The sequence below is a fragment of the Humulus lupulus genome, chromosome 2, assembly GCF_963169125.1.
Source record: "Humulus lupulus chromosome 2, drHumLupu1.1, whole genome shotgun sequence".
Taxonomy (NCBI): Eukaryota; Viridiplantae; Streptophyta; class Magnoliopsida; order Rosales; family Cannabaceae; genus Humulus; species Humulus lupulus.
Window position 1 is genome coordinate 116,135,756 of NC_084794.1, and position 144,179 is coordinate 116,279,934.

A 144,179-nucleotide genomic window follows, 5' to 3' on the forward strand; every position below is an offset into this window, starting at 1 on the left:
TCTCCTCTGTTATTTTGGTTATATATATATGTTCAAAACTTCTCCTTCGACCCTCTTTCAGCAGGTAATTTTATTATATGTCTTGTTTTTTTGTTTTCTTTGTTATATAAATATATATGTCATTTCAGTTTTATGTATATGTTTTATATATATGTAAGTTTATTATATGTTATTTTGGTGTTATATATATATGTATATTAATCTGTTTATTGGTGGGATAAGTATTTTGTGTGAATATTTGTAAAAGCTAAGCATTTGCATTTTATCTTGTTTTTATTTTCTTGATTTTTTTTCTTTTCAGATTTGTGTTTTTCTTGGGCTCTCAATCTCTACCTCTCTGACTGTTCTCTTTTTCTCATAGGTAAAATAATATATATATATATTAAGTTTACTTTTGTCAATGAGATTTTAAATTTGTTCTTGTGTTTGGGTGTGATTCGGATACAATATCTCAAATTTGCTGGGAGTTTTGGAGTTCAGCCATGAGAATAATTGGGGGGGGGGGGGGGGGTTTCACTAGGAGTGAAATAGAACTCAAAAGTATATAGAGACTTAACTCAAAAGTATTCTAATTTTGGAATTCTTTCTAAGCTTACATGTTATAGAATGTGCTTGACTATTGGCTCTAACCTCAGGAAGGGCTCCAACGCTAGGAAATCAAGTGAATAATATTTATTTTTCTATAGTAATTCTCATCGTAATCTTGCAAAGCCATAAGAATGCATTGGAAAAACATATTGTTCTGCAAATTGTGGCAATATTTGACCATTCAATTGCAGTTTGGATGATGATTTATTTTGGTTTCACAATTTATAGGAAGCAAGAGCTCTACTAGGAAGACTTGAGTATCAAAAGGGTAACATAGAAGTTGCACTTCATGTATTTGAAGGAATATACATTACTGCAGTGACTCTTAGGATGAAAGTATCCATTTCTAGAAGATGCGAACAAAATAGACGCCGTTCACAGAGTGATTTTGTCCCACCTATGTCCATGCACGTTGTTAGTCTGCTCCTTGAAGCTGTTCTTCTCAAATCAAAATCATTGCAAGGCCTTGGACGATATGAAGGTATTTCCTTTACCTAACTGTAATTTCATTCTTAGTTCATAGCTTTGGAATTCTGTTTCACATTATTGCTGCTGCTGTCTAGTACTAGTCAAAGTAGTTTTTATTTTCCTAATATTTTTATTGTATTTAGTAAAATGATAGAAAAGATGATTGGATTATTACTTGTTGATTTTTATTTCTTAGATATCTAAAAAGTTTAAGATTACTAAAATAGCAAACTTTTATGATCCTCACAAACTCCCAATCTTCCTTCCTGTACTTCTTGCAGAAGCTGCTCAATCGTGCAAAGTTATTTTGGACACTGTAGAATCTGCTCTGCTAGATGGCTTGCCTGAAAACTTCACTTCAAATTGTAAATTACAAGATACTCTATCTAGGGCTGTTGAATCACTACCAGAGTTTTGGAGTTCAGCCATCATAATACTTTTCCAATCAGGACATTTTTGGTCAGCAACCAGTGCAATTTTCTCACACACATCTCTTCTCCACTGCAATTTTCTTTTAGTCAGCAACCCACCATCACCCTCATCATTCTCCATCTCAGTCACAGCAACCGCACCACTCCCAGCCACCCCCAAGCCCTTGCTATCCGCCTTTGTTATGTTGCACTTGTACTCACCCACCACCAACACCACCATCACCAGTCCCTCCTCCTCTCTCTCTCCCCCTATGTAATGATCTAAGCCCAAGGTCAGTATACATTTTCTTTCTCACAATTTTTTTTTCTTTTGTGGGTTTATATCTTTCATGATGGTTTTGGCTTTGAGATACACTTAATGTTCTTAACTTGTGATCTCATACTATTTTTGGATTTTTGTACTGGAAGACGATTACAATGTTTGATTCAAGGTTTATTTATTTATTTTTGAGAGTGCAGAGTATTCTTGGATCTGTGGGGTTATTTCCATCGAAGAAGACAAAAATTCAGATACTTAAAGATGTCAGTGGATTATGCATCGACTCTTTTTTTGTGATCCATCGACTCTGTATTACTTTCTTCATTTTAAGTGTTTGGACTATATGAATTTTTGAACATGTAATTTATGTATTAATCCTCATTTTTCCAGTTTTCATACATATGATTATGCATGTCATTTCATTAGTGCTTGTACTCACATTCTTGGATTGGACTCCCAAGGGAGTAGAGGATCAAGGGAGGCTTACTCGAGTGTTTGCAGTAAGTTGAAATTACATGCCCGTTTAATGATAAATCACTTTTATTTATATATTAGCTTAAAATCTTTTACTCTGTTTTAGTCCCTTCATTGTTTGTAGGATAAATCACTTTTATTTATCTTAGTTTACATTGAAATGATTGACTAGATATTCATATCTTTTTATCTCTGTGGATTAATATTGAAAATAAAACTATCAAGTGAATGCCTATGTGTTTGTTTGCTTCTTTTACTCGAAATTAATTTTTGGGGTGTAGTACAAATTTATGACTTTTGTGTTTGATAGAAAAACAAATAAATTTCTCTCTAGAAGATTATCTACTGTACTCATGTCTTATAAATATTTGAGTGGCAATTGACTGTGTTAGTGTGGTAGAGTTAGGCATTTTATATTAGTAAGTTTGTGAGCTTCAAGTTTAGGGAGGGAGGGTTCAAATTCTCTTGAACACTTGGAAACATTGTTTACTAATATCTATTAGTAAGTAAAATAATAGTCTACTATATTTCTCTCTCTTTAAAAGAAATAAAAAAAATTATAAAAGGGAACTGGGGTGAATGAATCTACATCTTTAGATCGTGGAAGCACTCTTGTAACTCTACTTTTGATCTCAATGAGAACCTAATAGAAAAACTCTTTCATAAAAAAATTGATATTTTATGTTTCTAGTGTGTGTGGCACACTTTATCTCAATATTCTGGAAGGTTGTAAAAAAGGGAATTACCTTTTCTTATGTATAATTTTATTAATTAAGCCTTGCATTCTAAATCCGCTCCTAGCTTTATGGCATCCCTTTTTTTCATATTATTTGTCTGTTTTTTTTTTCATAGACTCGGTTGTTCAGTGCCTTTTTTTCTTTTAACTTTTTGTTATTTTCATTTTAAGATATATTGTGTGGCTTCTAAATTTACAAACACACCTTGGTACTACTACTACATCTTTTCTCTCTCTTTCTCTTGTACTCTGCTTAAAGAAGATTAGCTTTGTTGAAGAAAGGACCTTTTCCTTTTCTGATCTTTTATTTCAGATCAGATTTTTTGTTAGTCAATGCTCAAAAGGAGGAGACAATATTGATCATCTATATAAACTCTTCTTTGAGACCATTGAATCTAAATCTACAAGATTATTTGTGGTAATAATCTCATTATGTTCTTTTTCTTAGTAAATTCTTTTCTCTATTTTTTTTCTCATCAAATTCTATAAATGAATTATAGGCTTGTACCGAATTTGATTTTGATCACAATTATGCTTAATCTATTTGATCAAATGCTTACATGAAAATTATGAGTAAGTCTTTTTTTATTTATATTTTTGAAATAAATTAGAGAGTGATCTGAATTTTTAAGAAAACCACAGAAATGTGATATTTGGAAGGTCTTTGAGTTGCGTCAAAATTTTTTGGGGTTTGTTTAGATCTTAGGACATGGGTTTTTTATTTTATTTTCATGGAGCTTGGTTGCTTAACAATGGAGGTTGGGCTCACTTGGCCCAGTCCAAGGACCTTGTACTTCTAATTTTCATGGAGCTTTGTTGTTTTTATATATGGAGTTGGGGTTTACTTGGTATAGTCCAAGGATATAAAAAAGTTGCCTGAGGCTGATAGTTTGGACAATCACATTTCATTTCAGGTAAACACACCCAATTTTTGTTATAGAATTTTGAGCTTGTTTCTTTTCTTTTCTTTTCTTTTCTGGGTCTATTATGTGTTAAAATGTCATGTAATATTTTTTTTCAGTATGAGGATATGAATGCAATGCAGAGAAAAATTAAAAAGAGTATGTAAAAAATAGTATTGACTTAGATGACATGAAGTGCATGAAAAACCGTAAAGTGCATGAAAAAACAGTAAAAGATGACATGAATGGAACTATCATCGACTAAACCAACTCCTCTTTATTGACCCAGATGTTGTGTGAGACTTGTGAAAGTTTTAGTACCTATGTGTTCACTAGATGATGGCATATATTTCATTATTTTCATAGTTTTATCATGCTCTCTAGACTAATTCAGCTTGTGTTTTCAAACTAGAGTAGCATGTATCCACAACATGCATACAAATAAACATATATTTATATACTCTAGCAAGCAAACAAGTATGTTAACATTCTCATATTTTAATAATAAATTTGTAGAGGTGCATTCAAATTAAAAATCACATATACATCATTTATCATATATTTACTCTATTTCTAATATTGAATCTTCTAATTTTTTATGCATTGACAATATTATGTTTTTTTGTTTCTCTTGCAGATTATGGGACTAGTAATGATATGAAAAAGGTTCTCGTTCACATAATTAAATAGTTGGGGATATTGTGTCAATGATCTTTTCTCATACACTTATTATGGCATTTATTGTCAATTGTTCAGGTTCCCTCTCCTCTTACAAAACATTTTCTCTCATTGAACTTTTTCCTTTTCCTGGTACATAGTCAACTGAGCTATTTCTTTATGTCTTGACAGAACCAATGAAGAGAAACTCAGGTACATTGTCAATTAAGCTATCCTACTACTATATACTCAGCCTTTTGGAATTGTTTCTTAATCTTTAATCCTTTTTGGGTTCTTTTTGTTAGTCACAGCAATGGCTTAGTTTTTTGATACAAAGCTGAGATGAGTCACCTTATTAAGTCAAAAAACCATGGATCAAGTAAGTTTTCTTTCTTTTATAAATATGATTGAATATGCAGATCTATTTTTATTTGAAAATAAATGTGCCTTCTATTTTTTTTAACTTTGATTATAAATAGTTGAAATCTATGGAAAGTACAAGTTGGAGCTAACTAAACCCTTAGGTGAATCAACAAATTCTAGGTTTTGATTCTCATTTTAGTTATTCAGTAACTTTTTTCTGAACTCAAGGGGTTGTCAACTCAGGACAAGTCACTATGTATATTTTCCTGTTCATTTATTATTATATATGTTTTGATTCACTTATATGTATGTGTAGGTTTGAATGTTGAAGTTGATTCACTATAACGTATCTGTTGTGTATGTCTCGCAATGTGGTTATCTAGGCTATCAAAAAGTGGTTAAAACAACTAGTGACCATAACTTTTATAATAAGATTCCTCAAGTTCACTTACTTTGGTTCAGCTGTAGAGTTAGTTAATTCTTAGTCCTTACCTTCCTAGTGACACATTTCTATTTATGCTATTGCTACTGCTTGTTGCATGGGTAGAGAGGTGTTTGTAATTCTAATTTTAGTAGATTAATATTTTTTTCCTCTCTAATTTGTATATTTAATTATATATCTTATGTTTTATATATTACTATTTCTTATGTGAAATATATGGCATTACAGGTTATGTTAGGTGTAGATTGCCTTGATATGATCAAAGGGATTCCTCAGAAGATATTGGCCTTTGAAAAACTCCTCGAGGAAAACCCTGATTGGCGTGACAAAGTAGTTTTTTTGCAAATTGATGTGCCAACTAGAACAGATGTTCCAGAGTGTATACTTCTGTCTAAATTTGCATTGCTTCTTCTTGTGTTTGCCTGATTTGCAAATAGTTTTATTCTTTATGTTTCATGATTTCTTTTTGTTTCCTTGATTAATTCAATCCCTGGCAGAAGGACTAGCGTCTGTTGCATTTTAGGAGTTCTTCTTCTTTAGTAAGGAGAGAAAAACTCATTGGAATGTCTAAATTTAAGTTGAATTCCTTGTGCTAGATCCTTTAGTAGTTAATGTGTTTCTATGTCTAAATTTGAGCTATAAGCTTAATGTTTTGAGTTCTAGGTTACTTCTGATTGTAGCTTGGGGTTGATGCAGAATAGTGTTCTATTTTGTCTCTCCATCTTATTACTGTCATTGTTTTAAAATAATTTACTCAGTCAACAATGGTTAAGATTTTTTTTTCAGAGTTAAACAACTTACCTTGTTTGAGGAAGTACACTTCAATTCTAAGTGCATTTTGTTTGCTTTGCTGCTAAAATTCAATTAATACACTGTTTCATATTGCATTTTCACAGATAAAAAACTCACAAGCCAGGTCCATGAAATTGTTGGACGAATTAAGGGCAGATTTGGAACATTGACAGCTGTTCCAATACATCACTTGGTTCGTTTATGGCCATCTTAGTCAGTAATTACTATATGAATGGACAATTTATATCTCACTATATTCTTTTTGGGCTATTTGTTATTTGGACAAATGTTTTAAGTGTTGTTGACAGTTGTGTAGACTGAACAGTATCTTATCATTGTTAGATTAAGCAATCACTCTTTTAGACACAATGGTTCTATATTTCAAATGGTATAGGCTTACCTGGTACGATTAAAATAGGACCTTGAGAGTGTTAAGCTTGGTTTAGATCACATCAGTGACCCATCTATGTGGTATCTTGATGAGTAGGTCACATCATTGTGCCCCATCTTTGTTTTTTTCTTGAATTGAACCTCAGTTTCTCATGCCAGTGCGTCAACTAAATTTCTAAACATAAAAGCTAATAAGCTATATGTATTTTCATTCATATGATATTTATACACTCCAATTTTGCTATGATTATTTCTCACATGTTAGATGTAACTTTCTAGTTCCTAAGGAGTGACGACTGTGTACTCTTTCTGATCCTATCTTTCTTTCTTTACAGGATCGCTCTCTTGATTTCCATGCTTTATGTGCTCTATATGCTGTCACAGGTACAATTTTTTGTTCTCCTTTTTAATCTACTCTCGTATTATTTTTACTCCGCAATGATGCATTCCAATTTTCTTACTTAATTTATTTCTGCGCATACCTTTTTTCTCTTGATTTCCTTATTGTAAACTTACTTGCCCCCCTCTCTTTCCCTACATCCTTTGGGGTTTGAAAAAGTTATCTTAAAAGTCATCTTTTACATCATATTAGCTATCTGTTTCTTTGGATATAAAAAATATCTCTGAATATTGTTGCTAAGAAACTATGAGAATGAAAGACAGAGTGCTACTATAACTGAAATTAGTGAATTATAAGCAGCCCCGTTTTAAGGTAGTGACAGAATCCTAAATTAAGTGGGAAATTTTTTTCAAGTTGGCATGAAATGTCTTCAAGGAACCTCATTTGCATCTAAATACCCATTTATCTTTTTTAGATGTAGCACTAGTCACATCTTTAAGGGATGGTATGAATCTTGTCAATTATGAGCTTGTAGCATGCCAAGATTCAAAGAGAGGAGTCTTGGCAGTGGCTTCGATCATAAAGCACACTCTACTGCTGATTTTTGTAGCTTAGATTATTGTGGTGTTCTATTTGTGTTTCTCTTTTATGAGTGTCTTATGATTTGTTGGACTTACTCTAAATACATGGTCATGCTCTTTATTTAATCTCTCAAACTATTTCAGACTAATGAATTGGCACAACCATTTATACTCTTTATTGCTTCTTTTTTAGTAAGCTTAATCACATGTTTGCCTTGCACACATATAATATGAGTGTCATCTAGATTCTAGGCCATTGGATCTTATATATATCTTACATCATGCAGATATGTTTATATGCACACAAGCATATGTAGTGCTCTTTATTGCTTCTTACATTATGCTATTATATTTATATGCACAGAATCATATGTTTATCATTCCACTACTCTTAAGACCATTGAGATTCATTCAAAGAGTGAATTTATAATAATTTAGGATCAAAATATTGTATTCTTCTGTGATTCTATAGTAGTTTATAGTAGTTCATGAGGTCTGTTGATTAATTGTTATGCACTCTACAATCAAATTCTTTATTTCACAATCTCTTGTATAGATTATGGCAAACTATGACTCATGAAGGGTGATTTTGGTGCCTTCAATTTGTACAGTAGCATGTTAATGATTTTTGTTTTCAGTATTTATCACTATTATCTCTTTTTTATTGTTGGTAGGTCCGAAAAGCTAATCTCATTAATTTTATTACTGTTATGGTTGGATTAGTATGGTACATATATAAATTTTTTTTAACTTCTCTATCGTTTCCATCATCTCTTTCTCTCTCACACATAAACATGAACACATGATTTCATACTAAAAAAAGAACCAATGTCTTTGGTGTTATTAAAAGCATTTTTTCTTGTAGTGGTTCAACCCCGTAACCATAGCAAACTCGCCTCTGCCAAATCTACAGGGTCTAGATCCCAAATGGAAATGCAACTCATCCTCTTTGTTCCTCTGGATCTTGCACAACATTAATTGATGTATGAGAGATGTAGAGAAGTCCAACTTCTCTGCCATGAAAAACTATTTGAAAGGGGATTCCTTCACCCTTTCTATCAACCTAAGCTCCTCAAACTTGTCCTTGATTGTTTTAAAGTAACCATTACCCCTGTATGCCACTCGAGTGGGAAAGTGCTCTGTCAAGGGAAAAAGAAACGTCGGCATCTGCAAAAAATATATATAATATAGTTAAACACACGAAAATCCATAAATGGAACAATCGAACCCCTATCGAGTACCCATCGAACCAGAAAACTGGACATTTCCATTAAAAAATACCCCATCGAACCAACCTACAATATCCATAGAACCATTATTGAGCTTGCATCGAACCACTAGATGCCCAACCATATCAAACCCAGAAAACACCCCCATCAAAGACCCATCAAGTATGAATCGAACCCCTTAAATGCCTACCCAATCAAGCTAATATCGAGCATGCATCGAACCCTACATACCATGCACTTGGAACCCCTAATGCCCACCCTAAGAATCACCATCGAACCCCTAAATGCCTACCCCATCGACCATGCATCTGGAAACTCTTGATGCCACCCCATTAAACCAATATCGAGCATGCATCTGGATCCCTTAAATGCTAAACCAAGTCCCCCATTGAACCAGCATAGAACCCCTATCGAGCAACCTCATAAACCCAAAAAAATGCCCAGCAATTCATTCTAACATTTGCAACTAAATTCCATACAAAAATCCCAACCACAAACAACAATCCATACACAAAACCAAAAAAAAAATACACAAACAATCCTATACTTTAACACTACCAAATCAAATCAACAATATGTCAAGAACTTACCTTTGTACACTTGAATCCAATGGGTTTTGGTCGAGGTCGATGGAGACGAGAAACACGAGACGGAGACGAGAAAAGGGGGTTCGATGGAGATGCAGCCCTTTGGTTTTTATGGCACGGGGGTTCGACAGAGATCTTGAAGGGAGGTCGACAGAGGTATGGTTGTTCGATGGCGGTGAGACGGGCTATGTTTGATGGGTTTTGGGCAGTGGAAAGATAAACTGAGAGAGTCAGAGTGAGAAAGTGGAGAGAGAGAGAGAGAGAGAGGAGAATTGAAAGTGGGGGGGAAATTTTTGTGGCATGGGCATTTTGGGTACTGTCAAAAATTTTGGCATTATTTCGAAATGATCAAAGAGCCTAATATTTTTTTGACTTAATAGCCCTCATTATGCATAAAAATTCAAATTTCCCATATTTTATTAGTCCAGTTTGCTATGGTGATATTTGGCTAGGAGGTAAGTATGTCAAGTAAACCTAGAGGTCTCCATGAGCCGGTGTGGATCGACCAACCCCATTCTATGTTTAAAATTAGAATAAATGCCTTATTTAAATGATGGTTACCCTCGAGAGGGATTTCTGGATTAAGTATCAGTGTAGAGACTTGGGATTTTCGGTACAATGATTTAAAGTAAAATTTTAAATTTCTGCATGTTTTGGGTCTTGTATTCAATTGTTTGTTACAAAAACCACCATAAGATGCCTCTTCATTGTGAGAAGGACCTGGGGTGAAGGCTTAGTAGGAAGATTTTCCTCTATATACTCAAGCTTCACTTTTAAATCAAGAAGGGTCACTCTAGGGTTGGCTACATAAGCATCAGGATCATAGGAGGAGGCTGCCCCTTCACCCCTCAAGACAAAGTCTTTCCAATCTCGACTACCCAGACATTTTGCCTAAGGTCAGCTAACCGCTCCAAGTGACACACACGGACCCTCTTTAAAGTATCGTACATATGGTATGGGACATATATGGAAGGCTCTGAATATGATGAGCATAACTCTATGGGTTCGACACCTAGAGGTATACTAGACGGCCCGTCAAATTCCATAAAATGACATCTCATGAAGAACGCTAGTGCAGACGTGTGGGGAAAACATGGTGTGCTACAAGATGCAAAGAAACGTGTTTAAACACCTATGTGTATTCATACAATGGAATATATATGCTACCATGCAAAAAAAACTCGTGGCAAGTCAGGTTGCTAACATGGGTGGAGGATACAACCAACGATAAGGTGCAACAATGTATACATGTATACCTAAAGGGCAGGAGCACGAAGCATCACATGATGGTTTACAAAGGCTAAAAAACCACTACCTCCAAGTACCACGTTAAGCCTACTAAGCATAAAATGCTAACGGAATGCCTCGAACAAATACGACACCGTTGTTGGAAGTGTAATATCAGCCTTTAAATTTATGGGTATTTTGGTAATTTGGCATGTGAGAGCAATTTGGTAATTTATGTTGATGCTTATGTGAATTTGTTTTCTTATACATTTCATGATAGTATGTGATTTTTTTTCATTATTTTAATATGTATATGTATGACAGTGGCAAAATAATGTTTCTTTAAGTATCAGAGGCTTAAGTGCCAAAGATATTGAAAATTAAGGGTTAAAGTATAATTATGGGAGGGTTAGAATTAGGGGCAACTTGGTCTTTTGGGTTTAGGGTTAGTATTTGCATACTAAAATAAAATTAGGTTAAATATGTATATTATTTTCAGTCGTTGTATCAATCAAAGCAAGGATTCTCTCTGAGGGTGAGGTCTAGAAGATTGGAGAACAAAGAATCTACTTGTAGGTAAGATTTTTCTACTCTTTACAATCTAGATCATGTTTATGATTATTCATGGGGTTTAAGGGTAGATGTTATCAATTAATTTTTAGAATTTCATGTTAGGGTATCTACGAATATGTTATAATGTTATAAACATGCTATGGAAGAATTAATGATGATACGAGGACTAGTTTTGTGATATATGTTCATACCGATGGGAATAAATATTTTATTGCATGATATAAGTTATGATTATGAAGCTAGAGACTTCTAGTGAATTTTTGGTATTTTATTGGTCTCTAAAAACTGTATGATGATGTAGAGGGATTCAAGACGAGAAAAACTCAAAAAAAGAATCGTCAAAAATGGATTTAAATTGAGAAAGTTATGGATGTTCAAAATTGAGTCGACGAGCAGGTTTCGAAGTAGCACCATCTGGGAGCGCTTCTATGCACGACGCCACCAAATTATGGGTTTAATTAGCGCCCCAGTGCCCAAATGATAGCGCTATTGTGCTTGGCAATGACAGGGGCATATTTTTAGGGTTTTTAAGGCCGATTCACACGGGGTTCGTTGGGACTTCCTCCCTAATTTCTTGGGACCATTTTAGAAAGAGTTTTAGAAAGAGTAAGAGTAATTGCATTATAGTTGGTTGAGTTATAAGTTTCCTTTCAAAGTAAATATTTCTATGTTCTAACTAGGGCTTGGTAAGGATACTTGAAGGGAACTGAAATATTGTTGCTGCTTGGAGTTGATGTAAGAAGTGTGGACACCTGCACGCAAGGTGTACACTCGACGTACTTAAGTGTGGTAAACTTTGTATGTTATATTTTAAATTATTCTATGATGTTAGGAATTATGTTATAAACTATGTTATGGAATATATTATGAATTATGCTATGAACTATCATATAAATTATGTCATGAGTTACATTAGGATTTATTTTATGGGTTATGCATGTTGTGTGTGACTGTGTTATGTGTGAATATATTGTATGTCTGTGTGACATGCTTATGTTATGAAAATTCATGCTTACGTTAATTCGTTCTCGGTTGCATAACTAACTAGATCAGCACGGGTTTACAACCAGAACGACACTGGTAATATGTGTTATGATTATTTTGTGATATGCTATGATTATTGTATTGTATGTTATGCTATGGTACGTAAATTTGTGCTATGAGAATGATACGATACAATATGAATTATTATTGAAATTTATACTTTATGTAAGGGTATAATTTAGGAGTAGTATATGTTTTAGGTTGTGATTATATGAATTATTTTATATCTATGTTTTATGTTGTATGTTTTATGCATTATGTTTTATATCTCGTTTTGTTGGGATTAGGGAATTCTTATTTATCTCTTCTTGTTGGGCCTTAGCTTATGGGTACTTTGTGTTGTAGGTAAACGCATAAGCGTAGTAGGTGAGGTGATGAGTTGGGGCAAGCTCGTCAGATTATTGCATGTTGTGATCAGTTGACCTAGGGGTCAAAAGAGTTTCTATTCATTGATGGTTTTAAAGTCTTCAAGTCATGGTTATTTGTTGAGTTTTAATAACTTATATTTTTACCTACGATATGCATGTAGAAGATGATTTATTTTAAATAATGAGATCTCGAGTTGCATGATTTGTCAAAGGTATTTAATTCAAGTTTTTTTTTTCAAATGAGTTTCGATAAATGTTTTGTATTAAATTAATTAGTTTATTTATGGTAGTTACAGGAGGCTCATGACCACTGGGGATGCCTACCACCATCGCTACATTGGTACCTCGGACCACACGCCTATGCACATAAAGGGGGGAGGGGAGGAAGAAGGAGACAATTTTTAGTACCTAATTCAATATATGTATATCTATATATGTACATATATTTAACCAAAAAACAACAAATAAAGAATTAAATGATCTTGTCGAGCATGGAACCACCCACCTATGGGAATTCAAAAAGACAAAGTTCCACTGAGCGAAGATGAATAATAGTGTAAAACATGATTTTGAAGGGAAGGTTTATTTATAGAAAATCCAAACCCATCCTAGTCCTTAGATTCAACATTTGATCCATGGTCAGAAATAAGGCCTTACACTCACCTTGGGATCTACGAGGAGGAATGATAGGTTGACATTCATTCTCAAGGAGTCATTAGAATCACCGTTATAAAGTGTACTTCTTCACACCACCCAAAACAAAGAAACACACTAACACCACATGTGTCGTGAAGCCAGCATATCATAAATTCTACCGGAGCACCTAAAGGCCATCTCGTAGACTGGGGGCAAGTGTGGAGTCCAAAATTACACACTAGTAAAAGACCCCAACTCGTGTCCAAAGCCCTTAGAAGGGCATGCAAAACCATGTTTCACGCACGTTCTCGTCTCCATGCGAGGTCATTGTGTTACATGTCTCAACCCCGAGGCCTTCATCTTGTGCAAATAGCCACCTCCTAGCCCTAAGGCCAAGTGACATCCTTGTCCCACAACGACGGTCTTGCGAGACCATTGCGCCTAAGCGTGTTCTGAGGTCCTTGCGCATGTGCACCTTCCATGACCATTGTGCATGTGTGCCTCATGAGAACCTTGTGCCTCGCGGGAACCTTGCACATGTGCACTTCACATGAAGTTGGGGCCTGTGCGGCTCGTGGGAACCTGGCGCCTATGTGCCTTACGAGAATCTTACACTTGTGTGCCTTGCGCCTATATGCCTCACGAGACCCAAAGGCGTGCCTCAATCGTACATCCATAATACCCACCTCATATATGAAACCGAGGACTCACTCAAGAGGACGTGTAGGACACCCACCTCACATGTGATGCCAATGCTTCACTTAGTTATCAATCACACCTTGCATACCTCATGGGCTTGCTTCGTATCTTATCTAATACTTGGAAGCTAGGATCTTTCCCATGCATTCCTTTCACTTGGATACTTTGTGTAAATCACAATGCCTTTTGTACTCAAAGAGTATCCGTACAACCTTGTGCACACAATGAGTACATGTGGCAAAACTGTAACCATACTTGCCTAAGGGGGAAAAGGAAGAGAAAAGAAGTACATACAAGATATCTCTTGGTATGTATGTACGGTCAACAAGAATCAAGGCATGAACTTGACACATGTACCTAACAGGTAGTGGTGGTACGAAATAGTACAATGAGTGGTAGCACCACTATCACACCCCTAACATCCGTATCAGACAAGTAGTGCTGGTACGAAATAGTATAAAACTAGGGATATTACGTGCAGGCCTCTGATATGTATACGGCACTACTATTACATGCACCACAATCACCTGCAACATACAGTTGCACCCCTTTTTCCCCTTGTGACCACTATGTATTAAGAGGCACTAGTGCTCACTTATAAGAGGAACCTCACTTCACCAAGGAGGGGGTTGTAAAATTCTTGTAACACTAGACTATTCTAAGGGCAATATACATGTTTTATTCTATTATTGTTCTACAATTTTTCTCCATGTTTTTCTAAGTTCATATAAGTTTATAAGTTTCCCACTAATACTTTGAGTATTCTGACCTTAATTCCTTGATGATTTCTTACCGTCAATACTTTATCTTGATGAAAGCTTTATAAAGCCTTGATTAAAAGCTTGAACCAAATATTCCTAGTGATCAAACCGGTAATATTTCACACACCTGCACTAGCACTCTTTTTCCCCATTTACACGTTTAGCACATTTAATGGGTTTATGTTCATTCATTCATGAACTTTCTGGGGAGAAACTCCAACTCCTATGAGAGGCGGCACTACCTCTCAGAACTCAACTTCATTAAAAACTTTAAATTACCCTCATGTTCGGTAGTAACCAACACTAACCATCTCAAAAATATATAACTATTACAACTATCCATTTATCAATGACTTGTTCTTACCTATTGAACTCAAAACTCAATGTTGATGGGTTAGATTTCTATCATTGGTGAATCTATATTTCAAGGAGCTTCAAGCCCATCCCTCTAGATATAGAACTAACCAAATCTCTTGTAAGAGGTTTGGTGAATGGATCCACTAAAATCTCTCTAGTTTTGACATATGGGATTGATGTGATTCCCTCTTAAATTAATTGTCTCACATAGTCATATCTACCATCCTATACCCTATAATCTAATACCCTAAATCATATAATCTAACACAAACTAATTACTAAACTATATAACGTAACACCCTAAAGCATATATTTTATCAAAAACTAATTACTAATTAATTAACATTTTAATTTTTATATTTTTATGACATTATATAAAGATTTTAAATACAAAAAACAGAACTCAATTTTTTTTATTAAGACATCAAAAATCACATTTAAGAAAACTTTATAAATAATATTTATTTGTAATTTTTAATTATAAATTTATATATTGATGAGTGTTGTTGAGATTGTTTGGTTGGTGCAAAACTGAAAGAATGTAAGGAATAGTGAAAGAAATTAGTAGATTTTTTTTTATTAATTTAAAAAAAAACAAAGTAAGATTTAATTTAATTTAAATGGATTTTCATATTTTTATTGATTAATATTTTTTATCCATCCAATATCTTTGTTTTATATATTCAAACTTTTGTTTAATTTTGAAATTATAAATTTTAATTCGGAGAGCATGATTTGGTGGTAGAAATAATTTTGGGGAAAAAATCATATTTACTATTTAAATTATACATGAGCCATTGATGTGACAATGTCACATCATCGCCTAAACTGTCACGTCAGCATTCCATTTGCAAAAGTGGACAAAGTCTTACGTTTCAATAACGTAAATAGTTCGGTAAGAATTTTCAACAAACCAAATACTTTGAGAGGCACAATTTGAAATGACAATAGTTTGGGGGCAAAGATTCCTATTTAGTCATTATAAAACTATAATCAAATTATAATATAAATAACAAATAAGTGTTGTTGATGGGGTTTTTCACCAACAGTAGATTAAGAAATCTGAACAAGGGTGATTAGGATTTTCTAAACCTTAAATAATGAACACAAATAATTATGTGTGGTTCAGGGGTTAAAATCCACCTAGTCCACGAGTCAATATTATTCTGTCTGAGCACTCTTGTACAAATTGTTTAAGACAATTTCTGCAGAGTTTTTGCATACAAAATTCGGTCCCTTTTACTGTTGACTCCCTCTATATTTATAGGGGTTGATGGAAAATTTTTGGTGACTTTACAATTTTTGGTAATTTACAAGAATGGGTAACTTCCAAAATAACATTAAAATCTTAAAATACAATAATTGTCTTGATATTGTACATTTATTAGGCAAAGGTTACAAATCATTAATTGTGTATATTAACCCAAGTGCGAAGGAATTCATCCTTATGCGCTTCGCGAGACAGCCGCAGGCTGAATGAGTCCCTCAAACTGGAGGTTATATGTCATGGCGTCTGACCCAAGTGACACATGAAGCCTGATGGGGGCGATCTAGAAGTTACGTTCCTCAATATCTATCACACACGTCTGGGGTGATATAAAGGATATCTTGATAGCAAACCTTGGTGATGTAATCTCTAGCTATTTAGTCTGGAGTTAATACAATATCCGAGGATTAAGAAACCTTCATTTATTGCTTCACCAACTGTACCTTGAACAAGAAGATTGAACTAGTATTTTTAGGGTACAACAAGTGTATTAAAAAGTAATTCATATATAAGGTAAAATAATTAATTAATTTTTAATTATAGTAATATTAAAGTTGTTAATTGTAGTAATAATAAAATCAAATAGCTAATACATAATAATTATTAATTAATCACTAGTTATTTATTGATAAACTAAATAATTAGTATATAATAATTTTTTAAAATAAAATTAATTAAATAAATAAATATTAACAAGTGTATACTACATAATAATTTATTAATAAGATATTTCTCATCATAATTCATAATTTATTCATAGGACTTAAGATATCATAATTTACAAAACAAAACAAAAAAATTTGTTCCTTCACTACTACAAAATACTCTTAATGTGTCAACTTTTTACTCCATGTTTTGTAAGTTGTGCAGTCAAAACCTTAATGGAGAGTTATTACTCCACCCTTTTTGTGGGTATAACTCAACTTCTACGAACGAAACCCACGGCATAAAATCTACATCTTAGCGCAAAATAGATCCATTCGACCTTAGTGAAATGAACTATTTCACTAAAGATCAGCAGAGCTTTTGGCCACAGCTATGGCCTTTTGGCATTACGTTTAGCATGGAGCAAAAGGTGCAATTTTTTTTACCAAATACGAGCCTAGGTCATTTAATAAACTTTAAACCCTATATCTTCCTCAGCTGCCTCCCTTTTTTATTCTCTCTAAAGTCTTCCTTGAAATATTTGGTTGTTGTTTTGTGTGTTTGTGATTTTTTAGTATATATTTTGTGTTGAAGGAGCTTCTTTGCAATTGTGTATCTTGTGTTTGTGATTTTTTAATATAAATTTTGTTTTGGTTGAGCTTCGTTAAAATCTATGTATTTTGTGTTTGTGATTGACATATTTTATTTTGTTGTATCAAGTCAAAATTGGTTAATTTTGTTGTAATGCTCTCATTTTTTTTGTTTTTTCTTCGCAGATAGTGGTGATGGTGATGGTAGCGAGGTCGGGAGGCTTTGTTAGGGTTGAGGTCGTGGGTTTGCATGGTTAGGGTTGGGGTCATGCTGATGGCGGTGGTTGTGTGATTTTTTTTGTCTAAAAGAACTTGAACTTGTGGTGCCACGCTATACGCTATTACAAAAAATTTTGGTGCCATAAGTGCCACTTTTTGCTTCTAGGCTTGTTGCACCACGTGTACGTCTGATGCAATAACCCCTTTTGCACCACGTGTAGCATGGGTTCCTTTTTCCTCTTCCTTGAAATATTTGGTTGTTGTTTTGTGTGTTTGTGATTTTTTAGTATATATTTTGTGTTCAAGGAGCTTCTTTGCAACTTTTTATCTTGTGATTGTGATTTTTGAATATAAATTTTGTTTTGGATGAGCTTTGTTGGATCTGTGTATTTTGTGTTTGTGATTTATAGATTTTATTTTGTTGTATCAAGTTAAAATTGGTTAATTTAGTTGTATTGCTCTTTTTTTTTTCTTTGCAGATAGTGGTGAGGGTTATGGCAGCAAGGTCGGGAGGCTCGGTTAGGGTTAAGGTCGTGGGTTTGCATGGTTGGGGTTAGGGTCATGGTGGTGGTGGTGGCTGTGTGATTTTTTGTTTAAAAAAACTAGAAATTTTGGTGCCACGCTATACGTGGTTAAAAATTTTTTTGGTGCCATGCTATGTGTGGCACCATAAGTGCCACTTTTTGCAACCAGGCTTGTTGCACCACGTTTATATCTGATGCAATAACCCCTTCTGCGCCACATGTAGCATGGGTCAAAAGGTTTATTTTTGTAGTAGTAGTGTATTTAGTTCATTGGCGATAGTTATTATCAAAGATAGGATAGGATGTTATTATCACATCGTGATAAATTTTGTTATAACATGCTTAAAGCCTTAGACTTTATCGGGCAGGGTAAGTCATTAAGGATTCTTAAATATGCATCTCCAAATATGCCTCTCTGAAGAGGATGATATTGCTATTGTTATTATCAAAGATAGGACAGGATGTTATTAACACATCATGATAAATTTTGTTATAACATGCTTAAAGCCTTAGACCTTGTCCGGGAGGGTAAGTCATTAAGGATTCTTAAATATGCATCTCCAAATATGCCTCTCTGAAGAGGATGATATCGCTCTTGTTGAATTGGTGCCTGGAAGGCGTGGTGTACATAAAATGGGATATGGTCGCAAGCATAGCTTGAGAGAGCAACATGCATCGGCACCTGTACTTTTTCCACCTCGACCTACTACTGAAGTGATGCAAAGATGATTGAGCTTATACACGCCTTAAAGGAGCACATTGCTAAGCTATTTGGAGCCTTCAAATCTCTATCATCTCAACCTTCATCCGACAAGGATCCTACAACGCTCAACAAGTAGAAAAACGATCATATTTTTGTATTTTATTTTAAGGATCTCTTTTATTTTGATTAATCAACTTTGTAAACTTAAGCGATTAATATATATCTATACATATATTTATATTTTATTCTAGTATGTATTATATTGTTGTTAATATTAATTTTAAAATAAAATAATCATTAAATAAAGAAAAATATAAAGTCTTAACTTATCAAAATTTTAGGGATTTCTATCGATACAATATGACACCCAACAACTACTTTTTGTTAGGGTTGGTGCCTTAAAAGCATGTAATAGGACATTTTTGTTTGGAATTATTTAAAAGTACATTTTCTTTATAATTGAGTGTTTAAATTGTTGTTAATTACAAATATCATAAAATTTCATATTGTTTAATAGAGTATGATCTTGTATGAGTATGAGAGTATTTTGATCATAGATGATGAATAAAACTATCAGGGACATATTAAAGTACAAAATCTTTAATCAATGATTGCTAGTACTATTTACTAAGCATTTTTTATTAATGCATGTGATCTAGATTTGGATTGTTGATGTGGATAGTCATCTTAGTAAAGGTACTTTAAGTAATTTGATTATCTATAACTGGACTAGTGTGAATTAATTTCATTATAAACACATCGTCTGTCATAAAGATTTAATTCATATCAAAATGATGATAATATGTAGATTTGGCTGAATCTTGAGTAGTCATGCATTCATTTTCATGTCTATTGGGTCTTTTGATTCACTCGTTAAGGTCTCTTGGAGATTCAATAGCATGAATGACTAGGAACATAATGTTAGAAGAATGGAAACGAAACTTTTTGAACGGGTCCAATATTGGTTCACTTAAGGGTTAATTTTGGAACTGAATAGTTTTTAGCTCAAATTTATAATATGGTTATAAATTAATTGATCACTGGTAAATTAATGGTACAAGTTGTGATTAGAAGGGTAAAACGATAATTTTGACCAGATCTAATTAGAGAACAAATAAATTGAAGGACACGACTACATCAAGTGATTATATCAATGGACAACATGAGATAATTTTGTAAACATATTACTATAATTACTACAAGTGCAATTCCATATTTATAGTGGTGTAATAATGAAATTAATAAGTAAGATTATTTAATTAAAGAGTTCAACTAATAATCTGGTTTATTGAAATTTAGTATTATAGGTCCATGGTCCCCAAGTTAGCCCTATACTACACTGTCAAGAGTGTGGATACAATTTATGTCAAATTAAAAGGAGAAAATGACTTGATTGTCAAGGAATTAATTTTTTGGGGCTAAGTTGTAATTATGTGATAGTTATATGTTATTGATTAATTATGAATTAACATTTAATTAAATAAATTAATATGTTTCATTTAAAACCCATATATTAGTTGTATTAATTATTAATTAACTTTGCCTTAATTAATAATGAGAGAGAAATATATTAATTTATTATATTTAAATTATATGATGAAGGTAATTTTGAATTGACTCATATCTATGCATTTATGACATATACCATTATTTTAATGCGTAGATATTTCGTCTTATTAATTAAACAAATAAATGAGATAAAATTGGGGAAGAACATATGTGCTATACACCCACAGTTACTAGCGTGTGACACATGTCACAAACTAGTTTGTTTAGTTCAAATTTTAATTATTATTAAGAATTTGAATTATTTATTAAATAGTTTTTTTTAAATATATATTAATTTGATTAAATAATTATATCCTAAAACTAATAAGTTTTGACTGAGTTTAATGTGTTAGATTATTTTAGGTTTATAAAAGTCTAGTAATGTATAGTAAAAAAAGCGATTAACTTTCATGTTTTAGAGCAAACCTAAAAAAGTACGATACTTTCTGAGAGCCTTTGTCTACTCCAAACCTCTCTTGATCCCATGTGTTGAGTACATCAAGAGAGCATAAATTTTTTCCATAATATCCTATGTGCCCACACACATCCTTGGGTGCTGACGATTGACTTGGAAGATTTTTGGGTGAATCTCAGAGTTGTCTAATTGGATTGGATATGATCATTATTGTATTAGGAAAGATAGGAATGATTCTTGATAGACTAAGAGAGGTATGATTCTATCTTCTATAAATCTTGATTTAATTTATTGGTATGTATTTGATCTTGGCTTTGATATTGGTTAATTTATAAAATTACTCTTCTCTACACACTCTGATTTATACAATCAATGCAAACACTTTTATCATTGCAAACACTTCTAGCAATAAAAATGTAGTCCTTATTCCTAGAATGCAACTTGTAGTGGCAACCTCTACTCAAAAAAAGAAAAGAAAAAAGAAAGCTCTAGTGATGGTTGCAGGAATTTCTATAGTCTAAAATGTTACAACTTTTAGTCATGCCACGCTGGATGTAAAACCCTCTTATTACATACCACGTGGAATAAGGTAACACTACAAGAAAATAAGAGTTTTATGACTTTATTTGGGAGACATTGGAAATCTACAATGTCTCCCAATTGGGGAGACGTTGTTGCTAGGGTCATTGTAGGTATATATCCCACGTCTCTCATTGGGAGACGTGCCTCACTTCCCACGTCTCCCATTGGGAGAGGTTGAAAGTCAAACATTGACTTTCAACCTCTCCCAATGGGAGACGTGGGAAGTGACTCATCTCTCCCAATGGGAGACGTGAGAAGTCCCTAGGAGACATCCAACGTCTCCCATTGGGAGAGGTGAGTCACTTCCCACGTCTCCCAGTGGGAGACATTGAAAGTCTCCCACATTTAAAAAAAATAATAAGAAATTTATAATTAATATTATTTTATTTTGATTTAATAATTAATTAAATTGAAATTATTTTAATTTAAATTGAAATGATTTTAATCTAAATTTAAATTGATTTAATAATCAATTAAATTGAAAGAAAAAAATATATTTGTTAGACATATACAAGAAATACAATATTTGTTAGACATATTCAAAATGAACAAATATTGCATTGTGTATGAAGAAAGAGGTAAAAAAATAAAGAAAAACCTATCAACGAGGTCGGTAACTTTGGATTATCGGCAACATATATGTCGCCCATTCTTGTCGCAACTCATCAATTTGTGCCTCTGTATATGATGTGCTTGTTAGCTACAAGAAATATAAAGTAAAATATATTAATTAATTATTTGATTACATTTATAGTTTCAAAAATAATTTGTAAATTTTAATTAATAATATCGTTCTCAAGTAATGTCCGGGACTCGCATGTTCAATCAAATCCTTCAATATCCTCATTAAGTAGTATCCGCATGCCACATTGTCCGGTTGGTGTGGACACTAATTATTTAAAAGTATGAGTAATTCATTATTAAATTGAAACTTTTTAAAAAGTGCATACATATTATTCTACTTAATTATTATAAATGTTCAAAAATTTCTGCTGAAGTTACTTACCTGAGGTTGCTTAATGCGTAGAGTATCAGGGATCTCGACATCAGGAAGATTCATAGAGAAAAAAAGATTGAAAGCGCTGACGATCACTGATATAATCTCCTCACGGTTATTTAGCTCTGAATTCACTGGATCACAACAATAAACATGATATGAATATGGTGCCAAAAGAAGCAACATCCAATGTTCACTGTATAAGAAAAACAAAAAAATTATAGCTCAAATGTTAAACAAAGAAATTATTGATATGGGTCGGAAAAATGACAACTTTTTAAACTTACCCATGGTTCCAAGGGACAAGCATAACTTGTTCTTTTGATTTTACATCATTGCAACGTCTGAACAGATTCTGAACACGATCGTTGAATGAACTCCGTTGAGTGGCGACGATATTAGGATTGACAAATAAAAACTTATTTTGGTGACCTTGTTGTACCACATATCTGTAAATGAACCTGATACAAAAATATGAAATTTTTTTATATGAATGAATAAATCAAATTAGAAAGTTAAATGAACAAACTTATTTGTGAGATATATACCTCATGTAGCTGACGACTACTGCTTGTCCAATCTTCTCCTTTCGAGCAAACTGAAGTATGTCATCCTTAAATATATAATAGTGAGTCATATCCTGATCAAAAACTTCAGACTCTATGGCTACATTGACACACTCACCATCATCCGAATGAGATACGATATTCTGTAATCGTTCCAATGGAGTGTGGGCTAATTGTGTTGAAGGAGTTTGTTGTCGTCTTCTTTCTCGAGGTTGTTGTGTTGATAGAGCTCTTGGTCGTTGTGATTTGGTCCTACTTGTAGAGGGAGTCTGTATACAATAATATCAACAATTAAAAAAATTGCAAACAAATATAGAATTGTAAAGATAATTATGTAAAAATATGGCATCACCTCATGATATACATCTTCAGATATAATGACAAAATCCTTAGGCCACGCTATTGGCGAGGACAGGTTGGCTTAAGAACACTCGTAATTATAACATGGAAGTTGTTGCTTGCCTTTCTTTCAATGAGTTTATCTGATGCAACAATGTTTGAAACCGAACCAATTGCTAATTGGCATGGTCGGCCCTGCGTAAGAAACATATTATATACAAATAATCATGTTGAAGCAGTAAATAAATTTATTTGGTTTCGGAATATTCAAGAAAGTTTAATTACCTCTTGCGAAAGTGGTTGTAGTGCAATAATGTGGTGTTCTTCTTGAGGCACTACTGGGTCTGGAGTATAGTAGGACGCCTACGCTAGTGGCACTGGTGGGTCGGGCACATAGTATGATGATGGCGCTGGTGGGACTCCAATGTTAGATCCTGACTGTAATGACCCACTACTCTAGACTCTTGGACCATTATCGAACTATACATACAAATTCTTACTAAAACATACATTTTGCGAAAATACCATAATTTATTATAAACTTGTAGAAACAAAGGTTACTTTCATAAAAATAAGTAGGATATGGGTACCCATTGTCTTTAAAACAAAAAATAACTTAAAAACTAAAAAGAGTTACATAGAAAATGCGGAAAATACATCTAAAACCATAAAAAAACATAAATAAGACTACATCCTCGAATCGAATAACACTCGGCTCCTTGACTCCATTCACCATCGATACACATCCTCTAAGCGTCACGAATCTTTCCACCTCTAAAGCTTATTTCCTGCACATAAACAGAAAGGAATGAGCCTAATGCCCAGCAAGGAAAAATCTAACACATAGTCATAAACATAAACATAATTTCATAATAACGTAAAGACATATCATAACACATAATTCACTTATTATAATGGCCATTATACTTGGGGTCCCATAGACTAAACAAGCTTATGCCCATGAGATTAGTGGGGTCCTACCAGCTAAATAGGCTTATGCCCACAATCTTTTTGGGGTCTTGTTTGTCAAATAGGGCATATGCCCAAGCCTACAACATACACATGCACAACATATTCATAACATACCCATATCATATCATAACACATAAGATAACATAAACATAAACATATAGATTCTAGCCTATTTTCCTTACCAAAGTTACCGGGATTATGGACTGAGTTGGGACTTTTGGAACACTCCTAAAACCATAAGAAAGAGTGAGTCTAAAGAAAGGAGATGAAATGAAAGAGATGGAAAGACTAAACCATAATAACATACTTACCAACTTATATGCTTAAGAGCTTGGATTCCCTAACCAAAATAAGAATAAGGTTAGGGGACTGAGTAGAAGGTTTTGAGAAAAGAAATAACATAAAATACAGAAAGGAACTAGAGTTTTGGGTTTACCTCAAAGATTGCAAGATCACTCTAACCTTCACCGAAATACTATAGAACTCACTTCCCAAAGTGTTTGATAAGCTTATGATGTTTAAGCTTATAGTTTTTCCCCAACCAAGTGTTTACACTCTCACACTCACTTAACACTAGTAGCTTCTGAACTTAGAGCAAATGGTGAATAATGGCTGGGTACTAGGTCCTATTTATAGAGTTTGGGAATGAAAATATCTTGATTTTACTTGAATAAAAATAATGGCTTTTTAGGTGAAAATCATTTGAATAATCGTTCAGCAGAGGCTGAAGACTCGTTCACAAGATGCTGGACTGTTGAAGGAGTTTGAATGGCTGAAAGGAAAAGAATTCAAAAGTATTTGAAAACATGCTGGTGGAGGCGATATATCACCCCCTATAGGCGATATATCGCCTGGACCTTTGTTCCCGAGGCGACCGTGCATCGATTCGTGTTTTCCGTATCTACGTGCTGCGATATATCGCCCCCTATAGCTGCGATATATCGGCATACGCTGAATATTTAAACACGAATTTACACATTTTTAGCTAAGTTTGAATGGAGTAAACAGCCTTGACTAAGCCCTCAACGTACTCAAAGCTGCTGACTGACCCTATAACATTCAAACTTTACCCTTATTTAATTTAATCCTCAAAAATACTTAATCCTTAATTATCATTCAAAACATGTGCTTAAAATCCTATTGGTTGATGTCTAAACCTTATAATATAATAATATAATCCTTAATATCAATCACATTAATCAAACCTTAGGTTATACTTAATATTCTTAAACTATAGGTTAAACTTAGAAAATCTATAAGTACTACTATGAGTGTCCAAATAACTCCCGGTCTGAACCAAAAATCCAAAGTAACAAAGATAATGCTATAAGTACTATCATACTACTATCTATCTTAGCTAAGTAACGTTCTTGGACTCTACACTGACCCACTCTGTTGGGCCAATAATTTTCTCAAGAGCTCATCTTGTTGCTGAAGGCGCTCTTCTAGGTGTTGTGCTTGTGGACGATGCTCTTCTTCTTGTTTTCGAAATCTTTCTTCAAATTCCTTTCTAATGTCGTCATTCGAAGAAGAGGCTTTTGAATTATTTTTCGTTGAGGTAGGTGTTGGAGTATTCCAGTATACTGAGCGGGACACACCGTGTCCTCCAGCCCTAACACGTCCTCGAGGCTCAGAAGTGCCCAATGCCCTCGTCAGCACATTATCAGGGCCATCAGGTGCCCATTTTCCCTCAGCTTGGAGTTACCGGTAATGATCCTGTGAAACAATATTCACAGAAAGTTATATATATAAGCTAATAATTTGATATATCAACATTATCAAATATGAGCACTTACAATATTTTTTTGAATCTCAGAGGCCTCTCCAACTAGCTCTCCTTTTGCATTCCGACGACCCATGCTCCATAAGTCTGCCCTATCAAGTTCAGTCAGACTTTTCCCACTTTTTTCCATTAACATCTCTTCAATACGCACATAGCCTCCTCTAGAGAGGTTGTGATTGTATTTATTCAATGCTCGATAATTTTGCATCTCCTCTCTCTTTCTTTTCCACTCGGGAGTTAATCTTGAGTTCACAAACTTTAACCATTCATCCGGAGTTATGACATTCTCAAATCCAAATGGAAAAGCTGGCGGGAACTTATTTGGGTATTTTTTCAAAGTGTCGTAAACGTGTACCCTTGTATACGGGGGTACATCCAACGTCTCCCACTGGGAGACGTGGGACACGTGCACGTCTCCCAGTGGGAGATGTTGGATGTACCCCCGTATACATCCAACGTCTCCCACTGGGAGACGTGCCACGTCTCCCACGTCTCCCAGTGGGAGACATTGGATGTACCCATGACCACTTCCCCAGCATATTTCCAACGTCTTCCACCATTTTTAATGTCTTCCAATTGTAGCCATTAATATAAACTTTCAATGTCTTACACCATTAGACATTTAAAACCCCTGATAAGTTTTAATGTCTTACACCAATGGTGTAAGACATTGTAGGGAGTCATTGTATATCAAATTTGTTGTAGTGTAATGTCATACAGCTAGGCAAAAAGAATTACTTTTAAAAAAATAACTAATGAAGTCACTATTAGAAATTAATCGATCCAAAATGCGAAAAAATAAATAAGCATCATAAGTGTTGACTCGTTTTTTCGTCAACTTGCATAGAGTAATAAATGAAGAGTTGTTTTGTGTGTAAATCCCCAAAGTTTAACTTAATGATTTATAGTGAGCCAAAGAAAAGATAAATAAATGTGGTAATAAATGAAAGAAACAAAAATTTATAGTGGTTCGGCCCAAAATAGATGAACTACGTACACTTTAGTCAGTATTATTTATGATGAATTTCGAACCCTCAAGAACAAGTACATTGAGGTCGGTCTTCTTCTTAGGGCGGTTACAATTATGGAGAGTAGGAGTTCTCTCAAAAAATGAACAGTTACTGACTTGTTTTTTTACCCTTGTTACATTTTGATTTGCACTATTTATAGTCGCGAAGATGCGAAGAGCTGACGGTGGCAACTTGTTTCCCAATTAGACTGATTTTTGGTACACTTTGATTAAGGCAGGTTTTTGTCTCACCAAAAATGCTAATCTGACATGTCCTTTTAAAGGTTGAAGGCGCACTCTGGTGCAAGAGAAGGATTGGGTGGCGTTGCCCACTAGCAAGCAGGGACCATCCCCAACGACTAGAGAGGGCCTTTGGCAACTAGCTAGGACTCCTGGCGACTAGCTGGGGCATTGTGGTGCGTACTCATTTTGCTAGCGCAACTGGCTAGGGCCCTTTTCTTCTTACGATTAGCACCAGCGTAAACATCTAGGGATCATATGGCTTCACACAATGGGAAAAGTAGGTCGGTTCTTGTGAGACCCACCTCTTCATAGGTGTTGGGAGAGCAGCGAGGGCCACTCCTGTTGCCGACTGCTGTGTCTCATCATTTTGTCTTGACACACCATCGCTTCGCATGCCGCTACGTGGCAATGTCAAATTTTGGGTATAACAATAAAAAATAAAACCCAAGAGCATTATATCCTACCATTGACAAGCTGCTATCTCTCATATTCTCTACTTTCTCTCAATTAGGACCTCTAAATACAGAAAATTCTCTCTTTTGATGGTGTAGATGATGAATGAGAATTGTTTTGTCTGTAAAAGCAAATGGGTATATATATATATTTATTCTGTAGTTCCATCACTAATTACTGAATTTGAATTAAAATAAGGTAATGAATATGTGATTCAAATTTGCTTCAGTTAGAGATTGATGAGCTAATATATTGTTCCAGTTAGTTAGTTTGTCAATTAATTGTTGTAATAACTTGTTGTTATTTATACTATTCTTGATCTTGTAAGGGCTTAACAGAATGTACACTTGTTCAATAAATACAATCCAAGTATCTAGGCTCAGTAACTTTTTGTAAGCCCTTGAGACACTTTCTCTTAATTGTGTCTAAGATAGAATTTTGCAAATGATAAGCTCCATTATGGTATCAGATGCCATTGACGAAAGTCAACCATGGATCCTCATATAGAAAATCATCCTACCCCTGTCACCGGAATTGGCACTAGCACTGGCACCGACACTTCGGCTCATCTTCTTTGCCTCCGGCCACTTGTGTGAACCCCTCTATCACATTGATGTGGAATCCGTTTCAGAACTCTCTCAATTCTTCTCTCACCGTCAAGTTAGATCGATAGAATTTCCTTGGTTGGAAATGACAAGTCCTCCCCACTGTCATTGGTCATGGCCTCGATGACATTCTCTTGACTAGAGTAGCTCCTACTGGACTTCTTGTCGGGGGTTCCATCAATCCTGAATACACTTCTTGGGTTCGGAAAGATCAGCTTCTTCTTAGTTGGCTCTGATCATCGATGTCTGAAGCCATTCATGGATCTTTGGCTCAATACACAACCTCACATACTTTCTGGAAAGTAATGGAGCAACACTTTTCAATTCAATCTAAAGCTCGACTGCTTCAGATTAAATCTCAACTCTCGATGATGCAAAAGGGTAATCAATCTATTTCTAACTATTATGACAAAGTCAAATTACTTGTTGATTCCTTATCAACTGTTGGACATCCAATGGAAGAAAATGATATTATTATGCATCTTTTGAATGGTCTTTGACCCGAATATTATCCTCTTGTAGTGCATGTCACTAGTCTTGTTGATAATCTTTCTTTTGAGTCTATTCAGTCATTACTTCTTTCTAATGAAATTCGACTGAAAAACACTATCATATTGGTATTTGTCAAGCAAAATGTCTGCAAATCTCCCTGTTGGATCCTCCAGATATGGTTCTCAATTAAATGGCAATAGGTTCTCAGCTCCTCCTGGTCGTGCCACTGGTCCCTCCTTCAAATTAGCACGACCACCCAACAGATTTTCTGGTAGAGAAGCTCCCTCCATTCCTCACCTAATTTGTCAAGTATGTCACAAAGCTAGACACACTGCAGCAGTTTGTCATTATCACTTTGATAGAGCTTTTCTTACAATAAAGATTGGCGAATCTCAGCAACTTTCCTTCTTCACTGAAATTGAAGATGATGGTCCATAAGCATATTTGACAACAATGGTTCTTGATCCGGTGTTGACCATGAATGGTATGCAGACACATGTGCCACCAATCATGTTGCTATAGGATTGGAGAGTCTTGAATTTGAAATTTTGTACAATGCTGTGAATCTTTAGCTGTTGGCAATGGTAAGCATTTAATGATATCTCACATTGGTAACTCTTCTTTACCCTCTTCTTCAACTCATCTCAAACTAGATTTTGTTTTGAAAGTCCCTCAGATTACCAAAAATCTAGTTAGTGTTTCTAAACTTTACCAAGGAGAACAATGTTTTCTAGAATTTCACTCTACATGTTGTGTTGTTAAGGAAAAGTATACAGTGAGGGTTCTACTTAAAGGAAGAGTCAAAGATGGGTTGTACTTTCTGTACCAAAATTCACTAGCTCGCCAACATGTTCATCTAGAGTCTCACCTAGCCACTACTCAATCAGATTCTAGTTTTCCAATTTTTTCATGTTCTTGTACTCATACATGTAAAAATCAACATTTTACATCAGATTCTACTTCTTGTATTTCATCACAAGTTAATAAAAGTATATCTTTTTCTTCCAATATCAGCTCTTATCCTAAAGTTTTTTAATCAAATATTGTGCAAACTGTTAACATTTTGCATTCAAAATTGGGACATCCAACACCTAGAATTCTTGCAAAAGTTCTATCTAAAGTCAAACGTATACCTTCATTAATAGACCTAGAATTCTCTTAATATTGCCAAAAAGGAAAGAGTCATAAACTTCCCTACAAAATATCTAAATCTAGACCTTCACATCCATTGGAGCTCTTGCAGACTCATATTCGGGGCTTAGCCCATCCCCCTTCTAAAGAAGGATAGTGATATTATGTACATTTTTTAGATGATTACAACATTTTTACATGGATTTTTCCACTAACATTAAAATACCATGCTTCTGACACATTCATTCAGTTCAAAAGAATTGTTGAAAAATAATTCAATCTTCCTATTAAAGCTGACCAATTTGATTGGGGAGGAGACTATGTGTCTTTTTCTCATTTTTTGGCTAACAATGGTGTTAACTTTCAGCATCCTTGTCCTCATGATCATGAGCAAAATGGAAGAGCAGAACGGAAACATAGCATATCACAGATGTAACGACCCAAAAATGCTGGGAGGGCACAACTGGATATGTATGTGATTACATGATTTAATGCATGACTATGTGGCATGCATGATATATATGATGATGTGAATAGATTATATGCATGTTTATGAGTATTAGATATGCATGTGGGCCCTTTATTGCTTATAAGGGCATATGTAATTTTGACCGTCAGGGCATAAATGCGATTATATGTGATAAATGGTAGAGACCATATTATTATGTGGATATATTTGCAGTACACAACTTGAGGCGATCCTAGTGAGCGGATTAACAAAATAGTAAAAGGAGGGTTTAATATCCGGCTCGGGGTGGGCCTAGGGGTATTTTGGGAACTTTGAGGATATTTTGGGGTTTGTTGAGTAATGAGAAAGTATTTGGTATTTATTTGGGCACGATGGGATTAATTGACACCATATAGGATGGCTTTAATACCATCGTGCCCTTAGGCTAAGCCCTCTGGTTAAATAGCTGATCACAGCTCGCTTAGGCCGAGTTGCGTTCAGTACGCTTATCATCAAACTTGACACCCTTAGGTCGTAGTTTCTTATTGAATATAACAACCATACAATTACAGAATACATACATTCAATTACAGGGAATCTTAGTCCCAAACACAACCACGGTTTCGAGCATGATCCTTAGTCTTGAGCCTTAACTGTAATCCTAGTCACAAGCAATAGTGGATCACTATCAAATTCTAATCCAATAAATAACTTTGGATTATATTAATCTAGCCTTCGGGACCTTGTATTCCACCAATCCGGGTTGTAGGTTCCTTCTCGAGACTTAACATTTGGGTTCTCGAGCATAAAACCCTCGAACAGCCCTAATTTTGCATTTGAGCCACAACCAGCCCCTTAAAGGGCGCGACGCGCTCAAGTCAGAGGAAAAACTGCCTCACTGCTGAAGGACATGGGCCACGGCGCGCTATACCTTGTGCCACAGCATGCCTAGATAGAACAGAGGCCTTCCAGCCTCCTCAAGCACACTGGCCGCGGCACCTGAAGAACAGGGCTGCGGCCCGAGCCCCCAAACTCAGAAAACTAGCCTTTTCTTGCTTTTTTCCTCAAGCTTAAACCCCAAAATTCAACCCCAATCACCAGCCAAACTCAGAAGTAAGCTAAGAATCCTTAACCTTATAACGTAAACATCATATCTAGCCTATAAACAATTCTCTTACACCAATCAAACACCCAAAACCTGTCACAAGCCAGAATTCCTGCAAGCTCTAAGTTCTAACTATTGTACAACAGAATTCAACAATTACAACTTGAAACCTTACCTCAGCTTGAAGCTTAGATCCTCAACAAACACTTTGACTAATCCTAGTTTTAATTCCCTCTAGTTTCCAGCCCAAATACATTGAGTTTTTCTCCTACAAAGCTTCAGAGCATAAAGCTTAAGAAAGGGAGAGAGAGAGAGAGAGAGTGAACATGAGTGAGTGAGAGGGAGCGAGTGCTTAAGTGTTCTAGGGGTATTCTAGTTATGTCTAGAAGTTCATTGAGTTTATCCTTATTTCAAAAATGATCAAATTTCCCTTAAGCTTTCCCAGCCTCCTAATTATGTCTAGGGTTAAAATGGTCATTTCACGATTTCCGCTAATTCCTCGAATATTCCTACCATTTTCCAATTAATCTCGTCATGCCCAACTAATTACCAAATACTTTCTCATTACTCAACAAACCCCAAAATATCCTCAAAGTTCCCAAAATACCCCTAGGTCCACCCCGAGCCGGATATTAAACCTTGTTGTGACTATTTCATTAATTCGCTCACTAGGATTGCCTCGAAACGTGTACTGCAATTATATTCACATAATAGTGTGTCTGTACCATTTATCACATATAATTGCATTTATGCCCTAACGGGCCAAAATTATAGATATGTCGTTATAAACAATAAAGGGCGCACATGCATATCTAATACTCATAAACATGCATATAATATATTCATGTCATCATATATATCATGCATGCCACATAGTCACGCATTAAATCATGTAATCACATACCTATCCAATTGTGCCCTCCAGGCACGCTAATCAAGGCACTAGACCCTATTATCATTTTTGGGTTGTTACAACTATCCCCTCCTAGTGAGAATTTTGTCCTCGAAATTTACCTGAATAAATCGGGATACTAATCCCGCATAGTTGAATCAAGCTCCCAGGTTGCTTCCTCAACCTTGTTATTCCCCCATAATACTTTGGCTTAAGGAATCGTCTTGTTCCTCAAAACCTTATCCTTCCTATCTAGGATCTGCACTAGTCACTCCTCATACGATAAATCTGTCTGTAACTCCAGATCCTCATATCTCAATACACGAGTCGTATCTGAGACGTATTTCCGAATCATAGAGATGTGGAATACACCGTGAACTCTTGATAATGATGGTGGTAGAGCTAATCTATAGGCTACCTACCTAATCCTTTCCAGGATCTGAAAAGGTTCTATGAATCTAGGGCTCAACTTACCCTTTTTCCCAAACCTCCTCATCCCTTGCAATGGTGAAACTCGCAGAAACACGTGGTCCCCTACCTGGAACTCCACATTCCTATGCTTAGGATCAACGTAGCTTTTCTGTTTACTCTTTGAAGCGAGCATTTGAGCTCGGATCTTTTCAATAGCTTCATTATTCTTCTAAACCATCTCAAGTCCCAAATACTTCCTTTCTCCCATCTCATCATAATGAATGGACGATCAAAATTTTCTTCCATATAACATCTGGTATGGAGCTACTCCAACCATTGATTGATAACTGTTGTTGTACGAAAACTAAATCAATGGAAGATACTTACTCCAAGACCCCTCGAAGTCTAGTGCACACGCTCTAAGCATGTCCTCAAATATCGGAATTGTCCTCTTAGACTGTCCGTTGATCTCAGGATGAAAGGTTGTACTGAACTTCAACTGAGTCCCCATAGCTTTCTGAAAACCATCCCAAAACTTGGAGGTAAATATGGGATCCCAGTCCGATACTATAGATTTAGGAACCCCATGGAGACGCACAATCTTCCTGACATATAACTCTGCGTGCTGATCCATAGTATAGGTCATCGTGACCGGTAGAAAGTGAGCTGATTTGGTGTATCTGTCTACTATCATCCACACCGAGTCATGTAGCCCTACTGTCCTGGGTAAACCTCCCATGAAATCAATGGTAATGTCTTCCCATTTCCACTCTGAAATACCTAAAGGCTGTAGAAACCCCGCTGGTCACTGATGCTCATCCTTCACCAGCTGACAAGTTGAACACTTGGCCACGTATCCAACTACGTCCTTCTTCCTCCCAGGCCACCAATATAAAGTCCGTAGATCCTGATACACCTTCGTGGTGCCTAGATGGAGTAAGTATGGTGTAGTATGGGATTCATCAATTATCTCTCGTCTAATACCCATATCCATCATAACACAGATCCGATCTTCGTACCGTAGTAAACCTGTCTCTGAAATGGAATAATCCTTAGCCACTCCAGCTAGGACATTCCTTCTAACCTGCTGCAACTGCGCGTCATCCAACTAAGCCTCTCTTATCCTCTCTAGAAGGGTAGACTGTAAAGTAATATTTGCCAACCAGCCCACAACAAATTCTATCCTTGCTCTAGCCATCTCTTTTGCTAACTCTTTCGATATCTATCCAGAACTAAACAACTGTCCATCCGACTCAGCGCATCTGTCTCTACATTGGCTTTTCGAGGGTGGTAAAGGATGTCACAGTCATAGTCCTTCTCCAATTCTAGCCAACGTCTCTGTCTCATTTTTATGTCCTTCTGTGTAAAGAAATACTTCAAAATCTTATGGTCGATTTATATCTCGCACTTCTCCCTATACAGATAATGCCGCCATACTTTCAATGCGAACACCACCGCTGCAAACTCTAAGTCATTGGTAGGGTACTGCTCCTCATAATCCTTCAGTTGTCGCGACGCATAGACAATTACCTTCTCATTCTGCATCAACACGCATCCCAACACCAGTTTCAATGCATCATAGTATACTACAAACTTTCATCCCTACGAAGGAAGACTCAACACAGGAGTAGTAATCAGTAGTCACTTCAGTTTCTGGAAGCTACCCTCACACTTTTCTGACCAAGTGAACTTCAGATTCTTCTGTGTCAATTCAGTCAACGGTGTGGCAATCTTCGAGAACCCTTCCACGAACCGTCTGTAATATCCCTCTAATCCAAGGAAACTCTTAACGCCTTGGGCAATCCCTAACTGCCTCTACCTTGGCCAGATCTACCTTAATCCCACCTCTACTAACAATGTGTCCAAGGAATGTCACTTCTTGTAGCTAGAACTCACACTTCTTAAACTTAGCATACAACAGATGCTCTCTCAATCTCAATAATACCTGTCGGAGATGCTGCTCATGCTTTTCCTCTGAACTGGAGTAAACTAAGATGTCGTCGATGAAGACAATAACAGATAGATCCAAAAAAATCCTTGAACACTAAGTTCATCAGATCCATAAACGCTACTGGGGCATTGGTCAAACTGAAAAATATGATCAGGAACTCATAATTCCCATACCTCGTATGGAAGGCCATCTTCATAATATCCTCATCCTTGATCTTCAGCTGGTGATAACCAGATCAAAGATCAGTCCTCAAGAATATTGTATTTCCCTACAGTTGATCAAACACGTCATCGATCCTTGGTAAGGGATACTTGTTCTTGATGGTCAACTTGTTCAACTCCTTGTAGTCTAGTCCCATCCTTCTTCTTTACAAATAAAACCGGAGTACCCTATGGCGAGAAGCGAGGTCTAATAAATCCTAAGTATAGAAGCTCTTGCAATTGTATCTTCCACTCCTTCAGCTCTACCAGAGCCATCCTATATGGTGCCCTCGACACTGGCAATGACGAACTGAATCTCCCTTTGCGGCGGCAATCCTGGTAAGACCTCAGGAAACACGTCCAAGAACTCGTATACCAGTCTAGTCTCTTCTGATCCCACTGGCGTAACCCTAGTGGTATATGTTATATTATTTCATATAATATAATATTAGATTAAATAATGTGACAAAATGTGATTTGTCACACCTTGTAACATATTATTGAGAGTCATAAAATTGGACACATGTGTGTGTCCAAATGTGACTCCCATATTTATTGACATATTTTGGAGTTACAAAATCAGTTACAAATTTGTAACTCCCAAATATTACCCAATAATGTGTATATTATATGTTACACATTTGAGATTGGATTTCATAAAGCCATATGAGAAATGGCTGATAGAGATGTGATTTTAACTCCCATATTGTGTATGGAAGTTACAAAATCAAGTGGGAATAAATTGGAATGTTTTGGAAAAAACTGAAAAAATTTGTTGCTGAACTTGACTGAGCGTCGCGGGGCCTGGAACATGCACCGCGACCCTAGTGGCTGACAACTTCTTTGAATTTTGGTTTTTATCCAATTTTGAACGTTTCCAACAGCCAAGTAACTCCCAAATCTCTATTTTAATTCCATAAAATATCCAATTAAACATTGGTAACAGCCATGGGGGTTGGTGGAATTTGAAATTCAAAGGGGTTTCTCAAACTCTATAAATAGGAGACTAATGCTCACTTGTATGACACACCATTTTTCATCCACAAAGCACTTGGCTGAAAAATACACCAAAAGGCTTGATAATTCCAGAGAGCTATTTCCTATAGAGATCCCTTAGTGCTTAGAGAATAGGGGGAAATAAGCTTTTGGACAAAGGTCTTGAGCCTTGTTCAAGTTGGTGATCCCCACTACTCTACACTTTGGTTGTGTGAGAGTTTGTTTGTGTGTTCATTCTTTTGTTCTTCTTGTTCTTCTTATTTACTTGTATTGTTATAGTATTGAGTTTGTAATCTTCTTCTTCTACATCTATTTATTTACTTGTATTTTGAGCAATTGAGTTGTAATACTTATTTAATAAATATTGTCTTGTACATTGTATTTTTGCATAGAGTTGTATTTGGTTTTTTCCATAATTCCATTGAGCAATAATATATATTTTCCTAACAATCAAAAGCTTATTCCTCTTTGTTTCAATGGAAGGGGAGACCATCAAGATCATGAACCAAGACCTAGTGAGGTTGGATAGGTTTGATGGATCCAATTTCACTAGGTGGCAAGACAAGGTGAAATTTCTTTTTACAACACTGAAGATAGCCTACATCCTTGAGTCATCCTTGGCACCCCTAGCCGAGCCATCCGACAAAGACACTCCCAAGGAGGTGGAGAAAAGAAGGAAGAAAGAAGAGGACAACCTTCTTTGTAGGGGTCATATCCTTAATGCCCTATTCGATAGGCTATATGATCTCTATACCAATACCAAATCCGCGAAGGAGATTTGAGATGCCTTGGAGAGAAAGTACAAGGCTGAGGAAGAAGGTACAAGAAAATTCTTAATTTCTCAATATTTTGAATTTTCTTTCATTGATGGGAAAACTCTTTTACCTCAAATTCATGAGTTACAAGTGATTTTGAACAAGTTGAAAGTTCTAAAGATTGAGCTTCCCGAGGCCTTCCAAGTTGGTGCAATAGTGGCAAAATTACCACTAACTTGGAGGAGTTATAGGAAAATAATCCTCCATAAGAATGAGGATTACACTTTGGAAGAGATCCAAAAACACATTAGAATTGAAGAGGAATCGAGAATAAGAGATAAGGGTGTGAATGAGTCTAAAGATGAGACTTCCAAGGCCAGTGCGGTTTCATACAAGCCTCCAAATGGCAACAACAACAACAAAAGGGGTAGTGGGAACCCTTTAGGTCCAAAGAAATATCATGGACAATTCAAAGACGTGAGAGGTCATTGTTTTGTTTGTGGAAAACCCGGGCACTATGCTAGAGTGTGTAGGTACCGAAATGACCCACATGAGAATGAGGTAAATGCTATAGAAAAGGAAGAAGAGATCCTAGCATGATTACCATGTTTATGTGCCTTGTTGGGAAAATTTTTATTTTGTAATAAATCTTGTACTCTTGAAAGCTATCAATAAAATTAAAGTATTATTCTATGATAATTCTTTATTTTGCTATGAGACATTAACAAAGTGAACTTGTTAAAATAATAGGTAAGTGTGAAGACCTATTATTTCATAATGTGATTATTTGTCTGAGAAATTCTCACATTACACTTGTGTTCACATTTTATTTTGTGAAATATATAAAAGAAAGCAACCAAGTGAAAGTTACTTTCAAATAAGTGTGTCTTGCTTTAGCAAGTAAATGAATCAAGATAAACATTGAGGTTTTTTATCTTGATCTATTGAGTGTTTATCATGAAGCTTAAGGACTCATGATGAACTTTGACAATCATAGGTCTAGATTTATCTTGGAGGATTAATGACTTATTAGAAATGAAGAGATTTCTATTTTAAAGTGATATTTTATTGTCACTATATGAGAAAAGTGGGGGTGATGCTCCAAAGCTAATCAATTTATTTTGTTGTTAATTAATTGATTAATTTGGTCATTCTACCAAATAGGTGATTTGGAATTCCACATTCTAAATCACATTAGCTATATATGTATAGAATGGATAAATCTAGACATGCTTGGTGTCTAAAGTTATTGTTTGTAATATTTTGATTCAAGAATGAATCAATTTAAAACATAAATGAGAATTCTAGAAACAAAATAGGTTTCTAGAATTAATATTCAAGGAAAATGTTTATCTTGGATATAAAACTATAAAATAGTGGGGTTGTTGACTATGGTCAAAATCACTATTTTAAAGGGGTAACTATTTTAATCGAACTATGGCTAGAAACAAAGTTTGAATAAAATAATGAGAGTGTCTAAGTATGCATACATGAGAAAAGAAATGATTCAAATGGAATCAATTTTACATCTCAAGAGATGGGACTTAGACTCCCTAAATAGATTCACGGTTGATGCACTACAAGAAAAAACAGTATTCATAACACTTAAAAACTGCTAACCGAGACTATTGATAACACTTCTGAAAATGCTAACATAGCCCCTGTTATTAAAAGTCCAGTGTTTTCTATAACAGTATTTGAATGTTATGTTCGGTGTTATCTTAAACTATTCAATAACACATTTTTAGGTGCTATAATATTCAAATAATGACATTTAGATAGAGTTTTTGGTTATAAATTTGAAATTTAATCTTATACTTTTTTCATAACACTTTTCAACTGTTACATTTGATTATTTTGATAAACATTTTTAGTTTGTTATATTATATAAATCATAACGATTTTTTATGCTTATAATATGTTTTTAAATCATAACATATAGTAATAAAATTTTAAATTTTATTTTGATGAGTATACTTATATGGTTTTTTTTTAATTAAAAGATTTTCATTATTGTATTTTGATAAAAAAAAAATTCAAAATTAATCATAAAATGTAATTCTCAATATATTGATAAACCATAAGTATTACATTAAACAATAACTAATTCAAACCATGAATGTGTCTACTTCATGAGATCTTAGTTCTAACTTAAGTTTGGAAGCATAAATTGATAAAGTTTTATAATCTTGAACAATTTTTACTTCAAAAATGAAAAATAGAAACATTACAAGATACACAAAAGTAAACGAAACTTGCTCCATCCTTCAATTCATCATCCTTTGTGCACTTGTCTTTGTTGTGAGTCCATTTGCTTAGCTACAACAAAATTTAAATAATTAATGCTTCAACTTAAAGTTATAGTAAACAGAAAGAGTACATAAAAAAAGTTAATTACCTAATTATAACTTTATCAGCTGGCCATGCAATTATACTACCTATAGCATCTTTTATAGTAGACATAATTGTTGAAGGCCTCCACAGAAATGCATCATTCTTTCTCACAAGAACTATCCCCACTTTCATAGCACTAGGCCCAAGAGGAACATGGTGAACCTCATCCTTTGTATCACTTGAAATAAAATAACCTTCTGCAACAATTTCTCCAGATCCAATCCAATCTAATATTTTGCATCTGGAGCCATTGATTTTAATGCAGATATTAGTGAAATAACAACTATAATTGATACTACAACTCAAACTAATCCATACCTCTATAGGTGTTTGGCTAGAGTCAGAAAGTTTTAATGACAAGCGTATGCCCCCAATCCCATCATAATAGAGAGGTACCTGCCAAGTAAGAGATGAGGTTAACCATACAATCTACAACACAAAAATTATTGGTGCTCACAGATTCATAAGTAAAATCACGACATAAAAATACAAACAGAACCAATACAGGAGAATATTTATCCCCAAGAGATTAAAATGGCCATGGCACTCACATGGCTTCAACAATAGTTGGGTATTTTTAGTTAATAAAATATCAAATATCAAATAGATCTTAATAAATACCTAAACTATAGCCACTATAAAGAAAAAATAAACTTCATTCACACAAACCAAAAGAAACACAACTAATTGGGCTTCACTCAAAGACACATAGATATTGAATAAAACATTTCACAAATCCAAATTTTTAGACAATCAACCCAAGCTCTAATTTTATTTTTTTAATAATTGTCTACTCAAACTACTATTCACTTATCTCATAAAACTGTATTGCATTATTATTATTATTTGAAAAACAGAGAAGAAGATAAGACAATGTTAGCAGCATATACATATGTATGTATACGTTTTAGTATTGTTATTATTATTTGAAACTCTTGTTTTAGTGTGTACAAATTATATTTAAAAAGAAAGTCACCGCCCCTACAAATGTGCACAGCAAGCAGGAAAATCAAAAAATAAAAAAAAACATAAATATATATTATTACATATATATGGTGTATTCATATATCCACTTGATATCTTTTTGATAATTTTGTGTAGTGATGAATGTTGATAATACTATAGTTTGTGCTAATATAACTAGTTTTACTCAGGGTTGTACTGCAACAGTGCTTCTGGTATGGACTGATGGTGCTGAAAATTTGTTTGCACAATGTGCAAATGTGGGGGACTCAGCATGTGTTATGAAGTACGTATCATGTTATTTTTGTCTTCCTTAAATATATCTCTGTAAAATTAAAATATCATGAACCAACCCAACCAGCAATAAAATTCAAATAAATCACAAACTCAGACAGAATAAACTTAAGCAATTGATGAAACACATTAACGCACACATGATCATGACAATGAACTTATGATGTTTTAATACAGTTTAGTAACTACTTTCACATATCATGTTACTTTTGTCTTCCTTAAATATATCTCTGTAAAATTATTATTGTTTAATACTTATTAGATGTGGTCCAAATATAATTATAGAAGTACCTACATTGTAATTTATACCAGCAGCATGATAATTTATACTGAATATGTTTAATTGTAGCAGTGCCAATGGGAAACCAATTAAGATGACGGAGGACCATAGAGTAGTTAGTCATACTGAAAGACTGAGAATGGAAGAAAGAGGAGAGCCACTGAGAGATGGGGAAACACGATTATGCGGTACTTAAACTTCATTTTTTTGTTTTTGGACTACCATAATCTTAAATAAAGAAGTAGTCACTTTTTGCCTCTTCTTCAGGCTTGAATCTTGCTCGGATGCTTGGAGACAAGTTTCTTAAAGAGCAAGATGCTCGGTTCAGTTTAGAACCATTTTATATATTGGCTCTAGTCTTTGTACTATTAGAAGGGATAATGGTTTTTGTACACAGTTATAGACAGACAGTTTCCTTCATGTTTATGTTTCTGGATCATAATTTTGATTCTATTTTCTAATATAAATTTCTAATTCTATTGTGACTATCAGTTTTTCTCTTTCTTTCCTTTGTGCCTAAATATAGTGAGGCTTGGACTCTACTTTGACTCTCAGATGATTCTCTTCTATGGATGAATATTCTGCTGAACTATAAAGGTGTGATTTAGTTTGGTTTTAGTATTTTAGCAGCTGACTATATAAGGTGTGATGCAACTGTAGTGGTCAAGATGTATATGAATTATAATGGGTTTCTTTTTATTAAATCCATAATAGTCTACTTATATGCACTGCAAATAACATATGCCCATGCATCAGAGCAATTACACTTGATAATTGAAATGATCTATTGCAACATCTAGGAACTACTATATAGGAAAAGTTTAAGCTGCTACATGTTGCAGTATCTGGTTATTCTAAAAATTACTAATACTATCTGTAGGAATTGGTTCGGTCAGCTATGCTGACCTGTTCATTTCTGTCACTAACAACTTAACTGTTTTACTCTTCTTAGTAATGTTAGTTAAGTATAATTGTCTATAAATAGACATTACATTGTACAGGTTACTTTTAATGACAATTTACATTGTATTAGCTCTGTAATCTTGTAAACAAATTGATATAGAAGGCTTTCAAGATTGTAATGTGGATTGATATTCAGCAATAAAGAAAGTGGCTATTTCATTCAAATTCTCTTCTTCTTCTCACCTCTGTTTTTTTATTTTCTCTGTCTAAAGTTCTATAAGATTATTCTTAAGCTATTTGATCAATTCTATTTGATTAAGGATTCACAACACTATCAGCAGAGATGATTATAGTCATAATCATTTTGATCCATTTGCACTCAATACTTGTTATGCACATGTATTGAAGATCAAGTTAAAGTTTGACCTAATGGGCCACACCGTTAATTGTTTTACGATGAGTAGTAGTTTGAGGAGTAAGAACCCACTGATGAGTATATAGAGAGAGAGAGATAAGACAAAAATATAATATTACTGAGAAAAGCTCCTATCTGTCCATACGAAATGGGGCTGAAAATGCAACTTATTCATTATCTTACTCCAAAGGTAACGATCTCAAAACCAAATTCCATGATACCAGTTCACTAACATTTTTTCTCTTCTCTTCATAGATTTTATTGGAAAAACAAACTGGAATACCATAAAATGTTTAGTTTCCTGGGATACAAACAGAACATTAAACTACCATGTGAAAATGACTTGTCTTGACCAGGGGAAAACTACAATAAAAAACTTCAGTTATTTGTATACTTTTTATATAGAAGAAATATATTTATTATGAGAATCTCTCTAATCTTTCTATTTAGTTATATAAATATTATATTCTTAATAATTTTTTTTTTTGATATAGTATTAATGTTTGTTTGTTTTGCATAATTTAATTGGGAATCGTATGAGTTATGATGATTTTTGTATATAAAGCTCGTTCTTAACTTTTTGTTTTTGTTTTGTGGTGTCAAATATCTATCTAAGCTGCTTTCGGAGCATCTCAAGCTCAGTCCATTTGTGGCTGTGCTTCCATATTGCTACAAGTTATTAAACCAGGGTGAGTTTAGGTTCTACAACAACATAGTTTTTAAGTTTGCCATTGTTACCCCACTTTTCCCATAAAGTTAAGGGAAATTCTGATTTTTGGGATACTTTTTAATCTTCTGTGCTCATGGGGTTTTGATAAGAGTTAATAACATGTGAATATTGGAGCCATTGTGTCTTAATGGTGTGTAAAAATAAGTTAGTGTTAAAATCATTACTGAGTTACTTTTCCCTTGGACATGAATGCACAGGTTCTTGTAAACTCAATTTTGTATTCTATTCTTTCTTTTCTTTAGGAATATTCTGTTGTATTTCTGTTGGCCAGAAATGATCAAATTAGTAACTACTAAGTTAGTTAATTGGTGTCAGCACAGCAAAGTCAAGACACACTTTGCTGCTGCATTTTTCATGTTTAAAAGTTTGAAATTATTGTTTTTTCCATTGGAAGTTCAATGAAGTGGCAAAGCAACTGTTTCTTTCTTTTCACTGAAAACAACAGCGTCAGATGTTTTCTCCCCATAATGGCTAACATTCTTGTAGAGTAAAGAGGAGAAATCTATCTAATGTTAAAAGGGGAAGTTTGCCTAAAAAATATGCATATTAAAGGTGTTATTATGTTTTTCATCGAGGTTTCAGAATTTTGTTGTCTATATCATGTGAGTTACAATACATCTTGAGAGGAGTAGTATAATTTTTTTGGGGTTATTACTAATTACATGTTGCCTAGAACCTGTATCATATTCCAATTGAGTTTTTTTTTTTTTTTTCCTTTTCTCATAAATAGTTCTTTTGTTAATGGGATGTTACTCTTTCTTTTGTATATGGTTTTTGATGTATATATTCAAACTAAAAAAATTTATGTACTGGCCTTGCACTAAAAAATGTTTTACATTTTATTACCCAAGTTTTTTAATTGCAAGAAGCTATTTTTATAATTATTCTAATACATTTCCCACATGGGTTTGGATTCTACTTTCAAATTTCTGTGAGTTTTTGAAGTTTATTAGATATACATCAAATAACTAACAGAAAATCAGAAAACATTTCAGCCATATTTATTAACCAACCATCAATCATTACCAATTCAAAATATTCAAACAACACACAAGTTTTCTTCCTTATCTCGCCGCAGCACACAAATTTCTCAGAACCTACTTCACTAAGACACACAAGTTCTCAACCTTCCGTTATCACTGCAGCACACAATAATAATAATCTCAGGACCTACTTCACTATGGATGAATATCTAAGATATTCAAACTCCTCTAACATTTGCAAAATATTTTAACAAAAATAAAAGAGAACATACCTCTTGCAAACTGCTACAAATAAAGTTCCTTCCAATTTGAAATCCAATGAAGCCACTAAAATGAAAGCAAAATTACATACCAATTAATAAACTATCAACATCATTCGACCTTTAATTAGGAGTCATCATTAAAAAAAATTACAACTCTTACAACCAAGAAACTATCCAAACCCACTATAGAGTCCTTGGAAACTAGAGCTCACAAAATAAAAAGAACAACAAAAAACTTAAATACAACGACAAGAGGCAGTAAAAGCAACAGAAAAACTAAATTGAGAAAGAAATAAATAGAAACAACCATTTACTTCTCACAGGGGAATGAAAAGTTAACTTTTTCTCTTTTGTACAATGCACCCAGACATTTACTTGAGCCGTGAATTATATAAATTTGACCCACAATAAAACTCTCCATTACATAAATTCGTCTAATAGCTAAGCTATGTTCATAAAGATAATTTAAAAAAAAGTGCTACAATATGAATTCTTTGATAATGAATAGGAAGCTAATTGCACGGAACAATTTTGCAGTGATCACAAGATGCATAACCAAGTTAAAATCGTCAACTTTTGATGTGGTAGTGATATAATGGTATTTCCTCACCCTTAATTTAAATAACTAAGAAAAAAATATGATAATTTAATGAGGTAACACTTTGGTGGTGATTGAACATGTCCAGGAAAACATGGGTGGAAGGAGAATCATATCCCAATTTATTAATAAGAAAAAAACTAGTCTTTGCTAGAAATTTATTTTGCATCTATCTTGTGTTTAATATAAGAAAATAAAACCTAATAAGTACTAAGAATTTGAATAAATGTTTATGACAAACAAAAGTTAGTTGTCATCGAGACAGTACCTGAGGCCTGAAGCATCAGACTGTAAAGAGGCCTCAATAGCAGCATCATTGTATTTTGTAACAGGAGAAATTATTGGCTGGGTCTTGGGTGGAGTAAAGAATGGTACGCTGCTCTCTTCTCGAGGTGGGAATTCAACTCCAGCAGCCTGTGATATATATTTATACATAGATTACTTAGAATACTTATAAAAGTGAGTTAAGAAATCAAAATAGGTTCCTTTCCAAATACTGTAGTAGCATATTAGCTATAAAAACTCTAAACAGAAAAAGGAACACATAGCAAATTATATATCTTAGTCTTTATGAAAGCAGGCATTTTTATTGAAACAGCATAGTTTCAACAAACATCACAGTTACAAGAAGAAAACCAATAACAGACCTTGAAGGGAAAAAAAAAACTCACCATTCTACTGGATAATCAATTCGAGCAATTTTTGAGATGAGCATAGCCAACATGAGAGTTTTCTGTATCAGACATATAAAGAGCATAGTAAAAGTGGATTCTTTCACTAAAATAATGTCACCTCTAAAATAACTATATAAAAGAAAATCTCATATGAAGAGTTAGGACTAGGGCTAGGATGATGAATCTTGAATGATATATGATGAGATAGATATATTTATATACATATATTTAGAGAGAGAGAAAGAGACCATGTTCCATTTGTAAAAAAAAAGAAGTAAGGGAAACAAACAACCAACGGCTAACAACAAGCCTCAAAAAAGGATGAACTACAATGCTTTTTTTTTTATCAAGAAGAAAGGATGAACTTCATTAATCAAACAAGCAAAGATAGGCACTAAACCAACTCAAACAACCAATGGCTAACAGCAAGCCTCAAAAAACAACTCACAGCAAGCTAAAAGAAAAACCAATACAGGGAAAAACAGAGCAGAACACTAAACAATTACATAGTGAACTGAGCTAGTAAACGATTATCCTGGGCAGAAAGTTTCTTTTTTCTAATAATGATAAGCCTATGATGCAATAAATGTTTAACTTCAGCAGCTAAACTAGAAGCAGACTGTAACGTCCTACGTTTTCGGGTACCTTTAAACGACTCGGGTCGGGATTTTTCCCCCGGGTTAAGAATATTATTTTAAATAATATTATATTTTTTTTGTAAGTATTCCATGAGTTATTGCTAGCCAAAATATGAATTTTGTGATTTTAAAAGTCAAGATAAGACTTTCGGTCCTAGACCGACACAAAAACCCTGATCGGGTAAAAATCTCGGAAAATAAAATGAAAAATCATGGCAATTATATTTTGGGCATAAAATACATTCATAAAAGTTAAAGTTTGGTAAAAAAATAATAAACCTAAAAGAAAATGGAAATTTTAAGGCATTTTGTGTTAAATGCTTAATTTTGCCGAAATGGGGAATTTTATTATGTGATTAATTATGTGATTAATTAATTAAATTTTATTATGTGATTAATTAAATTAAATGTGAGAGACATTTAATTTAATTAATTAATGTTAAGTTTGGTGATTAAAAATTAATAAGAGTGAAAAAGGTGTCAAAAGCCAATTTGGACTTTTCTTCTTATGAAACATTTATTAACCTTTATAAAAAAAAAAACTTATATATAACATAGATAAAATGAAAAGGGTGGCCGGCCATGTGGTATTTTAGAGTTGTGTGAACCCAATTTTATAAAGATAAAATCTCATTTAATTAAGAAGTCAAGTGGGCAAGTGGGTAGAAAAGCACTCAAGTATTTTGTGATATTTTGAAGAGTTTTGTGAGCAATTCTAACCCTAAGAACCGACCACTCTCCCTCTCTCATTCACTATCATCTTTTTTGAAAACTCTCTCAAAGTTTTCTCTCAATATTCACCCTCAAGAACACCAAGGAAACTTGGAGGCTAAGTCTTTGTCTAGGGAGGGTTTTCCTTAAGGTAATGTTTCATTAATCTAGACTTTTGTAAAGTTTTAAGCATAGATTTTCAAATAGCTAATTAACTATATTGTTGGGGGAAGTTGGTTAGGGTTTTTGAAAGGTTTTGAAGGATTCAAAGCTAATAGGAAGGTCCAAACCTTAAGCAAGAACACCAAAAAGGTAAAAAGTTTACTTTTGATGATTTTGTTGTAGGGTTTTTAGTTTTAAGCATTATTTTGTATATTTAATGCTTAAAGTTTCTTGTTGGTGATGTAATAAGGTTATGGTAGTTGTTTAATAATTTTTCTGATGCATGTGTATTGATTTTTGAAAATGGGAACCAAAACCCCCAAGGGTTTTGTAGGATACCCTAAAACAAAACATGTTTTGAGCTGTGACTTCCAAGGGGTCAAACAGCCACTGTATATTGATTTTGTAAAATTAAATTGTACAGTGATGTTGTTGAGATTGAGTACATGAAATTGAGCTTTTGAAACACTAAAAAATATTTAGAAATGAGTAAGTTATGGTATTTCAAAGTTTAGGTAAAAAAACTGTTTTTTTTTCGTATTCTTATTTTCGGAACCAAGTTTGGACAGCCACTGTATAGGGAAAATGAACCCAGTTTTTTCTAAAATTTTGTGGACATATTACTGGCATAACCTATTATTCCACTGTAAAATTTGGTAAGAAAATATTGAACGGTTTGAAAGTTATTAACTGTCAAAGTTTGGAAAAAATAAGGACTTGAAAATAAGGCATTTTTACCTCATTGTTGGAAAATGATTTCACCAATCAAAAATGCTCATTTTTACCTAAGATTTTACAAAGACCTAAATGGCATAACAAAAATGTAATTGGGAAATTTTTGTAACAATTGGGTAAGTAAATTTCAAGTTATGAACTAACAAAATATGTAGTTAAAAATGTGAAAAATAGGCTTTTCACACTTAGTGTAAAATTGAGATTTTGGAACATAAGGTAAAAAGTAAAATTTTGCTTATTTCAATATATAAATTGGTAAGTCTTGAAAACATATTTTCACTAAAATTACCCCTTTGGGTTTAAATGAATTATTTTTATTTAAGAGTTTTTATTCTTTCTAAAAATAAGAGATTTAATTTATTAATAGTTAATAAATTAAAAGAGGGTTTAAAACCCTATATTTTGAGAAAATAATTAAATGAATTATTTTTCTAGTGAGTAAAATTGATTAATTGATTTTGGAAAATTAATTAGTCAAGATGAGAAATTTTTAACGATTTTCCTAATTAAGACAAATTAGGCAATTTTCTTAAAACAGTTTTTAGATATTAAAACCTTAAGAAAAATAAAAGGAAAATTTAAGAGTTTATTTTCTTTAAAAATAATTAAGGAATTTATTAGTATTTTCTGGATATAATACCGGCTAAAATCTTACATATTTTAACCGACTAGTCGAAAGTGCGGGTTAATAGTGATATCTTGAAAGAATAAGATTTTTAGCGGATTGTGGGAAAATACCATTGTGATACCCGAGCCTAGGTATCGAGACCTTAGGATAGGTCTCCCCGAGACTTAGGGTTTAGTCTCGAATATTTTGTATGACTTTCCTTAATAGATTTAAAACCAAATAAGGTTTATAAATCCTTACAAATGACTTTTATTAAAATGACCAAACTGCCCAAAATAATGATAATGAATTATGAGTGCCATAATTAATCCGAGTATACTGTATGGATAACTACAGTATTGGCTAAGCGTAACTGGACTGAATATTGGAGGGTGAAAACCTGCTGAGCGCTAAGGACTCCAAGTAAGTCAACTTTTATTGTATGGCTGCAACATGAAACAATTATTGTATTGTATGTTAGTATAGGGATACATGCACATATATACCTTATCGTAGAAAGTTGCTTAGAGACGTTAATCTAGTGGGTGCTGAGTTAGAAAATATGAACGGTAGATGTCCGTCATACCCTAGACGGTTGATCCCCGTCACACTGCTTGATTTTATTTATGTCCGGCTCATTACCGCGACGAGTGGCCATGAGATGAGGATAAGCTGGTTAAACCTAGGGGCATCAAAATAAATGGGACCTAGGGGCCCTCATGCTTACTTAATCATTGGACGGTTAGAATCCGAGCAAGTGCTCTGATAAGTTATTCCCGGATAGCAGCCGTGAATATTGGCCATTCAGTGAGAGTGCCTAGAGATACTAGGGGTTGCCAAGATTGAGTGAGGCTAAACACCCTAGGGGAAACTGCTCACCAGTACCACTGATTAACATAGAAGTCTCCGTAAAACCGTGTAAATTGGATTACACTCTTGGATAAGTAGCGATGCCCTAGGTAACACGATAGTTACCCTTGATGAGAATATTTATTGGCTAGATCTTAGTGTGGAGACTCGGTTCTCTTTTACAGATTAGCAATTATGTTGGAGGGCGCGTTACGCCTGAATTGTTGGAAATTGTAGAACGTTGGTCTCGAATTATATTGTGATATAATATATCTGCTTGCTCTGGGATGTTCTGAGTGCAGGGATATATTTGTTGATAAGATATAGTTGTGATATAATATATCTGCTTCCTCTGGGATTTTCTGAGTGCAGGGATATAATTGTTGATAAGATATAGTTGTGATATAATATATCTGCTTGTTTTGGGATTTTTTCTGAGTGCAAGATTTTTATCTAATTATGAATTAATTTATCCTTGGTTATCAGGCATGACCATAAGTTTTCCAGGACGCTTTAGCGTTCTTGAAATTGATTGTGTAGGGTCTGGAACCCTAATTCTCTATATGCTTTGTTGATCTTACTAAGCGTTTTCACTTACCTAGTTGTTTCATGTTGTAGGTAAGAGCAAGGGCAAGGCAGAGCAGTGAGCGCTGGAGTCTTCCTTGCAAATGTACATGTGGACCGACCTTTTGGAAAGCCGTTTCATTTTTGGAAATGTTGTGTAATTTTCTTAAACTAGGCTCACTCTATTCTTTATAAAACATGTTTGTAATTAAATGTTAAGTATGGCCATACGACTTTTTAAAAAGTTTTTTATTTCTATGGGTTTTTGAGACATTTTGTTAAATGAAAACATTTATATTTCCGCATTATCGAGTCTTGAAAATCCGGGTTGTTATACAGAACGAGAGCAATGATAAAAAACACAGCCATTTCAATTCCTCCAAATGCAGTACACTACAGCAGCTAACAACATAATATATATATGTGACAGTAATCCATTGTTTCTGCTAGAAATCCAATCTCTCCATTTGTTCTTTGCCTGTTCATTGCTTTTACTAAATCACATACTCGCATAAAAGGATTGCCTTATATATGAAAATTAAAGTACTTTTCCACTGAATGGATAAGGGAAGCTTTGGGACAACCTTACAGTGAGGACACAGAAAGGTGAAGACAACCATACTGTTGAGATTAGCGTACTCTAATTTTTGAAGAGCATAAAAAGCATAAAAACATAAAACAAAACTAGTGGCAGAGCATAAAAAATACCACTAACAGGAGCCTGAAACAGAGATCAAAATGTAGCTGCAGGCAAGCTGTAAACAAAAGCAAACCCTACAAGCAAACAAAATTAACAGAAAACAGATGGAAATACTGAATACACCATAACAAAAGGAAATACTCATCATTTAAATGTCGCAATCTAAAAAAATAGGGGACCGCCATTGATTAAACAAGAAAAGTCTGTCGCTCCTATGAGGGAAAAAAAATCAAAAGACAAGAGAGAGAGAGAGAGAGATTTAGAAGAGATACGTACCATCGAGCCTACACCTCGCCTTTCCAAGCCCTGCCACCATCAAACCTCACAGCCACTGGTGCACCTACAAAACAGAAAGAAATAAGCATAGCTAAGTGTCTAAGTCATTTGTAATTTATATTATGCACCCAAAAGCAAGCAATTTCTTCCACATCAATAAATTTATTGTCAAAAGCATTCTATAAATGAATAATAAATGATAGTATTCTCCATGAAACTAGAAAAGACTCAGATCATAACATTACATTATAATCAGAAAGATGCTACTTTAGAAGACCATGAGAATCAATGGCTAGTTAATTACTTCTGATTTCAATTAAAAATGCATTCAAGCACAATAAAAGTTAAAGAAACCAACACTACTCAAGGCCACCAATTATAAAACTTTCAATAAGGTTAATGTAAGATCTGGCTGATCAAATTCAATATAATTGAATATGTATGCAAACCGCACCAAATGAATCCCTCCCTACACATATTTACACACTGAAAGAATACGTGCGAGGTTTACTAACTAAAACAACTAAAATCCTAAGATACATGTCAAATCCAATGCTATAAACAAACTCTTATTTCTTTACAATCTCTAATAATAACAGAAGTACAACCTGATGAACTGTTAAGCAGCATTCTTTACAAGCTCAAGCCATCATAATGTGGTAGCATGACAGCCAATACGTGTATATTTAGATCAGTTTCATCTGCCTCACAGACCATCTTGTAAAATTCTGTCAAAAACAGAGAAAAATTTGACATAAAAATATAGCAAAACATAGATGAACCCTAACAGAACATACCTAATAACATAAATACACGCAAATAGATTATAAATACATTTTTGATTGTTCAAGAAAATCAATTATATTTGTTCACCAATTAATACATAATAAAATTGATAATAAAAAAATGTCAAAAGAACAGAGAAAACAACATCAATACTATTATCTCTCACATAATTCAAACTCAAAACAGAACCATTAATAGCTAATTTATTTTAAGAATTAACTACAAGCACCAAATGAAACCAAAACTGTAATAGCTCCAAATACATTAGTATTACAAATAGGAAAAAGATTATTCAAAGTTCACAAAATTGAAAATTCCTAACAAAAGAGGGGAAACTAAAATAAATAAATAAACTTATCTTTTATCAGAGGGTAATCAAATACAAAATAAAAGGCTATGAAACTAACCAAAGCTACATTATCAAAAGCTATGAAACTATCAGCTTTCATAAACCCAATACAAAATATATTTTACATCATCAAGTTGTAATCTTTGCTTGATCAATCCCAAACAAACAATAATTCCATAAAGGGGAGAAACAGAGAACTAACATAGATATTAAAAATGATAGGTTCATATACAGTAGCTTTACCACCATGGACTATCTTGACTCTTGAGACCAATTTTATTCCCATATAAGCCTTTCAATGAATACTAATAATAGCCGAGTAGAAAAGAAAATGCAGAGAACACCTCTTTGATTAAACAGATCAACAATCAAATTCAACAAGAGTGGGATGGAGTGAAGAAAAGAGAAGCCCTTAGATGGTTTAGCAGCAAAAACTCATATCAAAACAAATGTAGATTGCTTTATTTATTATCACCTATTAGAACAGTTCATGTATATGCATAGCTAAGAAAATACATTATATATTATCTTAATCAATAAAGAAAATCAGTAGAACAAGAAACCTTATGACTACAATTAAAACGTAACTGAACATGTTATATATGCAGCAATTATATACAATCACTATTGTAAACATCACAACTACAGATGAAGTCCTAAACCTTAAAAGGAATAATCACAAGACATTGCATCAACTTATAAAAAAGAAAATGCTAACATTACTTGTACACGTATATTCCATAAAAAAATTAAAAAAAAAAAGGTACATGGGACAAGAATAAACCACCACCCCACAAGAGAACCCTATTGGCATCCTCAAACTAATTACTACGAACCAATTCCTCTGCCACAACTAAGTATGCATAAATCATACTAAAGCCCCATCAATATTAGTTTTCAAATTCTCTTATAACATAAAATATAGTTTTCAATACATTTAAGTTATTTACCATATCAATCTATGCAAATAATAAGATTTTTGAACAATTTTAAATCTAACACGCATCTTTAAATAAAACTCACTTGCTAGAATGCTGCTAAGACTCTTCTCAACTGCTTTTCCAAGAATATCATTGTTTGCATAATCCATTTCCACTCTTTTCATCTCCCAAAATCTATTTTAAAAATAATAAGAAAAAATAAATCATTCCTTTTAAATCGAAGTCAATAATATTAAGTGAACTGATCTAAAAGCATGTTGCTTCATGCATTTTAATTTCTCATTAAGACCTGGCTAAAAGCAATCAATACAAAATATTATATAACCACTATGTCAAAAAGCAATCAGTTGAATATTTATATTAGATGAAATTAACGCATCTGTTGTGTCATCTGCCTCAGAAAAAGCAGCTCCAGCAAAAGTTTCTGTCAAGCCATATCCTTGGCCAATAGGAGCCCTATTTAAGCATAATCAACCAAAAAGAAAAGTATGCAATAATAAGCAATAGATACACATGAAATGAAAAATAACACGACCCATTGCAAGAATTTCACAGTGCATAGTTAGTCTAGCATGGAACTAAATATGGAAGTATTAGCATCTAAATGAATTTGGACGAGTGATTGCGTGCATATAAGTATGACATATAACTTCACATGTGGACACACTAATCTAGTATAGTTTGCAATCCAAAAATTTAACATTTTAATCGTATTAAATAACAAGGTTAAACCTCAAATTCAATTATTGTAAATCTGAAGAATATGAAATAATTACCCCATGCAGATATTGACATCTTTGCTATTTAGTTTTGGAATGAGTGTTATAACTACTGCACCCTAGACAGTCACACCAAAAAATGTCATCATGCAATCTTGGACATTACAAATTAATTGCTCAAGTTTCAATACTTTCAGAAGATGACTGAACAAGTATTCAATTCAGAATATATACTTGTAAAGAAGAACTCCAAATTACATTTTTACTTGAACTAAAATGTACAGTAATTATTCACTTCCAACCAAGTTTCTCAAAAGAAGCCTTCTTCAATGAATAAAGACAAACATATGGAATCATTACATATTGAAATTTTATTTTATCACTATTAATAGGAAAACCAATTTTGACCATTTTATTTAAATCTAACAGTCATAATAAATCACTTTATCGATAAAGCATCAATGTCAAATAAATAACAAATACCATTTTTCATACAAAAAATTGACCCCTGCCAATAGGGAAAACACCCCTACCGAACTAGCTCCCTATATATTTAGATAGATATTTATTCACACACATAGACAAATTAATATTAATATGCATGTTGCACTAATACAATGTATTTGTACAATCTAACATTCAATATACATTTGGATCAGTACTAACTATTGCTCAAGCAAGAGAACAGGAAACATAACAAAAGAAACAAATAGCAGGAAACCAACCTTTGGCAGACCTGTACTGCCACTTGTGTACATAACAACAGCAACTTCATTCTTAGAGGTTAGGCTTGGTGGAACGGGACATGTTTTACCAAGTCTCTCAACTTCAGAAAAGGACACAACTATCCAGCCGCTCATGCTTTCAGAATATCCAGTTTCTTTTGAAGTTCCATCTTCTTCAAAATAAATAACATTCTGAATCGTTTTGTCAAAAACTAAAGCCTCTCTTAAGCTTCAAATGAGAAATCTAGATAGAGTTTCATCACAAAGTATTAACATAAAGTACCTATTGACAAACAAATGATTACCCAGTCCCATTATAGTTGATCAGTAATGTTATCCGAAACTAAAATTTCTTTGCAGCTTTATAAGGAAATAGATCGAATTTCACCGCAAAGTCTTTTTACATAGCAACGAAAATTTCAATTTGTAGAATGTAGCTAGATATTGCTTAAGGTGTGTGTACCCCCAGCAAAAAAAAAATCAACTGGCAATACATTGCAATGAAATATTACAACTTGACACTTATATTAAGTCAATATTAAATGAGACTCAGCTCTTATCTCTTTGTAACATAGATCTATCAAAATTGAATTTCATATAACTTGTAGCTCTCAAATCATTTTGGTTATGTATAAATATTTACTGGAATCGTGGGAAGAAAACAAAATCCAATGTTATATCACTTACAACAACAATGGCAAACGAAAGAAATTATTTATTAAAAAAGAGGAAGAACAGACACACAAATTAAACCCCTTGTTGTCATTTTATATATACACATATATATAATACAAATATATAAAATATTGATCTTTGGTTGCCCACCTTTTGTTTTCTTAATAGTTAAATTACAAAAGCAGAACATGAAGGAATAAGAAAAGAATTGAGCTCCAACTACAACATTCAGCCAACAATTTGTATTATCAGGGATGAGAGAAACGAACCTGAGATAGTGGGCGTGAGGCAGAGAACTCGTGAGGTAGAGAAGCTCCAATCTAGAGCATGACTTCGTGAGGCAGAGAAAGAGCTCCACTCTGGAGCGAGTCTTCGTGAGGCAAAGATGAGTTGAGAAGACTTCGTGAGGTAGAGAGACAAGACGAGAGAGAGACTTCGTGAGGAGGAGAGGGCGGAGAGACGAGACGAGAGAGAGACTTCGTGAGGGCGGAGTGAGTCTTCGTGACTGAGGGCGGAGAGGGCGGAGTGAGTCTTCATGAGGGCGGAGAGGGCGGAGATGGAGGTTGAGAGAAATCTTTTGGGTAACTTAGATTTAGGGAATTTGGCAGATGAGACTAACAAAAAAAAAAATCATTTTGGAGCTTGAGTTTTATTCATATAGCGCCAAAATATGTCTTCCGTGTGTTTTTAATCCCCCACCAATAATAGCACTTCTAAATATATGCTATTCTTTAATGTAATATATACTATATATTGTTGTAGTGATGGTAACCTATCTTAATACTAGTAACCAAACTAGTATTAGGTTCAATAGGTAATAACAAGTCAATCAAGTGAATAGATAGTAGTACTCAAATTTTGTCCCATCTGAGATATGAGTACTAGTGTGTTACCAAAATGAGGGTTAAAACCGAAAGGTCTTTTAATAGAACTCAGTCTTGAAAAGACAAGTATTTTAGGGTAACAAAATACTGTAAGAGTTCTACCTATATAGATCTAGGGGTGGTGCCGCCCCTCATGAGAATTGGGAGTCATTCTCAAGAAAAGTCTATGAATGGAATGTGCACATGGCCATTAACGTTGCAAAAGTGAGACATTGAGGTCTCAAGTGAACATAGCAAAGGTGTGTGTGTTATCACCGGTTTGTTATCAAGGGATAGTGGTTCAATGCTTCGGCAAGCAAAATTTCAACAAACTTTGTGATAATTACACTAAGGTAAAATTCAAGTCGAAAGACATTTTACTTTATGCACCAATGCAAAGGTTTCTATAGAGAGTGATTATTTAATCAAGTGGAGGAATATTATATTTTAATATAATGTTTGATTGATTAAATAAGTGTTACAAAAAGTGATTATTTAATCTAGTGGGGCAATGTTATATTATTTCATATAATAAAATATTAGATTAAATAATGTGACAAAATGTGATTTGTCACACCTTGTAACATATTATTGAGAGTCACAAAATTGGACACATGTGTGTGTCCAAATGTGACATATTTTGGAGTTACAAATTTGTAACTCCCAAATATTACCCAATAATGTGTATATTATATGTTACACATTTGAGATTGGATTTCATAAAGCCATATGAGAAATGGCTGATAGAGATGTGATTTTAACTCCCATATTGTGTATGGAAGTTACAAAATCAAGTGGGAATAAATTGGAACGTTTTGGAAAAAACTGAAAAAATTTGTTGCTGAACTTGACTGAGCGCCGCAGCCCTAGTGGCTGACAACTTCTTTGAATTTTGGTTTTTATCCAATTTTGAACGTTTCCAACAGCCAAGTAACTCCCAAATCTCTATTTTAATTCCATAAAACATCCAATTAAACATTGGTAACAGCCATGGGGGTTGGTGGAATTTGAAATTCAAAGGGGTATCTCAAACTCTATCAATAGGAGCCTAATGCTTACTTGTATGAAACACCATTTTTCATCCACAAAGCACTTGGCTGAAAAATACACCAAAAGGCTTGATAATTCCAGAGAGCTATTTCCTAGAGAGATCCCTTAGTGCTTAGAGAATAGGGGGAAATAAGCTTTTGGACAAAGGTCTTGAACCTTGTTCAAGTTGGTGATCCCTACTACTCTACACTTTGGTTGTGTGAGAGTTTGTTTGTGTTTTAATTCTTTTGTTCTTCTTGTTCTTCTTATTTACTTGTATTGTTATAGTATTGAGTTTGTAATCTTCTTCTTCTACATCTTTTTATTTACTTGTATTTTGAGCAATTGAGTTGTAATACTTATTTAATCAATATTATCTTGTCCATTGTATTTTTGCATAGAGTTGTATTTGGTTTTTTCCATAATTCCATTGAGCAATAATATATATTTTCCTAACAGTATCCACCACACTAGCTAGAAAAGCCTATACAACTTCCTTGTAATAGGTCCCTAGTCCTCAATGCTGATATCATAGGAATGCGTGGTCCATGCATAATACCCACAAAAACAAAGGGGTCCTCACTCTCAGACTCAAAACTCACCATCTTCTTCCTGCAATCTATAGTGGCCTTGTATCTGACTAGCCAATCCATTCTCAAAATCATGTCAAAATCATGTATACCCAAATCAATCAAATCTACTGATAGTTCCCTACTATCCACCATCAGTGGAAGTGTTCTAATCCATCTCCTAGAAACTACCAGCTCCCCTATAGGCAGGATAGTCCCAAACCCCACAGTGTAATACTCCCTAGGCCTACACAATATATCAATCACTTTACTAGAAACAAATGAATGTGTAGCACCAGAGTCAATCAATATAGTATATGAAAAATCATCACTAGAAAGCTGACTTGTCACTACTGAGGGACTAGCCTCAGCCTCTGCCTGTGTCAAGGTGAACACTCGAGCTGGAGTCAAGCTATCCACCTTCCCTTGTTCTTCTTTCTTCAACGTCAAGCAATCTTTCTTAAGGTATCCAACCACCTCGCACAAGTATAAAGCCTTTGCCCGGCATTTTCCTAGATAGCTCCTCCATGACTCACCGCCTCCCTAGCGGCCACCTTCGGCACTCTGGCCCCTCCTCTCAGGATTAGCAGTGGTCGAGGTATCAAGGGTCTTCCTTTTCTGATAACTGAGGCCTTCGCACTACTAGACCCTATATATGGAGGAACTGCCCTGCGAGCATCACGTCTCGCAGCGTTCTCCCTCCAAATCTTGTTGTTCGCTTCCTCAGTAGTTAGGGCCTTCTCAACCACCTAGGCATAAGTCGTCTCCCCAGGTACTGATGTGATCCTTACATCTTGAACTATCATAGTATTAAGCCCTTGAATAAACCTGTCTTTTTTGGACGCATCTGTAGGCACTAAGTCTGGTGCAAACTTCGCTAGCCTATCAAACTTTAGGGCATACTCAGTAACTGTCATAATGCCCTTTACCAACCCTATGAACTCATTCACCTCTGCTGCCCTGATGGCAATGTTATAATATTTCTAGTTGAACAGATCTTTGAACCCATCCCAACTCATAGCAGAAACATCTCGAGATTGTGATGCCACCTCCCACCAAATACGGGCATCCTCTCTAAGCATATAGGTTGTATAGGCCACCCTGTCATTAACTTCCATCTTCATAAAATCCATGATGGAGGTGATCATGCTCACCCACTGTTCGGACTTCAATGGATCTGGTCGTCCCTCAAAGATTGGAGGATGTTGTCTTCTGAATCTTTCATAGAGTGGATCCCACCTGTTTCCAATCTCAGGTGAATCTGCTCTTCCTGACTCTGAATTCTAGCTTGCATATCAGCAAGCAAATGCTGTCGGTTCTCAGGGACTGGTGGATAGTTTTAGCCCTGCTCATCATCTCTAGCCTCGACCCTTGCGCCCGCTAGTCGTATTGATCACCTTGGATGCCAAACTATCCAAGTTTATCTACAATCAACAACTCGACAGTAAAGCGATGATGGCAGGTTAACATTCTTTCCATGGTCCTACATTGAAACTCAACCAACAGTATGGAATCAGGATGCAAACAATCATTTAAACAATTATTCACATACAATAGCAATGCTAATAAGCACGCCTTATCATTATCACATAGTAGTCAAGAGCGAGGCCCTATCAGTATATCTCATTCTCCAAATTAATTGTGTAAATAAAATATTTACATTTCATTTAAACATTTAAGCATATAATCACTTATATATAGTTACCAAACCCTGAGTCGAGCTTGTCTTTAGCGGCGAGTGTACATGCCCAACCAGTCTTCACGAACCATTAAAACTAGATGGCTTTAATACCATCGTGCCCAAATAAATTAGGGATCTTGGGGTGGAGTGTACATCGTATATAAATTAGGGATCTTGGGGAAAACTGGACCAACCATGAGTTGGAGAGATCTTGGGGTGGAGTGTACATCGTCAGCTGCTCGACCGCCACGACCAAGGGAATTTACAAGAATTAGAATGATAAACTGTGTTTTGTTGTTAGACTGGCTTTTGTTGTATCAAACTTTGAGGGTTGTTTTCCGCCATGTAAATACTATTTTTGGGATCCCATGTATTAAACACTTGTTTTAATAAAAAAAATTAACTGTTTACGATCAAAATATTTTAACCCTACCATGTCAGTTGTCTTTAGATAACACATTTATGTTCAAACAACCTTATTAGCAGGTCTCGCACTATTTTAAACACAGAGTGTAATGGTCTTGGTTATACAGGGCGTTACAATAAAGATGGACTTACATTGCTTGCTAAATCTGTCCTTGATTTCTCTTATTGGTGGCTTGCTTTTCAACATGTTGTGTTTGTTATTAATAGGCTTCCCACACCTATTCTTCATGATGAATCTCCTTATGAGTGATTATTTCATTGGCCACCTCAGCATGAGCTTTTCAAGAAATTTGGATGTCCTTGTTATCCACATCTACGACCATACAACAAACATAAGTTGGACTATATAACTGATCAGGGTATCTTTGTTGGCTACTCACCTCAACATAAGGCTATCTTTGTGAACACAGCTCGGGCAAGGTGTACATAGCTCGCAATGTCATTTTTAATGAATAATTATTTCTAACTTTTGTCAAAACTGATGATATTCAGCTTCCGATTTCTGAAAACTCAGTTTTTTCCTCTGCTACATTCACTACTGCATTAGTTTTCTTAGCTTCTAGTGCTCCCTCTATATCTCCAAGTGAGGTTCCATTACCAACACTAGTTACAACCTCTGCTACACCTTCTTCTAACCAACCAAATGACCAACCAGATCCACAAAATATTCCCTCCTTTAACCCTTTATCTGCTGCCAACCCAACCTCCTCAACATCTATACACGAAACTTCTCAATCAAACTAGCTGCCAAACACCATGTACACCATCCCACCAGTTCCACAAATCACTTCCACAACAAACCCTTTACATCTAGCTCCCACTAATGCTCACCATATGACCACAAGAGCCAATGATTGTATTCGCAAACCTAAAGCCTATTCAGCCACAAATTACCCTTTACCCGAGTCTCTTTTACCAAAAGAACCAACCTCAATAAAGAAATCACTAGCTGATTCCCAATGGTTAGACTCTATGCATAGTGAATATGATGCACTTATCAAAAATGGTACATGGACTTTGGTCCCTTATGAGCCACACATGCATCTTGTTGGAAACAAGTGGGTATATTGAGTAATAATTATGCCCGATGGTACTTTGGAAAAGTATAAGTCTCAGCTGGTTGCTAAAGGATATTTTCAAAATCTTGGCATCGATTATACTGAGACCTTTACTCCAGTAGTTAAGCCAGCCACAGTTACAGTTGTATTGGTTGTCTCACTCAGCTGGCAAGTCACTCAACTGGATGCCTCTTAAATGGCACATTAGAAGAAATAATATTCATGCATTAGCCTCCAGATTTTGAGGGTGAATCCAAGCCTAATCATGTGTGTAAACTTACAAAAGCTTTATATGGTTTGAAACAGGCTCCACGTGTCTGGAATGACAAGCTCAAACAGACCTTATACAGTAAAGGTTTCACTGCCTCAAGGTCAGTCAATTCCTTGTTTATTCATGGTTCAGATGAGACACTAATCATTCTTATTGTCTACGTGGATGACATTTTGATAACTGGTCTGAATCCAAAGCTTCTCTCTCAGCTTATTTATGATCTCAACAAAGAATTTTTTGTGAAAACTTTAGGACCTTTATAGTATTTTCTTGGGGTTGAGATATCTTGAACATCATCTAGTATGTATCTTTCCCAGTTCAAATATGTTACTGATTTACTCACTAAAATACATATGGAAGGGGCTAAGCCGAGCTCAAATCCTACTAGTTCAGCTCATAAATTGACTTTAACAGCTGATGATCAATTTGCTGATTATACCCTTTATAGAAGTCTTTAGGTGCTCTCTAATACCTCACTTTGACTAGACCTGATGTTGCAGTCATTATGAATAAATGAAGTCTGTTTATTCATGCACCTACTACTTTACATTGGGAAGCTTGCAAAAGGCTATTGAGGTATCTAAAAGGGTCAATACATGAGGGGTTGCTTCAACGACCTACTCCACAACTTACTCTTCAAGCCTACTTTGATGCGAATTGGGCTAGTTGCCCAAATCACTGAAGATCCACAGGTGGATATGCAAGGTTCTTGGGCGAAAATCTGAAAATAGGTCTAAGCATATTGAAATAGACCTCAATTTTTTTCGAGATCAGTTCCTGGCTAAGCAACTTGAAGTTCGTTATGTCCCTTTTATAGATCAAGTTGTTGACATTTTGACTAAGCCACCACTACTAGAAATATAGGCTTTTATTACTTCGTTTTTTACACATAGAATATAAAAAAGCTGAAGTAAAAGCCTTTCAATGGGTTTTTACTTCGCTTTTGGGAATGGTAGTACATAAAAAAAAGGCTATTACTTCGGTTTCTTAAAAAAAACAAAGTTAAAATAGAAAATGGACAAGGGCCATCTTTGGTTTGCACACTATATTGGGGCTTTTCACTTCGATTTTTATGAAAAAACCGAAGGGAAAAGTGGAGCAAACCAAACGCGGCCCTGAAGGCTTTTACTTCAGTTCTTATATAAAAATTGAAGTAGAAAGGATACTTTCTACTTCGGTTCTTATATAAAAACCAAAGTAGAAATGGTACTTTCTACTTCGGTTCCTATACAAAAACCGAAGTAGAAAATCTCAAACGCCAAACCCAGAAAACCTCCATTGTTGTCGTACTCCCACGAGGGTTTCACTAAATATACCCTTTATTTTATGTTTTTTTTACCATTTGAAAACATTTTTCTTACTTAAAAACAGAAATATTAGTTCCATTTTTATTTTTGAGGGAGAAAATAAAGACTTTGGGTGTGGGTATTTTTAGGGTTCGAAAATTGGTATTGTTATTGGACTTTGACTGGTTTTCTTACATTAAAATAAGTTCTTGAGCTTCAAAAAGGTATTAATCACTAAATCTTTGTTTGTATGAATTTTTTTATTTTTTATATTATTTTCATATTTTTTTCTTATAGATATAATGTGTTTATTATGTATAGGTTTTAGAGTTGATAATATTGATTTAGAGGAAATTTTGAGCATCAAAGAAGGTTTGTTACCTTAAAACTTTGTTTGTGTTAATTTTTTTTATATTATTCCCAATTTAATACTTATATTTTAGTATATTTGTGTTATATATTTTTTTATTTATTTTGTTATTTTATATAATATTATTAATTATATATATATTAGTAAAATTTAATAATTGTTGTGACTTGGTATTTAAATTTCTAAACATAGCTTCAATAGGTAATGTTGTTGCCAATGTTAGAACTTGAAATGTTTGGATTATTAGTGACATTTGTTTTTTATTTTCTATAACTAGCTAGCTTGATATGTTGTTTGATGATTATGTAACTTGTTTAATTAATTATGTAATTGATTTTTATTTTTTTTGTTTAAGCTTTTTAGTAGGGTTGTTGATTTAGTTGCCAATTTGATATTGATTTTGGGTGACTTCAAGAGTAATATTGGAGGTGAGTGATCTTTAAATTTTGTTTATTACTATTGCAATATTTATTTATAAAATTAGAGTTAAATCATGAATGTTTTACTTTAGTGAAGTAGATTCTGGGAAATTGTTTGTTGGCGGTGATATAAGGATGGAATTATGTATGTTGATTTTGTGTTTGTTTGTGTTGAATTTATATATAACTATAAAATTGGTATATACTACAAAAACAAAAGAAACTCTGCCAATATTTTATAGATTTTATTAATTGTTTTCCTTTTTCAATTCGCACACTATGTCAAGATATTTTGTGTGTTATTTACAGGATTTTAAAATTTTGGAGATGTTAAAATGCAGTTGTTATGCTGCTGAAATTTTGTTAGACTTAGGAAAATTTAATAATTAAACTTCAATTATGTTTGATGTCCTAGAAAAAAAAACTAGGAGTGGAAGATGTAGATGGATATGAAATTTGGATAAGAGCACGGGAAATGAAGAAGACTCTTGTCGAAGATAGTTTGGACAACAAAATTGAAGAAAGAGTTGTAAGTGTTTTAAAGCAAAGTAGGAATATTTTTTAAGTGTTGTTACAAGTTACTAATTTAATCTATCATTGGTTTGTTTCGTAGAATGAACTAAATGACAAAGTTACTAGTAGTCAAATTGTCGCCAAGGGTTGGCAGGACATCTTGCCAATCCAACAAGAGTAGTTAAGCCGATTGATGACTTAAATTTATTAGTAAGACTATTTTGTTTATACATACATTTAGTTTTATGTGAATGTATATATAAATGTTTAGGCTATTTTACTTAATTACAATTATGTGAATGTATATATGAATGATTAGGTTATTCAACTTAACAATTATGTGAATGTATAAATATTTAATTTTATAAGTATTTTAATTCTAAGTGTATAAATTTTGTGATTTTTATTTCTGTTATAAATTAAATGAAAATAAACCAATTCCAATTGAAAAAATATATATAACTATAAATTCATATAATTAGACTCTTTAAAAAAAATTAGAGCAAAAAAAAATATATATAAATAGAATTGGGTCATTTAAAAATAATTAGAAATAATTATTAAAAAAATGGGGGTGGGGGCTTTCTACTTTGGTTATTATGTAAAAACCGAAGTAGAAACTCCACTTTCTACTTTTGTTTTTACATAATAACCGAAGTAGAAAGTGTCCTGCAAGGAAGCGTACCCCACTTTCTACTTCGGTTATTATGTAAAAACCAAAGTAAAATCCCCACTTTCTACTTCGATTTTTACATAATAACCGAAGTAGAAAGCTTATTTTTTACTTCGGTTTTTAACTACTTTTTATTTCGCTCCGAACTACTGCGGTTGCAAATTTTAGCGAAAACCGAAGTAAATCGATTTGTGTACTTAAACTCCAAGCTTAAAGTGTGTTCTACACCCTTTCGCTTGAGGAGGGATGATGAGTTAATACACTGTTCCAGTTAGTTAGTTTGCCAACTAATTGTTGTAACAACTTGTTGTCATTTTTACTATTCTTGATCTTGTAAAAGCTTAACAGAATGTACACTCCTTCTATAAATACAATCTAAGTCTCTAGGCTCAACAACTTTTTGCAAGCCTTTGAGACACTTTCTCTTAATTGAATTTTACAATTGATAAGTTCCTTTAGAGATCGTATAAGATTTTAAAATATGAGACATATTAATTAAAATTTATAATAGTTAATTAATTAATATTTAAATTTAAAAAACTAAGACAAATATAATTTAGTAATATTTTTGTTTTATATCGTTCTTTCTTGTATACAATACTACAATATTGTAAGTGTATCTTCTCAATAGAGATTTCAGATTGTTACTTGTTTCTCTTAAGATTCGTTCGAGCCATAAACATATAACGCTCAATTTTTGTTGAAGATATAAAATGCATGCCTAATTAAGACATGTCATCGAATAAAATCAGATTACCGTCGAGAGAATGGGGAATTGTTGAACCAAAAGACAGAAAACATATATTGGCACAATGCTCGTCCATAAAGTATTCTAATGACATGCCACAACAAGGAAAATGGGCTTTTACTTCGGTTTTTAAGCTTATTTACTTCGGTTTTCGCTAAAATTCGCAACCGTAGTAGTTAAGAGCGAAGTAAAAAGTAGTTAAAAACCGAAGTAGAATCCCTACTTTCTACTTCGGTTTTTACATAATAACCGAAGTAAAAAGTGGTGCACGCATCCACCCTGGGCACTTTCTACTTCGGTTTTTAGGTAAAAACCGAAGTAAAAGGGCACTTTCCACTTCGGTTTTTACCTAAAAACCAAAGTAGAAAGTACCCCGCTTTTTTTTAATATATATTTCTGATTATTTTTAAATGGCTGAATTCTATTTATATATATATATTGGCCTAACTTCATTTCAATGGTCTAATTAATATATATATATATATATATATTTTGGCCTAATTCTTTTTCAACGGTCTAATTATATGAATTTACAGTTATATATATTTTTACAATTGGAATTGGTTAAGAATTTTTTTTGAATGAAAATATGATAACTTTCATTAATTAAAAATGTCATACAAAAGCATATAAAACACAAGTACTTAAGTAAGATAGTTAGCCTTAACATTAATACATTTACAAAAAACTAAACTTACAAATAAACGAACTTATAAACAAAATAGACTTACTGATAAATGTATGTCATCAATTGACCTAACCATTCGTGTTGGATTGGCAAGAGGTCTGCAATATCACAATATTGCTTCTTCCCATCAAACTGTAAAATTAATAAATATAAATTAATTTTATAGATTATTGATACAAAAATAAGTTATAAAAAATGAACTTACTTTTTCTTTTAAGGTTTTTATTGCATTTGATGCCCGAACAAGATCTCTAATGTACTTCAACACATAAAAGCCACATTCATGATTTTATGGTTGTCTTGGACATGAAACATTGAATATCTTTGTAGGATTGCCGAGTAATTCATTGGAAGAAGCCTTATAATATGCACTATTTAAAAAGAAAGTTAACAAAAGTTATTAAAATGTAGTAACATGTAATAGTTGTTGCATATTAAGAAATATTTTAAAAAATTTAAAACTTACCTCATTATCATTGAATCAATTTCTTCAGGACATTTGTGTGCTTTCAGTGGATCCAAGAACACGATTTTTCCTTTTGGCATAGCAATCACCAACATCCAATGTTCCCTAAAATAAGAAGCGTGTTAAGTAAAATAATTAAATTTTTAATATATGAATAATCAAATAAGAAAAGTTTACACTATTTCTTACCGTATGTTCTAAGGTATAAATTATAGTTGACCAACTCTATCCATGGTCATCAACCAATTTGCTAAGTCAATGGTTGATCATTCTACATCGTTAACATTATTAATGCTAAGACATTCAATGTCAAAAAACTTGTAAAAAACACGCTGATTTGGAAATAGGGACTTCCAAATGCATCTGTAAAATTTTCTCAAGTATTAAATATTTTTGAAAAATTTCGGCAGAGTTTCCCCTATAAATAGGACTACCCAAACCTGTAAACATTCAATTTACTATGAAAATTTGCAACAGATCACAGAGCATTACTCATAACTGATTCTAAATTTCATATCATTCTAAAGAATTAGGTAAAGGGATACCTTAATCCGAATATCATTGTTGTGCCTCCAATCATATGCAAAGTAGTAACTTATTCCACATCCTCTGAAGTTATAAAGATGTAATGACCCACTAATCTAGACTAATTGGACCATTATCGAAACTATACATAAAAACTTACATTTTACGAAAATACCATAATTTATTGAGTAACTTGAAAATAAGAGTTATTTACAAAGAAACAGAATACTAAGAAGGATTTTGGGATCCCATTGTCTTCAAAACAAAATAAGATTTAAAATAAAAGACATTACATAATAATGCGGAAAATACATGTAAAACCATAAAAAAACATAAAAGGAGACTACATCCTCGAATCGATAACGCTCGGCCCCTTGACTCCATTCATCATCGATACACATCCTCCCAAGCATCACGAATCTTACCGCCTCTAAGCTTATTTTCCTGCACATAAACAGAAAGGAGTGAGCCTAATGCCCAGCAAGGAAAAACCTAACACATAGTCATATACACAATTTCATAAGAAAACATAAAGACTTAACATAATACATATAACATACACTTATTATAATGGCCATTATTACTTGGGGTCCCATAGACTAAACAAGCATATGCCCATGGGGTTAATGGGGTCCTACTAGCTAAGTAGGTCATATGCCCATAACCCATTTGGGGTCTTGTTAGTCATATGGGTCATATGCCCAAGCCTACATACACATATACATATCATAACACTTTTAATAACATAAACATATAGATAACATAAGCACATAACATATTAATTCTAGCCTATTTTCCTTACCAAAGTTACCGGGATAAAATGGACTGAGTTAGGACTTTTGGAACACTCCTAAAACCACAATGAACAAGGGTGAGTCTAAAGAAAGGAGATGAAATGAAAGAGAATAGGAAGACTAAACCATTAAACGAAATATATGCTTACCACCACTTAAGTGCTTAAGAACTTGGATTCCCTAACCAAAAATAAGAATAAGGTTAGGGGACTGAGTAGAAGGTTTTGAGAAAAGAAATAACATAGAATACAGAAAGGACTAGAGTTTTGGGTTTACCTCAAAGATTGCAAGATCAATCTAACATCCACCGAAATACTATAGCACTCACTTACTTCCCAAGTGTTTGATAAGCTTATGATGTTTAAGCTTATAGTTTTTCCCCAAACCAAGTGTTTACACTCTCTCACTCACTTAACACTAGCAGCCTCTGAACTTAGAGCAAATGGTGAATAATGGCTGGGTACTAGGTCCTATTTATAGAGTTTGGGAATGAAAATATCTTGATTTTACTTGAATAAAAATAATGGCTTTTTAGGTGAAAATCATTTGAATAATCGTTCAGCAGAGGCTGAAGACTCGTTCAGAAGATGCTGGACTGTTGAAGGAGTTTGAATGGCTGAAGGGAAAATAATTCAAATGTATTTGAATTCATGCTGGTGGAGGCGATATATCGCCCCCTATAGGCGATATATCGCCTGGACCTTTGTTCCCGAGGCGACCGTGCATCGATTCGTGTTTTCCGTATCTACGTGCTGCGACATATCGCCCCCTATAGCTGCGATATATCGGCATACGCTGAATATTTAAACACGAATTTACACATTTTTAGCTGAGTTTGAATGGAGTAAACAGCCTTGACTAAGCCCTCAACGTGCTCAAAGCTGCTGACTGACCCTATACATTCAAACTTTTACCCTTATTTAATTTAATCCTCAAAAATACTAAATCCTTAATTACCATTCAAAACATGTGCTTAAAATCCTATTGGTTGATGTCTAAACCTTATAATATAATAATATATTCCTTAATATCAGACACATTAATCAAACCTTAGGTTATACTTAATATTCTTAAACTATAGGTTAAACTTAGAAAATCTATAAGTACTACTATGAGTGTCCAAATAACTCCCGGTCTGAACCAAAAATCCAAAGTAACAATGATAACACTAAACATACTATAATACTACTAAACAATTAGCTAAGTAAAGTTCTTGGACTCTACAATTCTCCCCTACTAAAAAGAATTTCGTCCTCGAAATTTACTTACCAAATAACTCCGGATACCGGCTCTGCATGTCCTCTTCCAACTCCCACGTTGCCTCGCGTTCAGAACTATTGCTCCATAGGACTTTAACTATAGGAAAGCTCTTGGACCGTAACTGCTTCATCCCCCTATCTAGGATGCTAACCGGTCGTTCCTCGTAACTTAAGTCTTTCTGGAGTGCTATGGTATCGTACTTGAGGACGTGAGATGGGTCTGACACATACTTGCGTAACATCGAGATGTGGAAGACGTTGTGACTATCGGCTAGTGCTGGCGGTAGGGCTAGTCTATACGCAACTGGTCCCACTTTGTCCAATATCTCAAAAGGACCTAAGAATCGGGGACTGAGCTTGCCTTTCTTCCCGAACCGCTTGACACCCTTCATAGGAGATATCTTCAGGAAGACTTGATCTCCAACTTGGAACTCCACATCACGTCTCTTGGTATCTGCATAGCTTTTCTGTCGGCTTTGAGCAGCAAGCATACGCTGTCTAATAAGCGTTACTGCTTCTTGAGCTTGCCTAACAGCTTCGGGCCCTAGAAGCTGCCTTTCTCCTACCTCGTCCCAGTGCAACGGTGATCGGCACCTTCTTCCATATAGCAACTCATAAGGTGCCATCTCGATCGTCGACTGGTAGCTATTGTTGTACGAGAAATCGATCAGCGGTAAGTACTTGTTCCACGATCCTCCGAAGTCAAGTACACATGCGCGTAGCATATCCTCTAAAATCTGAATCGTACGCTCTGACTGCCCGTCTGTCTGAGGATGGAAAGCTGTACTAAGACTTAACTTAGTACCCATGGCTTGCTGTAAGCTTCTCCAAAATCTTGACGTAAACACTGATCCTCTATCTGATACTATCGTCTTGGGGATTCCATGCAATCGTACAATCTCTTGGATGTAGATGTCTGCATATTGGTCTGCCGTATAAGAAGTCTTAACAGGCAGAAAATGAGCCGACTTGGTTAGTCTATCTATGATTATCCAAGCAGAATCATGCTGCTTATTTGTCTTTGGCAGACCCGTCACGAAGTCCATGGCTATATCGTCCCACTTCCACTCCGGTATGCTAAGCGGTTGCAATAATCCTGCAGGCCGCTGATGCTCCGCCTTCACTTGCTGGCATACCAGACACTTAGATACATATTCCGCTATGTCCTTCTTCATCCCTGGCCACCAATAGACTGCCTTGATGTCATGAGTCATCTTGGTAGACCCTGGATGAACCGAGTATGGGGTGTTGTGCGCTTCTTCTAGGATCGTCTTCTTAATACTTTGATCGTCTGGCACGCATACCCGATCCTTATATCTCAATAAACCTTGACTGGATATTGAGAAATCTGTAGTCTTGCCTTCTCTGACTGCATCCATGTGCGTTGCTAGTGAATCATCATGTCTCTGACCATTACGTATGTCTTCTAGCATATTCGATTGGATAGACAAGTTAGCCAACTTGCCTACAACCACTTCTATTCCGGCACTGATAAGCTCCTGCTGTAGTGGCTTTTCTATTCCGGATAAGGCTGCTAAGTTCCCATAACTTTTTCGGCTAAGTGCATCGGCAACTACGTTTGCCTTCCCCGGGTGGTATAGGATTTCGCAGTCGTAATCCTTTACTAATTCCAACCACCGGCGCTGCCTCATGTTAAGCTCCTTCTGAGTAAAGAAGTATTTTAAACTTTTGTGGTCCGTATAAATCTCGCACCGTTCTCCGTACAGATAATGGCGCCAGATTTTTAACGCAAAGACCACCGCTGCCAACTCCATATCGTGAGTTGGATAGCGTTGTTCATACTCCTTTAACTGACGTGACGCGTAGGCTATCACCTTGTCATTTTGCATCAGTACGCATCCCAATCCTAACTTTGACGCATCACAGTAGACAACGAACTTGTCGTTGGGTGTTGGGACACTAAGTACTGGTGTTGAGCAAAGCTTATCCTTAAGCAACTGGAAGCTTTCCTCACACTTATCATTCCAGTTAAACTTTTGTTGCTTCCGGGTCAGGTTGGTGAGTGGAGTGGCTATTTTAGAAAAGCCCTCTACAGACTTTCTATAGTAACCTGCTAGCCCTAAGAAGCTTCTTACTTCCGACGCGTTCTTTGGTCTAGGCCAATCTTTCACGGCCTCTACCTTCGATGGATCTACTGTAACTCCGTCTTTCGATATGATGTGCCCGAGGAACGCCACTTGTGAGAGCCAAAACTCGCATTTCTTGAACTTCGCGTAGAGTTGGTGCTCCTTCAATCGCGTCAAAATTATCCTCAAGTGTTCCTCGTGCTCCACTTCATCCTTGGAGTAAATTAAAATGTCGTCGATGAACACAACGACGGATTTATCCAAGTAGTCCTTGAAGACCCTATTCATTAAGTCCATAAACGCGGCTGGCGCTTTAGTAAGACCAAAAGACATAACCAAGAACTCGTAATGTCCATAACGAGTCCTAAAGGCTGTCTTAGGAATATCTTCCCCCTTTACCTTGAGCTGATGATACCCGGACCGTAAATCGATCTTAGAGAATACAGTCGCGCCTCGGAGTTGATCAAACAAATCATCAATCCGAGGTAGCGGGTATTTGTTCTTAATTGTTACTTTATTCAGCTCACGGTAGTCTATGCACATGCGCATACTTCCGTCCTTCTTCTTCACGAATAGTACCGGAGCTCCCCATGGTGAATGGCTTGGCCTAATGAAACCCAAGTCTAGGAGTTCTTGTAGCTGCGTCTTTAACTCCTTGAGTTCCGTAGGTGCCATCCGGTATGGTGCCTTAGAGATAGGCTCGGTGCCCGGTACTAATTCTATCGTGAAGTCTATTTCTCTAGTTGGTGGCAATCCTGGCAAGTCATCGGGAAATACTTCTGGAAATTCTTGTATGACTCGAACATCTCCAACTTTGAGTGATGTCTCCTTCTCCACATTCGTGATGTTGGCTAAGAATGCTTGACATCCTTTCTCCATCATTCTCTGAGCTTTGAGAGATGATACTAACAGTGTGCGTAGTCCTGAAGCTTGTCCCATGAAGCACAGTTTCTGGCCGTCAGGAGTATCGAATGTCACCTTCTTGCGTCTGCAGTCGATCGTTGCGCCATGCCGTGCTAGCCAATCCATGCCTAGTATGACGTCGAAGTCTTTGATCACCAGCTCTATCAGGTCTCCTTCTAGTTCCTTGTCCTCAATCTTGATTGGTACGCCTCGTACAATTCGTGATGATAGAACTACTTTGCCCGAAGGCAACTCGGTTGCAAACCTAGTTCTAAATCTTTCACTAGGTTTGTCTAGTTTATCTATCATTCCTAACGAAATATACGAATGGGTGGCTCCCGAATCAAATAATACATGACATAATTTATTGAGGATGGAAACCTGACCTGTGACCACCTTGTTGCTAGCATCCGCCTCTCCTTGGGTTAAGGCAAAAACCCGAGCAGGAACCATCTTTTCGTCCTTCTTTCCTTCCGGCTTTTGCTGAGGACAGTCTCTTTTACGATGCCCTTCTTGACCACAGTTGAAACACTCCTTGGTGTTGGCACGGCATTCTCCGGGGTGCTTCTTCTGACATTTGGCACATGGCGGGTATTCCACATAGCCCGACCTATTTCCCCCATTATTTGGTCGTGCCCTTTTATTGTTGTCGGCTTGCTTGTTGTCAGGATGCCTTCTCTTCTGTCCGTTACCGTTATTGTTGGACTGACTGTTGCTGGACTGATTGTTGTTCCGACTGGCCTGAGGTTGGCTCTGCTGCCTAGGTTCCGGCTTGCTGGCTTCTTCTTTGCTCACGTTGGCTTGCAACCTTTCTACTTCAATTGCCGTCTCAAGAACGTCGGCATATGAAGTGTTTCCCGGGTTTGCTAGTTTAACCCCCATCTCGATCTTCGGGCGAAGTCCTCTAACAAACTTGTTCACCCTTAGATAGTCGGTTGGAACCAACTCTGCTGCGAACTTCGCTAAGCGATCGAACTGACGAGCATATTCCGCCACTGTTAAATTCCCTTGCTTCAGATTGGTGAACTCCTCAACTCTCGTAGCAAGCACTGCTGAATTGTAGTACTTCTTGTGGAAGAGCTCCACAAATCGGGTCCACGTCATGGTGGCAGCATCGTGGGATTGCTGGACCAAGTCCCACCATATCCTGGCATCTTTCTTGAGCAAAGATGAGACGCAGGATATGCGGTCTGCATTACTAAGGTTCATGTGGGCTAGGATCGGCTCCACATTCCTTAGCCATTCTTCTGCTTCAAAGGGGTCCGTAGTCCCTTCGAAGTTCGGAGCGTGCTGCTTGCGGAACCTCTCGTACACTGGCTCCATGTGCTGAACAGGATAAGGAGCGTAGTTTGTCATAGGCCATCCCCCATACGGACCAACTTGTTGGGGTGCTGGGGCCATTGGCTGTGGCTGCGGCTGCGGCTGTGGCGGAGGCTGAGGCTGAGATTGAGCCTGTTGGCGTTGTTGCTGCAGAAGTTCCTCGACTTGCTGTCGTAGTCTGGCAATCTCTGCAGTGTTGTCAGCTGGCTGTGCCGGTGCGTTGCGGCGAGCAGTAACACGTACTCTCCTTCGGCGAACGGTAGGGACCGCATTGGTCGCTGGAACATCGTTGGAAGCGTTCCCGTTGGTGCGAGCAGATCTTCGGAGAGACATCGTAGCAGAGTTCTAACAGTTAAAAGAAACATGTTAGAACTTTTTCCTAATAGGCTCTAAGGCAAAAACTTATTCTAAAACAAACATATCTCGGACCTATTTATTATGACTTTTTATGAAAAATTATATAGGTCTTTATTTATTATTAGAGTGGGTTTCTATACTTAGAAAAACAAGTCATATTTATTTTCTAAGTGTGTTTCTAATCATCCTATATGACTTAATTCTCAGGCTCGAAACTTATCTTTGTTCCAAAGTTAACCATATTGAGGGAGGGCTGGGATCAGTAAAATCGTTCCCACTACTAAGGCCCCCTAACTCTCAACAAGGAAACCAGGTTTATTGATTCGTATCCACCCTCACCGAACTCAGTCATTATTCATTTTATTTAGTATTTATTATGATTGTGAAAAAAAAATTTCAAACTCACACATGATATTCAAATAGCATGTTTATTCATTTGGAAAACAATTTCACTTATTACAATCACAACATAAAAGTAAATAAAACAAATAAAAACTACTAATCTAAAAATCGGGATCTTCTACATCCGATCCGTCATCTAACATATCATCATCTATAGCCTCATAGTCATCATTATCATGAGCATCAAAATGCCCTCTAGGAAGGTTTGTGAGAATCCTATTCTTTTGCTCCTTGGTGAATTGAAATTCAAATTTTGCGGTGAACCTAACTAAGAGGAAATAGTATCTCATTGCTAATGGTGATTCATCCTCATCATTCATTTCTTCCCATATTTCTTCTAAGGCTGCTATTACAGGATGGAAATCTTTAAACAACCTAATCACTAATACATATTGTTCTGTTGATCTTAGCATTATTTGTTTAGCCTCTTGAAGGCCACCTATTGCTTGGTGAAACAAAAGCAACCTTCCTGTAATCCTTTCTAAGGCTCCTACGGTGTTTCTTGGCTCCCTTATTCTTTTTAAGGCCTTAATGGCTCGGATATCTTGGTAGGTTAAAGCTCCATTCATTTTTAACTGAAACATAAACACTAAAGTTGTTAGCTATACACATAGACAAAGTAACTTGTAACTTGTAACTTAAACACTTACTTGGCGGTCCGATTCGGAGCTTTGAGCATGTGTATCGAGGAGAACTTCATGCGAAGGAACCGTTTTCTCTGATACCAACTGTAATGACCCACTAATCTAGACTAATTGGACCATTATCGAAACTATACATAAAAACTTACATTTTACGAAAATACCATAATTTATTGAGTAACTTGAAAATAAGAGTTATTTACAAAGAAACAGAATACTAAGAAGGATTTTGGGATCCCATTGTCTTCAAAACAAAATAAGATTTAAAATAAAAGACATTACATAATAATGCGGAAAATACATGTAAAACCATAAAAAAACATAAAAGGAGACTACATCCTCGAATCGATAACGCTCGGCCCCTTGACTCCATTCATCATCGATACACATCCTCCCAAGCATCACGAATCTTACCGCCTCTAAGCTTATTTTCCTGCACATAAACAGAAAGGAGTGAGCCTAATGCCCAGCAAGGAAAAACCTAACACATAGTCATATACACAATTTCATAAGAAAACATAAAGACTTAACATAATACATATAACATACACTTATTATAATGGCCATTATTACTTGGGGTCCCATAGACTAAACAAGCATATGCCCATGGGGTTAATGGGGTCCTACTAGCTAAGTAGGTCATATGCCCATAACCCATTTGGGGTCTTGTTAGTCATATGGGTCATATGCCCAAGCCTACATACACATATACATATCATAACACTTTTAATAACATAAACATATAGATAACATAAGCACATAACATATTAATTCTAGCCTATTTTCCTTACCAAAGTTACCGGGATAAAATGGACTGAGTTAGGACTTTTGGAACACTCCTAAAACCACAATGAACAAGGGTGAGTCTAAAGAAAGGAGATGAAATGAAAGAGAATAGGAAGACTAAACCATTAAACGAAATATATGCTTACCACCACTTAAGTGCTTAAGAACTTGGATTCCCTAACCAAAAATAAGAATAAGGTTAGGGGACTGAGTAGAAGGTTTTGAGAAAAGAAATAACATAGAATACAGAAAGGACTAGAGTTTTGGGTTTACCTCAAAGATTGCAAGATCAATCTAACATCCACCGAAATACTATAGCACTCACTTACTTCCCAAGTGTTTGATAAGCTTATGATGTTTAAGCTTATAGTTTTTCCCCAAACCAAGTGTTTACACTCTCTCACTCACTTAACACTAGCAGCCTCTGAACTTAGAGCAAATGGTGAATAATGGCTGGGTACTAGGTCCTATTTATAGAGTTTGGGAATGAAAATATCTTGATTTTACTTGAATAAAAATAATGGCTTTTTAGGTGAAAATCATTTGAATAATCGTTCAGCAGAGGCTGAAGACTCGTTCAGAAGATGCTGGACTGTTGAAGGAGTTTGAATGGCTGAAGGGAAAATAATTCAAATGTATTTGAATTCATGCTGGTGGAGGCGATATATCGCCCCCTATAGGCGATATATCGCCTGGACCTTTGTTCCCGAGGCGACCGTGCATCGATTCGTGTTTTCCGTATCTACGTGCTGCGACATATCGCCCCCTATAGCTGCGATATATCGGCATACGCTGAATATTTAAACACGAATTTACACATTTTTAGCTGAGTTTGAATGGAGTAAACAGCCTTGACTAAGCCCTCAACGTGCTCAAAGCTGCTGACTGACCCTATACATTCAAACTTTTACCCTTATTTAATTTAATCCTCAAAAATACTAAATCCTTAATTACCATTCAAAACATGTGCTTAAAATCCTATTGGTTGATGTCTAAACCTTATAATATAATAATATATTCCTTAATATCAGACACATTAATCAAACCTTAGGTTATACTTAATATTCTTAAACTATAGGTTAAACTTAGAAAATCTATAAGTACTACTATGAGTGTCCAAATAACTCCCGGTCTGAACCAAAAATCCAAAGTAACAATGATAACACTAAACATACTATAATACTACTAAACAATTAGCTAAGTAAAGTTCTTGGACTCTACAAAAGATTGACCCGCGATTCGTGAATGATGGGTCCACTGGAATTGAGACGACTGTGTTCATTCCCTTAACTCTGCAAAATTCTCTCACCATAAACTGAAGGCGAACATGGATGCGATTCATGATGTGATCGGCAAATGGTTGGCCTTCGGTCAAAGTGTTTTCTGGATTGACGTGAGACCCAGCTAATAACAGATGTGGGCTAGTCAAAGAATTACGGTTCGTCTTATCCTTGGATGGGCTTTTTGACATAGGAGGTTTCCTTTTTAGAGGACCCTACGCAACATCAAGTAAAAATAATATTAAAATAATGGACCAACAAATATTTTATTAGGTAACAAATTAAAGAATTCGTTTATACCTAATCAGTCATAACTAATTCTTTTGGCCAAGGAATGAATACATCATAAGTATCTCGAACATAGCGTATCTCCCCAACAAATCATGGGATTTCAGCATCCTCTTGTAACATTTTGGTGACTCGCACTCTCGCGTATTCGTCTGTCAGTTGAACACCATGAATAGTCAGTGGACCCACCCCATCAATCATAACACCCTCTGCCACCACATTATGAATATTATCTAGACAAAGTAACACATCCTGCATGTACGGTGGTCATCCTGCATGTTCGGTGTGTGATATTCTTCGCGTTCTGCTCGTCATCATTGTCGTGTTCATCCATATCATCTATCCCACCTGCTTGTTTAACTTTTTCCTCCTCTAAAGCTTTAAGTTCTGCTCTAAGCCTCGCAATTTCTGCATCTTTCTTACTAACAATGTTATCCCCAAAAATTGGAGATCAATGACGTGGCAATAAAGGTGACAAGTGGCAGTACATGGTCAGTAAAAGACAGATTAATAGTCAATAAATACGTTGACTCCACAGAATTGTGATAAAGTGACCCGGTAGACTGGTGAAGAGTTTGGACTGCTTGAAAGATGTCATAACCAAGCCAAGTGCATCTTAGGAGATCCCAAGGGTGTGGTCTGAGGAGACCCCAAGGGGGTGGTCCTAGGAGAGCTAAGGAGAGTGCATCCTAGGAGATCCCAAGGGTGTGGTCCGAGGAGACCCCAAGGGGGTGGTCCTAGGAGAGCTAAGGAGAATGCATCCTAGGAGATCCCAAGGGTGTGGTTCGAGGAGACCCCAAGGGGGTGGTCCTAGGAGAGCTAAGGAGAGTGCATCCTAGGAGAACTAAGGAGAGTGCATCCTAGGAGATCCCAAGGATGTGGTCTGAGGAGAGCCCAAGGGACTTTGGTCCGAGGAGAACCCAAGAGAGTGGTCCTAGGAGACCCCAAGAGAGTGGTCCTAGGAGACCCCAAGGATGTGGTCCGAGGAGAGCCCAAGAATTTGGTCTTTATGCATATGTCCAACCAGTGCATGGTTGTCCAAATAAAGAAATGGCATGCTAGAGGAGAGTGTCATGTTAGAGGAGAGAAGTGTAGGTCCAACACTTGCATGTTCTACCAGCAAGTGTATGTCCGACCAGCATGTGTATGATCGACCAGAGTGGAGGTGAGGTGGATCAACTAGCTAGAGGAGGACTAAGTCAAGATTCCCAGAAACAGCTTCAACAAGATCCGCGGGAATCTCTCATTCCCACAAATGGGGGGTTTTGTTACATTTTGAATGTTTTTTGTAATTTAAATGTAATAAATATAATAAAATATCCCGATTCTAGGGGATATCAGATGTATGACCCTAAGCCTATAAATAGAGGGCTTATGGGATGAGAGAAAGTTTTCTGCTTCTTCTTTCTAGAGAGAGAAAATTTTGGTCTGAGTATTCTAGAGAGAAAAAGTGCTGGTATTTGAAAGGATTCTTGTATTTTTGCAATCTGTACTGAAGAAACTCAGTTGGCTCAGTCCATCTGATCTTGAGTACAGATCTATAATCACAACTCTAAGTGGATTGGGCTATTACCGACTGATCGGGGCTAAACCACTATAAAAATCTTGTGTGTTATTTACTTTTCTTGTTTGAACTGTCTGTGTTATTTAAATTCTCTTGAAGATTTGTCGTATTTGACATTCTCACGTACGTCGTTGGCTAAAAACACAGTCAACAAACAACATCAGCCATTTCTGTTGCTATTTTTGGTTTTCTTCCAAAGATGGACGAAATCTTCGCAAACGACCTACAATAATCAACCAAATTTATTTAAAAACTAAAATATTATAGAATGAAGTTAAATGCAACAAATAAAAAATAATATCATACCCAAGTGCTCTAACACGCCCTGGGTGCTCAGGTGTCCCTAAAGCTTGCGTTAATATATCATTCCGACCCTTTTCAATGATTTCTCCACTACTAACTTTTTCTCTGAGCTCATTCTGTGAAACAAACCACTGGTCACTTATATTAGTGACTTATAAGAACTTTATCATTCCTACATTACTTTAAAATACTTGCTTGAAACCACTTACAATTCTTGCTTCAATTTGTTTGTCCAAATCTGTGACAAGAACCTTCTTCTTTTCTCGTGCTCTTATCCAAACTTGGTACCATTCTACATCTGCCACATCTAGTTCATTTTTCTACAACATACAACAATTAATTAAAACTGGTGAGTACAATATTCTTCATAACAGGTTGACAGTTGTAAAATAGTGATGTGAATTACTTACCAAGTCCTCTCTAACATTGGCAAGCCCTCTACGAGATGTACGATGCCTCGAAGTATATTTGAGAGCTCTTTCACGTTGTGCTTCCCGCAAAGCCTACATAAAATAAGTAACAATAAGTTTTTAAGCAATTATTAGTATTTCAAAACTAATAAATCATATACATAATAGATATACATAATAGTACCACAAACTCAGGAGATAAACAGTGGCTAACAAATGTCCTCCAATCTTCTAGGTCAAGTTCTGGATATTTCTTATGAAGGATTTGGAGTTCATCTATCAGACCGTCTGTTATACCCAGATTTCGAGCCATAGCAAATATGACCTCGAAAGCTGAGTTCGCATTAAATGGTCTCGTGAGGGTTAGGGTATGCTCTACGATTGTAAATCGGAGCCTGCAAAGTATGATACAGACCTCGAATATGGTGACCTCGAAATGATCTCGATCTCAAAGGATAGCTCTGTGAGCCCCTCATCTTCAGGAACAACTTCGGAGCAGGAATCTCGAGCTCGATATGCTATCTCGAAAGCAATGTCAGCTCGGGAAATGTCAGTGGCTCGCACAATGACGTGAAACCTTAGATGCTGAAGTCTTGGAGATACGCTGTGATTACCTTGAATATCTACAAGTATTGTAGATATGGGATATAATCCTCATTTATTGATGTAAATCCTCAAAAATCGTGGGATATTATTTAGTCAGTTATGCGTTTCCTGATCTTTGGGGAACGTTTCCTTTTATATCTGATTATGGGCATTTAAGGCCATTTATTTTTATTCACAAAAGAGTAACTACCCAAAATATGTGGGATAGTATTCTGCATCCTTCTCTATAAATAGAGAAGTCATGCACCATTGTAAAAGACCGAAATTCTGATCCTTGAGAGAAAACTCTGGAGAATTCATGCTAAAGAATTGTTCAGAGATAATCTTGAGATTAATAACAGAGACTCGTGGACTAGGCAGATTTAACTGCTGAACCACGTAAAAACCGTGTGTCTGATTCGTTTGCTTATTTTAGCCATTGTCTTTAATTGTTTACGTGCTCTCTTCTTTTATCTGCTGACGAAAAACGACGTCAACAGTTTGGTGCTTTCATTGAGAGCCTCAAGCATCCATCCCAGAGAAATTCATGGCTGCAAACAATCAGAACACTCCTGAAGAAAATTACCCAAGGCGTCCTGGAAAACAACTGATGGAGAACCCGGACGCTGAAGAAAGGAGTGGGTCCTCCGATTCCCAGGGACCGCCTCCACAACCAAGGGATGAGGACATGTATTATAACCTTGAGCGTTATGTTCCTATTGTAGAATTGGAGAATCGGCAGCTGAAACAGCTGCTGGCAGATGCCAACAAACGTAACGAGGAGTTGACTAGGATAGCCGCGGAGGCGCAGGTGGCTCAGCCCCCGCTTCCGCGCGAAGACCAAGTCCCTCCTCCAAGGGACGTGCACATTCCTCCCCGGAGGCCCCGTGGATGTCCACGAAAAAATGCTGCCACAAGGAGGCCAGCACAACCTCCAGCACCAACAGAGCCATCTGCTCTTTCTAGGCCTCAGAGGAGTACCCGAGCTCGGGTCCCGCCTAATCCACCTGTGGGAGTGCCTGCAGGGACTGAGAACAACCGAGCTCCTACCGAGGCTCGGACTCAGGTTCCTGGTAGTGCACCAAACGCAACTGGCCCATCTCGGGCAAATTCTGGACCCTCCAGGCCGAGGCAAGGACGACAACCACCGTCACCTATACGGTTTCCTCCGTCTCCCATAAGATATCCTTCACCTCCCCGCAGGAATGCTCAACCTGATCGAGATCAGGATCAAGGGCGTACAGGGGAAAGACAAGAAAACAGGGAGACGTTCCAGGGGCGGAAAGGCGCGCCATCCGAGAGAAGTCAGACGTCCCGATCTCGCACTGCAGGGACAAGGCGACGTAGAAAGGATCCACCATGAAATGACCGATCGATGAGTTTCACTAGTGATGAGTCCGGAGAAACTAGGTCTGTCAGTAAACACGACCGGGATCGTAAAAATACTGGAAATCACAAGAGCCATCCCGACCTGCGCAATCACCTGAATCAGAGCAGGGGAAAGGGAGATTAGACAAACCCGGATCTTAGGAATCATCTGAATGGGCGTAGAGATCCCTCACGAAGATGCGAGCCTGGGATCGCGATTAATGACTATCAATTCCAAACACTGCCTAAGGACCCAGTACAAGAAAGGATCGATCAGCTCGAAAAAGCCTTTAGGCTTTTGAAGAATGAGCGAGGAAACGGTCGATATGAGGACTCTGATGAGGAGCTCGAGCCGTTTGCTCCCAATATTTCTAACACTCAGTTCCCCCAAGGGTTCCGGATTCCTCACGTCCCAGCGTTTGAAGGAAAAACCGACCCATGCAGCCATCTGAGTACATTCAACACTATCATGAGAGCTAGTAACGTGGGTTACGAGCTCAGATGTATGTTGTTTCCGACATCATTGGCCGGGCCTGCCAAGAGTTGGTTCGAGAAGTACAAGAGACATTCTATAACTTCGTGGGATCAATTGTCTAGAGACTTCAAGAAGCAGTTCCGAGCTATGGTGGGAGTCAGACCCGAAGCATCCACTTTGACTAACGTCCGACAACAACCGGGCGAAACACTAAAGAGTTACCTGACAAGATTTAATCTAGAGGTCGCCCGAGCTCGAGACGTGGATGACAGTGGGCATTTGATGGCCATTCGAGTTGGTGTTTTGCCCGGGAGTGCCCTTTGGGATGACATGCAAGGGAAACCGGTGAGGTCGATAACCGAGTTTAACAGACGGGCGCAGAAATTTGTCAATGTAGAGGAAGCGAGGTCAACACTCAAGGAGACCTCGCAGACCGAAACTACAACGATAAACATTAACTCCGCCTCAACCTCGGTTGACCCAGTAGTTACACAGCCTACCTCGGAGAATCCTTCCAAGAGGAAAAAGAGCGAGGGAAATAATCCCGAGGCTGATGGAGGAAAGAAGAAAAAAGGAGAAAGGTATTTCTCCGTATATAAAGTGCATACCGAGCTCAACGAGTCTCGGGAAAACATATACCTGGCTAATGAAAACCAGGTCCCCTTCAGGCGTCCGGACCCTATGAGGAATCAAAAGTCCAAGAGGGACTCCAGCAAGTATTGTCGATTTCATAGGGACACCGGCCACACAACTGATGAGTGCCGACAGCTGAAGGACGAGATCGAAGGATTGATCTCGAGAGGTTATTTCCGGCAGTACGTCAAAAACCAGAATACTGGACAGGCTACTGCTAGCCAGAGAGTAGCCGCGCTTCCGGCAGCAAAGAATAATAACTCCCGATCTCGGGATGAGGACAGGCCTCCGCCGATAGATGGAGAGGACGTAATAACCATCTCGGGAGGTCCTCATCTCGCAGGAGGGGGCAGAAATGCTCAAAAACGATATGTGAATGAGCTGAAGACAGGGGACGGGTCTCCATATGAACCTGAACCAAGGGCACCAAAAATCCAAAGGGTTGAGACTCAGCCTATAACCTTCACCGAGGAGGATGCCTCCCATGTCCAGTTCCCTCATCATGATCCACTCGTGATCACCCTACAGCTTGCCAACAAAAGAGTGCGCCGAGTTCTCATAGATAATGGGAGCTCAGTTAACATTCTTTATAAAGCAACCCTAGAAAAAATGGGACTCTCCCTTCGCGACCTGAAGGCTTGTGCAACCACTTTGTACGGCTTTTCTGGAGAAGGAACCGCCTGTATGGGGTCCATTGAACTCCCTGTGACCTTGGGAGACTATCCAGTCTCGGTGACCAAGATGATGGAGTTCGTGGTAGTAGAGTTACCATCTGCCTACAATGTATTGCTCGGGAGACCCGCCCTGGTCGGGCTGGGGGCAGTTTCATCTGTAAGGCATCTAGCCCTTAAGTTCCCAACTCCAAGCGGGGTCGGAACATTGAAAGGAGATCAATTGGCAGGATGGGAGTGCTACAGCATTTCCTTAAGGGGAAAGAAACAAACAAGCGCGCAAGCACTTGTTGTCATACAGAATAAAGATGGGACAGTTTTAGAAATTGATGAGGAGATCGATCCAAGGATTGAAGAGAAGGTTGACCTCCAACCTTTGGAGGAGCTCGAAGAGGTTCAGCTCGATGAATCTGATCCCTCAAAAAAGGTGAAGGTCGGGAAACACCTCCAAGACGAATCAAAATAGCAATTAATTTTCTTTCTGAAGAAAAACCAGGATGTCTTCGCGTGGTCCCACTCTGACATGGTGGGAATAAGCCCTAATGTAGCGAGCCACACATTGAATATAGACAAAAGCTTTCCCCTGAAGCAGCAAAAGCGAAGGCAGCTGGATGAAGACAGAAAGAAAGCACTAAAGGAGGAGGTGGACAGGCTGAAAGCAAATAATTTTATAAGGGACGCTTTTTACCCTGATTGGGTGGCCAATCCAGTGTTGGTCCCGAAACCCAATGGGACATGGAGGACGTGCATTGAGTACTCGGACCTCAACAAGGCCTGCCCGAAAGACTGTTTTCCCCTGCCGAGAATTGATCAGCTCGTGGATGCCACGGCGGGGCATGGTCTGATGTCGTTCATGGATGCCTATTCTGGATATAACCAGATTCCCATCCATGCCCCCGACCAAGAGCATACGAGCTTCATTACAGATAAAGGGCTCTACTGCTACAATGTCATGCCATTCGGACTCAAGAATGCCGGAGCCACGTACCAGCGGCTCGTAAACATGATGTTCTCAGAGCAAATAGGGAACAACATGGAAGTTTATGTTGACGACATGCTTGTAAAGTCCCAACTTAACAAGAACCATGTTGATGACCTCGAAGAGTGCTTTGGCGTGCTCAGAAAGTACAACATGAAGTTGAATCCTCAGAAGTGCACTTTTGGGGTGTCTTCAGGAAAATTTCTGGGTTTCATTGTCAATTCTCGTGGGATCGAGGCTAATCCCGACAAGATAAAGGCCCTCATCGATATGCCTTCGCCTAGGAAGCATAAAGATGTTCAAAGCCTGACTGGCAGGATGGCAGCTCTGAGCAGGTTCATCTCGAAGTCAACAGACCGCGGTCTCCCATTCTTCAACTTATTGAAAGGAAGTAAGAAGTTCGAATGGACAGATGAGTGCGAGCTAGCCTTTCAGGAGCTCAAAAAGCACCTAGCCGAACCGCCCATCCTATCAAAGCCTGAGACGGGAGAAGTACTGTTCCTGTACCTCTCAACTACCAAACACGCGATAAGCGCGGTGCTCGTCCGAGAGGAAGAGAGAATACAGAAACCCGTCTACTATATCAGTAAAAGATTACTGGGGGCAGAGTCAAGGTATCCACTGATGGAGAAGCTCGCCCTCAGTCTGATCCACTCATCTCGAAAGCTCCGCCCTTACTTCCAGGCACATCCTATCCATGTATTAACAGATCAACCACTAAGGCAAGTCTTGTCTAAACCAGAGGCGTCTGGTCGACTCCTAAAGTGGGCTGTTTAACTCAGACAATTCAAGATCACCTACCATCCGAGGACGACCATCAAGGCACAAGCGTTGGCGGATTTCATAGTGGAGTGCACCGGCATCGCTGATGACGAGGTAATAACCACGGCCCACGAGTTGTGGAAACTTTACATCGACGGGTCGTCAAATGAAAATGGAGCGGGGGCAGGAGTTATTTTGATCACTCCTGCAGGGAGCAAATTTCACTCTGCATTAAGGTTCGACTTTAAAGCATCTAATAATGAAGCTGAGTACGAGGCTTTACTGGCGGGACTACGAATAGCAAAGGAACTCAAGGCCAGAGCTATACATTGCTACAGCGACTCTCAGCTCGTAGTTAATCAAATCTTGGGAGAGTACCAGGCTCGTGGCACAAAAATGGCAGCTTATCTGGAGAAGGCAAAGTGCGCATTGGAGTTTTTTGAGTTTTATACAATCGAACAGGTTCCCCGAGAACAAAACTCAAACGCAGATGCCTTAGCTCGCCTCGCCACCTCCGCCGAAAATGAGGAGCTGAATGTTGTGCCCGTAGGGCACTTGTCAGCACCCAGCATTACTGAGCCAGACAAGGAAGATGTGTGCATGATCGAGACAGAACCGACCTGGATGAGCCCGATCGTTGAATACCTCAAAAATGGAATTCTTCCAAAAGATCGAAGTCAGGCTCGGAAACTAATGTATCAACTTCCTCGTTACACCATCCTGGATGGAAGACTATACAGAAGAGGGTATTCCATGCCATTGCTCAGATGCGTGACTCCCCCCGAGGCAAAGAAGATTATTGAAGAAATTCATGAAGGGTTCTGCGGAGATCATACCGGGGGGCACAACCTATCCAAGAAGATTATACGCCAAGGATATTTCTGGCCAACCATTAAAGCGGATTCTTTCGAGTTCGTGAAAAAGTGCGACAAGTGCCAGAGATTCGCCACGATACCCCGAGCTCCACCTTCCGAACTAACCATGTTGACGTCCCCATGGCCTTTTGCGGTATGGGGCATCGACCTCATAGGCTCACTCCCAACTGGCAAAGGAGGAGTAAAGTATGCTGTGGTCGCGGTTGATTACTTCACAAAATGGACAGAGGCTGAACCACTAGCGACCATAACTTCAAAGAAGATCCTAGATTTCGTGGTAAAGAACATTGTATGCCGATATGGAGTGCCAAGAAAGATTGTGTCTGACAACGGAACCCAGTTTGACTGCGACTTATTTACCAACTTTTGTAACAAGAACGGCATAATCAAGAGCTTTTCGTCAGTGGCTCACCCTCAGGCGAACGGTCAGGTCGAAGCCGTTAATAAAACTCTCAAGAGTTCCTTGAAGAAAAAGTTGGAAGAAGCAAAGGGACGATGGCCTGAGGAATTACCCCAAGTCCTTTGGGGATATAGAACTACAGCTCGGACATCAACTGGACATACCCCATTTTCTCTATCATACGGCTGCGAGGCAATGTTGCCCATTGAGGTCGAAATTCCAACGATTCGAACTCAGATTTACGACCAAAGTTCCAATCATACTCAGCTCGAAGAAACCCTAGACTTGATCGAAGAAAAAAGGGAGGAGGCTCAGCTGAGAAATGCTGCTTACCAGCAACGAACAACAAGATATTTCAATAAAAGGGTTCGAAGTCGAAAGTTCGGAGTAGGAGACCTGATTTTGAGACGAGTATTCTTAGCAACCCGAGATCCAGCAGCAGGAGTACTCGGGCAAAACTGGGAAGGACCATACCTGATAGAATCAGTCATCTGCCCTGGCGTATACAAACTTGCGAGATTAGATGGGAGCCTGATACCTCGAGCATGGAATGGCGAACACCTTAGACCATATTATCAATAGTGTAGAAAGTGTCGCCTGTAACCATGATTTTCTATCCACGTTAGTTTGTTTTTGAATTTCATCAAATAAAATGTCTACTTTGTTTCACATGTAATTTATTTTTATTTTTGCAATCTCTCTTAATTTAATAACCTATGGTCACACTCATAGGATATTAAGGGGGCAACATTGGTATACATACCTCCAGCTTAAAAAATAAAAAATATAAAAAGTATTTGGATACAACCAAATACGCGAGCTTAGATAGTTCGGACTTAACCGAGTTATCAAAAACAAAAAAGTATTTGGATATAACCAAATACGCGAGCTTAGATAGTTCGGACTTAACCGAGCGAGCTTAGATAGTTCGGACTTAACCGAGTTATCAAAAACATTAAGTATTTGGAAATAACCAAGTACACGGGCTTAGATAGTTCGGACATTACCGAGCTACCAAAAACCAAAAACGTTTGGAGTTTAACCAGATGTGCAAGCAAAACAGGTTTGGAACAAACCAGCCAAATTATCGATCGATGATAAATGGGAGCCAAAACCCATCACAAAATATGTCGAGATCGAGGCTGGAACATCTTAAAATAGTTTCGAACTCATAACCTCGGAGCTAAGATACTAAGGATGAGGAAAAGTGACTAAAAGATTAACCAAATCATTCATATTACATGCCATATAAGTACTTTTCAGTTCATGGTTAAAGTAATGTCCGACCTTGATAAATAACGAGGTTGGAAACGGATAATTCAAATAAACTATGCATGAATGCATCGAATTTCGAGCCTAAATCCAAACTATGTTTGTATGCATAAATAAACATAACCGGTCCATCAATTATAAAACTATGCAAAATATTTCGAGCCAAGAAATGTAAGCATATAAAAGAATAATAAAGGGAATTGTATCAGCCCCGTGGGCATAAGTTAAAATAATTACAGAAATAATGGGACGCAGCCCCGAAAACTGATCTCCCCGAGGTCAGATTCAAAGAAGAGGAGTCTCCTTGGCCTTCTCAGCATCAGTGGCACCGGACCCCTCAGGACGAATAGCATGACTATCCTCCTGAGCTCCCTCCGAAACGGTACTCGGAGCAGCTTTATCCTTCTCGAGCTGCTCAGCCTCTTCCTTCTCGAGCCGAGCATTCCATCGTTCGAGGAAGGACGCCTCGAGGGGACCCAAAAAACTGGTGTCCAGTTCTTCGTTATAGGCCCACATCCGGTACATGGCTGAATCGACCGCCGTTTCCTTCTTTTCTTTGAACTCGGCATTAAGGCGGGTTTTGATATCCTCCATGAGGTCGAGGGTGACGGCCTTGTCTTCCTCGAGCTTCTTATTGGTCTCCCGAAGCTGGATGTTATCTCTCTTTTGCTCCTCGAGTTCATTTTTCAGCTTCCCAAGCTCCTTGGCCATTTCCTCACGCTCCTTAACCACTGCCTCGAGCTTAATGTTCGCCGCCTTCAGGTCATCATTCGCTCTAAGGTGGAGGTCCCTCTCCTCTTGGGCAAGGGTCCTGCTTGAATGGACCTCGTTATTCAGCTCGTAATTGAGCTGGGCAGTGAAAGCAAGAGCCTAAAAAAAGGAAGAAACCATCATTAGCCTCGAGACAGTATGAATGTAAGCAAAGGGAATATAGGATACTTACCGCGGCAGTGTGCTCGATACTCTTCTCGTACAGGACAGTGCAGTCCCGAGTGCCAGTTAGACACTGCCACTGAGGAGCCTCGAAATTGCCGTAGCTCTGGCCAATCCGGGACATTACATCCGAGATCAGCGTAGATCCGTGAGGACCGGCAGCATTATCCACCACATACGAATCCATATGGGTGGAAATGGTTAGCTTCTGAGCTCGGGAAGCAGAAGGTCTTTTGACGAGCTGGGTAGAAGGCATTTGACCCGCCACAGGAGGTTGGGATTCGACCACGGCAGCGATACCAGTCTGCGAGGTCGGCGCCACCACAGAGACGACGGCCTGCGAGGGTGGAATCGTCGTGGGGGCGTTAGTCTGGCCAGTCGACGCAGCAGCAGAGCTCGAAGCCAGCGGGGGAGGAGGAGGCGTTTTCCTAGATTTCTTGGAGCCTTTCCCAGGCTGGCTGGTTTTCAGTCCCCCTGACCTGGGGCGTTTGCTCCTCTTGGCACCCGCATTGTCGATGAGGGCGTCGAGGTCGGAGTCCATATTGCCTGCACAAGTCATCACAGTGAGTCAGTAAAAGAAATACAAGTTACTTCAACACTATATATAGAGTGGTGAAAGAAAAAACCTAACTGGAACTTTCCCCCGAGCTTGAGCTTGGGGACCATGAAATTCCCCCGTCTTCAGAAGAGGCGGGGGGAGGGCCTTCCCTATAAGTTGGTGATAACCTCGAAAGGTCCCTATAATCATTGGTCCCATACTGCACAGCTATCCCATTCCACATCTCGTCCGTGGTATACATAGTGTCGTATTTCCCGAGCCCACTATCAAACCTATGGACACAGTCATCTACCCAACTCCATATGTAGAAGTGGTATCTATCCTGTGGGCACGAGACTAGTCTATTGGGCCTGTGTTTTAATAAAGTGGGGGACCACATTTGCGAAGTAGGAAGGGTTTTACCTCCATCGGAGTCCGAGCTCGAGGCTTCGTCATTGGCCTCATTTCCCGACCGCGGACTTCTCGAGCGAATTGGGAGAGATGCTTTCCTTTCCCTCCTCGGAGGAAGGATGCCTGTGGGCAGAGACACTTCCTCCCAGTGTTCGTATTTTTTACTGGACCAGTCAGAGGATGACTGGCCCTGTCCCAACAAGCCACAAGCTCGAAGCTTGTCCTCATGTAGCAGAAATGAGAGAGACCTCCTGCCATAAGGGAGTCGGAGCAGGCTCTCTCTGTGCTCCTTCATTGTCTCGTCGGGGGTGGGACGCTGAAAGTTAGCTGAAAGGCGAGATACACTTCAACTAAACATGGATTCAAGGGCTAAAGATTCGAGCTCAAAAATAGAAAGTAACGAGAATACTTACGAATTCGCCTAAACGAACGATGTCGAGACGGGAACAGACCGTCTGTCCAGAAAAAAGCCCTCTTGAAGTCAGGGGGATGGTTCGGAAGGTCTTCAAAGATTTTTGTCTCTTTGGGGTAGCTCGAAAGATAGTAGAAACCATCTCCTCCCCGAGCTCGGGAGGGATTACTTTTCAAGCAAAAGAGATATAAAATCTCTTGGGGTGAAGGTCCTGTCCACCCCTGCTCGTGAAACAAGGACCTCAGGGCAGACAGCACCCTGTATGAATTGGTGTTGAGCTGGAATGGAGCCAACCCAACAAAATCGATGAAGTCTCTGAAAAAGGACTTCAGGGGCAACAAAGCTCCTGCCCTTAGGTGTTCTTGGCTCCAGGCCGCGTATTTCACACTGGAATCGCGGCCCCCAGGAGCGAAGCAGCTCCGTTCATGCCTTGTTGGAGCTCGACAGTTCAGTGTGTCCAACGAGCTAAGGCCGTGAAGAGCCAGGATGTCAGTTATCTGGTCGGAGGTGGTAACCGAGCTCTGGTAGAATTCAGCTTCAAACATCTCCCTCCTAGGCTGCGAAGATGAAGGCTCCGCCATTAAGGAAAACTGAAGTTCCCCCGGGTGGTATGCTACCGTGACTTTTAACGCGGGGTCGAGGGGAACTGGCCTAGGTCTGGGGTTCGGCTCCGGATAGATGGCTTCCCGAAGGACCCTTCTCTTCTTTTCAATGACCTCGTCAATCTGGCAGCGATAGTGGGCTCGAATGTCTTCTTGCTCGCGTGCGATCTCGTACTCTTTAATCCGACGCTGGTTCCGAACAAAGACCGATTCCGGGCTCGGAGATTTGGGCTCGTAAGGAATTGCTCGTAATGACCCCCACCGTCTTTCCAGATTCTATGACATCTAACGAGAAAGAAAAAATGGTGAGGGCCATGCATGCAAGGATCACGAACTCGATAAGATGAGCTCGGATATCTAAGGGCAAGAAACTAAATATTAAGACCCTCACTAAAGAGTCAGAGCGCGTATTCCACAGGGAAGAAAAAGAACGTGGATGATTTTTTGAAAATCCCGAAGTTCAAGGGAAAGAAAGGTGGCAGTTAGCCAGGAAAGGGCTTTTTCGGGTTTAGTGTAATTGTCAAGAGTAAGGGTTTTTACCCGAAAACTTGGTGTACAAGAAACATAGCCTAAAATTTTGAAAACCCAGAAAGTTGAAACGCCATTCAAAGGACAAAACTGGGCATAAACCAGAGGCGAACATCCAGAAAGAAAATCCAGAAAGCCTAAAAACCTATCGGTTCAAACCCTCCTATCGCATCATGCTAAGAACGTAAACTAACATATACAGCAAGCACAGTATAAAAAGAACAACAAAAATGGCGTACTTACACAGTGATGGGGAGTGCAGCGAAATCTTCGAGTGGAGAAGAGGTTGCAGGAAAGAACTCACTGACTCGTACAAACCAGGATTCTTTTGTTTCTTCGGCCTAGAAAACATGCAATGAGCATAAACTGTGGTAAGAGGTTTAGGGAGTATTTTTCTTTTTTCTGGTCTGTGATGAGCAAATGTGAAGAAGACGAAGAGGGGGTCTTGTATAAATAGGTGGGAAAACCGAATTAATTAGGAGCGTTGATTAAAATCCTCAACAGATCGAATGGAGGGGAGTCGATGATAAGATGGCGCCGAAAAGCTGTCAGACGAACGATCGTGGGCATGTTCCCAAGGTACTCAAGTACCTAAAGTGAGCAATACCCATCTGGCACGTGTCCGTTTTTAAGAGTGTGACGGTATGGTTCCCGAAAAGAGTAGTTCAAAAGTTTCCTTCTCTTAGGATTCGAACAAATACTTTTGAGGGGGCAAAATGTTATACCCAGATTTCGAGCCATAGCAAATATGACCTCGAAAGCTGAGTTCGCATTAAATGGTCTCGTGAGGGTTAGGGTATGCTCTACGATTGTAAATCGGAGCCTGCAAAGTATGATACAGACCTCGAATATGGTGACCTCGAAATGATCTCGATCTCGAAGGATAGCTCTGTGAGCCCCTCATCTTCAGGAACAACTTCGGAGCAGGAATCTCGAGCTCGATATGCTATCTCGAAAGCAATGTCAGCTCGGGAAATGTCAGTGGCTCGCACAATGACGTGAAACCTTAGATGCTGAAGTCTTGGAGATACGCTATGATTACCTTGAATATCTACAAGTATTGTAGATATGGGATATAATCCTCATTTATTGATGTAAATCCCCAAAAATTGTGGGATATTATTTAGTCAGTTATGCGTTTCCTGATCTTTGGGGAACGTTTCCTTTTATATCTGATTATTGGCATTTAAGGCCATTTATTTTTATTCACAAAAGAGTAACTACCCAAAATATGTGGGATAGTATTCTGCATCCTTCTCTATAAATAGAGAAGTCATGCACCATTGTAAAAGACCGAAATTCTGATCCTTGAGAGAAAACTCTGGAGAATTCATGCTAAAGAATTGTTCAGAGATAATCTTGAGATTAATAACAGAGACTCGTGGACTAGGCAGATTTAACTGCTGAACCACGTAAAAACCGTGTGTCTGATTCGTTTGCTTATTTTAGCCATTGTCTTTAATTGTTTACGTGCTCTCTTCTTTTATCTGCTGACGAAAAACGGCGTCAACACCGTCTTTTGCCAAAGGGTAGATGTAGTCACTAGTGATGTTGGTCTTAAAATCTCTCATATTTCTTCCCGCACATTTAATTAATTCTGCTTTCCAAATTTCTGGAATGTTAAAGGCACAATCTACCCATATTCCGTCTCTAATATCATTTCTAATGTAATCCCCATCATCATCATCTTCATTGAAATCGTGGATTTCCTAAACTTGCTCATGTATTGGTTGTCCAACAATAAAATTGTCATGAAACAAATCATCATTTTCTTCGTCATTTTCATCTTCTATAAACTGCCTTTCCGGGGTTCGTAAAACAACTGACCATTTATCATCAGTAGGATCAGTTATGTAAAACACTTGTTTTGCTTGGGTAGCCATGATGAAAGGATCATTCTTGTGACCTTTCTTACTTAAATCAACCAAAGTGAATCCAAGTTCATCAATTCTAACCCCAACATTATTGTCCACCCAAGAACACTTGAGCAGAGGAATTTGAAATAAGGAATAATCAAGCTCCCATCTTTCTTCAACAACCCCATAATATGTCATAGTACCAGCTACTAGATTATTGTCTTTTGCACTAGCAAAATGCATTGCTTCTGCAACAATACTTACTCCACTATTTTGAACCATTCGAGCATCATATCTTGACTTTGTGTGAAATATTTTTCCTCCAACAATGTAAGCATGGTGCTTTATTACATGAACACTTGCTCCAAATGATATGTGTTTTAACTCTGTCGACACTCCATGGTTTTCTTCTCCCAACCTTGCTAGAATAGTATTTTTCAACCATCGACTAAATGTTTTATGATGCTCATCTATAATCCATTTCTGTTTATTTTTAACCTTGTTGGGAATCATTGATTGTAATAACTCCATGTGCTCACTGCAAATACAAAGTACAACATTAATATTTCAATTATACATAAAAATGAGCATAATGTTTATTAAATTTATAACTTACTTTATATATGGTTGAATCTTAGGATTGTTTTCCAACATAACTAAAAGAGCTTAATCTAATTCTGCACGAGATATGGTCACTACTGTTCCTTTCCCTCGTAATCCTCTATCAACTCCATCCGAGTTATTCCGTGGATTGCTAATTCTGATTGTGTCGATTCCAACCATGTACTCTGAACAAAATTCCACAGCTTCTTCTGCTAAATAACACTCAACCATACAATCTTCAGGGCGATGGTGATTACGTACATATCCTTTCAATACATTCATATTCCTTTCAAATGGATACATCCATATGCCCAAACTGGCCCACAAAACTTCGCTTCTCTTACTAAATGGATATGTATCATGATGTCAAAAAAAGATGGTGGAAAATATTTTTCAAGATTGCATAAAGTTTCAACTATTTCATCATGCAATGCATTCAACTTCTTCATTTCCAATTCTTTTCCGCATAGTTAATTAAAGAAGATGCACACACTTGTCACACTATCTCGAACTCTTTTCGGTAAAACTGACTGAATGGAAATTGGAAGTAATTGTTGCATTAATATATGACAATCATGTGATTTCATTCCAATTAACTTCAAATCTTCCATAGACACCAAGTTTCGAACATTCGATGAATAACCATCAGGCACTTTCATCCCTACCAATGATTGACATACGGCTTGCTTCTCTTCTTTAGACAATGTAAAACAAGAAGGAGGCAAATATGTGCGAGCCCCGTTTTCTTCAGGTGCCAAGCGGTGTATTATACCCATCTCAACAAGATCTAAACGACTAGAAAAACCATCTTTGGTTTTACCTGGGATATCAAGTAATGTACCGATTATACTTTCACATACATTTTTTTCTATGTGCATGACATCCAAGCAATGTCGAACGAGTAAATCTTTCCAGTAAGGAAGTTGAAAAGAAAATTGATTTTCTTTGAAAACATCCATTGACTTTTTTATTTTTATTCTTCTTCCCATACCTAAAGTCAACTTTTTCTACTTCCTTAAGAATTTGCTCACTTGACAATGGCAAATGAGCAAGGTCTCGTTCCACAGTACCGTCAAATACTTTTTCTTTATTTCTGTCAGGATGACTTAAATGCAAATATCGTCCATGACCCATATAACACAGTTTGCGTCCATTTGACAACCGACGGGCCCTTGTGTTGGTGAAACAAATTGGACAAGCTTGGTAACCTTTTGTGCTCAAACCTGATAGGTTAACATATGCTGGAAAATCATTAACAGTCCATAACAACACCGCTTTCAAATTAAAAACTTCTTTTTTAAAACCATCATATGTCTCAACACCATTTTCATACAACTCTTTCAAATCATCAATTAATGGTGCCAAATAAACATCGATATCATGTCCTGGTTGTTTTGGGCCAGAAATCATTAATGAAAGCATCATAAACTTCCTTTTCATGACCAACCAAGGAGGAAGATTGTACATAACCAGGAAGACAGGCCATGAACTATGCCTACTACTAAGAGATTTATGCGGGTTCATTTTTGAATTATGGATTGATATAATCTACCTTCTTCCAGGCCTGTGAATCTGTAGGATGCCGGAGTTTACCATCTTTCACTCATCAAGTGTCGTTCCATATTAAGTTCTTAGAGTGTTCTGCACTTCGATATAATCGCTTCAGCCGCGAAATCAAAGGTAAGTACCATAGCACTTTCTGAGGAATAAGTTTCCTAATCTCCTTACTTTTGTTAGGTTTGTACCGTGATAAACCACATTCTGGGCAAGCGTCCATGTCTGCATACTCCTTACGATATAAAATACAATCATTCGGACATGCATGAATATTCTCATACTTCAATCCTATCAAACTTAATGTTTTCTTTACTTCATATGTAGACTCCGAAAAACAATTTTCTAGCGGCAAAATATCCTTGAAAGCAACTAAAAATTGACTGAAACACTTATCACTAACTCCATTTTCTGCTTTTATGTTATAAAATTTAACCATTGTGGGCAATCTTAGTTTATTGCAACCACTGAACAATTTTCTGTCTGCATCTCTAACAATACTATCAAATTTTTCTGGATTATGAAAAAACTCTTATTGTGATTCATCAAGCAATTCTATAGGATGATCATCAAAATCATCTACACCTCGCCTACCTAATGGATATGGGTCATCATTTAATAATTCTCCATGCCAATACCATTTACTATAACTCATATCAAATCCCCGACAAAATACATGATCCTTTATCATGGTAATATTCCCCTTTACTCCATTACCACAATCGATACAAGGACAACGAATTTTTTGTGGATCACTACAATTCTTTTGGCAAAACTCTAAAAATTTCTTGAATCCATCTTGAAATTGTGATGTTTCTCTCCTCTCAAGCATCCATGATTTATCCATACTAATAACAATATTAAATTCGTAATAAGTTAGAAAAAAACTTATATTAGGTTCTAGTCTTATAAAATTTTTAAAAAATTTGACAGAATATCCTCTGTTTCTATAGCATATCGTAATTTCATAATTACCTATAAAATCAATTCAAACAAACACAATAATCAAGCATAGATGAATCCATTATTATTAGGTTCTAGTCTTATAAATTTTTTTAAAAATTCGGCAGAGTATCCTCTGTTTCTATAGCATACCATAATTTCATAATTACCTATAAAACCAATTAAAACAAACACAATAATCAAGCATAGATGAGTCCATCATTATTAGGTTCTAGTCTTATAAATTTTTTTAAAAATTCAGCAGAGTATCCTCTGTTTCTATAGCATACCGCAATTTCAAAATTTCCTATAACAACAACACAAACAAACACAATAATCAAGCATAAATGAATCCATCCTTATATCACCACAGCCCGCAAATTTCCCAGAGCCTACTTTACTAATTTTCAAACATAACTTTCACTAAATCTAATATGCATGATTACATTAGCCTTATCTTTATACATAAATCTTGTAGTAATATAAATAAAAAAAATAACTAACCTTCAATATTACTCTTCAATGCACCCAAAATGAACAACAAAGTTCACCACTCAATCAACGACCCTACTAAAACATTACATAATTAGTAAACTACATAATTAATTATCAAACCAATAAATAAAAAAAAAATCAAACTAGTTAAAGAAACTAATGAACAACACTTTGATCATCTTCAAGCTATTTATTTTTTTCAAATATTTAAAAAACAAATTTATCTATTGTCACAATTTCAAAAATTCACTAATATACATATATATTTATAATTAACCTAATTTTTATCACATTATTTAACATAACAAAATAAACAAATAATTAGAAAAGTTAACAAAATATTAAAAATATTAATTATAAAATTCGGAATAATAAAAAAAATTAAAAAAAACATAGAAAAATAAAAAATTATCATCAAAACCATATTTTAGTAATCTATACCTATTTTGATGCTCAAAATCACCTTACAATGACAAAACTCCGGTCAAAATCCGGCAAGAAACACCAAGAAACCATAGAGAAAATACCCACGGCCAAATGATTTTTTTTTCTCCAAAAAATTAAAAAAAAAACAGATTATTGGACTATATATATTTTGGTTTATAATGAACAAATGTAGCAAGAAATAAAGAAAAAAAAATGGTTTGGAGAATAAAAATGGGTGTTGGCTCACGGTTGTTAATGGAGGTTTTTGGGGGATTTTTGCACAAAGGAGAGAGAAGGGTTTGAGGGATATGACCGTTTGGGTTGGGAAAGAGGGTTATATAACCCTTTTACTTCTGTTTTTAGGTATAAACCGAAGTAGAAAGTGCATTTTCTTCTTCGGTTTTCATATGGGTTGTGCACCTTTTACTTCGGTTTTTAGGTAAAAACTGAAGTGGAAAGTGCACTTTCTACTTCGGTTTTTACCTAAAAACCGAAGTAAAAGGTGCACAAGGGCCGCGTTTGGCTTGGCCATTTTTTCACATTTTTATTATCTCTAAACATAAGTCACAGGCTTGTGCAACCAAACACGGCCCTCTTCACTTTGAATTTTTACTTCGTTTTTATAAAAAAGCAAAGTAGTATGTAATTTTTTTCAGAGCGCCAATTTTAAAACCGAAGTAAAAGAGTTTGAAAAGGTTTTTACTTCAGTTTTTTTGTATGCTCACTATAAAAAGCGAAGTAAAAGCCTATATTTCTAGTAGTGTGCCTTTATTAATTATTAGCTATTAAATGCTTAGTGATTAGTTGTTTGCATGCTGTTAGCTGTTATTCTTTGTTTGGGATCAATTCGAATGCCACAAGTACAATAAAGGCTTCCCTAATCATTATAGTTTTTCTATATTAATATCTTTAAATAATATAATACCACGTAATTAGTTGAGCAAAATTTCCCTGAATATTATTATCATTGTTATCAATATATGTTTTAACATTTCAGTTGAGTTTTTATGAAATAATATTATTTTTCAAGCTTCTATGTCTTAACAAAAATAATAACAAATGATTATGGTTTTATATAATATAAAGTTGTATTCTCAACAATGCATTTATATCTTGTATATGGTGATGTCTAAAACCATAAATTGAGATAATGAATTCTGATATCATGGACTTAAAGTAAAAGAAAAAAAAATCGAGATATCAGTCTTGAAAAAAAGTATGGAATTTCGTGGAGGAGCATGAAAAATTATTAAGACAATATAAATAAGCTACGGTGCATCAATTATGAAAGTATTTAAAATATTTATGTATTCATCCTAGCAAAAAACAAAATACAAAGTACTTATTTACTAACATATATCAATCCAATTATGAAAAGATAAACAAGAGCTACTTTTAGAAAAGACCGATGAAGTCAGAAGAAGACATATAATTTAGTAACATTTTGTTTTAGAATGTTCTTTATAGTATAAAGTTTGGTATGATTAGTTAAAAATTCATGGTAATAAGTTTCCTATTAAACTATATAAATATATACCTGAATCGAGTTCAATAAACCAAAAACGTAGTTCAATCATTCTTATTGAAAGAAGGAAAAAAAATATCAAAACCAAGAAAAAATAGTGTCCTCAACATAGAAGAGGATGGCTGTGAAATTTAATATAGCAGTAACATTTTGTTCCCTATTATTGGGAATTACTTTTGCAGTCAATCCTTCTGTTTTTGATGTGAGGACATATGGTGCACAACCCAGCACCGACATCAGTAAAGTAAGTGTATATTTTATTATGTCGAGAACATATATATATAAATTTTCAACATTTTTTATTCTTTAATATGAATATGAGTTTCAATGATTGTGATTGTCAATTAATAATGTATAGGCACTCTCCAAAACATGGAAACAAGCATGTGCATCTGCCACCCCATCTGAATTACTAATTCCGAAGGGAACATTCAAGTTAAAACGAGCTACATTAGATGGACCATGTAAGGCTCCAATTAAGATTAATCTTCAAGCCACGTTGCAAGCCCCAAGTGACCCCACTGGTTTCAAAGATGGAGATGGATGGGTTACTTTTGAACGTATTGACAGACTAACCTTAATGGGCGGTGGAAGTTTTGACGGGAAAGGCAAAGCAGTTTGGGGAAAGCATTGCGCACAAGGACAGTACTGTAGCAAACTTCCCATAGTAAGCTTTTCAATAGACATAATGTTGCTTAGTCTTTAGCACAATCGATCAGTTAAACCTGTTTGAATTTAATTATGTATGTGTGTATGTGAACAGAATGTCAGATTCGACTATGTTACTAATTCCATAGTTCAAGATGTAATATCACGTGATAGCAAACAATTCCACATCAATGTGTTGGGTGGCCAAAACATTACCTTCTCACGTGTTCGAGTAATTGCTCCTGAAAATAGTGCTAATACTGATGGAATCCATATTGGACGCTCAAATGGAGTAAACATCATTGATTCAACAATTCAAACAGGAGATGATTGTGTTTCTATTGGAGATGGTAGTAAACAAATAACTGTTACAAATGTTACATGTGGACCAGGACACGGTTTCAGTGTTGGAAGTCTAGGAAAATATAAAGACGAGAAAGCTGTGGAAGGAGTAATTTTCAAGGGTTGCACAATGAAAAACACAATGAATGGTGTTAGAATCAAAACATGGCCAGATTCCACTGATGGTTTGGCATCGAACATGCATTTTGAGGATATTGACATGGAAAATGTTGGCAATCCTATTCTTATAGATCAAGAGTATTGCCCATGGAATAATTGCAACAAAAAGGTATGTATAATTAATCCTTAATTAATAGAATATAAATAGAATGTTGTGAGATAAATTTATCCTTTAAATACACACATAGTAATTATAATAAATTAGCAACCTCTAACAACATTATTTATAATTCTTAGGTTCCATCAAAAATTAAGCTCAAGGATGTTATCTTCAAGAATATTCATGGTACTACTACATCAGCACTTGCAATAAACTTAATTTGTAGCAGTGGATATCCATGCCAAAATGTGGCGATCGAGAACATCGATCTCAAGTATAATGGAGGAGAAGGCTCTATCACCTCCAAGTGCAAAAATGTCAAACCAAAGACAATTGGCAAACAAAACCCTCCTCCATGCAGTGCTATATGATTTCATTACAATTCTATATATAGTTTTCATTGACAAGAAAATATATGCCTACACTTTGTCAGTCTTGAGAATGTCAGAAGTATCATGTACGTATGTGTGCTAAATGAATTTCATAATACTATAAAACGCAATTAAATAAATCTTTTGTTCTCAATTATCATTGATCATACATATATACATATCATTATTATTTATTTATGGGTATGAATGTTGTTATAAATTAAATATATAAATATATTTCATTAATGTTACACTGTAGGTATTAAATGTAAATTTTTGGGATATTTGATAATTAGATTTAATTATTTGGTAGTAAATATTAAAAGTTATAATTAAAAAAAAAATAGCTAACTACGGCAAAAAATTTATTTCACTACAAAATTTGTTTGACATTTTCTTTTTAATGTCATAAATATATAAAAATTATTAATGATATCTTTTTATATATCTTCTATATAAAAAGCGTTGTGGGTAGATAACGGAAATTTTTTGTTTTAACGACTTATTTTGTTAATTTTAACGAAATATTCTAAATGTTTAATGGAATATACTTTTGAAACCAAATAAAAATAAAAATCTATTAATTATATTAAAATAAATTTAAATATTATAAAATATCATTAAATATTTTTTAATTATATTAATATAAACTCAAATGTTATAAAATATCATTATTATAATAATATTTAATATACTAGATTATATAATTATTAATTATATGCATATAAATTCAAATGTTATAAAATATTATTATTATAATAATAATAATATATAATCTTAATTTTTATAAAATTTTGCTAGAATAAATATTTACTAATTATATTAATATCAATTCAAATATTATAAAATATTATTATAATAATATTTAATACAAAACTAGATATTTAATAGTTATATTAATATAAATTCACATGTTGTAAAACAAGATATTTGTTATTTTTACAATAATATATAATACATAATATATACATTATATATAAGTATAATGTGTATAAATAGTATGACTGTATAACTAAATAAGAAATTAGAATAATATTTATCTACAATCGAGAATAAATAAGTTTATTCTTCAATCATTAAGGTGTAATTTGAATAATATTATTATGAATATTTTGTACCTTAAATATGATAGTTTGTGATCTAAAATATTATCGTATTTTTTAAAAAAAAAAGCCATAAATAAAGTTTTGGTTTAACTTTTCTCTTAATATGTTTATGTCATTCTTTTATATATAATATTGTTTATTTATTTAAAATTTATATTATGACAATCATAAAAACTTAATAAAAATAATTAATAAATTTTTTAAATACAACTAAGCTAATGTGCATTGCACCTCACTTGCACCTAGTGTATATATTTATATATATATATATAAAGAGTGTAGTTAACTCTTATTAATTTTAACGTAATATTATAAATATGTAACAGAATATACTTTTAAAATTAATTAAAAATAAATATTTAATAATTATATTAATATAAATTCAAATATTATAAAAAACCATTATTATAATAATATTTAATACAATATTATATATTTAATAAATATATTAATATAAATTTCAATGATATAAAATATCATTATTATAAGGGATATTTGCAGCATAAATACCTAATTTTTTTTATGTTATACACTTATATACCCATTTTTTTCAACGGAAAAAATACTGAACGTTACGTGTTACTTAATTTTGTCACTACGAGGTCCATTAAGTGAGAATGGTGGACACATGGAGGCCCCAGATCAATTTCCTTTATTTCTATGTTTAAATACCAATTTAATTACATTTCACATTATAAACACTTAACAAATATGTAGTTAATGAAATAAACTAAACTAATTAAGAAAAATAATTAAACCAAGAACCCATTTAATCGAATACACCCTTATATCCCTTAACCCTTTTACGACAAAAATAAAAAATACCCAAACATTTCTGGAGAAATAAAAAACAAACCCTAACAGAGCTATAGGAGAGAGACGAAGATGATGGCTCGACTTGCAGTTTGCTCCGACAAGCCCGACTGCTCCAATGACGATTGTGAGAAATGCCCCTCTGACGGCTTCGTGGGGATGACCCCCCTGAGTATAGTAAGTCTTAATGCCCTCTGATTCATTTGAATGCATTTGACTATGAGTTTCTGTCATTTTGAAATCGATTTTGTTTCTTTTTATGGGTTTTTTACTTTAACAGTTGACTTTGATGATAGTGGTGTATTTAATTATTATTTTCTGTGTTGGTAAGGTTTTTGGGGTTCTTAGTTAGTTGTATTATTAAATTAGTGCAGTGTATGTACCCATGTGCAATAACTGTATAAGTACTTGTTTTGGAATCTTATTGACTATGTGAAAGGGATTTTGTGAAAGGGAAGGGAATATATGCTTTGGGACGTGGGGATTTTTGTCTGTGTATAGTCATTTTGGCACTAAACAAATCAATATTTTTTTTAAGATTTTGAACTATGAGCTATTCACAGTTATATTGCACATGGTGGAAAGTGGTACACTCATTTTGAAGAGAAAAAAATATGAAGGGGTGAGGTTGAATATTTTGATTACTGTGATTGGGAATATTTCAACAGGTATGACTTGAATATCTTTGCAATCGAGCTTGGATATGAGCTATCAATTGGGATTTGGTGGAGGCCATATGGGAACCTGCTCAAGGATAGTTCAATGCTAATTTCAGTTAACGACATTAGAGTAATGATATTTGACAAGAAGAAAAGTAGATATAGAGTAGTGGACATCTTTTTAATCATGACAGAGATGATAACTTCTAGAAATGGTTCAAAGCGGTCAGAACCTAGGCTTGCAAGTCCAAAAATAGTGAGACCAAAGAGCACAATTCAAGAGGTACCCAATGATAGTGATGTGGTTCTTGATTTTGTAGTGAATCTATTAGGTTTTTCAAAGGGATTTGTGAATGACTCAGCCGAGGAAGAAGAAGATAATGTAGACTTTGACAATGATGAAGATGGCCATGATAATGAAGATATTGAATACACAAGTGTTGACATTATTGATTTGGACGATGAAAAGGATGAGGTTGGCCTACATCCTCAGTTTGAAGCCATGATGACCATGAAACCCATTATGACCCCAAAATAAGGGTGGACTTAATCATTCAGCTAGGGGTACAATTGTCAAATAAACACATGGATAAAGCATGCGAGTAGAACATCTAGCTAAGGTTGATGTGAGAAGATCGAGTTAGGACTTGGCAGTGCAACATGTAGATAATCTCTAGACCGCCTCTCAGGACAATTTAGTTCGATACATGTAATGGCCGAGATAACGGAAGTAATTTCCATATGCAATCGTATCCCTATGTAAATGGGAATTATCTGGATTGATTATTTACCATATTTATACACACGTTTACCCAAACCTGTCCAGGAATATCCACTATAAATATCTGGGATAATGGACAAGGAAAGGGATGACTTTTTGTAATACATAAACTTTGGTAAAATTTTGAGAGATTAATAATATTGTTTAGTGGACTAGGTGGATTTTTCCACTTAACCATGTAAAATTATGAGTGTGAGAAGTTGTTCATATAATTTATTACAGTTTAGAAAAGAGCACTAATATCTTTGTTATTGGATTTCTTAATCTACTATTTGCAAAAAACCGCGTCAACAGTTTGGTACTTTCATTAAGAGTTCATTAGTGCTTAATCCCTTATGAGTTTTACTCAAAACGTTCATCATGGTGGTGACTCAATCAATGCACGACAACGAAATGGAGAAGCCTGGTGACCAAGAGGCACATTTTACAACTGTTCCCACTGAAAAAGGCCCAAACGCTCAACAACGCCCTAGAAAGCAACCTGTGGGCGAAGACGATACTGGGAGTTTAGCGCCATGCCCACCAAATCCTAATCCAGGATATCTAACAGCCATTGACATGGAGAATGCCAAATTAAGGAGCAATCTCGCTTAGGTTAACAGGCAGATCGAGGAGGTCTTGGCTCCGTTACCCAGTCTTGCAACTAATGTCAATGTCGGAAAGAGGCAAGTGGGTTCCATAGGTCTCACAGGAATAACTGGCCCAATCCTAGTCGTGTTGTCAGAACCGCAACTCCGAGCTTTGTACCTTCAGAGCGAAATCAACAGAGTGCTCAACCTTCTAATCATCATAGGAACCATCATACTCATTTTAGTCGATCGGTTAGAACTACGACCCCCAGCTTCGTGCCTTCTACTTAGATTCCAAGGAATGATGACTACAACCTAACAAGGTGAGCTGGGACAAATTCAAACACCCCAGCAAATCCATTTATACAAGGATCAGAACCACGGGTACAGAGGACTCGGCAGATCTGGGTAAAACCGAGATGGGATAATTTTGTACGACCTTATGGGATAAGGATACACTACAAGAAATCTGACATTTACCTACCAATTTCTTACCTTCCTATATATATTGGTAGGTAAAGTTACTTTTACTTATCCAAAATTTAATGGTACGCACTATTGGTAGATAAATATTAATATTTTCCAGAATTATATTTTCTGTACCAATAATATTGGTAGGTAACGGGTTTTTCCTACGAATATATTGGAGGGAAAATTTTTCAGCTTTTGGAGCTCATTTTTCTGACCAATTTTATGTAAAGTTTTAATTTTTTTAATTAAAATTAATGCTGATGTGGACAACATTAACATTATAATATTCATCGACGAACCCATCCACCTCCCTCTTCATCGGGCCTAGCCGCCACCTCCCCATCGATGAACCTAGCCACCTCCTCTCATCTCTTCCAAACACTTAGCCAACCCTCTCTTTTCTATTCTCTGAGACACCTCATTTCTTCAACCTCTTGTTGGAACCCAAACGCCTTTTAAGCCACCCATTGCTGCCTTTTTTCTCTATTTGCACAACCTTCGATTTTTGACTCTATTTGTGGTTGGTCCTTAATTTTTTTTAACTTTATGTTTGTGGTGGGTATTGTTTCATCCAATTCTAATTATTGTGTGGTTTTTAGTATATGTGTATATTTGTTTATTATTTTGCATTTTTGGTTTTTTTTTTTGGAGGCAGGGAGCTCGGGCTTGGCTTTGGATTGCAGTGGCTGGGTTATGGCTTTGGATTGCAGCGATTAAGGTGCGGCTTTGGAACGAGTTTGAGGTTTTCATATTGGTTGGCTGGTGGCTTTCAGGTTTTTGTATTCGTTGCTTGGTTTTCAAACCTAATTATGGTTTATTTTGGTTAAGTTTGAATATGTAAATCTAAGTTTTAATATGAGTTTCAACTTGGGGCTTTCAGATTTTTGGATTTGTGGCCTTGGTGGGTTTGAGATTTTTCAGATTGGTTGGCTAGTTGTTTGAGGTAATATTTATGACAATGCTGATGAAATCCCCAATAATCTGATGGGTTTATGATGAGTCATTGTTCTGAGGTTTTTTGTGTTGTTTTCTTTATGATCATGTTATGTGTATTTAGCTTTACAGTATGTTTGTGTTTTAATGTTAGATTTATATTTTGTTTTTGTGATTCATTTTTAAGATTAATTGATTTTAACACATACATGTTTTTGTTGGATTCATTTTATCTTAATTTAAATGTGTGGGATTTATAGGGATCAAATTTATGACTTTGATGCATTTCTATTTTGGCGATTTATGTGTTTCATTGTTGTTCTGAGGCTTGAGTTGTGTTTTATTGTTCTAGAGGTTTGTTTCATTGCTTTGAAGCTTTATTTTTTTAATTGTTGAACAATCTAAAATATATAAAGATCTCCATTGTTGTAGACCTATGTGTTTCTAGGTTGGGTTTAGTCTTTATTTTGCCTCTGTGATTGTGGATGCTATGTTAGTATAAGATTCAAATTTCTAGTATTTTTTTCTTTCAAGATATTTAAAATATGTTTTGTGGATTTATGTCTTTTGTAATATGAAGAATTGATGATGGCGACTTTTTACACTTTCTCTTATATATATATATATATCTATTTTGTTGTTATTTGGTAGTGAGTTTTAGTTAGTCTAAGTACACTTTCTCTATTTTTAAAGTCTTGCATTATAAGTGTTTTTCTGAAGCATAAATGATATTTGTAATCTGGTTTTTTAAATATGAGATATTTATGTGTTTGAATCTGATTTTTTAATCTAATTGGAGTGTGTTTTATGATTTGTGTCATGTTTGTAAATTTTCTAACATACTTGTAAATATTTCTTTGAAAAATACCTTAGTCATTTTTTTTGAGTGATCTTATTTGATGTTTGCTATCTATACATGTATATAAGAAACTAGTTTTTATGATTCTTTTGCATATTTAAACTTTATTTATTGTTTTATTGAGATAAGGTTTGACAAATTTCTGTTTTGATGATTAGTGTGTTTCAGCTTTGAGTTGTGTAGAGTTTTTCAGTTATGTTTCATTGTTATAATCTGGTTTATGTGTTTCATTGCTATATTCTAGTTTATTTGTTTGATTGTCCTTAAGCTTTGAGTTGTGATTCATGGTTTTTGGGTTTTGTTCATGTTCACGGAGTTTGTCATATCTGATATTGTTTTCCCTATGCTTTCATTAGTTTTATTTTGATGAAAAGTTAGTTTTACATGTAGTTCTATATAAATCTGATTGATTATACTTGAACGCAGTTTTTAACTTTATTTATTCATGTATAAACTTTAATGGGAAACTTAGGAAATGTATCTTTCTTTATAGAGTAACTAATATGTTTCAAGTATTAGTGTGTTTCACTGTCCTAAATCTGATTGATCAAGCTTTTTTTTTTATGTATTATAGCTGATGAAATTGACTAAGGATGAGTTTTTTTTAATATGTTTTGAGCAAACAATCTGTTTTAATATGTCTATATATGAAGGGATCTGTTTTGAGTAAGGATTTGATTTAATATATGTTGTTTGGTACTTTGTTTCTGATATTTGTATTTAGCTTTGGTGTTGCTATTTGAGTGTAGGGTGTGGTTCTGTTTTGATGAAGGAATCTGTTTTAATGCCTATATATGAAGGGATCTATTTTGAGCTATATTTTAGTATATTTTGTTTGATACTTTGTTTTTGATATTTGTGTTAAGATTTAGTGTTGCTTTTTGGCTGTAGGGTCTGGTTCTGTGTCTATAATCTGATTTTTATAGTTTGTGGATTTTCGCCATTGTAACTTTGAATTTATTTTGCCTATGATGTTCAAGAATAAGTGTACTTATTCTATGTTGGTGATTATGAGACTTGATGTGCTCATATATTTGTTTTTAATATATGCTGGTATGTCAAGTGTCATAAATGCCCATAATAATAAGTCATATATAATCTGAAATCCTTATGATGATTAAATTGGGGATATTTTTTATGTTGAAGTTAATTATAGTCATTCCCACTATCGCCAACCCATGCCTCACCTATCAAAGCCATCATCGGCATTCTCAAAGTTCAGTTAGAGGAAGGATGCTCTCGTGCAATAATTCCAAAGTGAAGAATATCAAGAAAAATGTAGTTAGAGAAAAGAGAATTGTATAGAATTGTTGATATTATATTTTATGAAATGTAATTAGTGTAACACTCATAATTTAATAAGCAATGAATATTTTATAATATATGTTTGTTTATTTTGTTATTCATGTTAAATAATTTATTTGAGGAATAATGACAAATATTTATAAAATTAATTACTTTCATTTATTGTTTATATTAAATTAAATTTAAAGATATAATTAAAATTACCTACATATAAACATTATCTTTACTCACAAATAAATAAGTGTAGGTAAAAATAGGTATACCAACTCATGCCATGTGGACCAGTTAGTGCCACGTAACCGATAAAAAAGGACAAGTAACCCAATCATTTAGTGCCACGTCATGTGCCACGTGGAGTGCCACATCACTCACCACGTATAATGCCACGTCAAACACTAGGTCAAAGAAGTTGACTCATTTTTTGTGGGGTCCTCACAATTTTTACCTACCAATATACTAATCGTAGGTAATAATACCTTTCTCGACTAACTATTACCTACCAATAGGTTATTGGTCAAAATTGGTAGGTAAAGGGATTTACCTACCAATGCACCATTTTTACCCACAAATAAAATTGGTAGGTAAAGGCCGAATTTCTTGTAGTGATAGCCTCACTGATAAGACATCTGCCATCACTAGTTAGACGTCCAACACCATCGCACCCATAGAGAGATGCTCCAGTTTGAGGGGATAGCAGGAGAAATCCTCCCCCTGAGTTGATATTTATGTCCCGCGGCCTAGTGCTGATAATCCAAGTCCTCGATCTCAGCCATGGGTTGTAAGTTTCGCTAACAGAAGCTACTGGATGAGGAGTCAATGTGGAGGCTGGTCTGAAAGTGACCTGAGGAATCATCTGAGTTCTGCACAAATTCCTCTTTCTAATCCACATCCTGACCTGTAGGACCATCTGAATTCATAAGACATCCTGACCTGTAGGACCACAAATAAAATTGGTAGGTAAAGGCCGAATTTCTTGTAGTGATAGCCTCACTGATAAGACATCTTCCATCACTAGTTAGACGTCCAACACCATCGCACCCATAGAGAGATGCTCCAGTTTGAGGGGATAGCAGGAGAAATCCTCCCCCTGAGTTGATATTTATGTCCCGCGGCCTAGTGCTGATAATCCAAGTCCTCGATCTCAGCCATGGGTTGTAAGTTTCGCTAACAGAAGCTACTGGATGAGGAGTCAATGTGGAGGCTGGTCTGAAAGTGACCTGAGGAATCATCTGAGTTCTGCACAAATTCCTCTTTCTAATCCACATCCTGACCTGTAGGACCATCTGAATTCATAATGTAGGTATCCAACTTGCAATAATGATATGAGTTACACTCAACATGGGGGAAATACGTCTATTGTGTGCGACAATGGGAATGTCCCACCTAACCTAGCTCAAACTTGGAAGGAGAACAACCCATCTAATGTGTACAATAGGATGGGGGCTAGAGAACAACCCCTAGCTAACCTAAAGATCAAAGATCTTACCCTCAGCTAACCTTGATGGAGAAGGAGATGAAGAATCTTATATATTGAAAAGGAATTGATGATTGCGGTTCCAATGAAGAGCTCGAGCCTTTTTCCTCAAACATTGCAGCAGCTCTGTATCCTGTTGGCTTTAGGATGTCGGCCATGCCTGCGTTTGATGGAAACTCAGAACCATCAAACCACCTCGGGACGTTTAATATGCTGATGATGGCCCACATAAAACAACAACATGGTGATTCCTTGAAAGCATATCTAACCAGGTTCACAAACGTTGTAGCACGAGCTACAAATGTTGATGATAACTCTATGCTCATGGAAATGAGGATGGGAATCATGGTAGAAGGTGATTTATGGCAGGAGCTCCAACAAAAAGGAGTTAAAAGTGTAGATGAGTTCTTCGCCCGGGCTCAGGAATGGATAAACTTGGAGGAGGTGCGATCTAATGTCGTAAAAACTAGCAAGGTCCCTATTCATCCCGCTGGAACGGTAACAGATGTTGCAGCTATGGCTCAACCTATTAACCAAGCAAAAAACTATAAGAGCAAATGGAATGGCGAGGGCAACCAGAGCAGCAAAAAGAAGAACAAGCCCGGGGAGAAATTCAAGCCCATCTATTGTACCTACACTAACCTGACGGATACACGGGAGCATATTTTCCTGACAAACTCTAATCACCTTCCGTGGAAGAAACCATAGCCATTGAGGCACCATAGGGTAAAGAAAGATCCTTCTAATTTTTTCTGATATCACAATGACATAGGCCATAACACTGATGATTGTCGAAAATTTAATGACGAATTTAAAACTCTCATTCAGGCTGGACCGTTAGCCTAGTATGCCTGAAACCAAGTCGCTCCCAATCAATCAACCTGACAAAATTTTCGTCTAGTTCAAAAACTCCGATAGGTCTGCCTAGAGCTCAGACAGATTAGAGAAACCAAGTTGACCCTCCTCCAATAGTAGGAGGAGATATAACCACTATAATCATAGGACCACATTCGGCTTGCACAAGCTGAAAACCCACAACAGAGTTGAATTTGTCCCGGAGCAACTGTTATCAAAATAGTAGCGAGTTGAGAGACAACCAATCATTTTCACAGAAGAGGACGCTAGCCATGTTCAGTTCCCACATAATGACCCGCTGGTGGTAACTGTTCAATCTCCAACCGAAGGATACGTAGGATATTGATTGATAATGGAACCTCAGTAAATGTTCTGTTCAGGTCCACCCTAGCAAAGATGGGATTTTCCATAACCAATCTTAAGGCGAATACTGTATGGATTCTCAGGAGAAAGGACAGAAGCCATAAGGACAATCGGACTGGTAGTTACGATAGGAGATGATAAGGGAACTATTTCTAAAATACTCGAGTTCGTCATAATCGATTGTCCGACTACATCTAACGTGATTTTGGGACAACTCGCACTGATGGTTTTTGAGGCCATCACCTCGATTCGATACATGTCGATTAAGCTTCCCTCAAATTCAGGTATATGTACCGTTAGGGGAGATCAGCTTGCTGCTAGAGAATGCTACAGCATTGCCATGAGAGGAAAATCACAACCCGGGCAACATGCAATGGTCATAGTAGAGGGAGGAGAGGAGTCCCGGGCAATGGAAGCTACCTTTTGGGCAGAAGAACCTCAAGAAGGAGATAAAGAGGTCGCCCAACACGAGGACATCGATCTGCGATTAGGCGAGGATAGGTTTAAGTTCCAAGCTGTGGAGGAACTCGAGGAAATCAGTATCGACCCAGATACACCTTCAAGAGTTGTGATTGTTAGGAAAAGTCTTGGGGCTGAAAGGAAGAAGGAGCTGGTTGAATTCTTGAGAAAGAACCTAGATGTCTTTACCTGGTCGCACGAAGATATGGTAGGATTCAGTCTGAGTGTAATAATGCATACTTTAAACTTGGATAGGAGTGTGCCTGCAAACTCCCAAATGTGAAGGCTTTTGAGGAGAGAATGGTCGTAAGCTTTAGAAGAAGAAGTAGCTCGCCTACTTAAATGCATATTTATCAGAGACGCAAAATATTAAACCTAGGTTGCTAGCCCCGTTCTGGTCTCAAAGCCAAATGGGAAGTGGAGAACTTGGATTGACTTCTCCTATCTCAACAACGCTTGTCCTAAGGATTGTTTCCCATTACCTAGAATTGATCAATTCGCAGACGCAACTGCCGGTCACGAGCTCATGCCTTTCATGGTCACATATTCTGGATATAACTAGATCGCGGCGAACCCTGCCGACCAAGAGCATACCCGTTTTATGACTGATCATAACGTATAATGCTACAATGTTATGCCATTAGGGCTAAAGAATGTCGGTGAAACATACCAACAGTTAGTCAACAAAATGTTCGTTAACCAGATCGGGAAAAACGTGGAGGTGTATGTCAATGATATGCTCGTTAAATCAAATACTATCAGTAACCATGTGTCCGACCTAGAAGAGTGTTTTGGCGTACTAAGGAGGTGTGAATGAAGTTAAATTAGATCGTTATTGGAAATTCTTTCGCCTAGGCTGCGTAAGGAAGGACAGAGTTTAACTGGAAAAGTGGCAGCCTTAAACCGCTTCGCTTCAAAATCCACTAACAAGTGTCTCCCATTTACAACATTCTTAGAGGAAACAAAAAGTTCGAGTGGACTGAAACCTTACCTAGTTGAACCCCCCGTACTATCGAAATCGGTAGCCGGAGAATGTTTTCTTCTATATCTCGTTGTGACGAAAAATGCGGTGAGCGCTGTGTGAGTTCGAGAGGAGAATCGGGCGCAAAAACTAGTGTACTACATAAGTAAGAGATTTATGGGAGCTGAGTCCCGATACCCATTAATAGAAAAGCTCGTGTTTTTTCTTATTTTGGCTTAAAAAAAAGCTCGGACCATACTTTTAGTCCCACACCATCAACATCTTAACCGATCAACCTTTAAGTTAGGTCGTGCAAAAGCCTGAAACATCAGGATGTCTACTAAAGTGGGCCATCAAATTCAGCCATTTTGAGATATTGTATATGCCATGCACAGGGATCAAGAGTCAAGTTGTTGTTGACTTCGTGGCCGAGTGCACAGTTTTTAGGCTGAGCCAATGAATCAACCAATGCATGAGTTGAGGATAATCCTTGCTGGTAGATCCTCTAACAAAAACGGATCTAGAGTTGGGATAATTCTGATCTCACCTGAGGGGCATTGATTCCATACACCTCTCAGGTTCAGAATCGAAGCATCCAACAACGAAGTCGAGTACGAAGTCCTATTGGCAAGAATAAGGGTGGCGAAAGAACTAAAAGTAAGGGTGATCCAATGTTTTAATGATTCCCAGATCGTAGTTAATCAATTATTGGGGGAATATCAAGCTCGCGGTATCAAAATGGTGACTTACTTAGCTAAGGTTAAAGGTGAGTTGTCTGAATACGAGTTTAACTTCGTTGAATAAGTATCTCATGAACAGAATCCCAAAGCAGATGCATTAGCCCGACTTGCCACTACCAAAGAGGCAGACACACTAAATGTAAATCTGATAGAGCTCTTGGAAAAATCAAGCATAGTAGCAGCCTGGATGACCTCCATCGTTGAATACCTCATAACCGGTAAGTTACCGGGCGATCGAAAGGACGCAAGAAAATTTCTATATCAAGCTTCGTGTTATGTTATGGTTGAAGGGACTCTATATCGACGAGGGCATTCACTTCCTCTCCTACGGTGTGTTCTACCCAAGGAAGCGCAGACCATCTTGGAAGAAATACACGAAGGCTTTTGCAGAGACCATGCTGGGGGGAAAAACTTGGCTCAAAACATATTGAAAAAGGGCTATTTTGGCCAACATCCAGCCTTATATGTGCAGAAATGCGACAAGTTTCAACGTTTCACCACCATTGTTCGGGCAGCACCTGTTAAGCTAAAAATGATCTCATCCCCTTGACCATTTGCAGTAAGGGGAATCAACTTGATCGGTTCTCTACCAACAGGAAAAGGATAAGTTTGTTACGCAGTTGTTGCCATCAAATACTTCACGAAGTGGTTCGAGGTTGAGCCTCTGGTGACCATAACCTTGAAGAGAGTCCTTGATGTCATTGTAAAGAACATCATATGTCATTTTGGGCTCAAAAAGAAGATCGTGTCTGACAATGGAACTCAGTTCTATAGCAATCTCTTCACAAATTTTTGTGAGAAATATGACATAACTAATAGTTTCTCATCAGTAGCGTACTCGCAAACCAACTAGCATGTCGAGGCTGTAAACAAAACCCCGAAGATAAACTTGAAGAAACGATTAGATAAATTGATGTTTCTTTTGTAATTATCATGGATATCACCTTTTGTAAATGTCATTCTGGCATGGATATGGACTTTCTTTTGTGTTTCTGTTATTTTTTGTACTGTTTAGACACGTTAGACATGGTGTATGTAGCGTATTTGGACAACTTATTTTGTTGGTGTATAATGGATATAACCTTAGAATGTTTATGCTAGAAGTATTAAGTAATTTTTTTTTGTCAAACACAAATGTAGGCAGTTCAGTATGCAATTCTTCATTCATAATAGAACTTGACATACAGATTTAAAATACAATTTATTTTCCTGGTAACCATATTCTAAAATGAATTTCACCTTATTGACATGCTTCATATATTGGCCGTTACAACCACCCACCAATATACATCTCAATTCTTTAACCAAATAGACATTACAAGCACAATCACAGCTACAAGAAAAATGATTTTCATATTTTCACTAATCCAGACAAAGCCTACATTGCGAGCAACTTCATCCCTCAAATAGTAAGTTCCACATAACATTGGTCCTTCAATTTTGCGTTCATGTTCCATAATCTCCACTAGTTCTCTAATAATGCCCTGGTATGACTACCTTTGGTCAATCCAGGCGAAAAAATTGCACCCACCATCTGAATGAAAGTTCAACGAAAAAATAAATGAACAAAAATTAAAGACAATGAACTTCCTCTTAGCTTGAAGCAACTTATGAACCTTCTACCACAATTAGTGTCTGTCCATGAAGTCCTCTCAACCCACGGTACCCCACAATCACAAATGTTGGGAGCCCTTCATTTCGAAAAATACCTCTTCATAACTATGTTCCTGTGTGATGTGCCTCCGTACCAATTTCTACGAGGGCTTCTGTGAGATAAAGAAGAATATTCTTCTGCCATTGCAGGAGCTACGATGGTTCATTGGAGGGCTCATCGATTAGTCTATCGTCTGTAGTATCTTGGACTTTAAATCTAGATGTATGCTTCCTATTATTTTTCCAAACTCATAAAAGAAACATAGAATAACATGACATAAATATGAACATCAAATTCGTAAATTAACATAAACACAAAAATGTAGAAACTTACAAATACGCAGCGGTTTTCACTTACCCAATAAATCAACCAAGACTCACTTATGAAAACCCTAGATATCATATTCTTAATATAGACAACTTAATGGGCTTTATTTAAATTAATTAAAATAATAAACAAAAAGAAAAAAGCCTTAAGCTCCCACATATGGAGTTGGGCCCAATTTATTTATTTTGAATTTAAATCCCAATTGGGCCTAAATTCAAAACCTTTTATTTTTTTTAAATTAATTAATTAAATCCTTATTCAAATTAACAAATTATAGTTTGAAACTTGATTTAATATTATTTATTTATATTGACACCAATTTATCAATTTTAATAAATTTACCCAAAGATTCTCTTTTATTCTATAAATCTCATATCTTTGTAAATTTTCCAAAATTGACCTAGTCAACTTTAAAAAATCCTAATTGATAATTAAATCAATTAATTGAGACATTCTAGATGATTTACTCAAAGGTGATGCAGGGACCATGGATCCATGAAATCAAGCTCCAATAAGTTACCATGAATTTATTTACGAATAATTTCACTACCTCATTAATTCCTCATGACTCCACTATAGGCTCGGAATTAAACTTTTGAATTCATAGAATGTATTTTCAAAACCATAAATATGTAATCCATTGTTATAACTATTGCATTTAGTCAATCCTCTATCGATGACTTACTAACGAGCTGGGTGCAAATTACCGTTTTACCCCTCATCAGTATTTTATCCTTAACTCCCACTAAGTTCCTTATAAATGATATTTCTATGAACTTAATCACAGAAATGAGATCTTAATCATTTAACCTTTTGAACAAAGCAATTAAGGAAATCATCTTTTCACTTCTCATACAGAAGTTATAGATTTCATATCTATGAATAATAATTCCACTCAATTACACTACTAAATCTCTAAGATGTAAGTATGGGCTGTACCGTAGGGTAAGCTACTAACGAACAAGTCCAAAGATTTAAATAATATAATTGGCAGAATATGACCACACAGAATTAAGATCCACTTAGCCTATGGTCAACGTTGTGACATTGAATAGATTTGATAACAACGATACTTATTTATCAATCAATAATCAACATCAGTCCTAGTCCGATGTAACCAAATACATCTGATCATATCTACTTGGTCAATGCCTTGGACAAGACATCACACCCATAATGTGTAAGTAGATCACTTCGTAGATTTCCTAATCGGTGAAAATCCAATGCAATTATCTAATCTTAGGACTCCTTCTTTTGAACATATAATTACAACTATAATCCACTGTGACCTAGTCACTCTAATTGTAACTATCCATATCTTTGGGATTTTATGAATGTTTGTATTAATTGAATAAAAATGTTGTAAAACAAGCCAACAATGTTATTGATTTAACAAAATGATTTATTCTTCTTTTATTGATAATAATAACGTGTTACATAAGAAATATGGTTTTATTAAGGGCATAAAAATCAACAAACTCCTACTTGTACTTTTAAAACAAATGAGACATGTTTTTCAAACCTATTCCCTCTACATGCTTCACGAAAACACTCTCAGCCAAAGTCTTGGTAAAAGGATCCGCCAAATTGTCTTCCGATGCTATCTTCATCACCTTGATGTCACCCCTTGACACATATTCCCTAATGATGTGGTATTCCCTCTCTATATGCTTTGCTTTTTTATGACTTCGAGGTCCTTTAGAATTCACTATATCCCTATTATTGTCATAGTACAATATGAGTGGTTTATCCATTCCTGGAATAACACCGAAATTCGTGTAGAACTTCTTCAACCAGACTATTTCCTTAGTCGCTTCAGACGCAGCTAGGTACTCGGCCTCCATGGTGGAATCTGAAATGGCAGATTGCTTAACGCTTCTCCGAATTACAGATCCACCCCCTAGAGTAAACACCATTCTAGAAGTAGATTTCTTATCGTTGACATTCATCTGAAAATCAGAATCAGTAGCCAATCGGGTCCAGTGAATCTTCCGAATAGATCAGTAGATAATCATTTGTTCTTCGTAGATACTTCAGTATGTGCTTGACCACTGCCCAATGTTTTCTACCAGGATTTGACTTGTACGTGCTTACAACTCGCACTGCATGGCAGATGTTCGGTCTAGCGCATAACATAGCATACATAAGACTTCAAACTGTGGATGCATGAAGAATCTATTTCATCTCTTCTTCCTCTTGAGGAGTTTGTGGAGACTGCTTCTTAAAAAGATGAACTTCATGTCGGGATGGCAACAGTCCCTTCTTCGAGATCGTCATAGAGAAACGTTCAAGTACCTTTTCTATGTACACTGCTTGAGATAGCGCCAATATCTTGTTCTTCCTATCCCAGATGATCTGGATACCGAGAACGTAACTAGCTACACCCAAATCTTTCATCTGAAATTTGGTCCCGAGCAAGTTCGTTATGTTTGATAATTTATTGACATTGTTGCCAATGAGAAAAATATAATATACATAAAGTACCAAGAACACTTTCACATCATTTCCCTCAGTTGGTAAACACAAGATTCATCGACGTTTTGCTCAAAACCATAGGTCTTAATTATTTCATTAAACCTTAAGTTCTAGGAGCGCGAAGCTTGTTTAACACCATAAATGGACCGATTGAGCTTGCAAACTTTCTTTTCCTGTCCAGTTACTACAAATCCTTCTAGTTGACTCATATAATTGCTCTCATCAAGAAAGTCATTTAGAAATGTTGTCTTGACGTCCATTTTCCAAATCTCATAATCAAGAGTTGTAGCTATGGATAAGAGAATGCGAATGGATTTTAACATGGCCACTCTAGAGAAAGTTTCCTCATAGTAAACTCCATCTCTTTGGGTATAACCCTTTGCCACAAGTCGAGCCTTATATGTCTCAACCTGTCCACCAACTCCTCTTTTCTTCTTCTAGATCCACTTTCATCCAATGGGCCTAAATTCCATCAGCGCTTCTACAAGATCCTAGAGGGAATTGGAGAACATGGACTCCAATTTCTTGGTTCATGGCTTTGAGCCACAAATACTTTCCAGAACTAACCATTGCCTGTTTAAAGGACAATGGATCATCCTCATGAGTGTCGGTTACTGCCATATTGGTTTTACCATCCAACCCATAGCGTTTCGGGTTTTGAGAAACCCTCCCACTAAGAAGAGGCATCGTAACTATCTGACTTGGACCAGCTGTCTTTTCTACTTCCACGTTCTCGTTGATTTGCATTGGTATGGGATGGACAATTCCTCCTGATTGCATTTCTTCCAAAATTATTTTTCTCCGAGGTTTGAGGTTTTTCATGTAGTCGTTTTCTAGAAAAGTAGCATTTGTGGAAACAAACACTTTCTTGTCAACTCGAATATAAAACAAACCACCCTGAGTACCTTTAGAATATCCTACAAACAAGTAAACCTCAGTTCGTGATTCTAGCTTTCCTTCTTTTTTCCTCAGGACATGAGCAGGACACCCCCAAATTCTATAATGACGTAGACTAGGTTCACGCCCATTCCATAGTTTTAGAGGCGTTTTGGAGATAGCCTTAGACGGTACAATATTTAAAATGTCGTTAGCGGTCTGAATGGCATAGCCCCAGAAAGACGGTGATAGAGTTGAATAACTAATTGTTGACCTAACCATTTCTTAACAATGTTTGGTTCCAACACTCATCAACTCCATTTTGTTGCGGAGTCTCTGGGGCAGTGAGTTGAGACAGAATCCCACATTCAGTAAGATGATCTTGGAACTGATTATCCAAATATTCTCCACCCCTATCAGATCTCAAGATCTTTAAAGTTTTTCCTAATTGGTTTTAGACCATTGCTAAGAATTCTTTAAACTTGTCAAAAGTTTCAGATTTTCTTTGTATTAGGTAAAGACATGAATATCGAGAATAATCGTCAATGAATGTGACAAAATATTCATTACCACCTCTTGCCTGAACAATAATCGGTCCACAGATGTCAGTATGATTGAGCCCTAGGGGTGCTTTGGCCCTTTATCCTTTTGCAGAGAATGGACGTTTTGTCATTTTACCTTCCAGACAAGATTCACAGACAGGTAAGTCACCAATTGTGAGTTCCTTCAAAGGCCCAACATTTGTAAGACTTTTAATCCTATCATTATATGACCAAGGCAAAGATGCCAAATGTATGTCAGGTGATCATTATCGATCTTCTGTCGTTTGGCGGTCCTAGGATTAGCTACCTTAAACATTTCATTGTTAAGGGCGAGTGATTCACTACATCGCAAAATATACAAGCCATTTTTCATACATCCAACACACAATTCACATCCATTAAATGAAATATATATATATATATATTAAAACTTGTGAAAGTAACAGCAAATCGTTGTTGATGTAATAAAGAAACTAAAAATAAATTCCTACTAAAGTTTGGAATAAAATAAACATCATCCAACAACATAAATTTATTTCCAAAATTTAAACGGGCTTATCCTTTTGCTTTGACCCCACGAATTCACCATTTCCAACTCTAAGCTTTAACTCACCCTCCTTCACCGCTTTCCAGATGCTAAGTAGTTGCAAAGAAGTACACACATGATTAGTGGATACTGAATCAACTATCTAAACAAAAGAATCATTCTCTAAAACACATGCATCCAAGACTAATAAATTATTATTACCTTGGGTTCCAATTGCCTTGAGAGTGGGGAAATTACGCTTCCAATGCCCCTCCTATTTGCAGTGTAAACATTGTCCTTTAGCCTTAGTTGACTTTGCTCCAACAGGCTTTTCAGTTGCTAGTGCCTTTCCAGATGCTTGCTTCTTTGCCTTCTTTTTATCCTTCCTTGCCTTTCTCTTAATCCTCTTCGAGGAAGAGGCTAGGTTAGCCTCACCATGAGCACCCCCGGCAGTAGCAACCTTCTTCTCAGGTCCTTTACTCAGTCCTCTAGTTATTCCTTCATACATTTGAAGCTCATTCCATAACTGAGTTATTCCATAGTCCAACTTGTTAAGAAAATAGTTCGTGGTGAACGTAAGGAAACTAGGTGCAAGGCTATATAGAATTATTTCAACTTGAGTCTTCTCATCTACTGTTGCTCCATGCAGTTCAGCTTCTTGGAAGTAGTTCGTCATCTTAATAAAATGATCACGAACATGTTGGCCAGGTGTCATCCTACAATTCACATACTTCTTGGTAGCCTTCAAAACTAGCTTGCGCTGACGTGTCCAAACATTTCTTGGAGTTTCTCCATGATGTCGTAAGTAGTTTCGACATTCTCCATCTTAGTCCTTAGTGAATTTTGACATGCTGGCGAGCATGTAGGCCTTTGCCTTATTGTTGGAAGCAGTCCAACTATCATACTTCTCACTCACAACCTTCGAGGCATTCTTTGGGAAAGTTAGGTTTAGTTTTAGTCACCATGAATTTTGATTTGCCGCCAATCAACACTATGTTGATATTAGACTTCCATTTCATGAAGTTCTTGCTGGTTAACAACTCCTTGGGCAGAAGAAAGATAATGGGGTTGGAGGCCATAGAGATACAATTATCAATAAAGTAGAAATCAACGCATTGTTCGACAAACATTCATTCATACAAGTTTCAAAAATAGCATAACATATAAACAATGTTTAAAGATAAGTAAATACTAAAAACTTATCTTTCTATTTCTTAGGTTTTTCAACTAGTCATGAACCTATGTATCACGATTGGCGAGAGTGACAAATATTCACTTAGTCAATTAGAGAAACAACTTAATTAATAAAACGTCCCAGACTTTTATTAATAACCTATCCATTCGATCAAAGTAACGAGAACAAATTATATCTTACTTTATGAGATTGACCCACGGTTTTGATTATCATAGACTTAATTCCTATAGTCATCGTAGGGATGAGTCTATAGAAGGTACAACTATAATCATCATTCCGAATAAATTCAACCATGTTAAGAGTCTAATGAACACCTACCGTAGGGAGATGAAATCGCCATTAGGCCCCACTAAACTCTAACCTTGTTAAATTAACAGTGGAGATCGAATTAAAAAATTTAAAAACTCATTATTTAATGTTTCTCGATTTAGTATTTTATTCTTTTGAAAATTACAAACTTGGGTTCGCCAAATTATTAAAATAAGCAATAAACCATAGTTTGTAATTTTCCCACTAATTCTAAAACTATCAATTGAAAATTAATCCAAAAATTAGAATTAATTTGTTTCTAATCAATTATTAGGTCCAACTAAAAAGAATAACAAATACAATTAAGTCCAACTTGGGTAAATGGGTCTTAACAATTTGAGCTTGCATGGAGGAGAGATGAGTTTAGTATGTCGGACCCACTACTAAGGCTCCCTGACTTCCACACAATGCCCAAAAAGACAAGAATTTGAACCTTCATTTTATTACTTGTTGTTTGATTGATTAAGCCCAATCTATTAATGTAAAGAAAATAGGCCTTCACAAGTAGAACCACCCACAAGAGAGAATTTTAAACTTTACATGTTCAATTGGGCCCAAATAAAACCTAACATTTTATGAATTTTTTTTTTTTGAGTTTTCCCATATTTTTCAAAACACAAATTGGGCCACCGTTATACTTATATTTAAAGCACAAATGCAGAAGAATAACTTAATAATGATGCTAGATATGTTAATTCTCTTATTAATTTGATGGACATAACATGAAAACCTATATGACATGTTACATAACTTTATGCTTCATTACATTTATTAATTAACTGCCATAAAGTTTTTCCCAATTGAAAACTTACCATATAATTAATTAAACATAAAATTAAATTAATTGTCATTAAAGAAAATATCTCAATTATTTTGAAATTAGATACTTAGATATTTCTACATTAATGGCAACATATAAAGGTATTAACCATACTTAGATATTTTTTACGTAAACCCTCAATATATATATATAATTCATAATTAAAAATGGCAGCTGCCAACAACCCAAAAAAAATTGTGCAATTTTTCAATGAACATTTTACCAAGCACTAATTAAGATCTCAAGATGCATGAAAAATATGACAACTTAAATTAGAAATATGAGACATAAACATTTAAAAATTCAAATCAAATTTCATGTACCATCCAATTAAACATTTAAAATTAAACATGTCAACAAACACATATAATCATGCATTCTTAACATCTAGATCTGGCAACCTAGGCTCTAAGATTGTAGGATCTTGGACTTTAAATCTAGAAGCATGCTTCCTATTACTTTTTCCAAACACATAATAGAAACATAGTATAACATGACATACATATGAACATCAAATTCGTAAATTAATATAAAAACAAAAGTCTAGAAACTTACGAATACGCAGCGGAACTGGAACAACTCCTTCCTTCAATTTCTCTAACCCTTGATTCCTTTCTTTAGCAGAGTATTATCAAGAGATTGAACTAGATCAACAAAACAGTCTTCCTCACCAAGCCTTTGATTAACCTAGAACTAGTGTGGGCTAGTGTTCTTAACACATGATATAGAGATCTAGAAGACAAGTAGAGATAGAGGCTAAGAATTGATTAGAGTGTCTATGTGTTCACTTACCCAATGAATCAACAAAGACTCACTTATGAAAATCCTATATATCATATTCCTTATATAGACAACTTAATGGGCTTTATTTAAATTTAAATTAATCAAAATAATAAATAAAAATATAAAATCCTTGTGATCCAACAAATGGACTTGGGCCTAATCTCTTTATTTTGAATTTAAATCCCAATTGGGCTTAAATTCAAAACCTTTTATTTATTAAATTAATTAATTAAATCTGTTGCCGCGGTTTTTTGCCAACAGATAATTATACAAATAAATAGGATGGATTAATGCTGATTGATAAACCATAATACGAAAATGATAGTAATCTTGAAGGTGGAAATTAATTGCAAGGAAAAGATGGTCACTTCCTTTTTACGTGGTTCGGAGGTTAAAATCCCCTTAGTCCACCAATCAATATTATTGATATCTCATTACTATTTCTCACAAAGAATTTGTTTTACAAGCACTACTACAAAACTGGGCTTTCTTGACACCCAACCACGACAGTCAACTCTGTTGACTGTCGTAATTGCTTAGCGGAACTCTACGTCGACAGTTAAAAACTATAGGCATAGAGATCAATGCCGATAGCTAATAACTGTCACCATTACTTTTGACTATCGCTATTGACCCCAACGCCGACAGTTGATTCGAGACCAATGCCGACAGTTAAAATGTGTTGCTATTGACCCCAACGCCGACAGTTAATTTAAGAACAAGGACGACAGGTAAACGGTGTCGCTATTGACCCCAACGACGACAGTTAATAAAAATTCAATGCCGACAGTCATAAAATGTCACCAAAATTCAAATAAAATATTATAATTAATGTATAGTATAATTTTAAAAATAAACTAAATTATGTAAATATATTTATAAAAATTATGTATTTATTAAAAACTTTTAAAACTAGATTTTTTTTGTTTCTAAATTTTTCATATTATTGACTTTTGTATTTATAATAATTTTATATTAAAATTAAAATTTATTATTCAGTGACATATTATAAAATTAACTATATTATTAACAATATTATTCTTTAACATATTTATAAAATTTGTATTAGTTAAAATAGAGTTGTTTTATCAATTGGAAAAATATTGTAAAAAAATTAATGAATAGTATAATTTTAAAAATAAAGTAAATTATGTAAATATATATTTATAAAAATTATATATGTATTTATTAGAAACTTTTAAAACTAGATTTTTTTTTGTTTATAAATTTTTCATATTATTAAATTTTGTATTTATAATAATTTTTATATCAAATTTTAAATTTATTATTCTTTAACATATTTATAAATTAAATTAACTATATTATTCTTTAACACATTTATAAAATTTGTATTAGTTAAAAAAGAGTTGTTTTATTAATTGAAAAAATACTGTAAAAAAAATTAATATATAAATTTATTAGTTATGATTTTTGTATTAATATATATATGTTTAAATAATTGTTTATAAAAACGTATTGGAGCAATGCCGACACTTAAAATGTGTCGTTGTTGGGAAATTGATTTTTTTAAGGGGCAATACCGACACCTATAAGCTGTCGCTATTGGAGGCAATAACGACAGCTTATAAGTGTAGGCATTGCCCCTTAAAAAAATTTATCCCTCTAAAAATTTTAGTTTCCCCCCACACCTCTCATTTTTCCCTCTCTTTCTTTCCTTTTCCCTCTTCCTCTTTCTTTCTTCCAGCCAACGTTCAGCCTCTTCTTCAGCCAACAACCAGCCACGTGTGACCCGAACCACTAGCCACCTTCGACGCTGCTGACGCCGAACAACCAGCCATGCGTCTCTTTCGCAAGGTAGCCATTTATTTATTATTACCATTTAAGCTTACTAGGAGTTTTCCGGCTGATTCCAATGGATCTGTTTCTAGCAAGCTAATGGATTGAGAGTTTTAATTAGAACAACATATAAGGGTAACACTATAATTATATATGATGCTCTGTCTTAATTTAATATTAATTTGGATTAAATTTCATTGTAACTGTGGCACATCTGGCATGTGAATTTGTTGGAAGATTACATATGTGATGAATACTAAATGCGTGACAGTTCTTTTGGAGATGATTCATTAATATTTTGTTTTGTTTTGTTCTTTCTGTTTCTTTTGTTTTGTGCACAATACTTCTTACTTAGTCTATTGGTACCTTATCTATTTATGTTTTTTTATGTGTGTTTAATTGTAGTTTTGACTTATTATTGGATTTCTTTGTGTAGATTTAAAGATTTTAAAGTTTAAAATCCTAAAATCTCAAAGTGTAGAATCTGAATTTGTGATTGTAAATTCAAAGCTAGTTTGGATTTTGAGTTGCACACAAAGTATTTGATAAAATACACTTAGTGTGCTGCCTATTTGAGTTGCACACATGCTATTTCTTTCTTGTTTCTTGATCTCTTACACCTTTTTTAAATGCCCTGTTATATATATATGTATATATATATCCTTGATAATTGGCCCAAACTCACGTGTATTATATATATAATTAGTTCACATAGGAGAGATATTCAAAGGCCTACTAGTCCAAAGTGTTACCTATATATATATATATAATATTATTGGCACCTACACTACTTATTGATTCATATTAATTCATATGTATACTCTACACATATGATCTATATATTGATCTAAAATAATAATAATTTTTTTTAAAAAAAAAATCTGAACCTATTAAAGCGCCAATATTAAGATACAGACATTGTAATTTTCAGGAGCCTTGATTATAATATAAGACACTTTTTAAATATTTGTTTTGGAGTTTATGAATTTTTTTCACCTGGTGCAACACACAATCTCACGTAGTACCACTCCAAAGCTATACACATCCACCTTAGAAGTAATGGCCATGCTTCTAGACCACCCTGGTGCAACACACCCTTTAATTTGTCCCTCTAATGGTTGTGTGTGTACGGCTTTCTGATTCATCATCAAAAGTTTGGCCAAACCAGAGTTTGATATCTTGGGGTCTATTGTTAAATTCTTACAAATTAATTATGTTATGAGTATTATTATTTTAGAAAGTAAATGTTGACAAGGATTTAAGCATAAACTTATTACTCTTTTATTTATTTATTTCATGTTTTTGAAAGGCTCTTTGGGATAAACTCTTGAGCTCAGATTTTTGCTTCAGAAAGCAATCTAAAGTTCAAATAGATCATCTCAGGTATGTTTTAATGGTTAAAACTTATTAATTTGGATTCTAATTGTTTAAACATATTCAGAGGTATATTCTTTTTAAAATTATACAAGTATATGTTAGAGGAGTTTGAATATCTTAAATATTCATCCATAGTGAAGTAGGTTCTGGGATTATAATTGTGTGCTGCGGTGATAACGGAAGGTTGAGAACTTGCATGTCTTAGTGAAGTAGGTTCTGTGATATATATATATATATATAATTGCGTCCTGGGGGAGATATAAGGAAGAAAAATTGTTTGTTGTTTGAATTGATTGAATTATTTGAATTGATATTGACAGATGGTTAGGTTACAAATATAGGGTAAGTGCTGTCTGTTTTAAATCATAAAAAATAGTATGAATGATTTAGATTATGAAAGGTTAACATTTCACTTTCATTTATATTCAAATAGAGCTCAAGTAGTCATATATTTTGACTACTTCAAGCTTTCAAGTAGTCCTAATCAATTCCTCATTCTAAGTTTGCTCAGCAGCATAAACCTGAATGACCTCCTCATATTTCTCTGTTTCTGATGCTAGTAAAGCCTATATAAGAAGAATACGAATTCATCACCTTTACAGAAAATTTCAATTGATTAAAAAACTTGACACCCTCATTTTCAATTCATACTTACTCTTTGTCTGAATAACTGAAACAAATACTAACTATTTATTTCAAATTGGCATAATTTAACTTTAGTCATTAATCAAATGCTCTAATATTACTACAACTAGGGTCTTGTACTCTAAGAACTTTAACTTAGAATAATTCATAAGTTATTTGAGGATACATTTTTTTAATGTTTGTTCTTTCAATTTTAGACTTTTTATTACGCATTCAGTGAATATTTAATATATAATCACTATATATTGAGTATATATAAATTTTATTGTTTTTCGAAATGTCTACACAACTAAACGAGACCGATTTTCTTATTGGTCTTACTCTTTGATGGTGGTGCTGAATTATAGTTATTTGTTTGCTTTTTTTTTTTTTTGTTGCATATATTAAGAATATCTTATTGAAATGTTTTAAATTATTTTGAGAATGAGAAATAATAAGTTATTCGTATACTCAAAGAGTATGTGTAACTAATTTATGATGATGAACAAAAATTAAGGATATTTTTTAAAAAACTAGATAACAAATTTACAATATCCTCTAACAAAAACTTTAAGTTATTAAAAAATGAATATCTCCATCTTTCTAGTCTTAGACTATATTATTTTCATTTGTTTGTATTGGGTGATTTTCGTGAGAAAGTAGCTGAAGAAGAAGCTTCAAGGAAAATTAAAAAAAGAAAAAGAAATAGTAGAGTGTTTTGAGTATTAGTAGTGTGTGGGGGCATGTTTCAATTATCAAGTACCACTCATAACTAATATAATATTACTCAAAATCATGAACTGGTTTTATTATTCTGTATCAAAATATCACGTTTTTATGTTACTTGTTAGTTCTTGTTGAGAATCTAAATCCAAAACACCAAATAATTAAGGTGGGAGTAGGCTTAAGTACACATTTATTTGGATTGAATTTATTTGGATCTCAGGGCTAAGACAACGTGTCTCCAAATGCCATAATATAACGATCAGAAGTTGATGATGCAATTTAAATTATTTATAGGCTCAATTTCTATTTATGTCAAGAAAAGGGATATTATATATATGTACGTATGGAAGAAAACAAGATTAATAGCGTGATGACTTCAAGTTTTGATGATCCAGCTTGATTAATATAATTATATACATAGCAGCCCTTCACAATTTGAGATCTTAAAAACACATATTGATTCAATAGTTTCAGGTTTATAAGTACATATATATAATATTATTTATATACACATAACTAATAATAAACTGGTTTAATTGATATGACTTGGAGAAAACTAGTTGAGGATCCACGTATATGATTAAATGTAGCTAGACGGTTTCCCAAATATTTCCTAATTTGTACGCATTTCAGCATCCAGGTGAAGTTAGTGTAGGTCATGAGAATAAGCGTGCCCAAACACTTAAAGATCGATTCATTCAAATGGGCGAGAAGTAGTTCCTTATTTGTCACTGGACTAACAAGTAAGTTTATATTGAGTTTTGAAATGTTAAGTTCATATAATCATCTTATAAATATTTGATTGTTTGTTTTCTAGTGAACATTGGATGTTATTGCTATTTCAACCTCACTCACATTCAGTGGCGTTCTTGGATCCCATTAACCACCAATTATGCATTGAAATTAAAAATATAGTTAGGATGTAAGTTTATAGAAGTTTCATTCCTTAAAGTATATTATCTTTTTAATAGTACTTGTTTGCTAATTAAAATACTTTTATTATGTATAGTGCTTTCACGCTATATGATATGGAAAAAGGAAAAAGAGTTGTAAGTCTAAAGTATTATAGTCCAAAAGTAAGTAACATTCAACTTTATAAAACATAAGATTTACATTATAAGTATACTAACAAGTATATGTAATATACTTTTACATTTGTCCATGTTAACAGTGCCGCCAACAACCAAAAACCACAGAGTGTGGTATCTACTGCATGAAGTATGCTAGGGATCTCATTTCACAACAAAGAACCAGAGCATATCTATCGAATAATGTAATAACTAAATGTGTTTACCTTTTAACTTTAATAATGTTATATTTTAATTTCATAAATATTTGACATGTAACTTATAATTTAAATTATTTGCAGTTCAATTCAGATTTATCATATACTGACGCTGAACTTAATGAAGTTCAAGAAGAGTGGGAAAAATATATTCTATCGCATCTCGTTAAATGATGGCATGCATACTTAGTACCTATGTGAGGGGATCTAGTAATTTTTTTAACTTTCTATTTCTTTTATTAGAAATTGTTAGAAACTAATCAAATCCAGAATCAATCTAAAAAATTATAGGTTGAGTTAATTTAGCTTTTTGAGGTGCATACTGTGCAAAAGATTCATTTTATGACAAACTTTTTTGGAACTATGTATTTCTTTTATTTAGAAAGTGTTAGAACTAATCAAATATAAAGTTAATGCTACAAATGTTAATTTAATTTAATTTTTGATGTGCATTCTTTTACTGCAATTTTTGCGTTGATTTTGAAACTAGGGGGCATTGACAACATATTTGCAATGTCCTCTGGTGTGGAAACTTTGCGACAGTTAAAAATTGTCAACATAGACAGTCAATCACGATACCTATTAACTGTCGGCGTTGCGAGCAATGACGACACCTAATAATTGTCGGCGTTGCCAGCAACGACGACACCTAATAACTGTCGGCGTTGCCAGCAATGACGACACCTAATAACTGTCGGCGTAGCCAGCAACGGTGACACCTAATAACTGTCGGCGTAGCCAGCAATGGCGACACCTAATAACTATCGACAGAGCCAGCAATGGCGACACCTAATAACTGTCGGCATAGCTACCCTATGCCGGCATAGGCAAATACGACAGTTAGTCAACTGTCGTCGTTGCTCAATAGCGACAGTTAAAAACAGTCGTGAAATCCCATTTTTGTAGTAGTGAAGAAGAAGCCAACCCCTTGCACTACCCAGGGTTTCGGTATTTATAGGAGATTGATCTCTAAGTAGGTATTGGGGACATCCCGTGATCTCTTCATCAATCATGTCATTTATGTGACATCGATGATTAATTCCTAAACCTTATCGTAAAGTGTGGTCTAATCAATAGGTAAAGATGGATTTGGGCCGCATGGCCTAAATTAGGCGTGGGACATCTGAAGATGCACGTTTATACTACGCACCCGAGAATTCAAGAATGGAAAAGACATGTGATGTCTGGTATATGCATGTTTATATCGCGTGGTTGACTTTATAAGGATTCAGGGGTGTTAGACCTCTGACGCACCACATGCTTAATGTGGCGCTAGCTCGTGGCTTCTATTATGTAGACATAATTGCTCCACGTACGGAGCAGCTAAATGATCCCTCAGCTCGGGCTAATTATTTAGGGGTCCGTAACAATCAGCTTCGGGTGGACGGTTGACACGTGGCAGGTCGATTTAGGCCCTGTTTTAGCTCGCCAAAGTGTGTGCACATATTCAGGGCGTACATTTGCCCACCAAGCCCCTGCTCGTGACCTATGATGTCATCTTTGATCTTCACAGGGGGGGCTTTTAAACTTCCCTTTCGACTCTTCATGTCCTGCCCACTACATGGGTATCGGCCACGTGGGACGCCGTGGTTGGCGACTGTTCAGATTCTGAGAATTGCATTAAATGGCCTAGCCACCTTTCTGCCGTCGCTTCGTCTCTTGAGTTATGACCCTCGTATCTCTCATTAATTTGATCGGACGGTCCTCGTTTCCTTATGCCTCTTACGTATATATAAGGTTGGCAATCTTCAGTACTAGTCACTCTTCAGTTGAAATTTTTTCCTTATATTCTCTCTTCTGAGTTTCATAAGCTCTTCTTCTTCTTCTGGTCATAATCCCAGAAATCCTTACATTCTCGCCACAAGAGCCTTTCATAAGTCCAACTTTAAGGATTCCACCAGGACTCCTACTCGTACACTCCCTGTAACTTTCATTCGGAAAATACACTGTAAGTTCCTTGTCTGTTGTATGTTTCGATTTCCCCATTTCATTGTTAGGCAAACCTATTTCTCATTCGTAAACAATAGGTTGTTTTTGGCGCATAGGTTTCAATTCTAGGCATATTGATTATATTTAAAAACATGTCTAGGAAGGCGACATTCATAACTAGGTAATTTCTGGGTAACTTTCTGGGTAATTTTCTTGGTAACTTTAGGAAATGCCTATTAGGAATATGGAAAGTGGGAGGTTTTTAGGGTGTACAATCGGGTAACTTAGGGGTCATGCTTCCTAGGTGGTTTTCCTCTCAAAACTTCCCCTCCAAGGCAAGCAATAATCTGACCCTCCTGACAAAAAGATCCCTGGAAATTAGGTATCCGTTGGAAACGTGGGCGCGTGACTATGGCAGCGCGTGGCTTCACACACTGCAGGTTGAGATTACCTTAGCCCATGTATGAAAGTCACTTCTTCTCGCGCTGCTTATCTTTTCTTAGCTTTTAGGTCGCCCACTAAGTTTTCGTTTTCTAATTCTTGTTTGCTAGGCGATCATATGGGGCCCAAGAAGAATGTGCCCAACAAAAATGCGGCTAGCTTGTCATCCCAGCAATCCAGCTGGGGAAAAGAGGTCGCAGTTGAATCCCCCATCCCCCAGTTTGGTCCCACGGTGGAGAAGGAGGTCGAGGTGGGACCTAATGCTTTCTTTGAGGCGGAGAGGATAGTCTCGAAGATCATGACCCAAGGGAGGGTCAACAAGATACTGCTGTCCCATAACATCGAGGTCGGGACAAACGCCCTTATAGACCGCCCTCCCCTTGAGGGTGAGAGGAGTTGCGCGCCTCTTGACGAGGATTTCACGGCCTGGAGTGACGAACATCTCAAGGCTGGGGCCTTCCTCCCCCTGGACCAGTACTTCACCGACTTCCTTAATTATGTGAAGCTGGCCCCTTTTCAACTGCCTCCTAATTCCTACCGTCTGCTGGCGGGGCTGAGGTACCTCTTCTTGAAACATGAGTGGCAAGTCCCTACTCCCGTGAACATCCTCTATTTTTTCTGCCTCAAAGCCAGCCCGGATCAATGGGGACGAGGCGATGGGTTCTACTACCTAACCCATTTCCCTAACTCTCCTGCGGTCATCGAGCTGCCCAGCCATCCCAACGACTTCAAGGACTAATTCTTCATGTCGACTGGGTTTCGCAACTACGAGTACCATTACTTCAATCGTCCTCGTAAGCTTTCCATCCTTAGCTCGTGTTTAAAAAAAAAAAAAATTCTTTTTCATTCTTTCGCATGTACTGACTTGAGCATCATCGTGCAACCATTTTTGTGAGGACAGCCAAATCAGTGACCCTTGGGGGTCAATACGATAATTTGGTGGGGCTTCCGTCTAGTGAGAAAGACTACCGCCAGCTCATGTCTAATGAGACGATGCTGGCGTGTAAGTTAATTTTTGCGGGCCAGACTCTGGCCTTGAGGAGGACGCGGGCTAACTACCCAGTAGCTCGCGACCTGGTGCCTATCCCCGAGGGGTATGCCGTAGACGGCGACGGCGACGAGCAAGATGAAGAAGATGAGGTGCCACTCATGCGACGAAGGTGAGCTCCTGAGGCTGCTCGGGGACTCGATGTGGATCATGCTCAATCAGGGGCAGCAGTCGACCCCTCTGGCCAAGGTAACCCATACCCATTTAGGGATCTAGACAGGGCTGTTGCAGACCTTAGGTTTGTTAGGTTTAACCCAAACCAGCTCATACACCGTCATCGAGATGACCTGGACCTTAACATAACCCTACTCTAGTGTGTAGACCAACTAGTATTACGCCATGATATGGGTCGTCCTAGGGGCACCGTAGTAGTAGAGAACACCTTGTCCTTTAGGTCGGCCTTCTTTGAGGAGTACGGGACCAACCTTAGGTCGTGGCCCTCCCTTCTAGAGGCTGTAGTTGCTCCAGGACTTAGACAATACATAGACGAGTTCAGTCCTGAGGTAGATCTGGATCCAGAACCCTCTCTGACTCGTGAAGTAATAAACTTAGACTCCCCTATAGCAGTTCCGAGGTCGGAGTTCATGGCAATAGATTCCTCCTCTAGCTCGGAGGGTAGGACCTTTTCAATACACCTCTAGATTTCTCTTTTAATAAAACAACCTTACATGTATACTAACATCCTTTTCCTTTTGTTTCTGGCGAGGAGATGGCACAACCCGGAGACAGCATCCTGCGATCAATCTTTCAGGGGGGGAACCCTTCTTCCAGACCATCCGGGCCATTGGTCAAGAGGCCCCGGCTGACCAAGAATACTCCTACCTCCAGGATAACCTCCAAGTCCCCTGCCAAGGGGAAAAGTCAGATCCCCACACCCACAGAGAATATACCTCCACCTCCCCCGCGACCTCCAGCCCCTACTCGGGAACATGAGGCACCAGCTGGAACTCCGTCAGTCCCTGCTCTCATCATGCGCATCCTGGTTAATGCCCAAGACCTGGAGAAAATCCCAGACACCTTCCGCGGGACGGTCTATGAGATCGCGAGCTACACGGTGGAGCATTATTATAAGGCCAACCCGAGGGACTTGAGGGAGAACGAGGCGAGGAGCCCCGAGAATGTCATAGAGTCCGCCCTTGGGATGAACCTCACGGTAAGCTTACTCAGTTAAATTCCTTTGCTTTCTTCCCAGCATGTGCCTTACTTTCTTCGTTTCTTTGCAGGCGGCTTTTGCTTTACACCGTAGCATAGCTTGGACCAGGGCCAGGACTGACGAGCTCAGGGGCGAGCTCTAGACTGCTCAGGTCGCCCATGCATCTACTCAACAACAAGAGTAAAGTACCAAGGTTGCCTTGACGGTTGCCAAAGAAGGCGAAAAGGCTGCCCAGGCCACCTTGGCCACTGCAAAGGCTGAGCTCGAGGAGGCCAGGGCTAAGCAGCTGGAGGTCGAGATCGCCACCGTGGCAGAGAGGGCGTCCTCCATCTCTTCCATGGAGGCCATGCTCTACCACTGCTGGGCCTTCAACTAGGATGGTAACTTCTCTTTTCTAGTCCCCAAGGTGTGGGAGCCGTTCCTCGAAAAGTTCAAGGCCAGTCTTCAATAGGTACTGCCTTCTGAGACTGGGGAGACTTCTGCTGCCGACGACCAAGAAATCGAGGGGGTGACTTCTTCGGAGCGACCTGGGGGGGGGGGGGGCCCTAGAATTTTTTGTATTTTCATTTTTATTTACCTATGTAACTATCGACCATGAGGTTTTTTCTCCTCGAGACAATTGATTTTAATTACTCAGAGTTTTATTTCAATCTATCTTATTTTTTAATATGATGTGTTTGGTAAAAACTTAGTTCGTGTTAGTTTATTGACCGTTTTTTCTTTCTTTGAGATTGCAAAGTTCTTCTAGTCAATTTTAACCAACTCTAAGTTTTAGGACCTGGTTATGTCCAGGATTTTTAATTTTAAGAACTTAGTTTGCGTTAGTTTTATCGACACCTCGTGCTTTTTAGAAAAAGCTTTGGTTAATCAATTTAACTAACTTCTAAGTTTCAGGACCTGGTTGCATCCATGATATCAATTTTAAAAACTTAGTTCGTGTTAGTTTTATAGGCACCTCGTGCTTTTTAGGAAAAACACTGGTTAATCAATTTAACTAACTTCTAAGTTTTAGGACCTGGTTGCGTCCATGATATTAATTTTAAAAACTTAGTTCGCGTTAGTTTTATCGACACCTCGTGCTTTTTAGAAAACACACTGGTTAATCAATTTAACTTACTTCTAAGTTTTAGGACCTTGTTCTTGGGGTATATGCCCCCCAATTAATCAGAAAGATATCTTTCTCGGTTACTTTGAACACGCTCTTTTAAGCCTATATGCACATGGAAACATACAACGAAACAAGAAATATACTTCATTTTTTAATAAAAAAGGGTGGCTTTTATAATTAAGCCTTACAAAAGTACGACTATTGATAATATTTCTTTAGGTGCACAGTGTTCCATGTCCATGGGACTGTTTCTCCATTAAGCTGAGCAAGTTTAAAGGTCCCTTCCTTCACAACCTCTATTATTTGATAGGGTCCTTCCCAGTTTGGTCCCAAAACTCCGTCCTTGGGATCCTTACCGGCTAAAAAGAACTTTCGGAGCACCAGGTCGCCTAAGTTAAAGATGCGTCTCTTGACCCTTGAGTTGAATTAATGAGTGATTTTTTGTTGATAATGCGTGAGCTGCAATTGTGAAGCTTCTATATTTTTGTCAATTAGGTCGTGGGACGCGCTAGGCAATTTATCGTTCTGTTCATGGCTGAACGCCCAGACTTTGTGCGAGGCTGTCTTTGTTTCGACAGGAAGGACGACTTCACTTCCGAAAGTCGATGAGAAAAGAGTATGCCCCATCGAAGTTTGGTGTAAGGTCCAATATGCCCATAGCACCTGAGGGAGTTGTTCGGGCCAAACTCCCTTAGCTTCATCCAGCCTCTTCTTAAGGCTCGACTTGAGTGTTTTGTTCACAGCCTCAACCTACCCATTAGCCTGGGGGTAGGCCACGGAGGAAATTTTTTTAAATATGTCATGCCTTCCACAGAATTCGGTGAAGAGGTCGCCATCGAACTAGGTTCCGTTATCCGACATGATCTTCTTCGGCAGCCCGAACCGGTAGACAATATTCTTAACCACAAAATCCAGGACTCTTTGATGTTGTTGTCACCAGGGGCTCCACTTCTGCCCACTTCGTGAAGTACAATAGCTACTACCGCATAGCGTACTCCTCCTTTTCCCGTGGGTAGGGCACCGACTAAGTCAATCCCCCAGACCACGAACAGCCACAGGAACGAGATCATCTTCAGATCGATCGGTGGAGCTCGGGCGATCGTGGCAAACTGCTGGCACTTGTCACACTTTTGGACGTAAGGAATCGATTCCTTTGATAGAGTGGGCCAATAATATCCTTGCCTCAAAATCTTCAAGGCCAGGCTTTTCCCCCCAGCGTGATCCCCATGTTGCGATAATTTTGCTATGCAAGTGCACACAGTCGCAAACTCGTAATAAAATGGTAAAACCAAGTATCGTCCTCAAGGACTGAGTTATCAATTACCAGTCAATTAATTTCTTGTTCTATTTGATGAATTGAAATTCTTGATTTTTGTAAAATACAGCAACAGAACCAGTAAAGTGCAGAAATAATAATCGACAATTAAATAGAATAATAACTAATAGTAAAACTTTTAATTTAATCACTGAGAAACAATTAGGATATTCAATCTCATCAACTATCCTCCCTATTATTCCCTAATGCAAAGTGTGAATTCTTCTTATTTTTACCTAATTAAATTAACAAGTTGATACAGCAGCCTATAATCATACTATGAATTATAAACTCAACCTAGGTGACAATTTCCTATATTTCTATGGTAAATTGAACCACAAAGGTAGCATTAATTTCCACAACTTAATAATAGTTACACAATTAATTCAGATACTTTCGTTCTAAATTAAAATTATGTCCAATATAACCATAGCAGAATTAAATCTCACTTCTCAGATTTTGACTTAAAAACATATGAATATGACTAAAGATGGCCAATCAATAATCACTCTATAAGAACAGATTATATGGAATTGAAGAAGATTGAAGAAGAAGGAAATTAAAATTGCATTAGGTCATAACAGAGATTCAATTGAACATCCTAAACAGAAAATTAGTTCATAGTCATAGTGCTAATCACAAAAGAAATTAAAGATAACATCAAGAAGAAAAGAAAAGCATGTAAAAATACTCTAAGCTTCAGCCTCCAAAACCAGAACTTCTCCCCCATCCGTACGTACGTTTTCCTTCTCCTTTTTCGTCATTAAAACCTAGGATCTCAAACTTTAAAGAGGCGGGCCGCGGCCCTACATACACTATGTCGCGGCCCGTATCACAATTTCTGGGCAGAAGATCCTCTCAATGCCGCGGCCCGCATCGTCGTTTTCTGGGCAGAGTGCCCATCCATGCCGCGGCTCTATCTAGCCATGCCGCGGCCCAAAGAATTTCTGAAAAACAATGCTTCTGTTTCCCACCTAGCCGCGGCTCCACTTTGCTCATGCCGTGGCTCTTAAGGGAATTCCCAATTCTTCAAGTTTTCATCCCAAATTTTCACCAACACTTCCAAATTGTGTTAAAAACCATTCTTGATCGAAATATGATGGAAAACTCGGTTATTTCTTCCCTTTCTTTGGCATTTTCTTCCACATGCTCAATTCTTCCTGATATTCACAAAAACAACCAAACAAAGCATAAACCCGCGCTAAATGAAGGAAAAACAAAATAAAAGACTACTAAAAACATCACCAAAACATAATAAAAACTAGACTCAACACCCCACAAAAGCCTTCATGCACCTCCTGCAGAATAGTCTTGGCCTCATCTGGAAAAGAAAGACCACTTCGGTACAGTCCCGTCTAGGATGGTATACGTCAAAGCTTGGTAAAGTATCCTCCTCGCATCGCTCCGCTCTTCAGGTAACTTTCGTGTTGTGAGGTATTCGACTATGGTAGTCATCCAGGTTGGCCTGGCGTCGATCATCTCGACCTCTCTCATAGTCTCCTCTACGCTTGGCCTTTCTAGGAATTCCACTGGTATCAAGCTTAAGGTTTCGGCCTCCCTGGAGGTGGCGAGCTTCACTAAGGCATCACCATTGGCGTTCTGCTCCCGAGGGATCTATTCGACTAGGTTGTACTCAAATGCGGACATCTCCTTTTTTACCTTGGCCAGGTAGGCCGCCATCTTGGTTCCCTGCGCCTGGTATTCCCCTGACACCTGGTTTACCACGAGCTATGAATCATTATAGCACTGGATGGCCCTGTCCTTCAGCTCCCAGGCCACCCTTAGCCCATCCAACAAAGCTTCGTACTCGGCCTCATTGTTGGGCGCTTCGAATCTGAACCATAACACAGAGTGGAAACGATGTCCCTCGAGGGATACCAAAATGATTCCAGCTCCGGACCCGTTCTCATTAGATGAACCATCCACAAAGACTTTCCACAAAGCCTGCACTGGTTCTTCCACCGGTTCCTCTTGGAATCCAGTGCACTCTGCCACGAAATCAGCCAGAGCTTGGCTTTTGATAGCAGTTCATGGTACGTATAGTATCTCGAATTGGCTGAGCTCGATGGCCCACTTCAAAAGACGTCTCGATGCCTCAGGTTTCTGCAGTACCTGCCTTAAAGGTTGATCGTTATGACGTGGAATGAATGGGACTGGAAATATGGCCTAAGCTTTCTGGAGGCCGTGATAAGGAAGAACGCCATTTTTTCCATCAACGGATAACGAGATTCAGCTCCGAGGAGCCTTTTGCTAATGTAATAGACCGGCTTCTGAGACCGATCCTCTTCCCGGACCAGCACGGCACAAGCCGCATCTTCCGTGACAGCTAGGTAAAGAAAAAGAGGCTCTCTTGCTATTGGTTTAGACAACACGGGTGGCTCGGCTAAATGTGCTTTTTGGTCGAGGAAGGCACGCTCGCACCCATCGGTCCACTTGAATTTTTTATTTCCCTAGAGCTGGTTATAGAATGGCAAACACTTATCGATTGATTTGGAAATGAACCGATTAAGGGCTGCCACCCTTCCTGCCAGACTTTGGACGTCTTTTCGCGACCGGGGTGATGGCATTTCGAGTAGCGATCTAATTTTATCGAGCTTTGCCTCTATTCCTCTGGTGTTGACTATGAAACCCAAAAATTTTCCTGACGCAACTGCGAAGGTACATTTTTGGGGATTCAGCCTTATACCATACTTCCAAAAGATCTTATTACATTCCTTCAGATCGAGAACATGGTTATCGACAATTTTTGACTTGACCAACATGTCATCAACATACACTTCCATGTTTTTCCCGATCTGATCATCGAACATTCTGTTGACCAAACTTTGATATGTAGCCCCCGCATTCTTCAGCCCGAAGGGCAGGACCTTGTAACAATAAACATTGATTGGGGTCATGAAGCTAGTATGTTCCTGGTCCGCAGGATTCATAGCAATCTGGTTATAACCTGAGTATGCATCCATGAAAGACATGAGCTCGTGCCCCACAGTGGCATCCACAAATCGGTCAATTCTCCTCAAGGGGAAGCAATCTTTGGGGCATGCTTTATTCAGATCAGAAAAGTCGATGCAGGTCCGCCACTTCCCAGATCGGGTATTTTGCCTCGTGAATAAAGTCGCATTTTAAAAGCCGAGCTACTTCCTCTACTAGGGCCTCAGCTCGGGTCGTGCCCATGCGCCTCTTCTTCTGGGACTTCGCAGGCATGTTTTTTTCCAAGTTAAGGGCATGCATGATGACGCTTGGGCTTATTCCTATCATGTCTTCATGAGACCAGGCGAATATGTCTAGATTTTCTTGTAGAAATTCCAAGAGCTCCGCCTTTCTCTCATTCCTAAGGTTTTTCCCGAGCCTAACCACCCTCGAAGGGTCCCTAGGATCAATGTTCACCTCTTCAAGCTCTTCGATGGCCTGGAGCTTGGATCTATCTTTGCCTCTTCGAGCTCTTCGATGGCCTGGAGCTCAGATCTATCTTCCCCTATTCTTGGGTCGGTACCTACGCCATCTGATTTTTGAGGTTTTTCTATCCCAGGATCAGATCTTACTTCCTGAGATTCCTCGCTTCCACTCTGAATGGTCATCGTCTGCTGCCCGGGTTTTGATTTTCCCTTCATGGAAATTCTATAGCATTCCCTGGCAGTGAGCTGGTCACTTCGGACCATACATACCCCCGTGGAGGAGGGGAATTTGACTGCGAGGTGGTGGATAAAAGTTATGGCTTCAAATGCCATCAACGTAGGCCAGCCCAGAATTGCATTGTACACGGTGGGACAGTCGATAACCACGAACTCGAGGAGTTTGGAGATAGTTCGGGGTCCCTCTCCCAAGGTTATTACTAACTCGATTATTCCTATCACTGCCGATGTTTCTCCGGAAAACCCATACAACATCAGAGGGGTGGCCTTCAGGTCAGCTACAGACAACCCCATTTTTTCTAGCATGGACCAGAACAGCAGTTTCATCGAACTCCCATTATCAACTAGCATCCTCCTAACTCTCCGATTGGCGAGCTGGGCAGTTATGACTATATGATCTTTATGTGGGAACTTGACATGACTAGCGTCCTCTTCGGTAAAACTGATTGGTTGCCTCTCCAATCACTGCTGTTTAGGTAGATGCTGCTCCAGAATAAACTCAATTCTGTTATGAGACCTCAGCTCATTGACGTACCTCTTCTGGGCACCTCTGCTCATGCCCTCCAGATGAGGGCCTTCGGAGATGGTGGTTATCTCTCCTCCTATTATGGGAGGAGGGTATCCTGATTCACCCGGGCCCCGTGCTGGTTTATGGGAGCCTCCGGAGCTTGCTGACTGGTAGGGACTCGATTTCGCGCATACTGAGCCAAAGGTCCAGCTCTGATGAGTGTCTCGATCTCGTCCTTCAAATGACTACAATCATCTGTGTTCTGGCCGATGTCGTTGTGGAATCGAAAGAATTTGGAAGTTTCTCTCTTGGCCTTCTGATTTTTCAAGGGCTCTAGCTTTTTCCAGGGAAGGCGGGCATAATTTGCTAGGAAAATGTGCTCCCTAGTGTTTGTGAGTTTGGTATAAACCGCGTAGACTGGCTTGAACTTTTCCACGAGCTTGTTCTTCTTTGGACCGTCCTGGCTGCCCTCGCCATTCCCCTTTCTCTTGCCTCCACCCCCATGAATATTCTGGGCAACGGTTTGAGTTGTTTTCACGACATCCGTTCCCGCTCCACCAGGCTAGTCAGGGATTTGGCTGGTTCCCGCGACCGATGCTCGCGCTTCTTCCAAGTTTATCCATTCCTGGGCCTTGTTCAAGATTTCATCCACAGTGATGACACCTCTCCTCTGGATTTCTTTCCATAGCCTGCTCCCAACAAGGATTCCAGTTCTCAAGCCATGAGTTTAGGACTATCGTCCGCGTCCCTAGCCCGGGCCACAATGTTTGCAAACCTGCTCAGATAAGCTTTTAAGGGTTCCTCGGGCTGTTTCTTCACATTCATCACGGTGTTCGCTTTGACACGAGCTACTTGAGAGTCTGGGAATGCCCTTTTGAAATCGGTAGAGAAATTCTTCCACAAGCCAATCGACTGTTTCATACACTGCTTGAACCACTGCCTAGCTAGCCCGATCAAAGTCGAAAGGAATATTAGGCATCTTAGCTCGGGGCCAATATTATGGGTCATCATCAGGGTATTGAACATCCCCAAGTGATCCGTCCCCATCGAATTTGGATAGATGGGGGATCCGGAAACCAGGCGGGTACGCCGTGGCTACTATGTTGGGGGCAAAAAGCTTGAGCTTGTCTCCCGAGTCATATTCGTCTTTGCATTTTTCTGATAAGATTTTCTTCATTAGCTCCTCCATATGAGCTAACCTTTTGAGGGTCTGATCCTTGATCCCTAGGTTGTTCGGGGGCTGTTCAACAGCTCCTGTTCCATTGTATGCGTTAGGCCGGTTATTATCCCTCCAAGCTTGAGCTGGGTTTGGTGGGATATTCCCATTGTCACGTATTCCGAAAGGACCATCCTCTCGATGAGTATGACTTTCATTTCTGGTCGTATCCCCCCTCTGCGAGTTGAGGCAATCTCGAAGGTAGGCTTTCGAGGCGGCCCGTGGGCTTTGCGCCGAACTTAGATGATTGCGCGAGTCTCCACTGGATCTGCCACTTCGGTGGCTCTCGGTCCAATAGCTCCCATTGGAAAATCTTATAGCCTACTGTCGGGGGTGAGGATCCGTGACATTTTCACGCACTCGCGGGCGATGGGTAGGAACGGCAGGAGGAGGATTCCTTCTACTACTCCCGCGCGCCGGAATATCTCGAGTAGGACGAGGAGGAGATGGGTATCATATCAGCGAAGGGGGATGCCTAACTAGTGAAGCGATTCTAGTCCCGTTTGGCTGGATCAAACTAGCTTGCGGTCGTTCTACCCTACCGCCTCCAATTTCCTGCGCCCGGCGACCTCACCGCGATGCGAGAGGGCTGGCCGGAGCAGGCTGTCTACGCGAGCTTTCCCTGGACCTCCTCTGCGAGCTGCCACGAGCCCTTCTGGGTGCGTTCGACGGTGGGGCCGAACTTGGAGTTGAAGTTCTGACTGATCGGCTGACTTGTTGATTGGTCCTGAGAAACTCCTCAAACATAGTTTCCTGGTGATGGTGCGACATGGGCGTAGAACTCGGGGTTGAGGTTTTGACCGATCGACTGGGTCTGGGCCGACTATCCCTCCGAGACTTGTGAGTTCTACTTTTCCTCTTTCCGATGTTAACATCGATTGCAAGAGGGGGTAGTCGAGCCAAGACCTCCTCGATTTTCTTATTTGCTTTGGACAGATGACTCCTCAACTGCATGTTCTACATTTCTATCGCTGTCAGGAAACCCGTGTTCAGATTTGGCGGTAGGGGCGCTAAACTTCCGGTGTCGTCATGGCCCATCGGCTGCTTTCTTGATCGCTGCTGGACTTCTGGCTTTGGTTCGTTGGTGTTATCCAAAAAACAGGCATGGATGATGTGGAAAGTGGTTTCTGGACACGTGGCTGACACCTGGCAGGATTCTGTTAGAGTATCGACCAGTAAGATATTGCATGCATAACGGTTGAGATTTACTTACAACCATACTGGTCGTACACTCCACATATCTCAAGAAAATTTTGTAAAGATCTAAGTCAATCCCGAGATTGTCTCCAATAATTCTTGATGATCCGATTAGTTAGGAGAGAATATCTGTAACAAATTAATGTAATCTTCGTTGAGCCTATAAATAGAGAAAGATAGTTCAAGGAGGGGACTTTTGACTTTTTGCTTACTGGAGAATATAGATTTATGAGAAAATCAGAGCTAGTACATTGCGATATATTGTTTATTCTTCAGAGGTTGGTGAAACTCATAGAACCCTAGTTCTTTGATCACTCCTTTGAATCCTATATCAATAATAGCTCAAGTGGACGTAGGTTATTACCAGTTTCTGGGGCCGAACCACTATAACTTCTTGGGTGCTTTACTGTTTTTGTCATTATATCCATTCTAACATATCTGTCCACATCAAACATTTTTGACTCTGTGTCAATTGACCAAAATCAGGGTCAACAGTTGGATATGGCGGCATGATGAGCCTCCTGCCCACCATGTTGATCCGCCTCATTGCCATTCCTCGAACGAGTGACCACCATGATCAAGTTTTTGCGATAGCACTAATCTAAACCCTCTCAATGAAAGTACCAAACCGTTGATGCGGTTTTTCACCAACAGATAATCATATAAATAGGATGCATTAGTGCTGATTGATAAACCGTAATACGAAAATGATAGTAATCTAGAAGGTGGAAATTAATTGCAAGGAAAAGATGGTCACTTTCTTTTTAGGTGGTTCGGAGGTTAAAATCCCCCTAGTCCACCAATCGATATTATTGATATCTCCTTACTATTTCTCACAAAGTATTTGTTTTACAAGAAGAAGCCAACCCCTTGCACTACCTAGGGTTTCGGTATTTATAGGAGATTGATCTCTGAGTAGGTATTGGGGTCATCCCGTGATCTCTTCATCCATCATGTCATTTATGTGACATCGATGATTAATTCCTAAACCTTACAGTAAAGTGTGGTCTAATCAATACGTAAAGATGGATTTGGGCCACGTGGCCCAAATTAGGCGTGGGATGTCTAAATATGCACGTTTATACTACGCACCCGAGAATTCAGGAATGGAAAAGACATGTGATGTCTGGTATATGCATGTTTATATTGCGTGGTTGACTTTATAAGGATTTGGGGGTGTCAGACCTCTGACGCACCACGAGCTTAATGTGGCGCCAGCTCGTGGCTTCTATTATGTCGACATAATGGCTCCATGCACAAAGCAGCTAAATGATCCCTCACCTCGAGCTGATTGTTTATGGGTCCGTAACAATCAGCTCCGGGTGGACAGTTGACACGTGGCAGGTCGATTTAGGCCCTGTTTTAGCTCGCCAAAGTGTGCGGATATTCAGGGTGTACAAAATCCTTATTCAAATTAACTAATTATAGTTTGAAACTTTATATTATATTATTTATTTATATTGACACTAATTTATCAATATTAATAAATTTATCCAAAGATTCTCTTTCATTCTCTAAATCTCATATCTCTGTAAATTTTCAAAAATTGACCTAGTCAACTTTAAAAAATCCTAATTCATAATCAAGTCAAATAATTAAGACAATCTAGATGATTTACTCAAAGGTGATGCGGGGCCCATTGATCCATGAAATCAAGCTCCAATAAGTTACCGTGAATTTATTTACAAATAAATTCACTACCCGTTAATTCTTCATGACTCCACTATAGACTCGGAATTGAGCTCTTCAATTCATAGAACGTATTTTCCAAATCATAAATATGTTATCCATTGTTATAACCATTACAGTTAGTCAATCCTCTATCGATGACTTACTAACGAGCTGGGTGCAAATTACTGTTTTACCCCTCATCAGTATTTTATCCTTAACTCCCACTAAGTTCCTTATAAATGATATTTTCGTGAACTTAATCACAAAAATGAGATCTCAATCCTTTAACCTTTTGAACAAAGCAATTAAGGAAATCATATTTTCACTTCTCATACAGAAGTTATAGATTTCATATCTATGAATAATACTTCCACTCAATTACACTACTAAATCTCCAAGATGTAGGTATGGGCTAGACTGTAGGGTAAGCTGGTAACGAACAAGTCAAAAGATTTAAATAATATAATTAGCAAAATATTACCACTCAAAATAAAGATCGACTTAGCCTATGCTCAACATTGTGACATTGAATAGATTTGATAACAACGATACTTATTTATCAATCAATAATCAATATCGGTCCTAGTCCGATGTAACCAAATACATCTGATCATATCTACTTGATCAATGCCTTGGAAAAGACATCACACCCATAATGTGAAAGTAAATCACATCGTAGATTTCCTAATCAGTGAAAATCTAATGCAATTATCTAATCCTAGGACTCTTTCTTTTGAACATATAATTACAACTATAATTTACTGTGACCTAGTCACTCTAATTGTAACTATCCATATGTTCGGGATTTTATGAATGTTTGTATTAATTGAATAAACATGTAGCAAAACAAGCAAACATTGTGTTTGAATAAAAATAAAGATTTCTTATTCTTTTATTGATAATAATAACGTGTTACATAAGAAATATGCTTTTATTAAGGGCATAAAACCCAACATCATCTTCAACCTTCAGCTCTATCTATCTTTTTTGTGGGAGGCCAACCCTTTCTTGGGGATTTAGGATTTTTAATGGGTTTTTGGATAGACTGGGTATTTTGTTTGATTATTGCTTTTTTCAAATTATTATTAAGTTTTGGCTAAGTTTTAAAAATGTGAATTGTAATTAAATTGGTATTTAAACATAGAAATAAAGGAATTTGATCTGGGGCCCTATACGTATCCACCATTCCCACTTAACGGACCTGGTAGTGACAGAACTAAGTAAAACGTAACATTCGGTATTTTTTTCGTCGGAAAAAATGGGTATATAAGTGTATAACATAAAAAAATTAGATATTTAAAATTAGATATAATCTTAATTTTTAGTAAAAAAAAATTATCATTTATCTTTAAAAAGAAAACATTTTATTTTTTATTATTTAATATAATGTATATAAATATATATTAATATTAAATAACAAAAAATATTATAAATACATTATATATAGGTGTCATGTGTGTACAAATAAAGTGACTGTATAACTACATAAGAAATTAGAGGGGAAACTAGAGTATTTATGCATAAAAGGGGGTCCTATCACAAAATTATTCCATTCTAATTACACATCACTCTTTTATGCTAGTATTCTTCTAGATTCCCAAAATGCCCCTAACATAGCATGGGATCCTTTTTTTTTCTCATATTGTCTTCTCTCTCTCACTCAAAAAAACAAGGCAACCACCATTTATTCTCTCAATCTATAATAATTTTGGAGCTCATCTAATATTCGTTCTTTAGGTAAGTGTTGAATCATATCAAGGCAAGAAACTCCATTTTGGATTTCGGATCTAGGGCCAAAAATCTTATGGGTAAGTATCTTTTCGTTATATGTTGTGAGGAAAATTGTTTATTTACATTGCTTTAACTATGTTGAACAAATCAATGCATGCATTCGTGTTCTATTATATTGTTTCACTGTCGGATTTGATCTTCGTTTATCTGCGCTTTTCTAGGTTTTTTGTCTGCCTCGATGAGTTTCGATGAAACTCAACATGCCTCGATGTTTCACATAATCAGATTCTCGCTGGTCCTCGATTTGCCTCGACGTGTCTTGATTAGTGTTAGAATTAGGGGACCTTGATGAGGCTTGATTGCCCTTGATGAACTTTGATAGATCTAGATTCATTTAAGTAAATACACCAGCTCGATGTGAC

At 36.7% G+C, this 144,179-nt stretch overlaps 1 protein-coding gene and 2 long non-coding RNA genes across 3 annotated transcripts; all 3 read left to right on the plus strand.

Annotated features, from left to right (window-relative positions):
- The first annotated feature begins 2,825 nt into the window (after positions 1 to 2,825).
- LOC133816258 (uncharacterized) lies at positions 2,826 to 4,894 on the plus strand. The gene is made up of 4 exons (XR_009885116.1): positions 2,826 to 3,870; positions 4,496 to 4,614; positions 4,708 to 4,728; positions 4,821 to 4,894. It is a non-coding gene; the product is annotated as an uncharacterized LOC133816258 (long non-coding RNA).
- Positions 4,895 to 6,252: 1,358 nt separating this feature from the next.
- LOC133816259 (uncharacterized) lies at positions 6,253 to 7,365 on the plus strand. The gene is made up of 3 exons (XR_009885117.1): positions 6,253 to 6,305; positions 6,838 to 6,886; positions 7,318 to 7,365. It is a non-coding gene; the product is annotated as an uncharacterized LOC133816259 (long non-coding RNA).
- A 52,638-nt stretch (positions 7,366 to 60,003) lies between these two features.
- LOC133814647 (exopolygalacturonase-like) lies at positions 60,004 to 99,144 on the plus strand. Its single transcript, XM_062247581.1, has 6 exons — positions 60,004 to 60,305; positions 60,612 to 60,676; positions 97,686 to 97,747; positions 97,862 to 98,170; positions 98,267 to 98,782; positions 98,911 to 99,144. Exons 1-6 carry the CDS (start codon positions 60,004 to 60,006, stop codon positions 99,142 to 99,144), a joined length of 1,488 nt encoding a protein of 495 aa, XP_062103565.1.
- Positions 99,145 to 144,179: the final 45,035 nt, after the last annotated feature.

Coding starts and splice junctions, on each gene's coding strand:
- LOC133814647 (XM_062247581.1), top strand. CDS start 60,004: ATGTACACCATCCCACCAGTTCCACAAATCACTTCCACAACAAACCCT. Junction 60,306..60,611: donor ATGCATCTTGTTGGAAACAA/GTGGGTATATTG, acceptor GGTTTGAAACAG/GCTCCACGTGTCTGGAATGA. Junction 60,677..97,685: donor AAAGGTTTCACTGCCTCAAG/GTCAGTCAATTC, acceptor TTACTTTTGCAG/TCAATCCTTCTGTTTTTGAT.